The sequence below is a fragment of the Apteryx mantelli genome, chromosome 1 (genome assembly GCF_036417845.1).
Source record: "Apteryx mantelli isolate bAptMan1 chromosome 1, bAptMan1.hap1, whole genome shotgun sequence".
In the NCBI taxonomy this organism is placed as follows: domain Eukaryota; kingdom Metazoa; phylum Chordata; class Aves; order Apterygiformes; family Apterygidae; genus Apteryx; species Apteryx mantelli.
This window is the reverse complement of record NC_089978.1, coordinates 123902594-124007618: the sequence shown is the minus strand read 5'-3', so window position 1 is coordinate 124007618 and position 105025 is coordinate 123902594. Positions and strand designations below refer to the sequence as shown.

Sequence of the window (105025 nt, the reverse complement as noted above, 5' to 3'; positions counted from 1 at the left end):
TTGCCTAAAAATACTTGATCTTTGGCTGCCAACAGTAAACTCTGCCTTCACTTCTAAGAAAAAGGAGTAGACAACCTCTCCTTACATCTTCAAAGGAACACTTAAACCAAACCTATAAAGCTGGGCATTGGCAGCTTCAATGGAGTTTTTCCCCCACTTTGACTTATACTTATTCTAGAAAAGTGCACTGTTAGAGAATTCCTGGAGAACTACGCACTTACCTCAGAATCAAGAAAACTGTAATGACAAACAATACATAGTTCCTGGCGAGCTGGTAACTTGAAGCTTTTGGTACTGCTGCAATTTAATGCCATTAAAAAAAATCCATAAGAAGTGGTTTTTAGACTTCCGTACTCAGAATTTTGTATTTTCTTGACACCATCTCTAAATAAATTCTATTACTCAATCTGTATTAAATACTTCCTAAAATCTATCAAAAGTCTTAGCTGCTCATTATGTTGCTTCTTATAAACAGGCTTACTTGCCACCACTTACATTTCAGATCCCTTCCTAATGCACAGTCGTGTTTTCAATTTATATAATGCCCAGGTTCTACTGTTTGTGGAGGATATTAACAATTTTCTTAACTAATCAAGTTAAGAAAATTCCAGCCAAAGTTTCACAACCTCAGGAGAGACCAAGGAGAAGGAGAATGATAAGATGAAGATAACATATCAGATGAGGTAGTGAATGCCAAACTGTTGATCATCTCATTATCCCAAAATACATAAAGAATGAACCAGACTGTACAGCAACAAACACTGCAGGAAAAAGAAATACTGGTTGCACAGCAGGATTCAAACAATGTACAAATGAAGTGTGCAGAGCCACATGATAAATGCAAAACTTTCTCCAAGTTATGTAAGATAAAAGACAGCTACTTCCAGATAATGCAAGTACTAGAGTGCCTGATTTAGAGAGTTGAGGTTGCTCTGCGATAAGACAGCTCGAGTCTCTATATCTGTAAAACAGGCAATTGACACCCTGACATAGCACAGATAATTAAAAATCGACTCTATTGAATAGTTGTTCGTTATGCTGGTGCCAGCTACTCTCAGCACTAAATGAGGGAGCCTGTGGGGGAAATGTAGTCCAATAGCATATTACATACAGCATGTAACAGGAATATGAAAAGTGCACAGGGAAGCTTACTACAGAACTATCTTCAACGTTAATAAAGTCAACCTGCCTAAAAGCAAAAACCAAAGCTATTCCTCTGCATGAATTAAATGTAAAAAAAGCTACAGATTTTTTCTGCAGGGAGAAGAGCTATATGTTTTCAACTAAGTTTTAAACAGACATCAATTTACTTGCTAGTTCCAGTAGCCACTATTCATTTGGAAAACCATTGCCAGCTAAGAAAACACAACTGTTGTCAAAGGAGTTTAATGTGTCCATGCATTTATTTGCTATGCATTCCAACAAAGCTCAGCAACACTTGGCTTAGAGCAATAACATACTGAAGCAGCAGGAAAAAACGCCAATCAATATTCATATACTGTGCTTCTTACTGTGGATTCTATTATGTCAGCTCCACAGATTCATATACCATTTTCTGGGGCCATGAAGCAATAACCTTACTCCAGTAAGCAACTTTCTATTCCCCCCCTCCCATTCCCATTTAAAAAAGCAGAGTCAGACCCGCATTTATCAGTTTAGTTAGTAACACGCTTGACATTTTAATTCTTATTTGAATTCCTTTACATGAACAGTTTTTGGCAGAAAGTTAGCAAAAACGTTTATTTACCCTTTCCTGATGACTAAGGGACTTAAGGAGACATGAATCCCATGTCTGCAAATTTACTTTGACACTCAAACTTATTAACCCATTAAACTGAAGTAAAAATTTATGGCTAATGAAGCTTGCTTTCCTATTTGAGTTTGGGAAAGTCTAACAACAAAAATCCTTACCTCAGCAATTCTGTTAATTTTTTTTTTTTTTTAAACACCTTCCTAAGCAATAACTTGGTTTTATGCAAAAAGGTAGCCAAACTACACTGAGCTGGCAGTTATCCCTGTAATTTACCTCACTTAACAGAACACACAAGACACAGAAAACAGAGCAGTCTTTTATTCCCGCAGTCTTCACAGAGACCAAAACAATGTCTATAATCTTACCTGTGGTTAAGTCATAAGAAATATATTTCAGGAACAGGTTAAAATAGATACAATTCATCTGGTGTTGTGCAATTGCAACTGAATATACAAGGCTCTACTTAGACATGAGTTGAGCAGATTCAGTAATGTAACATCCATTACAAAACTGAAAGACATAAGGCATCTCAGATGTATTAAAATCTAGCCATTGCAAATTAGATACAAATAAGGCAGTAATGCTACAGATAAGGAACATATTAATCACCCAGAACTCTGGTTCAAAATACAGCTATCAATGTAAGAATTTTGCCAACTGCTAAAAGACATATTAGTCATGTCACATTTAAGCTAAGAACATGAAAATGTTTTTCCACTCAAAAAATGCACATCACCAAGTTCTAGTACTAGTCTTTCATAGGAAAGCACATTTTTTAAAAAAGTTATCTTCATAGTTATACTACAAACAGTATATGAAATCCTATTCGTGTACAGCAGAAATGGACAACGCTGACAATAGCTAGTGTGTACCAGATAGGACACACAAAACAAAGTGCAGATCCTTTTAAAGAATGAGAAAAAGTGTTGTTGTACAACTAGGAAAGTATTATATAGTATTCTAACAAAGATTCATATATTTCATATCTCAGCATACTTCCCATAATTGATAGTACTTTCTGATAATCATTCAAGTTTCTATTCTTGCTCAAATTCCTATCACCTCATAATTAGAAACACTTCCACATACTTACTACATGAAACGTGCACCAATAAACTGAAATATAGCTTTCAATGTAACATGTTGTAATTGGTATGATCTATTTTCTTTCTATGTTTGTATCTTAGACATCAGGAAGCAACACTGCACAAATAGTACATGGTATTCAGAAGAGTCAAAATTAACAAGATGAAATGATCAAAATGCTGAACCTTCCTATAATGAAGCATGCTGCATGTCTGACTGCCGATAACAGAATGTACAGGCAAAAAGTCAGTGACTCCTGTTGTCCCTTTGCAGGGTTAGGAATGGTAGTCACAAAGAAACAGCCAAATCCAGCTCCCAGTACAGATGATGGTAGTTCTACAAGACCATCAGAAGACCTATTGGCTATACAATAGCTCAGATTTTTCAAACCAAAGCTTCCAAAATACTAGTTTTTCTTCTCAATTGATAGTCAAGCTACTTAATTTTAGATGATATGAGTCTTTTTAGCCAGAGAATATGCTAACTTCAAGTTTAAAAATCTTTACATATATTTATACATATGTATAAAATACTAAAACCTTAACTACAGAGCCCTACAAACTGAGGTTCACTGTTTCTGCACTTAATTTGCCACCACTTAAACTGTGAATCATTGCTATCATATGGGAATGTTTGTGCAGTTCTTCTTGCTGTAATTTTACAACAGCTTCTTTTTCTTCCAAACGTCCCTCCAACTGGGACTTTTGAACTTCCAGAGAAGATGCCTGCAGAACAAACAAAGTTTTTTCAGTTGATAGAGGAGGAAATCAACATACACAGTGTAGTGAAGGCCGAGTGGCCTGGTGGTGAATTTAAGTAATTAAAACACACAGTTTTAAAATTATAAGCCTGTTTTGGAAACATCTTCCTCAGCTCTTACATAGCTATATATTTGGTGCATGTGAATGACTACAGCCACTGCCACACGTAAAGTTAGATACCAAGGGGAAAGTACCAACCCTCATATTACTATTGTCCTACTTAAGGGACAGAAGTGTTCGTTAGCCATCTGTGTCTTATTTCAAGCCAAAGTTAAATATTTACCAATAACAAGGGAAACATTTGCTATATATTGGAAAATATTGCCTGGAGAGATTAGCTGTGCTACAATTAATAGAAATACCGCAAATGCTTTGCTAGACCACACAGTTCTTTACAATTACTGACCGGTTTGCAGAGAGATGACCCTCTGCCTTGTGAGTTAATAGGAAGCTGAATATACCTCCAGGCAAGGACATGCAGGCTGCACTGAACTTTTCTGGCTTTTGTTTTGTTTTTGATTTTTATTTATTTTTTAAAAAAACCTTACCCTGCTGACTTAATTGTATAGCCAAACTGACACACATCTGTTTTGAAAAGAAAGGTCAATATTTTTTTTTACAGAGATGAGAATAGATATTTTATTAGAATTTCAAAGATTTAAAAAAAAAAAAATCAGATGCATTTTGGTGGGTAGGGGCAGAAGAATGGGGGGGGGGGGGGGAATCCACCTTCTACAGTAGCCAAAACTAGCAACTAAAAAAGAGCATGCTCCATTCTCTCATTTAATACAGCATGTTTTTTCTTCCAGACATTATGTACTCTTATACAATGCCTCATATAGCCCCATTAGAGTCTGAATTTGACTTCTTTTCTCTTAAATTCAGGCTCAGCTATTCAAAACTCAAGAGGTATATAAGATTAAAACTAAGAGTACTTCTTCTCATCCACTACCTATACAGCTCTGGTTTCTTTAGCCACTTCTACTATTGAAATATCAATTCTCCAACTCTATCAGTTATATAGATACTTAAAATTCCAGACTGGAGGGCAGGTGAAAATAATTCTTACCTTGATACTCAGTTCTTTCCTTGCTTGTTCTGTTTTACTTAATTCCTTTCTAAGAACATCTATAGTTTCTTCCATATCTGTTTTTTCTTTCTGCCGAGCTTTCAGTTTTTCTTCCAGAACTTTTATTTTCTGTTGCAAGCCTTAAGAAAGCCAACACATTAAAAGATGGGTTGCCAGACTTAGAATAGAGCTACTTAATTGCTTGTGAAACAACAAGTATTTTTTAGAACCAGCATGGCTGCTAAGTGAATTACGGAGTACTGCCATCTACTGCTAAGTTTTAGTGTCTGTTTTGCAGTCATTTACCAAAGAGTTAAGTTAAATTCTTGTAATTTACAGTTCCTATAGAAAACAGTTTTAATGGACATACCCTAAAAAGATTCTGAAGGAATGTCTGATACTGTGCAGAGATTCAGTGAAATCCACATATACTGGAAAGCCACATTTACCTGTTCTTTCAAACAACAACAAAGTATTTGATTTGTTTCATGCAGTTATCATCTCTGGCTACCTTTAAAACTTAAAAGTTAGCCACTTATCTAGGGCACATAATAAAAACACCTATTTAACCTAGTTAGTTCTGACAGTCCAATGATGTTTAAGCAAGTGGCTTACTTGCTATTTTGCCATCTCTATCCTGTAGCTGTTGTAGTAATTCTTTTCTGTTATCTTCAGTTTCTTTCAACTGTGCAGCAGTCCTAAAATTGCAGAGAAAAATTTTAATGATCAGGGAAGCTAAAATAAAAGACAACAACATTATTGTGCTTTAACAATCCACAATGATTTTTATATCAATTCCAACTTCAGGAGCTTCAAATCAAATCAACACAACTATGAATTTGCAGAGTGTGGGTACAGACAAATTCCCCTCCCCCTTCTGTGAAACAGTTTTATTTCCCTCTGATCAAGGGAAAATGGTAGAAACTACTGAAAAAAAAAAAATCATTCTTAGAGTTAAGCACCAGAAACTGTCTCTCTCTTACAGCCACAAAGCATTCAAAATACCATGACAGAACTGAAATTGTCATTCAACCAGAGTCAGAACTCACTGCCATTAATAATGGAGGATACTGCTTTTTGAGCTCTTAGTATGCTCCTGTACTGACAATACTGTTAGTAAAATCTGTTTCAGAGAAGTGTTATTCTCTGTGTAAACACATCTATGCATAAAGAGTTTCCAATACCAGTCAGGATATCTTCTGGAGTGTCACAGAACAGTTAGAAAAATGACTAGTTCATGAGATTTCACTGTAGCCCATCTGTAAGTCTGCTGCCATCCTAACTAGTTAGGATAATATTTAGTTTCATGATCATTTAATATATAGGCACTGTCATCTCCTATCAGTGTTACAGCTGTAACCTGAACACTTCATACCTCCTGAAGTTAATCTACTTTTTCCAATTATTAGCTAGTCTAATTTCTAAGACATAATTCATCTACATTTTGTCTTGCCTAGATGCCATCTACTGTCACTCTGGCTCACTTGCTTATCCACCTACTATCTACCAGTTTCTTAGTTGTAGCTTCCTGCAAAGTGTGTGTGGTGGTGGTGGTGGTGGTGGTGGGGGAATAGAAAATTGTACATTATTTCCATTGTCCCTATTTCAATTGTGGCAGTCGAAGAATACTTATAGAATAACTGCCCCTCCCCTTCCCCCCCTCCCACCCCCAAAAAGTGACAGCCTCTTTCTCAGAACATGTCCCCAGTTACCCTGAGCTGCGTATACTGCACCACTGAAAATAAGCATACATATTTATTCAGGAGAAAGGAAAATCATCATCATGAAAAAATTGCCACTTGAATCGGAAGTCAGGGCAGTGATCTGGATTGCCCTGACTACTGACAGGGTAAGAGCCAGGAAGGATAAAGCCAACTTTGCAAGTCAAACCAAGAATAGAATTTTATTTTGAAACTGAATACAAGGCATGTCTGTGAGCGTAATTTTGCAGGAGATATCTTTCAAAGTAGTATTAAAGTTTCACAAATAGGAACCATATCCCCTTAGTTACACAGGTGAAAGGTACATCAGACCTATTGTAATCCAGTAGTTTGGGGAAAAAAGTATATTTTGTCCTCAGTGCTAGTCGTATGTTCAAGGAATGAAGTTTTGCACCACAGAGAGAGAATACCAAACATCACTATTTGTGATATAATTTGTTTTTAAATGAAACCATGTATTAGTTTTACTTATTTATTTGCAAACAAAAACCCTAAGTACCTCCCGTGCCAACAGCAATATTTGATATGATTACAGATAAACCTTGCAGGCTAAAAGGAAATATGTGAAAAACTTGGGTGATAATAGTATTTAAGAATTAAAAGAAAAACACCCCCCCAAACCACCCTAAAAACACCACATACACCAAAAACCTGTGTTATTTTCAGCGGTATTTTTATTTCCTACTGTCTCTACAGCCTTTGTGGGGAAACCCTCCCCTCCCCAACTACAGTATAGGAAAGGAAAATAAAAGTGGAAATGACTACTACAGATTTTCACCTAACACACATATCAAGTAACCCTGAAGCTAACTACACATCTCAGATGCTACTTAAAGCACAAATAACTGAAAGATTGAGACTAGAGTGCAATTTAGTTTTACTGGTTATCTTTAAATTGCTTAAAAAAGATTGTGAATTAAACTTACTTGTCATTCTGCTGCTTGAGTGAGTCATTTAGTTTTTTCATTGCTTCTACTTGTTTATTTAGTGAATTGCACGTAATCTGTAGATCTTTATACTGTTTTTCAGTTGTTTCATGCCTACAAATAAGTTAGAGGGTTATATTTAAAAAGAGTAAGTGTTTTTGAAGAGCTTTTACTTTAATAGTTTGTCAGATAAAAAAACTTGACATCTCCTGAGCAAACATCCCACTCAAGCTAAAAGCAAAATTTTTTTATGAACGTAGATGAAAAACAAGCTTCAGTGGACCCCTTACATATCCTTAATAAACATCAGAAAGCAACCTTTCTCCAGCAGAAAACTCTCAGGGACTGACGAATATGCTGATGCCTTTAGAAATTTGGCATATGTAGACTGTTTCAAATTTGCTTTTTGCAGCCATCTTTTAAGGGACCCTTTGAGTCTCTAACCTCTAGTTGTCTGGTGATGCCACAGACTGAAAACACTCCTGAAGACAAACAATGCAACATGCAATCAATTAATAGAAGTCTATGAAGCATATCTCAGGCCCTAAGCAGAGCACTTTCTTCACCTTCCTACCAAAAGCAAAATTCTCTCCCCAATGTCAGTTATTTGAGTATCTAAAGAACAGTATTTAAAGTGTGCAGATTGTTTAGAAAGTAAGTTAAGTTCTTGCTTTATGATCACACTGTAAGGATCACCAAGCTATTTTATTCCTTCTTCAGGAAATTTACAATGGCTAAATACTGGACAGACTGTTTCATTTCACATACAACTAAATCAAATAAATACATGCTCATAGAGCATGTGGCTACACACAATTAAAGCAAAAAAGGCAGCACTTGCCATAGCAACTGTACTAGACACTTATTCAACAAACTCCATAATAGACAGAACAATTCACTTACATGTATTCTGCCGTTCCACCCCCGTGACTCCCTTATGGGTAGTGATATGCCTTCAAAATTGTCTAATACAGTGTTTATTCCTGTTAAGTTAGAATCTTTCTGAATTTTATCAGCTGACACTTAGGGACAAGATCAACTCATATGGGTTGAAAAGGCAAAGCTCTTTTGGCTTTCATTCTCCCAAAGCAGATTTTTTTTTTTTTTTTTATAAAGAGATAAATAGTTTATCCTTGTGCACTTTTTGTGCCTCATATGCCTTTTTTTAGCTTAAGATCCTAAAGAAATAATACATATAAATATCACTGTGGAGACACACTGTGCTTCCGTCCTCCGCACCTCACTTTTACTCAATTCCAGTCAAATTTGCTACAGAAGTGATTACAGGATGAAAGCTCCTGCCTTATACAGACATACTGTATTGGCTGCTTCTCTAGACTATTCACAGCATGTTGTCAAGATGGCATATAAGAGCAAAGAAAGAAGCTGAGAGTATGGCATGACACCATTAGAAAACAAGCACTGTTAGTTGTGTTTCTTCGAAAACAGTTTTTTTTTCATTTTGTTTGGGGTATTTCTTTTTTTTTTTTCTTTCTTTTCTTTTCGGTAAATATACAAAGCTCTTGCCATTTCCCACGCTGGAACTTCAACACCTACAACTTTAGTTCTCAGACTCCGTTTAACATATTAACTTCCTGAATGACTTAAAGGTACCTGAACTATAAGCATGGAAAAAGGGGAATTTTTCACTTTAAACTATGAAGTAGCATGTAATGTTGTCCTTCTAATGTACTTAGCCCAGAAAAATAAAGGGCTTTATCACTCCGGTTGGATATGAAGTATTTGCTTAGAGACCTTAAGCTTCTTACCTCAGAAGAAGATCAATAGAGGATTTTTTCAGTATTTCATGTTCTTCAGCAACTGTTTGTAGTTTTCTGTTGTGTTGAAAGAGCTGTTCAATATCATTTTGTGCCCTTTCAGATTCCACCTGCTGAGCTTTCAGCAAAACATTAAGTTCTTCATTTTTTCGTTCTGCATCCTTCAACATTGCAGCAAGAGTTCTTGCCTTTGAGTGAGGAAAAAACAAAACAATTACAACAAATTGTTTTACAAGCCACTTTGTAATAGGCATGTTTAATATCTAACATCATGTTTGATACCCAATATGATAGGCATATATGTCTCTAATGTTAAAATACCATCAGCTACATTAAGAAAAGGATTTTTCATTGAATATTAGCTAAAAATAAGGCAATTAGCTCATTCTAAATTCCTTTAGCTCCCTTTATAGCCAGTGGGGGGGGGGGGGGGGAGTTTAAGATCCATACATGCATGCTTTTGGTTAAGTCGCTGCCTGAGCTATTGAATCTTTATTATAAACTTTAAAGAATAAAAATGATTATGAGCTTTCAAAGCACACCTCACCTACAAACACTCCAGTAATGCAAGATTTATTTGAAAGTTCATCTTCCTATGAAATATGACAAGTGATTAAAAGGCACAAACAAGAAGCTGTTCTACATGCACAGACAAACGCCACATAGAATTCTGGTAAGGGCTGTTGTTTGTTTTACAGATTAGTATCACTAGGTTAGTTAACACTAATGGTTAACCAATGGTAAAGGTAATCAGTACAGTAGGTTAGTTTTGTTGACTTCCTATAAGGGAAAGAAAGTTAAAGAAAACTGTTCTAAAGAACAATCCAAAGGAAAACAGGATGCTTATAATGACATATTAACATTGTCCTAAATTGCTTAGCTAAGCAGTAGAAAGTTTCACATGTGCCATCACAGTTAAAGCTACCCAGACAAGCACCACTCAGCTTCACCCCAGAATTCCAGAACAAGGGTCCTGCTACTCACCTCGGACTCAGCTTGGGCTCTCTGACACCGGTACTGAGCCATCAGCCTATCAGCCTGAGCCAGCGCCAGCGCCTTTGCCTCCAAAAGGTCTTGCAGCCTGGTTTCTTTGGACTGCCCATTAAAAAAAAAAAAAAAAATTTTTTTTTTTTTTATTAAGAATTTCTGTATGTACAGGCAGGAATGCATCCGCACACACTCTAGGCCATACTCACTGCTAACGCTGACAGCTTCTGCTCGTAAACATCCATTATGTCAGACATCCTCACATCAGCGATTGACTCCTTCATCTGTGGAAAATTTTACAGCAGCAGAAATTAGAAAACATTAAATTTGTAACTACTGGAGACAGGTAATGTGCATCTGAAGAGCTCAGTAGTTTCTCAAGTTGTACCTGATCACTAGCTTTTTAAATTCTTATTTTATCTCTGAAACTATCTGCTCAACTTGCATACACCTGACTTGCAGAAAATCTGTGAATAATTAAGCTAGTTAGGTCAAATAGCAAGAACTGCAGAAGACTATTAGCCAGTCACTATGAAAAGATAACATCACATCCACAATGGTTCCCCTGGGTCTAATCTTTGTTAACTCCTGGAAATTTAATAGGACATCTAAAGTAATTTGCCCTAATGTCAACAGGACAAAATGCACATGGCTAAAAATCCTTGTTTACATTCCTCAGCCTTGTCAACGTCGGGATTATCAGAAAAGACCTTGGACAGTTATTCTGAAAGGACACTATCCAGAACAGAACTTGTTATTCTAATGCATTTGCTTACTAGAGGAAGTTTACCTTGTATGGTACCACAAGCCCTAAGTGCTTATTTAAATACACACTTGAGTCAAGTGAGAATGCCACTTGGTGATTTCAGGATACTCTTCCTTAAACAGTACTAGTATAACAACAATTTTGAGCAGCTGTTCATATACACAGATGCATGACCAAGTGCAAATTATCCCAGCTGTTCGTACAACAAACACCTACGGAAAAGTTATCATCTCTGCACCTTTTAGAACGACTACAAGTTTTTTCTTGGAAATTAACAGTAGCCCCCATGTAACTCCAGTCTACAGCTTATTTCCCTGCCCCTAACACCAGGGGCCAACAATTTCTTTTCTTTCTTGCAAACTTGTCATCTCCATGTCCTTTTAGATAGTAGAAGGAAAGCTTATGTAAGCTCCCTTCACTTTCTCTATTAAAAGATGGTTTTCAAATACATTTTACACACATTTGAGCTTCACACAACATACAGAATGCACCGAGCTGAAGTACTGGACATTTTAAATGAATGCGTATCAGTGTTTAAATAATGCATTTTTAAAGGAAAATTCTACTAATCAGGAGGACTAAGTAATTCACTGAACAATATATCAAAAACATTTTTTCTTCCTTATCAAAAATCTAAGGAGCTGCAGGACATGTCACATTACTGGAAGCTAGTGAACTAATGCTGTAAGGGGCCTGTGGCCACTTTGACTTTTATTAATAAATACACAGCAGTGCATTTACAGACTGTCACATGCAGTACTGAAAAGAATGATCAATAAGAGTATCCAGTGGCAGAGTTAAAAAGGAAGCCAAGGCAAGAGTCACTTGACCTCTTCCACTATTATTCCAGCAACTGCCTAGAAGGGGTAGCTTGCCGAGTTTCATTCTTATCAACGATAACAAAGAGCGAAGGGTCGCAAAGCTAAGGCTGGAGGCAATGGCACTAATATATAGTCACCAAGTCCTTATCAGACACTTCCTGTTCATTCTGTTGATTTGCATACTGTTCTTTTAAGTCAAAAGAAAGCAGTGGCAACAATCCATCACTTTGTCTGGAACAGCTACAAAGCAACTATCTTACTTTGAACAGAAAAAGGAAAATATTCAGCATCTGACAGTATTGGCCCCTAAGAGGGGAACTGTATGCAGTGCCTATTCCAGCATCTCATCTACAATGCATGTTGTTGCAGAGGAAAGCAAAAAACTTTTCTAAAGTAATAATACTGCCTTCACAGGAACACCACAAAGATTAAAATGCAAATGCTAAAGAGCCAGCTACAAGCAACAAAAGGAAAGTGTTAGTATGCCTGTTTAGACGTGCAAGAGATGCACCATACTCTTATAAAGCAGCACAGTCACCTCTATTTTGGCAGGGGGAGGGAAAGGAAGGCACTCCTTGTACCCATCCCAGCAAGCCTACACAGCTGTGGCTACATCTGACATCTGTCTCTGTATCTGACACTTAGAATAGTGTGGACAACTCCACTACAGAAAAGGATCTCAACAAGGAGCCCAGCTTCTGATATAGTACAAAGAACTGTCATTTGAGTTCTGCTCAGGAGCTCAGTAAAAGCAACAGATTCCAAATAGGCAGGAATCCACACTGATCTCAACTGATAAGTTCACTGTAGCCTGAAACTTAGATTTAATTTCTTCAGTAAAGCAGTAAAGTGTCAAATATTTAATAAACATGCATAAATTCTATTAACCTCTAGCCCAGAATGGAGTTTCTGTATTAATTCCTGAATATTTGAAGTTGCTGAATCATCACATGAAGAATGGGATGAAGAACATCTCACTGAAGTAACATTGGTCATGAGTGACTGCATTTGGATTCTTTTTGATGCGTGCTCTGTTTCATGTTGCTTGTAAGCATTATTTGCTGCAATGCTCTCGCCAAGCCTGTATAAACATAAAGGTTGTTAAAGAAAATTTGCTACAGATACCATTGCGAGAGTTAAAGATACGAACAATTTCATAACATAACTGCTCTCTCATTGAAAACATGAGGCTATTGAAATAACTCCATTTGCATTATCACATAACATTAAGATACAGTACACCCAAACTATCTAGAGATACTGAAAGGAGTAAAAATGAAAAAGGTCAGTCATCTACTGAAGATCTACCACATTCATGTTTAAAAAGCTTTGTAACCTGCCATGCAACACCTCCAGAAACAAGTGCAGCATTTCACCAGAAATTGCTCTTCAGCTATTCTTGAGCAGAAGAAAAACTGTCCCTTCTTTGTCTGAGAAACAGGATTACTTAACATTTATTATTCAGCTCAATCAGGCCACTGTTTGTAAGTAGCAGGACAGACGTGGTATTTAGCAGGAAATGATTTTTATCAATCAAAGATCAAAAGATTGAATCATCAAAAAACAGGGTGCTACCAAAAAACCCCCTCCATTTTTGCTTGTCTTGGATGCTGCTTTAAAATGTTTCATGAAATATACCACATTTCATAAGTTTTAACTATAATTAACCTCATGAAGTTGAACAAAGGCAAGTGCAGGCTCCTGCACCTAGGGAGGAATAACCCCATGCAGCAGTACAGGTTGGGGGCTGATCTGCTGGAAAGCAGCGCTGCAGAGAAGGACCTGGGAGTGCTGGTGGACACCAAGTTGACCACAAGCCAGCAATGTGCCCTTGTGGCCAAGAAGGCCAATGGTATCCTGGGCTGCATCAGGAAGAATGTTGCCAGCAGGTCGAGGGAGGTGATTCTCCCCCTCTACTCAGCCCTGGTGAGGCCACATCTGGAGTACTGTGTCCAGTTCTGGGCTCCCCAGTACAAGAGACACTACTACTGGAACAAGTCCAGCCAAGGGCTACGAAGATGATTAAGGGACTAGAGCATCTCTCTTATGAGGAAAGGCTGAGAGAGCAGGGCCTGTTTAGCCTGGAGAAGAGAAGGCTGAGAGGGGATCTTATTAAGATCTACAAGAATCAAGAGGATGGGGCCAGACTCTTCAGTAGTGCCCAGTGACAGGACAAGAGGCAACGGGCACAAACTGAAACACAGACAGTTCCATCTGAACATGAGGAAAAACTTCACTGTGAGGGTGACAGAGCACTGGAACAGGTTGCCCAGAGAGGTTGTGGAGTCTCCTTCTCTGGAGATATTCAAAAGCCGCCTGGACGCACGATCCTGTGCAACATGCTCTAGGTGAGTCTGCTTGAGCAGGGAGGTTGGACTAGATGATCTCCAGAGGTCCCTTTCAACTTCAACCATTCTGTGATAATTCAAGTATGCAAATAAAAAAGGCAATAGGTTCAGAGTCATTTGTATAGAGAAGAGAACACGAAAGTTTAGACAGAATAAGTTAGAGTACCTACAGCCCAGTGTCTGCCATTTCAAGGCAGCTAGTCGTGTCATGTTCTAAATCAGAGAGACTAAGAAGTCAAAATAGCTGATTTTTAAGTGACCATTCAAAATCTTGATAAATTCTTTAATTAAAGTAACCCAAACACTTTATTGAAGAGCTGTCTCAATTGCTTTCTGTCTACATGAACAGAGCCTATATTTAACTTGTGTTTATAGACATGTTATTTCACTATTCCATTGTGTAAAACCAGGCATTTGGGATTGAACAGATCCTCCATTCATTTAACCAGCCTATTTATTACTGGCCATAACATTTTTTATATCCACAAAAATCATAGAGTCATAGAACAGTTGAGGTTGGATGGGACCTCTTGAGCAGAGGATTCAACTAGACCATCTCCAAAGAGGGTCACCTAAAGCAGGTTGCCCAGGACTGAGTCCAGTCAAGTTTTGACTGTCTCCAAGGATGGAGATTCTACAACCTCTCCAATCAACCTGTTCCAGTGTCTGACCACTTGTAAAAGTTTTTTTGTTTTTTGATATAAAACCGAATTTCTTGTATTTCAACTTTTGCCTCTTCTCAGGTCACTGGATACCACTGAGAACAGTCTGTCTCCGTTTTTACACTCTCCCATCAGATATTTATAAACATTGATAAGATCCCCACCCTGAGCCTTCTCTTCTCCAGGTCTCAGCCTTGCCTCATGTGAGAGATGTTCCAGTCCCTTAATCATCTCTGTAGCCCTTCACTGGACTTGCTCTAGTACATCCACAGCACTCCAGATGGTGTCTCCCCAGTGATGAATAGAGGGGAACAATCACCTCCCCTGACCTACTGGCAACACTCTTCCCAATGCAGCCCAGGAGGCTGATGGCCTTTACCAGCTTGTGATCAACTTGATTTCCACCAAGACCCCCAGGTCTTTTTCAGGCAAGCTACTTTCCAGTTGGTTAACCCCCAGTGTGTACTGGGGCAAGAGGTTGTTCCTTCCCAGGTGCAGGACTTGGGATTTCCTTTTACTGAACTTCATGAGATTCCTCTCTGCCCATTTCTCCAGCCTGTCAAGGCTCCTTTGAGTGGCAGTACAACCGTCTGGTGTATCAACTACTCCTCTCAATTTTGTATCATCTGGGAAACTGCTGAGGGTGCACACTGCCCCATCATCCAGGGCATTAATGAAGTTGAACAGTACTGGCCCCAGTATCAACCCCTAGGGGACACCATTAGTGACTGGCCTGCAGCCAGTCTTTGTGCTGCTGACCATGACCCTTTCAGCACAGCAGTTCTGCCAGTTTGCCATCCACCTCATCAGCCACTCATCCAGCCCATATTTCATCAGTTTGTCCATAAGGATGTTATGGGAGATAGCATCAAAAGACTCACTGAAGTCAAGATAAACAACATCCACTGCTCTCCCCTCATCCACTAGGCCAGTCATTTCATGTAGAAGGCTATCAAGATTGATCAAGGACGATTTCCCTTTCATAAGTCTATGCTGACTATTCCCAATCACCTTCTCATCCTTCAGATGTGGAAATGACTTCCAAAAGGATTTGCTCCATCATCTTTCCAGGGATCAAGGTGAGGCTGACAAGCCTGTAGTATCCCAGATCCTGCCTCTGGCCCTTCTTGAAGATTGAGGCAATTATTGCTTTCTTTCAGCCCTCAGGAACTTCCTTTGATTGACCTTTCAAACATAATCGAGAGTGGCCTCACAATGACATCAGCCAGTTCCCTCATAACTTATGGGTGCACCTTGTCAGGGCCCATAGACTTGTGTACGTCCAGTTTGATTAAGTATTTCCTGACCTAATCCTCCTCCACCAAGGGTAAGTCTTCCTTGCTCCAGGCTTCCCCTCCGGCCTCAGGGGCCTGGGATTCCTGAAGGCTGGTTTTCCCAGCAAAGACTGAGGTGAAGGAGGCATTGAGTACCTCAGCCTTTCTGTATCCTTCTGGGCCCCTTCACCATTCAGCATCAGGCCCACATTTTCCCTAGCCTTCCTGCTGATGTACTTGTAGAAGCCTTCCTTGTTACCCTTCGTGTCCTTCGCCAGATACAACTCCAAGTGGGTTTTGGCTTTTCTAATCACATCCCAGCATGCTCAGAGAGCATCTCCATACTCCTCCCACATCACCCATCTTCCTTCCACCTCTTGTATGCTTCCCTTTTATGTTCAAGTCTTATCAGCAGCTCCTTGTTCATCTACACAGACCTCCTGCTGCCCTCGCTTGTTTTCCTGGTCATTAGGATAGACAACTAACAGCTTGGAGATGATCCTTGAATATTAGCCAGCTGTCCTGGACCCCTCTTCTCTCCAGAGAAGTGGGGGAGCCCCTGGGATTCTTCCAAGCAGGTCCATAAACAGGCCAACATCTGCTCTCCTGAAGCCCAGGGCTGTGATCCTGCTTTTTGCCTTGTTCCCTCCTCTCAGGATCCTGAACTCCACCATCTCACAGTCACTTCAGTCACGGCTGCCCCGGACCTTCACATTCCCAACCAGTTCTTCCTTATTTAGAAGTAATCAGGTCCAGCCAAATCCTTCCCTTCATCAGCTCCTTGATCACCTATGTTAGGAAGTTGTCATCAATGCCCTCCAGAAACATGGATTGCATGTGCTCTGCTGTGTTACCCCTCCAGCAGATATCAGGATGATGTCCCTGTTGCTGAGAACCAGGGCCTGCAAACATGAGGCTTCTTCCACTTGTCTGAAGAAGTCCTAATCCACTTCTTCCTGATCAGGTGATCTGTGACTGACACCCACCACAACACCGCCTATTTGAGTTTGCCTGCTAATCTGAATCCATGAGCTCTCAGCTGGCTCATCAGCCATCCCAAGGCAGAGCTCCATGCATTCCCATTGCTCTCTCACATAAAGGGCAACTCTCCCATCTCACCTTTCCAACCAATCCTTCCTGAAGGCCCTGTATCCATCCACCACAGCACTTCAGTTGCCTAAGTCACCCCAACACATCTCCCTGGTACCAATGAGATCATAGCCTAATCATAGATTAGTAGTTTGCATGCAGACTTCCAATTCCTCCTCTTTGTTCCCCATGCTGTGTGCATTATTGTAACAGCATTTCAGAGAGGCACCCTGTCATGCTGATTTCCCAGAAAGCATATGAAAGCTTTCCCCATAATGTGGTCCTATAGGCAATCCCTTTATGAGCATACACTTGGACTGACCCCACTTCAGCCCTGTCTTGTTGATTGCGAGGTCCCTCCTGTTCACATTATCCTTCACTTCTGGCTTACCAACCCGATTTACCACTTCCTCACTTGTTTGTTGGTCCATCCTCTCCCTTCCCTGTCATTCTCAGTTTAAAGCTCTCCTCACCAGGTTGGCAAGGCTGTTGGCAGAGATGCCAACACTCTGCCAGCTTAGTCAGGTGGATCTCGTCTCTTCCTAGCAGTCCTAGATGCTCTGAGTCCAACAGTCAGAGAAACCAAAATCTTGTTCCAAACACCAGGTGTGCAACCAATTGTTGACTCACAGGATCCATCCACTCCTCCCCCTCACCACAGCCCCTCCCCTCCACCAGCAGGATCAAGGAGAACACTATCTGGACCCCTACGCCCTTGATCATTACCCCCAGAGACACACAGTCACACTTGATACTTCCCAGGTCTTCCCTGGCTGTATTGTTGGTGCCCATGTGGAAGAGCAGCAGGGGTAAAAGCCTGAGGGCTAGACAAGCCTCAGCAGACTTTCAACATCATCCTGGATCTGAGCCCCCAGCAAGCCACCCTAGGTGACAGGTCACATCAGCTGATGGGTGCCTCCAGCCTCCTGCAGCAGGGAGCTTCCCACTGTTCATTCTCACTGCTTCCTCCTGGTGCTGCTGTGTGGCTCAGGCTCAGCTGGCACAGATGCTTTGCTGGGCAGAGCTCCCAGCTCCTTCTCTGCTACAAGGGCACTGAATCTATTCTGTAGCTGCAAAACTTCAGGTGGAGTAGAAGCCTTCCTCCCAGTGTCAGGAAACAAGCTCCCAGCCTTTGCTGTCACAGGAATCTCTACTTCCCAAGCCAACAGGCACAGACTCCACCTGCCCCTCCCTCTGCTACAGTTGGGGATATGGCTCTTGAAGCTGCAGGGTCTTGGAGAAGATTTGGCAAATTCCTTTTCATCACATCTGCTGCTTGCATTCTGAGGACCTCCTCCTGTAGCTCCTTTACTTCGCAACACAGATCCTCAACAACTGCACATCTCCCACAGGCTAGAAGACTATCTCCTACTGCCCCAGCCTTAGCAAGAGGCACTAGGTACTCCCTGCAGCTTGAGACTTGCAGAGCTGCATCTTTCTCCAGAAGCTCCATCAGGGTCGAGGCCTCTGACATTACAGATAAAGTTACTCCAACGGCTGCTGGGAACCATGCCCTGGGATATTTTACCATCATTGCTGAGGAAGCGTATGCTGCTCTAAGCAGTTGCTGGCCACTTCTTTGTGCCCTGCTGCACCAACTGCTGGGAAAACTGCTGCATCTGTTGACTACCTTTCAGCTGTGTTCTGGGAACCATGCTCCAGGCCAGCACCTATATAGGGCTCTCCATAGGTCCTGCTGAAAGGGTGCTTGACCCTGATCAAGAATGGGCTAGAAGAAAAGCTCCAAGCACCTGTTGATCTCTTAATAGCTGACAGAGCTTGTTAAAAGCTACTAGAGCTTGCTAGAAGTCATAGCCTGTGGTAGCTATCCTCACCCAGCAGCAGCAGACACCTTGAAGTTCCTGAGGGTGCTCCCAGAAAGGCCCCCCTCCCCACCTGATTATCTCAGACAAAGCCCCCAGAAGATTAAGATCTTGAAGCTGAGTCCAGAAACTGCTCTGCAAACTACTCTCTCAGCTGTCTGTTAGCTGCGCTCAGAGCATTTCACATAATGCTTTGTCCTAAACTAGGTAGTGTGATGTAACTCTAAACTCCAATGAAAATTTCATCTTGTCACAAATTACTCAGTACTTGTTTCTCCTCATCTGTCCGTGAACTGACTCTCAATATCACAAACATACAGTTCATTCACTATTACCCTAGGAAAGCATGCAACACTGGCAAGATAAATAATCTATTAAGTGTTGCTTCTACTACTGACTATTGATGAAAACCCAGCTTTTTATCTTCTCACAGGCTCTTCTCATTAGGTCATCATGCCAATTATTTCAGCTATTCTGAATTAAGGTAATCACTTTTGTCCAAGAATTGCTGCATGGTTTCACACAACCACAATTACAGATGTCTTAACAGTTTACTTGCTAGCAGTTTTTGAATACTCCTTTTTAACCCCATTTTAGATTAGCTTGCAAAATTTATTTTGCATCTGTTTTATTATGTTACAAACATTCATTTACTTGAAAAAAAAACAAATATTTCACTCCTGACATCTATAGCTAACTAGATGCAAGTGCTACTGAAATATACTACTACTTGATAATCGCAACAGCATCAAGGTTTTAAGGATGAAAGTACAATTTTAACAGCCGCAGTTCTAGGCTCTTATCACTGTTCTCAGCACTGCCTTTTTTCAGATTATGGCAGAAAGTACAATTCCCTAGTTTTTTTTGGTAGTTTCTGTACATACCACCATCTTCGAGCTTTCTCAAAAACAACAAGAAAAACACAATAAAACAATTTATGGTTTGGTCAAGTCTTCCCCATCCCCCCCCCCCCCAAAAGAAGTAATTTAGGCACTGTTTCGAGTTAAACCCAATATGTTGCAAATCCTTTGAACCAGAAAAGCAGTTCAAATGCCAAAAAGACATTTGATCTGCAAGTCCTTTGAAACAACTCCCACTTTTGTTTTTAAGAATCTTTGCTAACAAAAAGGAAGCAGTTCCAGTTTGTTTTTCTAGGTTGCAAGAAGTGTGCTTCAACTTTAAGCTAGGTTTTTCCTGTTTTATTACATTTACAGAAATTATGGACTCCATCAAATAAGTTTTTTCAACCTTTTATTTCCCCTATTTAGGAAACCTTAAATCCTGCCCGAACTGCTATCCTGCTTGTGCCTTATCCTATCTGTTCTTTCCTGGAAATCACTGCAAAAGGTTAAATAAAGAGATTCAGCTTTAGGAACTGAAGAACAACATGTCTGACAGTTTGTAGAGAGTCCTCTGACAATCTGGGTATTAAATGCAGTCCAAGTAGAAAGCTCCAAGAACAGAATTCAGACAAGTCAATCCTGAGAGGCAGAATTAAATTACTACAATGCTCTCTAGGATCTGATTCTAACTGATTACCACCAGTGCTTGCACTACTTCTTCTGACCCCAAGAATACTGCTGTCTCTTTAACTGGAGATAAAGAGGAAACAAGAAGATTTTTGTAAGGCTTCTGTTACAAATGAACTGGAAATAATATGCCAAGAAACATGAGTATCCCTACAGCCATAAATGTCAAATTCTACCAAGCTATCACAAAAACAAACTTACACTATGGCAGGAAAATCCGGTAAGGGTGCTGCCTCAAACAGTATTCGAAGTCCAGCTTGCACTTGGTCTCTATGGTCTGATGTTAAAGCAAATGTCAAAGGTGTAATCAAGCGCTGATCCTAAAAGAAACTACTTTGATCAAATACAATGCAAGTCAACAACAAGAAGAAGACATCACAATACACCAAGGCCTATTAGCACAGAAATGCTTTATTCAAAACTGAAGCTACCTTTCCAAAGTTTACCTTTCTAAGTTTCTGAAGCCTGAAATCAATGAAGTAGAAATGACTAAAAATAGTTTGTACTTGGGGGTATTATAAACTTGTTTTCCTATTTAAGTCAAGGCAACAGATAAAAGACTACTTAATTCCTTTAAGTTTTGAAGTACTTGGTTTTAATGATATAAAAAGTCATAAGCTTAAGATATTATTAGAATTTACAGAGAACCTTGGCACTCTCATTACTACCCATTAAATTTCACAATATTATCCATTTTTGAAAGAACCCCCCCCAAGAACAATATGAAATATTTGACAGTCTGAATAAATTTTACATTTACAAAGTGAACTGTTAAGGTGTCATCTGACCAATAGCTACCAGAAGCTGTTTCATCTATGTGAAGTCATAAATTGGGTGGATATACTTAACAGAAACCAACACCACAAATCACTCAAATATATGGCTGTGATAACTTTTTGCTAGTTTACTACCTTTAAAATGTAGTCCTAATGCGGTCTTATACAGACACTCCTTACCAAACAGCTGAATATCATTTCACATGCATTACTGAAATGTGCAAGTGAGTTGAGTAAAAGTAAACTGCTGTTATTTTAGAAGAATTAACAATGGAACAACCTTCAAAAATTGTGCCCAGGGGACTATATTTCCCTGAAAGTTTTACCACTTCAAAGATATGCACACAAAACATTCAGAATTAAAACTACTGCAGTGCTATGACACTCTCCTTCACAGATATGTTTTAAAAGAGATTTTACATCATACCTGTAAAATTTTGTAGAAGCTGACTTCCATACTAGGTACCTCCTGCTTAAGTCTGCTCATAAGATCAAGTGTTTTCAAAATAACATCAGCAGCAAGTTTGCTTTCAATGCAAATGGAAAAGCAAAGTGGAAAAAGAAAAAAGAGTGAGATTTGTCAAATCAGCACTGACAAATAAATTCAGTTGACCCACAAAACAGACAGATACCTCCCCCACAAAATTAAACATGTCTAGCAAGGCACTGATGCCAACACCAAGAGAGATTACTCAGTTCCTTGGACGTGCTACTGAGCTTCCCCAGCATACTAAGGACAGTAACAGTGAAGCCCAAAGAACACTTCCAGCTTGAAAGCTAAGAGGGTTTAATCCCAGGTCAATTACATTTCACTATTGGTTGGCAATATAAGTGCAGCAACTACAGGCTAGACTACATTCTAGCTAATTATACTGAGCTGAAGTGGTTTATACGCCTTTAGTATGCTAATTTTTTCCACATACTGATGTATGATATTTCTGAACTCTAGTTACATAAAATCAAAATGGGAAGCTAGGTGTCATGAGCATTTCAGGTAAGCTTCGACTTGGATAAGATTCAACTACAGCATATGTGTAAAAGTGATCTTAAATCTCATAAGTGGAAGTTAACTTACCTCCAAAACAATATCAGAACATTTAAGCTAGATTTTCTTACTGAACTGAACAGTAACTTTTGCCACAAAAATACCAAATTTGATTCAAAAATACCGAATTACTTGTATTTAAATGGTACTTTTGACTAGAGTATGATTTCCTTTGAAACTATATCACCACTCTCATGCAAGTGTTGCTAAATTCGATTTTAGATGAACATGATTTTAGTGTGCTCACCACAGTTCAGAGTTCACTACCTTTGTCCCAAAACCAGTACCAACCCCACTATAGATAAATTGGTGTTCTATTAGAGATGCACATTGGCTGGCACTCAGCTCCTTTGAGGCATGCATTTTCAGTATGTCATCTCCACACAGCAGTAGACTAAGTTAAGAATAAAACTTAATATAGTCATCTTTAAGTACTGGCACATGAGGTTACATTATCTAATAGTAAAGGAAACAAGCTAGTATACTGAAACATGAGACCCTCCAAATATGCTTTTAAAATCCAATTCTATGAGCCACTTAACAGCCACACTTAATACACAAGCCAAGTAAGCTTCACTTTTCAATTAAAAAGCATATCTATTTGGAAACAGACAACTGGAGGACTAGGGAAATGCAACGGTCTATAAAATCATGAGTGACACAGAAGATGAACAAAAGCAAACAGTCAACCTCTAATACAAGAACTAGTTCTCTTGCTGAGAACTAGTGAAGAGACTTCTTCACAGAAATCCATTTAGGACTGCGTCTTGCAGTTGTGTCCTTTCTGCTACAGGACACTGTGGACATTAACTTCAATAAGGCAACTGGACAAAAGTCATAGAAGCAGAAAAAAAAGAGGAAGAAGAAACGCAGTTCCCCAAATAACTCATAGCTGGAAGCTTGAAAATGACGAGTAGTAGCACCACATTTGCCTTCTCCCCATGCTCTTCCCTAGGTCCAGCCACTGTCAGAGACAGTACGTTAGCCTAGACAGGCCAGAAAGGCCACTCTTACACCTAATGAAGGCAACCCCTTTACAAAGGGAAGAATGTAAAATGGTATCATTTCACATCTATTTTTCCTTGCATTTCACTGATCTGAACTTGCACCACATTTAGCTGGGTGCTTTATACTGTTGAACAGCCACCACATTTTATCCTGCATCACTGTAGTATTCAATTATTTCACAGCAACTAGAAAGCAACTTAAGGTCTTTCAGGATGACAGTCCTAAGCCAAATTATGATGTTGACTGTCATTAAAAGCTATTAAGTGACTCAAGATGGGCATTTCCTCTCATATCTTAGAGCAGCAGATCATAGTAGAGGAATAATAAATTAACTGCCAATAGGCATACAAAAAGGATATTTGTTAGAACACTAATAGCCTTGACCATTCTTTCACACTTTTTCTTCACTAATAGCTCATCCACAATCTGTTCTGGCATCTGAAGATGATCAAGGAGAACAGGCAGCAAAAGATCCACAAAGTGTTCAGCTGAGGCACTGTTGCCGCTATTAATAACATCCTGTAACAAACAAATTTTATGTCAATATTTAAAACCACAGAACAAGAGAACCAAGCCTATTCTACCCTTCTTCCACCAACCTGTCTTCTAGCTTTCCCAAACCACTGCTATTTCAGGTTTGTTTCAAGACTACTCAGTGTGACACTGGAGGAAGTTTAACAAAGAGCACAAAATCAGCAGACACCTTCTCACTTCTACTAGTCCTAACAAAAACAGTTCTTTACTGACAGTTCTGTACCCACCTAATTACTCCATGAACTGCCATACCTTCCACTTACCTTTCAGCATAGATGTATTAAAAAAATAAAAATAAAAAAAAATACACAGCTTGTCTTTAAAAGAAAGCTGATTTACAGCATGTGAAATTCTAGAACAAATTGTACTTCAGATATATATTTTACATGCTATTTTTCAAGTAAAACCGCAAAGATAGATTAAAATTTTAACTGTAACAGCAGATGTTCAGAAATCAATTCAAACACAAAATATAACTGCTAAGCTATTTAAACTCAATTATTAGTTTTGGTACCTCAAAAATCTCCTTGAAGAGCTGCAAAGCTAGAACTGAACAGTCTTCAGAGCCTTCCAATGGTTGGTTTGACAAGTGCACCAATGCAACAGATGGTTCAAAAGTCTTTGAGCGAGCCACAAATCTGGTATTTCCAGAGACTGGCAAGCCAGAGGGTTCCAGTATTGCCTGCCGCAGAGTACGACGCAGTTCCATCACAGAACAGAAGGCAAGTAGCAGTTCTAAGACCTGTGTGAAGTGAAGGGAAGAGTTAAAATATTTAAAAATCAAGTACTTCTACAGCAATTGTAACTCCTATAGCAAAAATCTACAGAGAAATTTAAGTTCCAAGCGGCTCCCCTTGGCATGTTGAAGAAGGTTAGCCAACAGTACTTTGAAGGATAGTTTTCTTTCCTGAAAGTCAAGTGAGCCACAGAAACACAGTTCCTTGGACTGGTGAAGATGAGGCTGGTAACAGCTAGTTTTCAGTGTACTGCTTCCTCATATATATATATATATATATATATAAATATAAATAAAAGTTGCTGCCTAGAAACCAATCAGCAGTAGAAATGCCTCAGCATGCAATCTGAATGAAGAAATCTATGGAAGGGAAATTGTTCCGAGATCTTAATGGATGTGTATGTGCACACTCAGAGATGAAGACAAAGGCCCCCTAGAAAGCTTCATCCTCAACATGCATTTCTAAAATCCACCCCATCGCACCTCCCCCCCCCACCCCCCAAAAAACCACACATACACAGGAGTATTAACATTTACTATTTACTATGAGTTGAAATGCATTCATAAAAAGTTTAAGATTTGTTTCATACATATTCAGCCCAAATATTTTCAGGACATTTCATATTTTAATCTTCAGCAACAGATACCAAATGTGTTTCATTTACACAAGGTGGCAGTGAGGTAAAGGTAAATGCAAAGGTGAACTGTTTAATTCAAAGAGGCATCAATTTGTTCAACTACTATGAGTGAAATAACTTATGGTCTCTGAAACTAATAGCATGGTTTCATGATCATTAGTTCAAAATCTGAGGAGTATTAATTCAATTTTTGGTCAGTCCAGTGACGCACACACTGCATTTCTGGTGCAGTTCTGCGCATTTTTTATTAGCCAAAGCAGAAAAAGGTGCTTATGTTGGCCTTTTGTCTTTATGCCAGTTGTCTGAAAGCAGACATACAACCAACCTCTGCACAGTCAGCCTTGATGGCCTTTTGAACAACTAAGATTTATAGTGGATCAGTGCTGACTTCAAGACTCTTAAGTGATCTACAATTTATTTCCTCATCAACCCTAGTACATAAGAAACCTGCTTTTGACTACAAAAGTGGAACCAGGTTAGGAAGTATGAGCAATTAGCTTTATGCTGAAAAAAGTATAAATACCTTAGCTGATGAATCAGGATCCCTTCCATGAAGAAGATCTAATACTTGCCCAAGGCATGAGGTGAAGTGCTCATATCTACAGCATACATAAGATTTATACCAAGAGATAAATGCAAGTGTCACGTTCCACTTTTCACCCCCAAACACTTCAAGTACAGATTTGACAGTCTTGATAGTTTACACAGATTCAATGATGTAATTTCTATTTAGAGGCTAAACTTTAAAAATACTCTAAAAATGAAAGCAAATTCCTTAAAACAACAGCAACTAAATTCTACCAGCTGGACTTGCAAACCACTAGTCAAGCATTCCACACAACTACTCTGTAGTGCCCTCCACTAAAATTATTACAACTTGGACAATATTATTCTATTTTAAAACACAGCAGGCCTGTGAAATGGCAACATAGCTATTCATCAAGTTGTCTGACCACTAGTACTGGCCAGAGAAATAGAATTACTGGACATAACCACTAAATAATGTTCCTTAAGTGACAATGAAAGGACAGATTTCAGTTCACTCTACTTTTGTATGAAATTGGTAACACAAGAATTCCTTTAGTTTCTAATATAAGATGCTATAAGCAAACAGTAACATTCAAGAAGCACCTAGGAATTTTTTTTCCAGGGTTTGGTTCAGAATACAAATGGCATATAGCCCAACAAAAGCTTAGGAGAAAGATCCTGCATTTTTATAAAGTGAAGTTATACCTGGTAAGAAAATCTGCAATTTTGGGGTTCTTCAGAAGATCCACAAGTAGATCAACAGAATATTTTCTTGTTAGTGTACCATCTCCATTTACAACAATATTGAATATTAGCTGAAAAGTCTGATGGATATTTCGAGCATGAAAGAGCTGAAATGAAGAAGAAAAAGTTACATACAATGTACATACTTACCTTGCACAGGTCTCTTAATAAAATTGGCTGGAATCACAATCTGATTTAGCCACGGTGGCTGTTAATTTTATCTATAACTTAATAGAATAGACTTCAAAGCATCACTTACTTTTTCTCCTACTTCTTCATTTAAAGTAAGACTTGATAACACTGAAAGTGCAAACACAACCACAGTCAAACTACTATGGGCCAGGAAACTTATCAAGGTACGATAGAAACTCTTCACATTATTCTAAAGCAGAAAAGAGAAACACAGGCATTACAGATTTTATTCCATTTTATAAACACACCAAACTTACAGCTAGTACATATTTATAAGTGACACAAATCATGAATAATGATACCAGAATCTTAGAATGATAACAAGTTTTTCTGGGAAATCTATTTTAGTGTTCTGCCAACGTACAACTACTTGGGGGCTGATGTCAATGACTATATCCTCTGTTGAATTTGATCAGTGGAAAATTAAAAGGAATTCCATCATTTTTGCTAAAACATCCCTGCAGAAAGCAAGCTATCAACGAAAATTGACCCTCCCCCACCTCCTCTCTGCTCCGTGATCAGATTTGAAAAGTTTCTCCCTCTTTTTTGCCCTTCTTCCAAGAAATACATACTACAACATTCCCTGCCATGCAGATGAATTTGTATTTCTCGATTATGAGTTATGTTTGCAGCAATTAATGAAGAGATGGGAACTGAGCACCTAACATATGGATGTTTATTTGAAAATTCTGGAGCCCTGACCTGACATCAAGATCAGTGACAATTACTGATTTATCTTTTGAAATCTCTCTTTCTTGATCCAAGTTACTGCTGCTTGCCAGAAATCCTTCCAGTCTTTAGGTTGACATTTAGTTTTTCTGAGGAAGAGACACCCAAATTTTAAGTTCACCTTTCACTCATAGAAAAGAGTTGTGGAAACAGCATGCTTAATGTGAGCTTGTGTAACAGCATAGCAAGGTACAAAAGGAAAGAATAACCAACTTCCTGTTCTACAGATTATTTTCTCCAGTTTGGGAGAAATAACTGCCAGCTCTTGAAAACAAACAGGTCAGGATTGTTATTGCTACAGAAAAGGTGCATAAGAAATACAAAGTTAACTTCACAGAGTTAAATAACTCTCTCTTGTTCTCAACCCAGAGAATCATGCCACAAAAAAAAAAAAAGTTCTTACCAAAGACTTTATTTGAGTTTGAATGGATAAGTTGTGACGACAGAGGTTTGCCAAGAGTCCTAAACACGGTATTGTTAACTCATCTTCAGTGGATTGACTTCCAAAAAAAAAAAAAAGTCTACAAGTTTAAAAGTTTAAACAAATCTGTTCATATTAAAACATCCAGAATTTAATTATAACAAATGTGTGGTTTCGAGTAAGACACCATTCCTCCAAGCAAAGTAAAATTTAGATTTGCAGTCCCCATAATGCGGGCAGCTTTTAATTGAGCATAACAGTAAAAATAAGGTCCTGATTTTCCTGCAAGCACTTTTAATAGTCATCAGACCTCTCACAAGAGATTTGCACAGAATTCATAATATCATAATTCTGTTCCTAATGGCAAGCAGGAATTTTCTCCTGGATTTTGTCTTTGTTAGGCCCCATTTTTGGATTGGGGGAGGGGGCAGGGCCTAAGATGCCAATTCAAACTCAGCCTCTGAAAGTCCCATACTTATTCCATTTGACAATCTGTAACAGTGTTTTTAAAGAAAAATCTCTGGTAACTTCAGAGCAAATATGTCACAATTCATTCTAGAGACCGGATTAGTACAACAAGCTAAAGATCTTGGGAAAATTTAGAAACTTAGCTAGATATTTCCCATAAACAAAGACAACGGAGTATATACTTACACATGATGCATTAGAAATGAAATTAATTCATCAATGTTGGCACCAGCATGAAAAACTTGAACATTGTAGGTTAGCCTCTGCAGCAGCTGAATACTCTGAGGAAATAAAAGTTATTCACATACATCTTTCTTATAGCATCTCATTGAAGAATGTTTCAAGTACAAAAGGTATTTTCCTACAGCTGGAACCAAAAAATAAGTAGCAAGACACTGCAACTAAACTCATTTTCACACTCTGCAACATTAACATTACAATTACACAAGCTGCTGCAAGCACACTGAGTACTTTCCTACTATGTTGATCTGCATGTACTTATTAATCTGTTTGTGCTTTTAATAAGGTTTTATTTTTACAGATAAGTTACTTTTTTTGTCCATCCAATTCTCTCCATTGCTTGGTCAGCAAGTTCTCCATTCGATCAGTGAGAAAGGGGTTTTGTCCTATTGAAACACCTAGAAGCTTCGCCAAAACCCCCAAAACACTTTGCAATCTCTTGCAGAAAGCTTATCTACAATATCTCTCCCACTGACAGGGCAAGTCACCTGAATCCTTAAGTACTCTGGTACTCCTAGTGCTTTGGTAGACATCTAGAACACAAGAAAAGCGTTCTTTACTGGATCCTTAATTAATTTTCCACAGATCAAGGGTAACAGAACTGCTAGCAAATTCATCTGCTGCTTTCCCTCCCCAGAGAAGAGATGTGATCAGAGGTAATTAACAAATGGTAGTCAACAAGTACCTGTTGAAAGCTCAGAGCCAGGTGTAAGAAAGCCTGCACATACTTAAAAACACAGGAATTTTTGCTAGAACCGATGAATGCACAGAAAGGACATATGAAAGTCTGAAGTCTGATTCCAAGACATTGTGTTTTGACTGAAGAATCAATAATGTGTGCACTTGGCTCCTGAGAGAGAGCTTCCTGAAGCACAGCCCTTTCCTTGCATTCACTGTCAGATATCCCTAAGCAGAGGGAAAGAGGCATACAGGCCCAGCAAAAGTTAAATGAGTGAAGGGGAAGCTGTGGCTGCCAGTTCTCATTGAATTTCAGCAACCACCTGTCAATGTACTGACTAGAGAAACAACCTCCAGATTTTTTTGCTATGGACAACACTAGGAAAAATAACTAAGTTTACTTCAGAAAAATTGGAAAATAAGCTTCCAAGCTCTCAGGCAGCAATTTCTTGAAGTAGACAATTGTAGTTTCAAAAAGCAGTTGTTTTTGTGAATTAAAGCACTTGAGAAGTACAAGCAAGAATAAATAAAGAACAAACACCGAACTCCACGTGGTGTTAAAATCCTATCATACTAGCCTCAGACAGCAAAGAAGATATGTAGCTTTGATCAGGTTTCCCTCAACACATTATTTCAGGTAGCACCTTTAAAAAGTTATTGTATGCGTACCGTATAGTATTTGCTGTGCAACAATAACAAAGTATTAAGCACAAGTTCCAGTTACCTGTAATAGGACTGGATCACTAAGGTTGGTAGAACTTCGATGAACCACGCCTACCAGCACACTGGTCAGATTGTAGGTATCCTGAAGAGCTTCTCTAGTCTCATTGTCTAAAGCTAGAATTTAAAAGTATTATTAATAAAAAAACCTATGTAATAGCAAAAGTAACAGTTATATTAGTTAGTGATTTAAGCAGAAGCCAGGAGAGTCAAGGCCTTGGACAAGTTTTTTGGTATATATTTCACAAGTAATTACAAATAAAAATCACAGCTCCTGTACATTTGCATCTATCTCACTTCTTAACTTACATGCAAGTGAAACACCAATACTTTCCCTTAAGATGCATGGACAATGAGGAAACTGCCCCCCTGCTTACCAATAAAGTTTTAGGTCTATTTGAGATCTTGAGTCCCGCACGCTTAAACTTTAACACCAATGATTTTAGTTTCCTTGCTTCATGCTCAGGTGGGAAAGTAGACTAAGACTGGTATCTTGATAGTTACCTAGCAATACAGCGAAACATGAAAAGCCAAATTCTGCTTAGGCAGTCCAGGAAAAGGAGGAGCAAACAAGGATGACAAAAAGTAAGCAATAGATCAGTTGGAGGAGAACCGAATCTTAAAATTTTCCCAGCCTGACAGATGGGGGCAAGGTTGAAACAGCAACAAATCTCTTTTCAGACTAGCCATTTGGAGAAACTCAAAGGAAGCTCAAAAGAGGCTAAGAAACAAGAAGCAGAGCAGAAACAACAGGCCATCCTAAAGGACTCGGATCCCCCCAAACCACTCACACATGATAGGAAACTCCAGACAGAGTGAAGCAAATAGTGAATCTTTCACTATATATGTAGCCTATGTGTGTGTTATGGTAGGCACAGAGTTCCCTAGACAATGAAGTCCCACTTCCATGAAACAGAAGGGGAAAAAAAAAAAAAAGAAAAAAATCCCAAACATCCAGAGAAACAAATGAGAGGCACTAGAGCCTATTCCCTAATCCAGAAACTTGAAGCACATGGGCCAAGGGCACTGGAGACTCTGAACTGCCACCTAACAAGGCCCTCAACTGGAGAACTGAACTGAGGCTATGACAATTGATGTATCATGGTTTCTCCCTCCCTCTGCATCCCCTAGGCAGATTTCTTCACTTCATAAAAATGGTAGTATTTTCAGGCTTGAGAAAAAACACAAAAAACAAGGCAAAACAAAAAACAAAAACCACCCACCAAGGAACCCCCCCACCAAGGAACCCCCAAGAAAATGATTCCTCAGGCTGCTAGCAAAGAAGCAAATTCTGGCAAGCACAATCATTGTTTTTTCCACAGGAAAAACTCCAAATATGTTTCTAATGGTGATTTAACATCTCATCTAGCCTTGTATGTACAGTAGTGCCTCAGTCACTCAACACCGTTAAGACGAAAAACAGTTAATCTTTCACTGCTTATGCTTTTTATAGGAAGTTGATTACACACCACAGACCCAGCACCTGTCTTGTCTTTCCTTTCTCAGACCCAGGCTAAAAAGTTAGATACAAAACTTACCTAGCTGTGATAGCAAAGTAACCACAGACAAGGTTAGAGAAGGGTTTGTATTAGCATCCTCAAGGAGTTCTACTAGGCAAATAAGACATTCACTTGGTAGAATCTGGTTTGAGGCAAATAATCTCGTAAGCTTCAGCCCAGAGATAACCTGGAAAGAAAGGGAGGGGGAGAAAAAAAAAAAAAGCCATTCATACATATACACATACACACGCACACACAGACACACACTTCCCTTCCCTTCCCCCCCCCCCCCGGGTATTCAAACAGTTACTTATCTGCAACAAGGTATTTAGCACAAAAGTCAAAGCATGGAGTTGTATTAGAATTAAAAATCTTTTCCCATATTTGACAGAGAATGTAAGTGCCATTCTAATAGGACACTCATGTTCACATTTGCTGCTGTCTCTAGCTCAGATTTGTTTCTAAACAAACAAACAAAAACACCCCCCCCCCCCCCCAAAAAAAAACCCACACAACACCACACACGCGCACTCTTCATTCCTGTGCACACGTCCCCTTTAGTCTTGGAAAAGGCCTAGTTTATGATGTGGTCTTTTATAACAGAGGGGAGCTTCTTTTGTTTGTTTGCTTGATTACTTGCTTTGTAACAGCTATTTTAACAGCATTCTTTTCAAACTAATAGCTGTAGCAGAACAACACTTTGCATTTCTTCACACATTAAAGTGAATTAATACCAGAGGCTTACTCTTCCCACATATATTTTAGGACAGATAACAGATAGGGTTTATCTATTCTGAAGGAGTAATTAAACATATTGCTCAATACAAACATTTAATGATTAGCCACCTTCAATCAATCCTACAGACCGTTCTACAAAGAAAAGGACTGGAATACAAAGGTATTATTTTGCATAAAGATAAGCAGCAACAGGTAATGCTGCTTTGTGAATACTCTATACTGTAAGCCAGAAAACTTGAACATCTTGAATTCATGGAAGGCATATAAGAAGACGCCAAAAATGACACATCCGCGCAGCAATACAGGTAGACATAAGTTGCACAGGCATAATAGAGCAACATAATGTTGTTTATGCATATCTCCGGTATACATCTTCACAGTAATTAGCCAAAACTCAGCTAAACTGAATACTAATTGCCATATTAACATTAAAACAAACAAACAAACAAACCAACTATATTTGAGAAAGGTACCCTGCAGATTTGGTGATAGATCTTCAGCCGATGTCTCTATTTTTCATCATATTAGGCATACTTACTGAGACAGCTGTATTTAAGCATGAGGCAGTCAGGAAAGACAACACAACTACCTTCTTAGCTGCAAGCATCTTTGAATATACATTGCATGAAACAGGCAAACTCTAGATACAAGATCAGTTTGTCATTCAAACGACATTTTTCAAGTTGTGAAAGCAAATGACATCTGCGGGTCAGAATTTCAGGGGTACGTAAAAATAACAATAAAAAGAGAAACTCATAAGTTATGCTATATGCATAGCATATGTGCATATTGGTATAGAGAATGCATCCGTAGACCTACACATACAGCATAAATTGTTATAATAAAGAATAAGGTAGTAACACGCGGATATTGTTAAACATTTAAATGTTTCTTCTTTCCGACGGCCTCGGCCATGGAGGGCGGGCACTCTGCGGGAGAGGCCGCGGCCAGCCCGGTACGCGCCAACCGACGCCGGCGGCCGTTGCAGGCAGCGGCGGCGCGGGCCGGCCGAGACCCCGCTGCGGCCGCTCATGGCGGAGGGGAGCCAGCCGAGGGCGGACCCGAGGAGGTGCCAAGAGCCACTCGAGCCCTCAAGCTCGAGGGGGCATCACGGCCACCCGCTCCCCGCCGCGCCAGGAGCGGTGCCGTTCTCACCTCCAGACTGCGCTGCAGGAGCGCCGCGTTGGGCGGCGTCTTGGAGGCCCGGTACTGCGCGGCGGCCAGGAGTAGGGACTTCATGCAGCCCGAGGCGTCCATAGTGGCCGGGCTCTCCCGGCGGCGCAGCGCGGCCTCCCCTCAGTCCCCGCTCGTATTTCCCGCCGGTGCCGCCATTTTGCGGGCAGGATCCACTGAGGGGAGCGCCCGCCTACCTCGCCCGCCGCGCGGGGCATGGCGGGAAGGACACCGCCTCCGCCATCTTGCCTTACGGGTGATGGAAGGGGCGGGGAGAAGGCGCCGCTTTTGTGACGTAACAGCGGGACATGCCTACGCGCGGAGCGGCTGCGGCGGGGGCGCGGGCGGCTGTTGGGCACCGCCTGGGGCGGGGTTAGGGGAGGGGGGGACAGGCAGAGGCCGCAGATGTCCGGTGGCGTGTCCTGTCTCGGCTCTCGTCCCGCGCAGGTGGGAGGTCGGAAAGTATCGGCTGACGTCTGAAGCTTCAGCGTGTGCTTTTTTTGGAAACTTCGTGCACAGTTTTTTTTTCTAATGTACTAAGTCTGTGAATAAGTTAGGAACGTGTATATTGACACCTCCTCCCCCCCATTATATTGTTAACAGAACACATACGTTCCTATAAAGTACAGCTGAATAAGTTAGTCTACTTCCACTCCAGGTCCCTGCTGCCTGTTCTAAGTACTCCAGCCTTCGAAAGGTGTGTGCGTCATTTGTCTTCCAGTGTGCTTTGCGTGTCGGAGCTAAGGTCCGGCCAGTGACAAGAGTGTGGGCTGGACTTGCTCTTGAATTGCAATACGGCACTCTGAATCTGAGTCCCACACGCTACTGCCCGCAGCTCAGCGTGGGCACCATTGTGATTATCAATTACAGAGCAGCGCTGCCTGGTGTGTGGTCCCTGTCAGCTGTGAGCAAAAGTCAGTTCAGCCATCGGGAATCACACAGTAGGGCTCATGAGGTGCAGCCCGAGACCCTCTGTGGTCACCTGGCCTTTTCATCAGGTTGAACATCAGTGTGACTAATCACATGCATGACAGCTGTGACTCTTATTACAGAAAAACTATGCAATGATGTAGACTGTTAACAGCCAAGCGAGCGTAGTTTGGATATGTCAACACAGCAGATGCTCAATCTGGTACATGTGATGACCAAGTGTCAGGCAGGCTGCTGAATTCTGCTGGTAGAGAGATGCATCAATGCATTATGTTTCTACAAAGTAAGATTTTTTCCTCCAATAGTACCATTTTTCATGGGTAACTACTTTCTTTTCAATTCATAAATTTTGGACACATATATTAGTAATTTTGGTAATGTCTGGGTTAATTAATATACTTAGTTTTCATCTCCTTCATGCTACAAGCACCAGTTAAGCCTGACATCAGAAACTGTTAGCACTGTAAGTTCACAGTGAAGTCCAAAGCAGTGTAACATCTAAAAGTCCTGCAACAAATACTGGTGAAAAAGATATATAACAAAAAAGAAATATAACTAGTTTTACCCCTATGGAATACATAAACAACTTATGAAAGATACTAAACAAACACTTGGCAAATTTAACTGTCTTCCTTAAGATCACAAACTGAGAAGGAATTGGTACTAATAACAGGGAGAATCAGGGCATATGTTATAGTTCTGGCTTTGGCTGCTAGTTGCATGTCACCTTCAGTACAAAAGTCTGTACTAAATATTTAAAATGAGGGGTTAGATCAAAGCAAATTCTTACAATAAAATAATAAAAATTATGCACATTACAATACAGAGCTAATGGCAGCGGCAAATGAATGTAGTAAATAGTCTCATGTATACATTAAGTATTCAAAAGGATGTGTTAATAACCACACACATGTAAAGCTTGCACTCCTCTAGTAACATACTAGAGCTATTAATTAAAAGTAGTTTAAGCCATTTTCATGTTATTAACTCTGTACAGCATGGATTTATTTACCTTTTTGTTCTAATTTAGATTATTTCGAACTGCAGGATAATACTAGTATTCCTTGGCATATCTATAGCTGAAATGGTTATCTGCTTACCAGCAATGAGGCAACATGAATCATGCACAAAAGAATAGAGTTTGGAATTTTTTAAGCATTGTATAATTTCAACAGAACTTTTATCATCATGTATATCATTTTTATCAACATACATCAGTTCTGCCATAAACTGCTGCTTTATGCACATTCATTTATCATACTTATATTGCTATTTTCTAACAGGTTGTTCATTTTAGCAGGAGACATACTGGACAATTTGCTGACTAAAAAAAACAAAACACACACACATACGCATATGCATGTGTCTGTTAGAAAAAATAATTCTTCTTAATGCCGAAAAAAAAATAATAGCTTGTATTGGGTCTGCTGGAGCAAAAGACAGTTGCTCTGATAGGCTCCAAAAGGAGTTAACTCCAGAAGTATAGATCCACACCTGAGAATGTCCAGCTGATGATAACTGTCTCCAATTGATCTGTTGTGTTGTGGCACAATCTCAAAGGGCAGCTTCCCAAATCCTCAGGTTGCGGATCATTCAGGGTAGGACTTCAACATAATCGTCCTCTTCAATTTCTGTAAAGAAATCAATATAAAAGGCTCTTATTGCAAATCATTCCTCTGTAAGACCACTGTAAACAGGATGGCATGTTGCTAGGCACATATTAATTCAATCTGGTTTCTCAGTATTCTCTCTGCTATGGCAGGCCAACATTTAGGTCCAATGTCCTATAGACTGGCTCCTCCAGACCACTTCCCATATGGAGGAGAAGTCTGCATTGTCTTTCCTGAACCAGCAAGCTCAGCATTTAAAAAGCTGTAGCCACGTAAGAACCATTCTTCATGAGAAAGTCAAATGTAAATCATCTGTAGTCAGTAAATGATATCAACAGCTCAGATTGCTGAGACTATAGCATAACACATCTTTTCTTTTCTAAATATTTCCAATAGGAAAGTCAACTAGGGGAGGAGAGCCTGAAAAACCCTCTTTCTCTCTTAGATCTTTTCAGATTTATTATTTTTTGAGAGCTCAAGGAAAGGGAGAAATTGAATGCTTAGGACTCTGTCTCCCACTGTGGAAACCTACTGTCTCTTCAAGTAGCCACCCTCAGACAAGCTCTTCCTGGGCTAGAAAACAATGGTCAAAATTGGCTAATGATGAGCACCATGACCCCAGTCCTGTGAGCTGTTCCACCGATCACACTGAAACACTCAATCCTGTACATGCCACCATGCCAGCTGCTGGTGCAACACAAGGGACCAGGCCAGGAAAATGATACAGTGCTTGCTTTAGGAAGCCTGCATTTTAGGGAGATGTCCGTCATGACATTAACCTGAGCTCTCCCTGTGAATATGTAACAAAGCAGTCTGAGGGGGAAGTTTGGACTGCTGTACAGTGAAATTTAAATTAAAATTGAATAGCAACAATTCAAAACTATTTTGATTATTTTTAAGAGCCCCTGTTTTTATGACAACAACAAACATTTTGATGGTTAAGGGAAAGTTTTGTTTTCCCCCCTGTGATTCCAGGCCAGGATGCTGTGCATCTCCTGGAAAAGTTGATGCTGCAGGACCAGACAATGAAATGTGTTTTACAGCTGATTTTTCCTAAAATTGTATCTATCGCTGCTGCAATATTTTCCATCTCCCTTGAACAGCAATGACAAGGTAGCATAAAACCTTTTTAGAGCAAACGCGGCATATCTGCCTTAGTGACAGAAGTGATAAAGTAATGTTGGAGAGAATAAAGAAATATCTTTGGTACTGTTTCTCCCAGCAAGGTTGTCATTGCATTGGCTCCTAAAGACACAACTTAGTGCATGAAGGGCTGTGGAGAGCTCAGTCTTTCCTATCATAAGTCTTCTTGACACAGGAGGCACCAGAGCTGTTGCACTGTTGCTGGGTACAAAGAAAGTAAGACAGGAGATATGACTGTAGCACAAGGAGGCTGGCACAGACGAGCTCATTTTATCTAGCATTAGTGTCAAGATATAAATCACACAGAAGATTAGATACCCCAAGAATGTTCTCTTTCATAATAACTGTACTTAATGAAAGAATTTCCTTTCCTCATGCGTGCTGTCACTTTGGCTGGTAGGTACACTTACTCTTTCAGACAGAGGCCCCAGAAGAGGATAGTTGAAGGTTCTTTTGCAGCTTGTGACCTGATGAATACTGCAGCTGAACAACATTCAGTGGCTTTTTTGTGGCAGAGATGCTGGCAAGTTACCACTAGTATCTCTACTCATTCTTCCCAAACTGAGGACGTAAAGGTGACCTGACTATAAATGATGGTATACCACTCCGTGAAAACCTCCATCTTTAACATATCTATTTGAATAATATTTCTGTCACGTAAGAACATTGTATCCTAATTTTATAACTGGGACTTTTGAACAGAAGTTAGCATATGATCACCATTAGTCTAGTTCCAAAGTTGTCTTCCTGAGCACTATATGCCCCTTATTTTCAGCATATTAACTTAGAAGACTACTGATGTTTTAACACAAATCACAATAAACCACAATAAGTTGGCAGGCATTTTTTCTCTCCTAGCATTCCAAAGATAAGTAAGTTAGATTTTGGTATCAAAATATCTTTCAATGGGGGCAGTAAAGGTAATGGACAGCCTCAAGCCTCACTGAAGTACAGGGGCCTGATACCTTTGAGGAACCACATCGGATAAAACTGGTCTTCAGCCTTCTCTAGCCTAGGACCATCAATACTCATGAAGGAGTGAGATACAGGCAGCATCATGCTTTGCCTTCTGTATCTCTTTCAATTTTAACTTGTTAATTTCTAGTGGATGAGGATATGTTGCCTGTGAGCTGGGAATGAGTGGTTTCCCATGAACAAATGAAAAATAGTACATGCAAACTAAATCTAAGCAAAAACGAGCCTTTTTTTTCCTCCACAGGAAAGGTTGTGAATACAATTTTTGGTTCTCAGTGACATTATTGTCAATATTGAAATTTACCATAAAATAAAACTTTCAGAAATATTAGCCTGGATTCAGGTTGTACATCAGTAAGATTGAAATGCTTTATTATGATTTTGACCTCACTTTGTACAACAGAATCAGTCTGGAACAAGGTCATTTTGAACTGAGAAATAAGAACGTGCAAAATGTTCCACCTTTATTGAAATACTCTTTTTCTCTTCTTCTTTCAAGAGAATATTTAATTGAAATTGCTGTATTTCTATAGAACAATCAGGTAGCAACATAATAGTATTTTCTGGCAGAGTCTTTGTTCAGCTGGAAAATTTTAATTGGCTGCAGTAGGGATGAGCTTTTTTAATAAAAATCTTTATATGTCAAATCATTATTTCTTCAAACAGAGGGCAGGTTGTACCAGCAAAAGTGCTTTCCTTCCCAAACTATCAGTAGAGATAGCTGATAGATTTCTGGTTACTGTATACCTTTGCATTGACTTCTGATGAAAGAGGGGAAAAAAAGAAAATAATCAAGATGCTATGTGATTCTGGTATTCACTCTTGTGATGTTCAAAGCCAGCGCATGCTAACAGCACCAAAGAAAGGAACCACCACTAGGAATCTGAATAAGAGCAAGGATTGCAGATTACAGGCACACCTCATTTTACTGAGCTTTGCTTTATTGTGCTTCGCAGTTATTGCGTCTTTGACAAATTGAAGGTTTGTGGCAACCCTGTGTCGAGCAAGTCTATCGGCGCCATTTTTCCAACAGCACGTGCTCACTTCGTGTCTCTGTGTCACGTTTTGGTAATTCTTGCAATATTTCAAACTTTTTCATTATTATTATATCTGTTATGGTGATCTGTGATCAGTGACCTTTGCTGTTACTATTGTAATTGTTTTGGGGTGCCACGACCCGCACCCATATAAGATGGCGAATTTAATTGATAAATGTTGTGTGTGTGCTGACTGCTCCACCGAGCAGTCAGATGGCCATTCCCCCGTCTCTCTCCCTCTCCTCGGGCCTCCCTATTCCCTGAGACACAACAATATTGAAATTAGGCCAATTAATAACCCTACAATGGCCTCTAAGTGTTCAAGTGAAAGGAAGAGTCACACGTCTCTCACTTTAAATCAAAAGCTAGACATGATGAAGCTTAGCAAGGAAGGCACGTCGCAAGCCGAGACAGGCCGAAAGCTTGGCCTCTTGCGCCAAACCGTTAGCCAAGTTGTGAATGCAAAGGAAAAGTCCTTGAAGGAAATTCAAAGTGCTACTCCAGTGAACACACAAATGATAAGAAAGCAAAATAGCCTTACTACTGATATGGAGAAAGTTTTAGTGGTCTGGACAGAAGATCAAACCAGACACAACAGTCCCTTAAGCCAAAGCCTCATTCAGAGCAAGGCCCTAACTCTCCTCAATTCTGTGAAGGCTGAGAGAGGTGAGGAAGCTGCAGAAGAAAAGGTTGAAGCTAGCAGAGGTTGGTTCATGAGGTTTAAGGAAAGAAGCTGTCTCCAGAACATCAAAGTGCCAGGTGAGGCAGTAAGTGCTGATGTAGAAGCTGCAGCAAGTTATCCAGAAGATCTAGCTAAGAGAACTGATGAAGGTGGCTACACTAAACAACAGATTTTCAATGTAGATGAAACAGCCTTCTATTGGAAGCAGATGCCATCTAGGACTTTCGTAGCTGGAGAGGAGAAGTCAATGCCTGGCTTCAAAGGACAGGCTGATAGCAAGAGAACTAGAACTGACAGCAAGAGAAAACTAGAATTAGAAGCGGAGCCCGAAGATGTGACTGAATTGCTGCAATCTCATGATAAAACTGTAACTCATGAGGAGCTGCTTCTTATGGATGAGCAAAGAAAGTGGTTTCTTGAAATGGAATCTACTGCTGGTGAAGAACACGCTGTGAACATTGCTGAAATGACAACAAAGGATTTAGAATAGTACATAAACTTAGTTGATAAAGCGGCAGCAGGGTTTGAGAGGACTGACTCCAATTTTGAAAGAAGCTCTCTTGTGGGTAAAATGCTATCAAACAGCATCACATGCTACAGAGAAATCCTTTGTCAAAGGAAGAGTCAATCGATGCAGCAAACTTCATTGCTGTCTTTTTTTAAGAAATTGCCACAGCCACCCCAACCTTCAGCAACCACCACCCTGATCAGTCAGCAGCCATCAACATTGAGGCAAGACCCTCCATCAGCAAAAAGATTATGACTCGCTGAAGGCTCAGATGATGGTTAGCATTTTTTAGCAATAAAGTATTTTTTAATTAAGGTACGTACATTGTTTTTTTAGACATAATAGCATTGCACACTTAATAGACTACAGTATAGTGTAAACATAACTTTTATATGCACTGGGAAACCAAAAAATTCGTGCAACTTGCTTTATTGCGATATTTGCTTTATTGCGATGGTCTGGAACTGAACCCACAATATCTCCGAGCTATGCCTGTATTTAACTCTTTCCCCTATGCAAGTTTGGCTGAACCTCTCTTTTCCCTGTCTCTCTTTTTACCAAGTAACATTGTTTTCAATCAGTTTCCATGTACCAGCTTTCTGCGGTGCTGGCACCTGTTCCAGGAGCTTTAGTACCATGACACTAGCTGTAAGCTTTATTAGCAGTCTCAGAAAGGCTCAGTTTACAACTATTCTCCTACTCTGACATATGAATCAATATAGAACCTGTGAGGACTGATAAAAGAGGAAGCTGAAGGAAGAGAGAAGAAAGGATGTTGAACTTTTGTCCATGAAAGCTGTGCTCAGAGGATTTATAACTGTTCACCACAGACCTCTAAAAAAAAGACAGAGACCAAACTATATTTCTCACCATCATAAACATCATCTGTGGCTGACTTGAACCTCGAGCTTCTTTGTGGGGGCTTCCGTTTCTTGACTGGGTAGCGAAGGTTTGTTACTAGTCCTTGGTTTGGCTTTTCGTAGGTGTATATTAAATCCTTTAAAGTTCTGAAGGTCCTCTCTGGAACACCTTCAGAAGTCTGTGAGGATGGAAGAAGAAAGTTTGTTTGCAGTTGTATTTCACAGGAGGTCTCCTAAGTGAGAGGAACTGTACATAGCTTATCATTTACCAAGGGACTGTTTTCTAAGCAGATTTGTTGATGGAATGTTGTACTACTCTTAAAACAGTAGGGACACCCATTTGGTGGTGTGGTTATGGCACTAAGTGTAACCTCCCTCACCATCCCAGTCCAAGTGCACTGCAGCCAGGAGGAAGCTGTTTAATGCTCCCTGCCTTCATTGGGATCACAAGCTTCACACTCTAGCAGGAACAAATTTTACCTCCTTCAGTCCTCTAACCACTGTCTGTAACCAACCCCTTATTGCTTTGCAGGCCTGGCTGCATCTCAGATGCTCTCGGTTCCTCCCTTCAGGAATCCCTGACCAGGGATCTAGGACTAACCACCTACTTAAAGCACAATTCTTTTTATTTATCAGTTCAAACATCAGAGAGAGATTTTGGTCAACTGCAGTCCATGTCTTGGAGAATTTCACCCTTCATCACAAGACAAACTTGTTTTTCTCTTAAGTTGCAAAAGAACAGAACCACTTGCTGTCTTTCCAGAAGCCAGGGAACTCATGATGCCCAGGTAAATGTCTCATTTCCTGCATCTGTCCTTCAAGACTTGGTCTGTGCCACAGAAAGGTTTTCTGATGTTGCTGTCCTGGTAAACCACCTGAACACAGATGCAGTCCAGGACAAAAAAAAAAAAAAAAAAAAAAAAGACTCCTTCCTTAAAATACTCAAATGTTGATGAGGGTAATTAAAATAGGTTCGATATGTATTCTGGAGCCTTAAACAATACAAAGTTGTTAGGAATCATATCTCTATCTGATATCAATGAGCTGACCAAAGTTTCTTTTGCAAGCCTAGGTCTGAGTCCCTCAAACTGTCTTTCCCCAAACTGTTCCATGCAATTCAAGCTATTTTTTTTTTCCTGCAGAGGATACCGGATACCCATCCACCACCGCCAGTTCTAGGCAGTATGGTATGTGTTATCAGTCTTGTGACTATTTCTTCCTTATGGTTGCAAATATTTTAAGTAGTACATCAGCTTAAACTATTGACTCAGATATGCACTGAAGCAGTCCATTACAGCAGAGTTTAAAAGGGTGAAAACATTACAAGCTTCCTTCCCATTTTAGAACATGAGTTTGGAGATAATACATTTAATTCCCACTTAAAATACTGATTTCAAACAACTATGAGACAAGAGGAAACCAAAGGTTTTACAAAACTGCTTTTTAACGTGGTTTTACAGAGCCACACTAAACTGCCTCCACAGGGCATATCTTGAGTAATCTGTACAGAGGTTCTCGCAACACTGATACTTTAGGACAGTGACGGACAATAAGCACATTAATCAGCTCGTATTGCAGTGAGGGTCCTACTTCCAATACTAGTCATTAAAAGTGAACAGGGATTTGGTTTCACTTCATTTGCTATCTGGCACAAGAAATTTCTGTTGTCGTTGTTTTTATGCATCCTTTATCTTCCATTCGGCTCTGCATAGACTGGATGCCGCAGCCTCTAGAAAGTTCATGGCTGTGTCTGCCCTGAAAAAACAAACAATGCCCCCTACCCCATCAATATATTATTTCAAGATATTATTTTGGTAAGCCAAAACAATCTGGCTTTAAAATCTTGAAGAACAGAGCTTTCTCTCATATTCTTGGCAGAACCCTGTAAGGATAACTGGTTTATGAAAAAACTGAAAGTGTTTGAGTTATTAGCTGCTGAAAGGCACAGCAGCAAAATCCAGAAGAGTGTCTATAATCCAAAATAGGTTATTTTTTGTCAATAAATCATTCAATTATTCATGGAAAATGATGCTTTTCATGTTCAGTCCAAAGCATTAATAAACAAGAGTTACCACTGTATGACAGCTTGGTGTCTTGTTTATGAAGTGAGTTTGGTGGCCTCATTCCACTTAAATGCTACTTAATTGTTGACAGTCCTGTTGGCTATCCTACTACAAGCAAAGGAGTGATCCAGCATTTTGAAGTATCCTCTCACCTTGCCTCTAGATTAAAGCTTTGTTTGTGTAGGGATTTGACTGATGGAGTCTACTCTGATGCTTATTCCAGCAACGAGCAGCATTATTTGGGGTTGTCACTTCAGTTGCCTCAGAATCACACAGATCTATAGATAGATGTTTTAATCAAAAAGATCATTCCAATATTCAGAAGCCCCTACAAGATGTTGGGTGCAGTGGCAGAGCTTTCCCCCCCAAAAAAAGCCAATTAGATAAAGGAGCAGGTAATGAAAGGGATAGCTGTTTTCAGTGGTATCAAAAAGAAATGGTCAAACCAGAAAATACTTGGTCAACAAATAAGGTTATAAGGGATTTATGCAGAGATAATAGTTACTTCTGAGCTCGTATGCAACAATAAGTATGACATTAAATAGTCAAGAATTGAGTAGGGTAAAAATCAAACTTGGAAATATTTTCTATGGTAATGTGTTCATGTATATTTATTTATTTTTAACCAGGAAAATGTTTTTTAGCACGATCTTTATAGATGAAATGAGAGTTACTTACCTGTATTCTAAAATACCCTTGGTGTTCCCTGAAGATACGATAAGTGTAGATGAGTTCTTGAAAGCTGTGAAAAACAGTTTCATACATTATGCTTTTTATCGGCTCTCAGACTACTGCAGCTACCATAGACTGTTACAGCTGTACCTGACAGTAAGGTTTGATTCTTGTTTGTTTGGTTGGTTTTTACAGCAAACTGCAATACAGTGAAAGACTGAAGCTGAAGAAACAAATCTCAAGGAATGCCTAATGCTAAATACCATCAATTACATACCAGAACTTCACTTGTAAAAATAGCTATGTTAGAAAATACCTGGAAATTTAATTACTCAGTGGGACACTTACAAAGCAAAGTCAATGTCAACTTTACAGCCTAATTTAACAAAAATGAACACTCACCAGCTCTTTAAATGTATCCAAACAGATATTTTCCACTAAGAGCATACAAACTGTACCAAAAGACATTTTATAATTGTTTTTCAAGACTGCCATGAAATAAGGTCATTTTGAACTTTGAGTGTGCCTTCATTTTTCCATTTTATTCATGTATTAGAGCCTTCAAAATACTTCAGATTCTATTAGTCATATGTTTATTTGACTATTTGCTAAAATTAATTATATGTGTTTTTTCCTTAAGCCTCAGAAACCCAAATATTCCTTTATCATACCTACCTCAGATCTAATCCTCTGTACACCACTGTTCAGACCTGTTTAACTTTGGCCCAAATGCACGGCTCTCTTTTTTTGCCCTGAAGAGTTAGGACAGGTATGGTAGACATAGCTAAGAGTGCTGTGTTCAGTCTGCAGCCATTGCACTTTGCTTAGCGCAGATGCTGGTCAACCATATTCAGCTAGCTTATGGACCTCCACATCAGCTAACTGCCTGAGCATTTCTCCAGTTTCTTAGGTGCGTCTCCTGTGCTACATTCTGTACTACTACAGCTGCAATAAAATAGTCCTGGTAAGGCAGAGCAATGAAAATGCTTCAGGTTTATACACCTAGAAGAGGGCTGGATGTCACTGAGAATTTGTATTACTTGTTCTGAGATAGTAAGAAAACACAAAGGAAGAGTCTAGGACTCCACTGTGAGGTGTCGTGTAAAAGACAGAAGAGAGTTCTTGCTCCCGTAGGATGCTTAAGTCCTTGCTCACCATCAGCAGAGTTGCTTCACTACACTGGAAACCACTTTGTGAAAATCTCAGCATGGGAATAAACTGCAGGCAAAGGGGTGACACATGTATCATCAAACTGCAGAATCTCCATCAGTGGTGAAGAAAGGGGAGTCACAGCTTAGCCCACCCTCAGACTCCAAATTGGGTTCTGGTAACCATCAGACCGTCTTTTCACGCTGTAAACAGTGCTAACATGTACCTCTACTTCAAAAATTGTTATACCATTGCTTCTATCTCTACAGTTTAACTAAAACATTTGTTAATGCACAAGCTAAAGTCAAATACACTGCCTCCTCATAACACTGAAAACCCACAGAGGCTAGCAGGAGTCAAACTGGAAGTCGTATGCTTTTCCGTATGTCTGCCCAGAACATTGTAGACAGATAAACACGTCTGCAAGCTACCACATGGCCGTTCTGCTTTGCCAAAAAAAAAGCAAATAAGCAAGCAAGAATGAAAAAAAGCAAGCAAACAAGCAAGCAAGCAAGCAAGCAAGCACCTGCCATAGTGCGGCACCAAGCTTAAGCTTTATGTTAGCACAGAGTGTAGCCAGAGCAGCCTTGCATCTGCTCACAACATACTGTGCGGATGTGCCCTCTGTTGTTTAAGTAGTTCAAACTCATTACACACACCTAAGTATCCCTTCAATTCCTCATCAACCACTATTTCATAAGAGGCCAGTAGCCTTCCTCCCATGTCAGGGACAAATATTTTCCTTTCTTCTCCATGCCCCACAGGGTCTGTTTGTCCCCACTTGCTACTTCTCTCCTTTTCGCTCTATTTCCCTCTCATACCGTAGTTCTCCTTTCTTCTGTCCACAAACCCATAGCACAGCATTTCTCCCTCCCTTTTTCTCCCTTCTCTTCTGATTTGCACCAAAAGCCATGATGTTTTGATTATTGATACAGAACATTTCCTGATATTTTTGAACTAATTAGACGTGAGTGTTAAAAAACTTTCATGTCAAGCTCAAACACAAGCACCCTCAAGAAGAGTGTGAAACATCATGTGGTCAGACAAAAAATGACTCAGAACAGACTTACTGTTTTATAAACTTTGAACACATTAGGAACAGATCTATTATATATGAAAAGTGTAAAACAGGCATCTTGGAAGGAAAGTAAAAGTGCTATTCCCTATAGGACAAGAAAAACAAAATTTTAACCTCAGTGATTAAAATTAAGGATTATAAGTAGTAATTTTCTATGCTCGGCTTGTTCACAGACTTGTCAAATGAATTTGGACAGGACGTTATAGCTTTCTGTCTCAATTTATCTTCTTGCTACAGATAAACTTCCATACAAGCACAAGGCCAACCTTTCATTAAACAGTCATAAAGCACATGGAGAAGGAACTGTTTCATATCTTACCACGAGGTGTTTTTAGTGCCTAAATAGCGCTAAAATGCTACTTACTCATTATTATGGATGCAATAACTGTCAGCTTTGAGTGAGGTTCTTATCACCGTATTTTGTCAGGCTAAGCTATTTTCTCTGGGCTCCCTTTATTGTCTGCGGAGAGACACCAGCATCAGCAGAGAACGATTCATCCATCCTCTGTTTTATAAATTGTCTTTTGCAAACACCATCCTCCACTACAAACTATAAAGAAAGCCTAAGGCAACCAGCATTGATGGAAAACACATGCACACATATTTTGAATCTTTTAATACTGGGGAAGAACTGTCAATGGTAGGAAAGTTGAAATCTTGTCTTTGCATCTATTTTAAAACTTATTAAAAAGTTTAATATTAGAGTACTTACAAAACACACAGACACAAGGCTCCTGCTATGCTTTCACTCTCTCGTATTAAATAGCTACCATTCTTTCCTTTCTTGGTCAGCAGTTCTTCACAAGTTCTTCTTGTTATCTTTCCATGAAAAAATGGGAACTCCATGGACAAATTAAACCAAAGTCTCTTGTCTTTCAAACCAATTCCAGGTCAGAAGCCTGGCATTAGAAGACTTACTCCAAATGCAGGTATCTAGAGATAATTGAAGGTGGAGGTGCTAAGTACATACATGAGTTCATCTATGTTGTTATTACTGACCTTTCTGTAAGACAGTCAGCTAACAGTCTGTACTAAAAGCTTGTGAATGCAGATAAGGAAGGAAAGGGGAAATGGTTGCCTCCACTGGTCAGAGTCCACATCAGAAAGGAAGAGTCTTTTTTCACATTGTAACAACAGCGTTGACATTTAAAGTTGCTCAAAGTCTTACACATAGGGATCTTGATCATTAATTTGAAAAAAATGCCACTTGTTTCATTCCTTTTCTTGTCAGGTTCACCTTCTAACACAGGGTTTTTTATGGGGGTAGGGAGGGGGAGGATAGATTTACTTATTTTTCAAGTTTCAGCAAAAGTTAGTCAGCAATATTTGAGAATGAGATTTTTCAAAACAGGGCATTCTCCCCCCCCCTTTATTTTTAAAGTACAGTTATTTTATCAAGAAGTCTGTTGTCTCTGTGCCATGATGTGAAAATGTAGCAGGAAGGAGAAGGGGATCAGATAGTGCCTTTTGCCACCCCTGGGAAAATACTGTCAGTTCAAGAAGGCCAGATACAACCATGTGTAAAACTGTTGCTCCCTGATGGAGGAAATGCTGTCCAACTCCCTTCAAGGGAGATGCTCTCCCAGCCATTTAAAACTTTCCCTGTTGGAAGTGGAGGATCAGAAGAGGAGCATGCAGACATAGGGAAGCAGGAGATAAGAACTGGGCTGGGCAGTGTTTGTGAAGGGAAGGAAACTGAGGGAGGATCTAAAGATGTGGGGTAAGCTGTGAATCGGATGGTGAAATTGAAAAGAAAACAAGCACTGATAGAGCAGAGTGATTGGGGTTAGGGTTCCGGAGGAAAAAGACAGGGGCAGAGATGGCAGGAGAGACAGAGTCCTCAAAAGAGGGGGGATGGATTTGGGACCGCTGCAGTACAGCTCACTTCTGAGGCCAAAACGAAGACCAGCATCATGAGCATTGGCATGGGTCTTCCTGATTTCAAAACCTGCTGTTTGCACCTTAACCTCCCAGCTCTGATACCTAGAACCAAATCTCCCTGAACTACAAAGTTGTCATGAAGTTTCATGATTTCCCTGTTGCCAAACAGTGCCAGTGACATCCCCCGGCCCAAGGCCAATGACCCCCTGCAAATTCAGTTCACCCAGATGGTGACATCTGGCACCACTGTTGCTGCTTACCCCATTAGTTCCAGGGACACTGGGCTGATGTGGTGCCACTCCAGGAACCAGTCTTGCTGATGATCCACACAGAAGCCAAGGAAATGCCAAAAGATTATATTTGGGTATCTTTTGCCTTCTTTTTCACAAATCCTTCCCCATTTAGGAAAAGCTCCACTAAACCTGCAATGGCAAGTACTCAGCAGTTAGGGAATGCCAGAGTTGTAGCATGCTGCCAGTAAAATCTTAATTCTCCTCCCTTTGTGAAAATGCAATATAATAAAGGATCTGCTGCGATGGTCAAGAAAGTCAATTATATGACTGTATTATTTTTCCATATGAAATCTGCCTCACTTAAGCTACAGCCTGGACTGTGCTACATGAACAAATTAAGGTTGTATAGGGGAGGAGGAAATGGTTTACAGGAACTCTATATTTTTTGTTTAGAATTAAGAGATGAATTTTAGAAAAATAAAATGAATGTTTGCAATGTCCTGAACAGTCTAGTGATGAAACTATAGAAAGTTCCAAAAAAGACTTTGCAATTCTCTCTTTAAACAGAGTTCAGCAAAGGTGTATAACTACACAAGAATTATAGTACAGAAATGAAGTGTGAGACACTGTGACCACTGGCATCCTGGCCACAGAGTGGGAAAAACATCCTGTGGAAGAAAGCATGTAAATAATCACTAAATTAAAAGCAGCAGCATAACACTAGCCAGCAAGGATGGCTATATTTAGGTTGCACATCTAGCTGTAACTTGCATGTATCTTACCCTGACAACTTCCTACACACAAAAATCATATATTAACATATGTGCTTTTAATTGCAAGTTAATCTTGTATCATACTAACAGCGTATTCAGATGACATCTTAGATAAATCAGGTATAAAGCAAATAGATATGGCTTTGTGACAAAGAACTTCGGGAGCTAGAAAAAAGATTCATCTAAAAGAGAAACTCCTAGAAATGGCAGGTCTGAAGGGAAGCGAAAGCTGATTTGCACTGTAGTAATAACAGATTACCATAAATTACCAGCAGTATTCATAGATTACCAATAAAACAACTCCCCACCTCCAAAGGGATAGCAAGAGTGGGGAGAAAATGATCCCTCCTCACCTTGCAAGTGTTCTTAACAGCATGTGGTAAAGATTCTTCATGTTCAAATACAGCTGTATTTTCCTACAGATGATAAAAACTGTTTGGGGCTTTTGTCTATACCTCTTATAAATAAAAAGTTTCTGTGAGGCAGTTTAAGGTGAGTGACTCAGCCAGAAGCCCAGCTCTGAGACGGAACAGCAGCAGCTGCTTAATGCTGCCCTGCTTCAGGCAAGCTCTCTCTCCTCCAAATTGAAAGGAAAGCATATAGAAAACAGCAGCAAACTTCTCTTTCAGGAATGTAATGACTACATGTTCTTCACAGTTTTCTCTGAAGACCCCATTAGCTGGGAACAGAAACAAAATAGAAGCAAATTCAGTAGATCTTGCAGGCTTAAATCTCAAATTTATGCAAATGGAAATGGCAGCCAAGTATCATCTCCTGACTATTTAGTAGAGTGCTCCTCTGATGACAAGAAACCCATGAGAAAGTACTTCAAGAGAAATGAGGGTTGGGGGTTCCTTTCAGCAGCAGCCACCATCTACAGCCTGACCACCTTCCTCCTCAGCAATATTAGGAGCAGTAAGTTCATCCGTGCTCTGCCCTTGCCTTTTCCTTCCCATGGCAGATGCAATATTGGCAGCCAATCCTTAAGTCAGCACATTTCAGTTTTGTCTGTGCTGCTCAGAAGCTTTGAAGTAGCTTCAGGAAAGATATGATGAGATTTGGGACTACACCAAGACCCAAGCAGAGGACATTTGACAAGGGGAAGTGGAGAGGAGGATTTGGGTGGAGGAAACTCACCAGTGGCAGGAAGTGCAATAGGAAGAGAACGTGTGGAAAGCTGATTCTGTGGGGAGCAGCAGCAGCAGCAGCAAAAACCTGGTGGGGGGTGGGAGGGACAGAAATGCAGGGAATGAAACAGCAATGGGAAGGATCCTGAAAAACCATTGAAAGGGGAGAAGCAATGGACCTCAAAAAAAGTGAAAAGATGCTGAAGTAGAATTGGAATATAAAGGAGAGGTTAAATCAAGGGACTTTGATGAGAATGAATTTATCAGAGAGACCTTGCAATGATTTCAAGAGGCACAGCAGGATGAGAAATTTTGGAACAGCAGTTGGGCACTTCAGTGGAGGGAAGGGCTAATAGTGTAGTAGTATAATGGCTAAGGGTTATCAGGAACTTAATGAAAAGTATTTTCATTTTCATTTCTATAGTGTTTGTAGGACTAAAAATAGAAGGGAATAAGTGGACAGGAGTTTGAGAATATTAAGAAGAAACATTTGAAGAGGGAAGACTCAGGTTAGAGGGAGAAAGGAGTTAGCCTGTAGTAAAATAGTTCAGTACTCTGAATAGAGAAAGCTTTTAAGAAGAATGAAATAAGGACAGCAAACCAGTCAAAACTGAGAGAAGGCATTAGTATAAATAAAAGGCACTGGAATGAACACCAATGATTAGTAGACTTGGTAATAAATAACTGAATGTAGTGAAAGATAGTAGCAATCAGCCATGATCACTGATACATGTAATCTCCTTGCTTATTTCAAGATCTGGGAAGCATTCAATACAGTACCGATATCGCACAGTATCAGAGCAACGGTACTTACACAGATGAAAATGACAAATTTTGAGCTTGGTATTCAACTGTGGATGCTTATATTGATGATATTCTGCTCAGTCTTCTTGGTTTCCAAGCCTGAAGCCACCTGAACCAAATCATCTCTAAAATTCTGTGAGTGGGATTTGTGTGCCTAAAAGAGTTCCTGCTGCCATTGTAGACATCCTAGGACATCTGAGATAGATAGCCACACAGCGCTGGCAGATATGACACTGGACTTACATGGGGACACCTGTGCCCTTCTGGAGTGGCAGCTAGAGAGCAGTCAGAATACCTACGGCACCTGAAGTGGCACTAGATGGTGATGAATTAATCCCATAGTGTCTAAGGAAGCCGACTCCTAAACCTGCTTGTTAGAGAATTAGTTTCTGCCCTGCATGCAGAAAATTGAAGGTGAAACCACAAACTTCTTTTCAAGAGGAAGTACAATGAACACAACAGCTCTCTCTTCTGAGGATGGTTTGCGTTTCTCACTATATTTATGCACCTATTTAGCTATTCCCCACCACAGAAATGAGCATTTTCTGCTGTCCTTTTTAGAAACACTTCAGTTTTGATTTCCAGGAGAAAAAGAAATTCCATTTAAGCACAGCACAGAGTCAGAATCTGGGACCACAAGATTTTCTTAGTGGCATGCAGTTGCATAATCAGCTTTGTTAAACTTTAAAGACAACTCAGATTTTGCAATCATCACAGTAGGTTCCTGTTAGGAAGGGAAGGAATTTCCTTTGCCACTAGTCAGGTGGTCTACTTTGTGCAATACACTCAATTTGTTCGGGAGCATGGTCCCATTTCTGATGTACTTCTTTTGGTTGGAGGCAGGGGCAATGATGTGTTTGACATGGCAAGATTAAAGCTTTGCTCTGGTTAATCTAAGAACATTGTTTCAAAAATCTTTGCTATTAGGAAGCGTAATTAGATGGAGAAGGAAGTGTTGTGCTGAGGTTGAGCTTATTCATATATTTTCTGTTCCTTTTGAGGTTTCCAGTATGATCCTTTTACATTATGATACTCATCCGTAGAATTCAAGCAGATCTGAGATTAGGAGGCTGGCTTAGAAGGAAAAATCATAGAAACGTACAACAGAAAAGTCTGGGATGGAGAAAGAGAGGTTATATACACACCATCTGATCTATCACTGCCTAAACCACAAACATGCTTCACTGACCAGATGTAGATACTCTGCATTGTATCTTGCACGTATACATATATATATGCTTTGCTCTGGCACTGGTGGGCTAGTCCAGGACAAAAATGCAAGGCTCAGGCAAAGACAAGACAGGACTTTCAGGCTACAGCCTAGGATACACGCTGATGGAAGCTGAAGCCAGAGGGAGATGTTCTTGTCAGCCACCACACAACACTGAATCTTTACAGTGCGTGCAGGGGTCCTGTAACAGCATATCTCCCTGGGCCAAATTTAGCTGTAAACTCAGGCCAAGTATTTTCCTAACAAGTACTTCTGGCTTAACAAATTTAACGAGTATTTCTGGCTTACACAACCCTGCGTAACCAGGCTACCACCCCAGCTGAGTCTGAGGAGTGGTCAGCAATAAGAGCTGAAGATATTAACTGTAATGAAATCTGTGCATATTTCAGTTTATGGGCCAGGGAAACACACAAAGAGAGCAACACTTGGGTTTCCTCACCCCTGTTCACTAACAAAATTTTCTAGACTGTCTGAGAGGGTCTCGTTTGAATAGGAGAAAACTGAAAGGGGTGTTACCTGCATGACAGGAGCAGAGTCTTTCTCAGCAAATTCAGGATACTGCTTGGCGTAATAACTTCTGTGCATCCAGACTAGAGCCTGGGCTTCTGCTCAGGGCGGAGGAGTCCTTTCTAGGAAGTCGTTGGATTCCTGGCCAGCAAAAATCGCAGTGGGGGAGCTTGTTCTCATTTCTTGCCTACAGCTAGTTCTCAAATTGGCTGTGCTTACAGTGATATAGTTTGAAGCTACTCTAATTCATGCTGAGGACTGTTTGTGACATTAGGAGCTTTTTGTTGCAGAGGCAAAAGACTGAGAACTGTTCCAAGCTCTGTGCAATTTGTGACAAATGGCCCAGGAAGATAATGGCAGTGATGTCCCAAAACAGTACTATGCTGAGTTGTGAATATGGCAATCCGCTGTATGGACTGTCTTGTCAGAGGGCAGGGAAAGGTGCGAGAGAGGCACAGCCAGCTGGGTTCCTCAGTGCCTGTAATGGGGCTTGAGCAATTGAGGCAGTCATGCCCAGCTGAGGCTGTGGGCATTGTCAGTCAAATTTTAGCTACATCAAACCAATCTGTGGCTGTTGCGAATCTGCTCTTAAAGTCATTTCACTCTGCTTCAAAATAGGACTAGGGGTTTTTCCATCATCCACTGAAAGAGATTTCAGAGTCCCTAGGCAGCCTCCCACAGTGATTAACCAGCCTTTTAGATGTTAGACAAAGGGGAAAAAGCTAAGTTATTTTTCCTGCGAGAGTGCCTCTTGGCCTACTCTCAGCTCCATATGGAAAAAAACAACCAAATTATCCCTCCCTAGCAATCTCTTACATTTAAAAACACTTATATCCTCCAGTCAGTCTTCTCTTTTCTTAACTAAATACCATCACTTCCTTCAGCCCATCCTTGCAAGTCATGCTTTCTAACCCTGAATTTGTTCTCTTTGCTTTTCTCTGACCACATGTGTATTTAGCTACTACATCTCTAAATTTGATGCCTATAACTGAGCAAGTCTTTTGACTGGGAGAGCAAAATAGTTAGCTACTATTCATTACATAGAACAGCCATTAATGGGGCACATCATGGTTGACTAACTCTAATTCATTTCTGCCATACTGCTGCCTTTATCATGTTCAGTTTTTCCTTCTGTTAGTATAAAACTTAATGGGAAATTTTTGTAGTAACACCTCAATACATCAAGAACATTTTGAGCTTTGATTCTACTACCTATACAGGCTGCAGCTCTAACACAGCAAAGCTCTTAATAATGATCCTTGTAAGAAAGGGAAAGCTGAGGAAGCACTAGGTTGACTGACAACGTGAGAAGTTGAGCGGTCAGAGAATGATCTAGGTGTGTGTTTAACCCCGATCAAAGATGCAGTCAAAAGAAGCTTGAAAGAAAGCCAGTGCACTTGAAAACTGCCAAAGTTGTGAATAAAACAGGAAGCTGAAGGGCCATTTGTAGCTTGACCAGATAACACACAGATGACACAAGATATGAAAACAGAAAGAAAGCTGAGTTCTAGCCAAGTCTCCTGCAAATTTGAGTTCTTGTTGAGTTATGTTTATAGGCAGTCAAAATACTCTCACTTGCTGTACAAAGTGAACCTATAAAAGCTGGTGCTCTAGTAACAAAATTACATTTAATTTTGCCATATTCACAACTGTAGCATGATGTAGACAGCTCTACACCAGTTTGTGCTTTGACAGTGTACTGTACCTGAGGTCTGCAAAGTTTTTTTTGTGCGTGTGTGTGGTATTTATTGATGGGCAACACTTATTTGAGACCGAAAGGAAATAGTTATGGTGTAAATTCAAGAAGAATATGTGACTGGTGTATCTATTACTTATGGATTGCAGTTAGAGCAATAATAATTCGCAAGGCTCCAGAATTTTTACGTTTGCTTTTTACAGTTGCTTGCCAGTCAAATGTAAATGGATGAAAAAGTAAAAGGATGAAAAGCTCGATTTATAACCCTCTTTACAGATTGTCTGATTTTTAAAATACAAGTTAATTGAAAGTGATCCTCCTTTGGGACCAGACTCTTTTCAGTGGTGGCCAGCGACAGGACGCGAGGCAATGGGCGCAAACTGAAACACAGACAATTCCATCTGAACATGAGGAAAAACTTTTTCACTGTGAGGGTGACAGAGCACTGGAACAGGTTGCCCAGAGAGGTGGTGGAGTCTCCTTCTCTGGAGATATTCAAAATCCGCCTGGACGCACTATCCTGTGCAACGTGCTCTGGGTGAGTCTGCTTGAGCAGGGGGGTTGGACTAGATGATCTCCAGAGGTCCCTTCCAACCTCAGCGATTCTGTGATTCAAAATGAAAACTTCTCTTTGCTAAAATTAGAATTAAAAATTATAGAATCAAGTAATTAAAAAAAGTTACACAACTGTAAAATATATGAATATGTATAAGCATATGTAGTTTTGTTTGTCCAGAAACTATGCAGAATTTTGCTCAAAAATTCAGTTGCAAGATAGAGTCATAAAATAGCATTTTCCTTTTTACCTAGCAGCCCAGTGGTAAGGGTTCTCAATGACCCGTATTCAATTTCTCCCTGAAATTATATTTCCAATTTTTGCATTTAGGTTAATACACTTTTTGCAAAAAAAAAAAAAAAAAAAAAGCCCAAAAAACAGAAAAACTGAGAGAGGAGAAAAATGTTTTTTCATTGACATAAGAGTTTTCAATGGTTTTAAACTGAAGAAACTGGTGGCGTAGACTGGTCCCTCAAAAAGACCATGGGGCCTCCTGAGAGACTTAGGCCAGCCAGGGGAGAACAGACACTCGAGGGATGGGGAATCCCGCCTACACTGGAGCACTTCAGCTGTGCAGCAAAGGCAGAGAAGCAAATCAGCCTGACCTGAAACACATCCAGGTGTTACAGATTTAAGCAGTAAAAAAATCCACCAAAATTCCTGTTTTAGACTTTAGTGAAACCCCATTTCCACCAGAAAAATGATTCCTTGAAGTTCATTCAATCCATCCTAAATAGCTCAGATCTTTGTAATAAGTACCCTTAGACCTATTTTTAGCAATCTAAACTAGTGTGACAACATAGCCTTCAAGACCCAGAAAGCACAGTCTCCAGCTTCATTTTCACAAAAGCAACTCCCTCCCCCCGCTTGATGGTCCTTATTTATGTTAACTGAATAATCAGCTCTTGACTTAGACATTTGCAATCAAGGGTCTCAATCACTCACAAAACAGTTCATGAAATGAAGTAAGAACTCAGTTCACATCACAGTGTCCTAAATGTACTGCCTTCCTGTTAAGAAAGGTGCAACTAAAACTGTGAGAGGTGACAGAACACATTTACAGTTGATCGCGTCTCTATACTCCCGCTACATATTTTGCCCCAAATAACTTCACTATAAAAGTCTCTTTTGTAGCTTCTGCCTTACTATCTGAACACAAGAGTCTGACTGTCTAGTGGTCTGTCATCCTTCAACAGTGACATCCTGTCCTGCCTTCTCCCTTCCCAGTTTCCACTGAGAACTGAAATTGAGGTTCTTAGTGGAAACAGTACTGTTTACTCTTATTTATATTCTCCTAGTCAGCAAATTGCCCCTGTCCTGACCAGACCACTGCATACCTGGCAACTATAGCTTGCCTCTTTGGAAGAAAATCTTGTCTTAGTGTGCTGATGCTTGTGCTTACAAGATAAGTTCATACAGAGCCTTGGCTTGAATGCATATCTTCAAGCAAGGCAAATAGCCATGAATCCCCATACAGGCTTTTACTTGTGGGTGTCAGCTGGACTGAGCTAAATCTAAAGCAAGAACTAAAGTCATAGACATCCTGAAAGAAAGGGGTCTAAACATTAGGTTTGCATGACTCTACAGTAGAATTTGTGGGACATATCAGAAGAACAAGAGTGCACTTGTCAAAAGCAAAGAAAACTTAAGAACTATCCACCTAGGTTTAAACCATCTATATATCTCACCTCCAACAGTAGCAGATATGTAGAAAGTGAAAGAAGTAGAGCACTTTTGTACAAAAGAGGATAAAAACTGTGGAAGGACAGCTAGGATAAGAAAAGGTTCTTATCTGTGAAGATGGGTAGGAAAGGACATGCCCCAGAGTTGGTAGACAGAAAGAATTAGCAAAATTTAGGTGAAGTCTGAATATAGGAGCCTAGAGATGCCCCATTGGTGTCCGTTTTATTGCACTCTGTGATGGAGAAGATGAGGGAAGGAATGCTGTAGGGAAGGCTGGATTGATGGTCAGATATTCCAGAGAATACATCAGGCATTTTAGTTTAGACAGAAAAGTTTAAATTATGAAGATCGTCAGCAAGTTGTTAACAACTTGTAGATGCTTTTGTGGCTGCAGCTAAAATAAGTTAGAAACAGAAACCTCAGTCAGAATTTGCTAGGATTCCTCAAAAAAGCTAGAAAGCAATGAAGAGACTCACTCAAGTTAAGTGCTACAGAAGTATTCTGAGGAGTAAAAAGAAACCCAGGAGACATGGAATCACTGAAACTAAAGGACAAAAAGCTTTCAAGAATCGTGTGCTTTATGATATTGGAAGGGTCTGGCAGGTTAAGAAGAATGAAGATGGAATATTGCTCCTCAGCTCTTACAAACTTTAGAAAGAACAGTTTAAACAGCAAATCACCAGGTAAAAGGGATGGGATTGAGAATTCCACACAATGCATCTGATCAGCTTAGAGATAGGCAAAAGGAACATGTAATGAGGAGGATGCAGAAGGAACCATAAGTGACATCATGGAAGGAGTCCTTAAAAATGAAAGACACAAACCGTGGAAAGAGCAACAGCTGAGTTAAAAGAGTAAGCTACAATCATGCAACACATCAGTGGATAAGGTAAGCCACAGGTGAAGGGAAGGGTGGAGGGTGAGCCACAGATGGGGAAAAAGGAAGGGAACCAGGAGAAAAAGGGTGGGTGAGTGGGACAAAACCCAAATCTTTCCTTAAAACAGAATCAAATGCTGAAGAGAATAATATAAAGGGGAACATATATAAAAGACACTTTAACCATACCTTATTTAAAGACGTATGAACGGGCATTGATCATATATGAAGTAATGCAACAGAGTAGTATGAAGAGTTAGAACTATGACTTTCATATAAGCATAATCCATGAACTAAACTGCAAAACTGTATTTTTATGCTATTTACCTGGGAAGCCACCTCCACTTCTCGGTGAAGAGCATTCTCCCAAACTCCTACCTGTTATTCTATTAGCTTTTGTTTATTTTGCAAAGAATTAGATTACTGTTTAGGAAACTAGATCAACTAGTTTACCTCTTTGGCCAAAATCAGCTCTGTGAGATCTACAAGCTACTTAATGCCCCCTTGTTCTTTTGGGCACCTTTTTTTTTTTTTTTTTTGAACATATCACTCAGTCACCATTTAGTATGGGCATTACAGCATGCTTGGTTTTGAACCACTGAAACAGGCAGGGTCATTTTTTCTGCCATTTGATTTGTAAAGTGGAGGAGAAAAAAAGGACTTAAACTACAGCAGCATGGCTACAACTCACCAGCTCTTACTGATGGAGTTCTCAGTTCTGATTCATTTTGACTCCCTTTGGCAGATAAAGCCTCCTGCTGCTACTGTTGCTACTATGAAATTAATATTCAAACCCAAATGCTCCATCTCACAGCATGAAAGCTGTGTGAAACGATTCCCTGACTTGGTGCCTCTGAAAATAACTGTTGCACTGGTTAAATGAATTATGAACATGGAAGCAGGAATGAAAATTAGCAGCATGAAAATTTCCATTTTCCTTTGGAAATCCAGGAGTTTATCCATAAAGCTTACTTAACTCCTATAGAGGAGAAAAGGATAAGAATATATAACACATAAAGACTGCTATAACCTACATATGGAGATGTGCTGCATTAAAAAGTGGCACAACCACCTTACTACGCAATTTCTGATGGGGACCCTGGCCACCATCCACAGCCTGGCCTGGCTCGACTCACTGGGGGCTGCAGGACGGGGTGCAGGTCAGCAAGGCTCTGCCCTGCTGGTCGGTTTACCCTGCTGGGCTCCCAGCTCCCCCATCTAGGCTGCAGGCAAACTGGATATGAACTTTAAAACCTGATAAACTGAACCGGCAAACTTCAAACCTATCCAGAGATCCAGTCGAAAGGGCTAAGAAAGCTAAGTGGACCATCTGGATTAACAGCAAAACCAGCTTTTACAAACAGGTCTCCTTGCAAATTTGAAGATCATTAGTCTCAAACTAAAAAGCTATTTTTAACAGAGCTATCAGCAAGCTATCAAGTAGATCTTGTTTCTTGTACAACCTCTAAGAGAGCCCAGTTAGACCCTTCAGCTCCACAGCCCTAGCTCTTTGCTACATGCTGTGCATTTTGTTTTAGCTTGGAATTGTCTTGACTACTGAAAAATAAGGAAGGCCTGTCATGCTGATTTTTCACATTGACGTGATTCAACAAATCGCCCTGTCAAACTAAAAGGAGCACCATAGGTTTCCTCAAGATCTTTCATAAAATAACATCTTGCTCGGCTTGTTACAGACAGTACACTACCATTACCTTTAACACTGGGCAAACAGCAGGTAAACTTTGGCTGCTTGAATGGCTTTAGGAAAGTACTCAAATGTTAAACTTTAAAACTCAGAAACATGCAAGAAATTCCTCTCGTAGGGGGAATGATACCAGATTTCTGTTTAATGTTACAGAATTCCTCCAGTTGTTTATTTTGAACAATGACTAAATTACATATAGAAACTAAGAAGGCACCAACGAGGTAGCGGATGTAAAACAACGAAGCAAAGAGGCCTCCTGCCTGTATCCTGTAAGCAAAACACCTATATCTATACCCATGTGAAGACGGAATGGGAGCTTCCTGCCACCCTAAGCCTAGTCCTGCGAAGGGAGATGAGAGAGGGGCCGGGCACCCCCACGGCGCTGCTTGGGGCCAGCCTGGGGGTGGCACCCTGGGGCTGCACAGAGACGGCGTGAATGAAGAGTAGAGGTGTGCCCCTTACCAAGGGCTTCCTTCGGCTCCCAAACCCCCAATGGCCCCAGCATAGCTGCGCTACCAGCTCTCTCGGGAGGGATCGAGGCTTCCTGCGCGTGGCGGTCACCAGGAGACCCCGGCTGTGGCTCTCTGTGCAGGACAGCAATCCTGGGTCAGCTGCGGTAGCCAGCAAGAGGTAAAGAGAAGACAAAAGGAACATTTTCACTAAACCAAAACTGAGCAGCGAGGTCAGGCCGTGACAGCTAACTGCCCTGACCGCACTCTTCACAGGAGCAACAGCAACGCCTCCCCCAGGGGAGGAGTGCTTTCTGCAAGAGGTGCAGGATGCACCCGCTGGAGACCCAGGGTCCATCACAGGCCCAGTGCTGCCTGCCTGGATTTTTCTGCAACCCACACACTATTTTACAGTTATTGTTGAGTTGGCCAATCTCCATTTACACTCTACCAAAAAAAACAAAAAAACCCCAACGAGTTCAAACTTGCAAGGCATCCAAAGAAAACCATGCGTATGTCTTCAAACATCTAGCGTTAAGTAACAAACTGGGGAGGGAGGGGGCTATCATCGCAGGTTTGAAATAGCTTTACAGAGACTGAGCGGGGCAAAGAGCACAGGACTGGCAGCTCGCCCCTGAAGCTGCTGCCTGAGTCCTGACTTCCCTTCACAGCTGCAGGCAAAATGATTTAAACGGACAATTCTCAGGCCTCAACAAAGTCAGATTAGTTTCTTGTCATTACAGGACATTAATCTCTTGAGTTAAAAAAAAAAAAAAGTATTACTGTTCGCCGTTGCTCATCCCAGATTGTTTGTCTCGATCTGTCTGGCAAGTGGCTTTTGCCAAGCATTTGTTCCTGCAGATTAAGGAGCAGGAGTATTGGCCCCCAGTCCCTGGCTCTGCTGTCTGCCTCCAGCATTCGCTTCCTTGGAATAGCTATGAAGTGACGTGCCTGAAAACAGCATGTTGGCCAACACCAAGCAGACATGTTTCCTGATATAACTCTTACTGAGAAGGCTAGAAAATCAAGTCACTTCCTGTCTGAGCCTCCCCCCCCCCCCCCGATGCATACAGCAGGGGAAAGCATATGCCAGCTACATTAGCCTGGGAGTTCAAAGGGATCGTATTGCAAGTGCACAGGGCCCTCTACAATTGCAATGTGTTTTTAAACCGCTGCAATTCAGGTGTGAAAATATTTCAGGGGTTGGGTTTGCTTGCACATCCTTTCTCTGGTTGCAAGTCTTCTTTGCATTTTTGCACTTTACATTAAAAAACCCACAAAACAAAGGGAAGTGATGGCTCCATATTCAAAATCGAGTAACAATAATAATAACAAAGAAAACACTCTTTCAGTGAAGCACTGTTCTCAAGCAGTAGTATATTAAACATAAGTATGCTATCCAAAGACTTCTCTGTTCCTCTAAAATCAGATTTGAAAGCTGTTCAAAATCTCTCTGCAGTCTCTAGATGGCACTGTGACTCTTTATAGAAGATTAATCTAAAATGAGCAACCCCGTTAAAGAAAGTGTTTGCATTGCCAATTGGGTAAGAATTCACAGCTGCCAAGTGACTAGCTTCCTGTTCTTTATATATCAGAGGTGTAATAATAGCTTTATTTATAGTGCTTAATTACTTCTTGGGTCACAACGCAAGCTTATGCTTTGCAAGATAGCCTCTCAAGGTTGTTCACAGTTGACACTGCAAATATAGCCAGCCAGGTATTGTTATGCTTATATGTTCTTTTCTTTTTACTTATAAAGTGAATTAGCTAATTAGGGTCTCACTAGACTAGCATTGAATCTCTGTGCTCTTAGCATGTGGTATCTATAGCCAGCTTGTTGTGTCAAATATAAACACTTACTAAAGGGTTAATTAGCAGTTCACAATTGTTGGGTATGTGTGTGATCAATCAGTGTTAGTGAATTCACTGCCCCTCATCATCTTGCTAAAGGTGTGGAGGAACATATTATCCAGTGCCCTAAATCAGTAGAGATATTATTTTTTCTGCTTCCAGAGCAGAAAAGGAAAGTCTTTTAAAAAGCACTAAAAAAGGAACCAACTTTCCAGTCTACCTGAGTGTTTGTAATTGCCACTTACAGAAATACTAATATAAAAGTAGGTAGTGAGTGATTCACAAACTGCAAACAAGTTCAAGATCATAAGGGTCTTGTATATTATCAGAGAGACTGGTAATTAGTCACTTGATTTACATTGCTAAAAGTCTATAACATTTTTTCCTCAGTGGAAAGCAAAATGATGGTTGTCATTCAGACAGAAGATCAGGCTTAGCATTTCTGGATACTTATTCTGTGTGTTTGGGCTGCAGTTGGACATCAGCTCTAAAAATGTTATAGAATTTGGGGAAAGAAGAATACGGTTTTCTACAGAAAAGCTTAATCTGTTCCAATCCACCCAGAAGACTAATGCATTATATAATCCTCTCTCATTTGTAACAAGTATTTATAAAAGTGGTATGCATTATCATTATATGGGCTTATATAGCACACTACATTTCAACAGGAGATATAGACAAACATTATGATGAACACTCAACAGTAGGAATAAACTTACCTAGTAAAAATGACAAAATCGTTTAAGCTCTGAATTCACATACAAAGATTCCTAAGCTTTATTGCCAGTTCTGCCACTGACTATGTGGCTGCAAATCTGTTTATCTTTCCCAGCTTTAAATCAGATGTTTCTGGTTTGCACAAAGATGATTCACTGCTGTGAAATCAAGGAGAAGCCTAATTCAAGCTCACAGTGCTACACCTGAGGTGTCTGCAAGACTTGGTGTTTGTGATTTCTAAGTACACTCATCAACCGAGCTGATAAGAGGACTAGGAGAAATAATGATCACTGCTGATTTCCTTTGAAGTCCTAGGCAAATCTCTCCACATAGCTCGTTTCTTTACAACAGGGACCAAAGACCCTTACATTGTAAGGACAATCCATACAAATACTGTAAATAAATATCGCCTTCTTATTACTTCATGTCTCAAATCACAGTGGGAAGCTGAGACATATCAACTGCAATATATAATTAGTAAATTCTTGAATAAATTAAGAGAGGAAACTTAAAAAGCTTTAAACAACATAAGGAGCAACAACGTTTTTAAAAAGCAAACTCCTTGGCCTTAACTGATGGCAGATGACACTGTGATATATGCATATATGCACACAGACATTATAGAAGCAGGACAATATCAACTGGTGTTCCCATTCTCATTCCTCTTGCTCAGAGAGATAAGTTTCACTGACTTTGGGCACCACGCACACACACGCACGCACACACACATATATGTGCACACACATGCAGAGCCCCAACAGTGACAGAACAGCCCAGCAAAGCAGGTTTCGAGCACTGCATTTAATTCTGATATCCCTTGAAAATCTTCCTCCAAGATCAGCCTCCTGTTTTTTGACTCCTACAGTGACAATCATCAGAGCAATGAGAAGCTTTAGCAGATGTCTCCATCCTGAGAAAACCCAGTTGGGTGGCCTTTCCTTTGGAAGTGGGCTTGGAAGTTCTCTGGCACAAACTTGCATTACAGATACCTGGCGCCAGGGCACAGGCAAGAGAGGGACGGCCACTTACGGTCCTATGTTGCCAGATGAGAATGATCAAGCCCCAGTTTATGCTGATGCAGCATGGAGCTCTGGCTCATTTCAGGTCTGGCTGTAAACAGCCAACAGCTAAACATATTTGCAGCGGATGAATGGTTTAGGTCAACAACAGTATTTTTTTGTTGTTGTGTAATTCTGCTGCCACACAGGGTGGAATTTCTGATTACACCTGAGAGAGTTTCAAAGTTCAAAAATCCTCTCAAACTACTTGGCCCTATCTGCAATTCAGCTACTATATGACTTACTGAAACAGATGGACGAAGACAGACACAGAGTCAAGCTACAGCAATAAATCAGTTTATAACTGGTGCTTTTCTCAGTGTTGATGAGGCTGTGTTCTGACCTACCTCCCCCTAGAAGAAGTCTGGATTAAATAAGAAGCCAATTTGAAGCATTCTATTAGTATCTTGAAAAATTAATATCACCTTTTTTCCATCCATGTCCAAAAAACAAAAGTAAAAGCATTTCTTGTTTGTGGAATAACAGTTGCTGTTCTTTCAGTCTCAGCTCCCTTTCTGCACCTCTTTGTTCAAAGGCTACAATAGAGAAATTGATGTTGCAGAGCTACACTAAAAAATGGCACTTCAGTTATTCTGCTTCTCATTTATCACCTTGCACTGTACTCCTTGGAAGTCTGCAGATTAATTGCTTTTAATCAGCTATATTATACCAATAAGCTTCAATAAATGACTTGCCAATAGGGTCTACCTTATTTCTAAATGCCATTTACTTACAGATTGAAGTTAAGAGTTAGGCCTGAAATTTAACACTCCGTATTCCAGAACACAATTTCTCATTTGGCTTGTTGCTACATTACAGATAATAAAAACCAAGCTTGTCCTCTGCCAGGGTAGGAAGTATATTTTATCTAGGGTACAGAAAGAACATACAAAGGCAGTTCACAAATGAAGCTTCCAACTTGGTGAAAGTGTAAAAAGTGATTAATAAGGAATAAAAATTGTGTAGAGAAATATTTTTAGGAAAGAAAGCCTTATTTCTAATATACCTTGCCACAAAGTTCAAATTTGGATCCAAACCCACTGATATAAAGGCTCCAGATTTTGTTTTGCTTCTGCAGTCCTGACTGAAAAAAACCAACATAAAACATTTTGTTTCAGTTCAAAGATATCAGAAGATTATATTGTTCCAAGATTCGTTATTTGAGCTATATCAAAACTTTGCTGTGAGAACAGCAATGATGTTTTAACCGTTGTTCTATTTCACAGCAAAATCAATTATCAGCTTATGACCTTTTCTTGCTGCAAACTCCATTTCACAAACGGTTCCAGATTTGCATTGGGATTTGCTTCCATTTTGTTAAGAAAGAAAAAAACCACCCACTTTGCTCCAGCTTGTTACTAAGCAATTACTTGAAAAACATTCTCTGGTTACATAGATGGAAACTGGTATAAGCACACTTCATTTAACTAGATAAAAGTATAAAAACTCCAGCATGTAGACCTTGGTTTTGATTAAGCTGTAACTTTCCTGAGGAAATAAGTGAAAGTAGTTAGAAAATCTGGGGAAGGAATTTCATGGCAACTTGCATCACAGAAAAAGTTATACTACATTTTTGAGCTTGCACTGGCCACAATACGTTTCTTTTTCAGGATCCTCAGGATTAATCCTGGATCAGCTAGTTTAATCCTGGTCTTTCTTACTAGATGACAATTTTTGGTAAACACCCCGGCTAAGCAGAGTTTCTTCAAGTTAGACCAATTTTACCAGCTGGCATGCTGCCATCTTAAAGGAAGCATACAAAGGTAAACTCAGTGCATCAGTAGCAAGCAGCATTGCTTACCTGCGGGCTGAGGACTGGTGCATAATGGCCCTCAGAAGGGGTGAGCAACTGCTTTGTTCTTACATCACTGATGTACGTTTTTTAGCAGACATTGTAGGATTGAGGTGTTACGCAGCTCTGCTCCCAGAGCACATGCCTCATCATGTACCTCAGGCATGGAGACAGGGAAATAGTCAAATTCCTACTCTGGGGAGCTTCTCAGGTATCTACCTGGGCTTGTAAATCACTTGGACTACAGCACTTGGACTGCCCCAGAAAAGCTACATGAGTAGCAAGTTAGCTTTCTACACACAAAATGAGACTTTGGAAGTTTGCACAGATAGCAGCCTTTGTGTACCAATTTTGATCATTTATATAGCAGCACAAAAATCCCACCTAGGTGTCAGTGGAGGAGTGTTAATATTTGTCCTAGCCATCTAATTAAGCACTCCCATGCCAGGTGTTCTGAACGTGGGTCCTGAATATTTCCCTCTTTTTTCTGATAATTCAGATTCAAGTTACTGAGATTTGTCACAGCTGAACATTTGCTATAAGTTAATTCAAATGTTTTTCTTCTTTTCTAGGGGAGAACCTGCATTTTATTCTAGTTTGTCAGAACATTCTTCCCAGTCCCAGGCTTTGCTGGAGCTCTGTAAAACTTGTAAAAAATCAAAGGACTCATTACAAGCTTTCAGCATTTTCACTTGGAACTTTCCCTGGGGCTTTACCCTGGCTTTTACTTGAATTTCATTTTTTCATTTCTTTGCTTACGATGTGATGGGGTTAGCTGAGTGCAAGCAGTTACTGAAAGGCAACAGATTCTTGGAGACCAGCCTATTTACCATGCCCCGAGAGTCTCAGCTATTGTTCGTGGTTCTTTTTCTGTCCGTGTTTTTCCATGTTTGTCTGTAAGAGGTGCCACAGTAGTACAAATTTACTATTTATTTGGATGAGTGCTGTTGAATCACTAATATCTTTTACTTCACCTCCTTTAGCTGCTGCTTCAGCTTTTATGGTTTTCCACCTACTTCTGATCTATTCCATGTTTTGTGCTTCCTTTCACAGAAATCTTTTTCTGTTTCTTTTTGCAGGTATTTGTGGAAGAAACAAGGCTTGCTTTTGGTTGCTTTCCTTCTTTGACACAGATTTTAATATTTATTCATTTGAAAAAACCCGAGCCATGAGTATAGTGATGTTTCTCACATTGCAGCACCAAAAGGAATCAGATTGTGCTCATGCAAGTCCAGTTTTCAAAAAGTGGGGCTCTGCTCTCTGCTACAATTTGAAGTTGTGATAATGCCTGTCCTATTAGCTGTTCGCTCTTTCTGTGCTGTCTGACATTTTGTTTCCTTAAACGTACTTTTTGGTCTGGTGGTACAAAAAGCATGGTCGCTTTTGATGTCAGCTCCTTTGCACTCTAGTACTATGAATGTGAAGTTTGGTCTGTGGGCCACATCCAGATCACACGTGGCTTACCAAAACTCAGTGTGGGTCTTGCTTCCTGCACTGCATACATGTGCTCCCGACTAATTACAAGAGGCATGCCTGCTTCTTGATCACCAGCTAACACTAGCGGATGCAGTAATCATATTCCAAGTGCAGCTCCCAGGTAGGATTTAGCAATAAGCCTTTCACCTTCCAGAGGGACTAGATGACAGCCCATTTGGGCATGGCATAGGTTTAATTAACAGGATTTACGTGGGATCTCAGTAATGAATTTTCTGAGCAAGCAGCAGTCCCTTAGATTAGATGACTTCTTTCTCTTTGATCAGGAAAGAAAAACTTTCTTGCAGTTCTGTCTTACTGCAGTTCAGGAAAATCCAGAGATCTTAGCTTGCCTTTCTTAAAAAAAAAAAGAAAAAAAAAAAAAAAGAGAGAACCCCCCCCTTCATTGCACTGTTGGATTCTTGCACAATTTCCTGTCAGATAGCTAGTTGCTCATTTATACAATTTATACAATTAGCAAAACTAACAAACAGTAAAGCACACACTGTAGCAGTTAACCACTAAACTTCCTCCCCTTCCCTCTCCCCCCCCCCCAAAAAAAAAGTGGGGAAACACCCCTTTGTTGGCTTTCTGGAAAGGCAGGAAGGGAATAAGCAGAGCTGGGGCTTCCAGGACCTTATTTATGTGACAGGGGAGGCCCAGAAGAGACACGATGTCCTAATGTGCTGGGGTGGTGGGGGCAAGACAGAAAGGATCCCAAAATAAAAGCTCTATCTTCTCCATCAGACTGCACTTTGCAGCAGGCTGCTCTGGGAAGAGGAAGGCTCAATTGCAAAAATAGGAAAACTAACAGCTTTGTACAACCTACCCTCGGATTTGATTTGAACGTTCTTCTTTCACTGGTCCATGTGTCACGGCTGGCCTGCATTTGCATACAAGATTCTTCTTTCTTTTTGCTTAGTTCAGAGCAACTATTCTCCATGCTGGTACAGATGTATAAAGGTGTCTTGAGGCACAACTAACTCTTCCAAATACCTGATTATTTTCCTCTTGAAAGGGCTTTTCTCAGTTCCTGGCCTTTACTTCAAGGCTTTTGAGGTTTCCAGGAACACAGGGAAATCCCATCTGACCAAACATATCCTACTCTTAAAGAAGGAACTGTCAGAAGAAGTCTCTTCCGATCATATGGTGCTACGTAGAACATAGCTGAAATAGCAACCAGATACTGTTTGCTTTCTGGTTTGTTACTTCAATCACTTGCAGAGGAAGTATTAACTTCAATTATATCCGTTAAAAGAGGAGAGGTTTTTTGATTGATAAAGTTAGCAATCTGTAATTTAGGCATTAGATTTCTACAAATACAGAAATTCAGTCATAATGTTAGTCATTACTAAATGGAGAGAAAGAATCAATTTTCCTTTTACTCCACTGCAAGTCAGAAGGGGATGTAGGGATTAAATATAAAGGTGCAGAACTGATATAAGGGAAGAAGGCTCCAAGGCATTTGTTCTTGTTAATCTTCTGCAGTAGCAAGTTAATTAATATATTACAATTAATTAACATCTTTCATACTTTTAAGTCTGACACAGGTAGCTACAATCGAATGTCATCTATTTTATAGTGCTTAATGCTGAATCTCTATTTCTGGAGAATGCTTATTGTAGAATCAAATTTTGGAAACTGAATAACAGTATTTGTTTTTAATTGCAGCCGTGACAAAGATCAAAGGCTCCTTTTAAAATGGGTATCAGAGGATCTGTGTGTGTTATACTGATACAGGGTATTCGGGGGACAAAAGCACAACTGCATTCTGTGCAGAGAGAAAGTCTGCCTCCAATATCAAGTCAAGCTCCATTTTGTAACGAAGTAGAAGGAACTCTTTCAAGCAATCACAGTATTTCTTAGAGAAATGCAAACTTATGCATCAGACTGAGGATGCTGGCTAGACTGCTGAATAGTTATTCTTAAAGCACTTGGAGCAAATTCCTTAGTGCTCAGCTTGTTTTGCAAGCATAGAATTCAGCAGCATGTCCTTGAAAATAAGGAGCTAAAACTGTTTGAGAGTCACCCCCAATTTGTCAAGCTAAGCATTAGTTCACATTTTAAGGTGAGTTTGCTAGATGGTCAGTGGGTGCATTTGTCCTATATCAGTTGTGCCTTTGGTCTCCATGCACCTACCCAACCTTTTAAATATCTACTTTGTATTTGGAGTTGCATTGCCTTACATAACCTTGATTACATAACCAAGGTCAAAATAACTCCAAGTGTTAGTCGTGTGTACTATACTTATAGTACAGTATACCACCGTGTGCTTTGAGACAAAGGAAAAGCTTTAAGTAGTAAACAACAAACCACAAAAGCTAAGTGGGTTTCAGTCAGCCTTGCTGGTTGTTACATTCAGCCCTTACAGGTGTTACATGAGGGCCATCTTGCTATATACTGTACGCACAAACCAGTGATTTGAAAGCAGGCACAGTTATCTCATGGAAATTTCCCCGACATGCTTGGGGCACAAAGCCAGTGCATTTCAAAAGTGTGGACCTCAGAAAGAAAGTCCAGCTCAGAGAGAGCAAAGGAGAGCAATACAGCAGAAAACAATTTGTTCATTTGCACAATATTTAAGGCTTCTCAAGCTTTTTCCACATCTCATGCTTCCTTTTTAATAAAGCATGTTCAAGTTTATTACAAAGAGTAATGCAGGATGAGGTTGGAGCACATGCTAAAGAGATATCATGGACAAGCAGGTACACGGCTTAGAACTGTCCCATATTTTTGCTTTTGTTCTGTTAGATTTAGCAGAACGGGATCCTAAGCCGTCAGATTCCCAGGACCATTCAGGAACAGACCTAAACTTTTGCTTATGTTTTATACTTAAACACTGGTTGAAGGAAGAGCCTGGTGTCACAGAAGGCTGTGTGCAGCTCTTTACATTAGAGAGAGTTCCCTAACAACTTTAACACTTTATCACACTACATCTTTCTTCCTGGGCATACAGGTACCGCTGAGGCAGTCTATACACCAGGCTAATTGCTTGAGCTCACTGCAGCATAGACAAGCCAAATATTAAAATATTCTCAGTAAAGCAGGACTATTTGGACTCTTTTTATTCCCTGGTTCAGGACTCACTCTAACAAGTTTTACAATTATTGCCAAAGCACAGAGGATTAAATCATCAAAGAGTCTCTGAGAGGTATCATAAGTTTGAAGTCAGCTCAGAGTTGGGCTACAGAAGTAGAATGTCCCTCAACCAGTCGCACCCTTCAACAGCCATCTCTACACATTGTTCATGACATAAAATTTGCCTGCTAAGACTTACTATCCCTTCACAACTTGGATTACAAAACTCAGTCTCCAGGGAAGACCATGAGGTCAAAGAGAGACAATGTACAGCATTAATGAAATTGAAGACAGTCTCTCTTGCCTTTGGTGAACCCTCCATTTTCTGTTACTAATCTACTGTAATTCCAGGCATTTCTATTTTTAGAGGGAACCTCTTCCAAGAAATAAGTGGCCTCTGGGATTAATGAGGTTTAGCTAATTTACAGTTGGAGTTCTTAACTTCTATTGCTTGCTGAAGGTTGTGTGCGATGCCCTAAACTGGACAGTTTTCCATAAGTTTAACATGCTGGTAGGGGGTGTATTTCTCCCGCAGCATTTTCCTTTGGAACATACAGTATTCATGGCAAGCGATCCCCTCAAAAGGGCACTGCCCACAGGTCACCCTTCTAGACTGCTAAATCCTGGAACAAATGGAGGGAGCCCTGCTAGCGGAGTCCTTGAAGAAACCCCCCAAAGAAACAATCAGAGCATGGTATTTGGTTATATACTAGATCATGCAATCTTATTTTAGCAGGAAGGACAGACAGAATTGCTTATTGAGTCATGATCAAATCAGAGAGGTTTACAAGTAACTAAAACGGTAACCTTCGTATCATTCGTATACTTCCTTACACCAGGAAGCATCAGATACAGCTCACTGAGGTTTATTACCCCAGTGTAAACATTTTAAAAACACAAATTTTGATCAGAAGTTTTCATTACCTGAAGGCCATGAGAGAGTTCAACCACATGCAGGAATAAATTGTACCAGCTGAAAGATGGATTTGCTAATGCAGCTAGCTCATTCAATGTCTAAGTGAAACATTATCTCCCTAAGGCTGTAGGTTGGTTTAAAATTATTTACCTACAGAGTAATTACATCTATGGGCTTATCTCATTTCTCTGCCGCTGTTCATTGCTGTCCTCCTGTGTCTCCCCTCCCCCAACAGCCTCTGTAAGAACAGTCGAGCTTTAAGTTTCCCCTATGGTTAACAATTTTTTTTTTTCTTCAGTGAGAAGCCCTGTCTAAGTGATTGTAAAACTTGTTTGTGTACTCACTGTGTTACTGACAGAGTTAAGGAAAAAAATATTAAGTTCTAGTTCACATTTGCCTGAGAGGTGCAACTTGTCTACATTGGCAGTTATGCTAAAGCAAGGCATTCTCATGTCATGTTGGATTGCTTTACATTTTGTAATTAAGACTTGCTGGAAGAGCTTAGATGTCCTGGGTGAAGGTATGGTCCTGATATTTCTTTTTTTACCAATTTATTTCTTTAACCGCTAGCACTGCCTGAAAGTTACTTGATCATTACTATGGTGATTCTAATCAAGACCAAAGTATTACTATTGCTAGATTTTTTTTATACTAATATCTGTCAGAGGGCAAATATAACTTAGGTGTTATTCTCCTCTAAGAATTTTCAGACATTTTCTTCAGTGAAAGAGGAGGTTTTCAGGATTCTTATGTCAGAAGTTAGTTTACTTATTAATAGGAGTCATTAGGCCAGTTGAATGCTCCTGTTCAATGCTGTAATAATATTTAAACTTTCAAAATAATAGACTGGCTTAAATAACTTTTTAATTTTTCACTGGGTCTATCATGTCAAAATAATACCAAAGCTAAACAATATTTTAAAGAAAGAAGCCTGGTATAGCAGTTGATTAAAAAACCCAACTTGTTAAATGTTTTGTCTGAAAACTGTTTCACCTTTCACCTTTTTGATGAAGAGACCAATTTTAGAATCAAGGAAGTAATTTGCTGTGAATCATATGCAAGTCAAGAATAAAGAAAAACTGTAGAAACAACTTCACTGATTCAAACACATTTGTTTAGTTCCAGAACAAACCATTCATTTATTAAGGTTCATCAAGTGTATAGGATAGAATGGTTTCTTTAAGAGAAATGCAGTGCTTGGTAGTGACATGCAAACATGCAAACATCTACCAAGATTTAGGTGGGGAGGGGTGATGGTGTAATACGCATTTAGGTAACATGGTCTGTGAATGCTGTTCTCAGGAAATGAGGGAATGACAGGTCTGAAACCTCTCTGATCTGAATCTGATTACATATGCATTATTTAGAATATTTCTTCCTGTTCCCAACACTAGGTAGATTTCAGTAGTTAAAAGGCTTTCCTTTGAAATGAATCTTTATCCTAGTAACATTCAAGGCAGAATTAGCTAGTTAGTTGCATGGTGCTGTTTTGTACATAAATGTTCCTCTGTCCATTAAGTACGTACGTATAGCCCAGGAGTAACACTCATTGTGTGCTGAACCGTGGTTATATGTAGGTAGGTAGCTTGCCGCATAAGCATTGGCAGTTTCTGACTAGTAAAGCAGTGCTTGGCAGTCTGGCTTGAGTGTTTCCCTCTTGCACGGTCTGCTGCGGGATTCAGGGTAAGCAGGATCTTGACAGGTGATGATTGCTCTGAATCAAATCCAACAGAGGACTTAAATGTGTCCTTAACTTTAAGCATGCAAATAGCCCTGCAGAGTTTGATATACATACATAAGACAAAACATATGCTACTAAGTGCTTTGCTGAATCATTACCAGAAGGCACAAAACCCTTCAGGATTGCTTCATGAAGGTCTTTTTCCATTGTCCTTAATACTTCTACTGATATTTATGGCAATACCATTTTTAGGACCATTACAGGCTGCAAAGTCTAACAATTTACTCAAGGAAACAAAGTAATTTAAAATTGAAACACATTGTATATTGCATCTTTTGTCACTAGGGAATATATTTAAAACTTGAGTTTGGGGATTTTACATTTTAGAACAAGGATCCCAGAAAGAAAGCTGTTTTGACATGTAGCTAGATACTGGTTTTTAACTTGAATTTTTATTGTGTTTTTTGTTGATCTCTGCACAACCAACATGTCAGAGATCCTTTACTTAAGAAATCAAATTATACCATTTGTTTGTTAAGAGCATCTATTACAGTTTTCATATATGTACACAACTTTGACAGAGCTATATGGACACAATTTAACAAATATAGTTCATTTCACTGTTGTTTCAAAAATAAATATAGCTTTCTTTTTCTGGTACACACCACAACAGAACAGAATGCCATAGGGGACAGGAAGCTGTCCAGCCTGCTTTAGACTTTTCCAGTATAGTTGTGACAGAAATGGTAAGTGACCCCAAGAAAAAAGGTTTTCAGGCTCATAGGGCTCAGAGCAGGACCTTGATGTGGCCAGGCTAGTGCATTAGGTACCTTCCAGCTGGAGTAAGCCCATTCCCAATGAGCAGTCTGTCTCTAGGCCCATGAGACTCCTTCCGTAAACAGCAAATCAACTCCCACGACTACAGTCTAGGATGTTTTTCAACCTTAAGTACTTCTTGCAGCTGAACTGCAAGGCAAAAAGTGTAATTACAACTACCTTATAGGTGTGAAGTGTTTTCACATAGCAGCTATTTGCCAGAGCCATTTCTGTTGTCCACAAACACTGACTGTGATCTTCTATGCCTGGAAGGGAGCCAGGATGTACCTTCATTTAGCTGCAGGGTAACAGGAGTCTTCAGTGATTTTGCAGGTGGCATAGTAACTAGGAGATATTTATTTGTTCCAGGCTGTCTCTCAATTTTTCCAATACCTTTGCCCTCCCTTATCATGCTCTGAGGGTCACTACCACTTCCACTCTACCCTTTCCTTTTCTTACTGGGCTTCTGCAGGAGTGCAGAAAAGAAACCCATCAGTCTGCGGGGTGAAATAACTTAGTAAGTTTTTAGGCAGGAAAGAGTAAAGGTGCAATTAGAGGACAGAGAAATTGGATTCTTCACTCATGCAGCTTTTGCAGAGATACCCAAAAAACCTCACACAGCCCAGCCTATGTTGTCTTTGCAAGTTCCTTCCTGCCAGGAGTAGCTTGAGTGAGCTGTCATTAAAGACGAGGCCTGGCTCCATGCAAATTGAGCTGCCACAGAGGCAGGCTCCTGTACTGAGGTGGCCATCATGAGTCCTATGTGCAGAAGCACGTGTTGGAGAGAAGGCCCTGAAGGTACCCTGTCAGCAAGACGAGTTGGGAAAAGATGACCTTAGCAAAGGGAATATCTCCCTCCACTAGTACCTTATGTCTCTTGTTCTTCCTTTGACCCTCTGCCCTCAGTGAGGGGTGGCATAAACTTTTGGGCAAGAGAGAACTGAAACTTCTGATTTACTGAAACGTGAAGAGGGTTTCAGTAAATTTCTGTATTTTTCTTTTGCAATGACTTGTCACTTCAGCTGCCAATTTTCTCTTTCCTAATTTCCTAGGCATGAAAATAGTTTGCTGGTGATGGTAAGAAGAAAAGTCAAAACTATTTGGTGAAGCAGTCTGAAGTATCTTGGGTTTGATAGGGGAGAAACAAAACCTAAGATTTAATGAAGCATTGAGATGCAACAGGATGCACCCTATTTGGTTCCAGGCAGGCTTTCATTCACCCAAGAAGCACACGCTAGCCAGGAAATTAACTTTTCAAAATCCTGCTGCTTCTAGAAGACAATCAACAAGATGATACTTTGGAGCATTCATACTAGTTAACTTCTCCACTAACTAAAAAATTTTACTTTGTGGAGAAGAGGGTTTCATACCACCTAATTTAGACAGTGTTTTCTTCTCTGAGAATGAAGAGAGATAAGTACCTTCCGCTACTCTCTATCCATTGACGCAATGACCCAGTGAAAGCACTAGCCTTCAGTGTTGACCAGTGAAGGCCTGTGTCTGATATACTTACCAAGGTTAGAATAACCAAGGTTATTTAGGAGTTGCTCAAATGGAGTCTGTAGTGTTTAGCTCTGGTGTCCTGCAATAACATGTTAGCTCAAGCCCCAGTCAGCTGAACAGAGGCTGGACGACTCATCTGTTTAGATTCAGGAGCTGACAGCGGTGCTTATACAAGAATTACAGTCTATTTGCTTTGCTTAGAGGTGACAGATCAGATTATGCTAAGCAAATAGCCTGCTGATGGGATCTAAAGCCACATACAGCCAGCTCCTCTCTTCCCCTTCCCATAACCCCAACAAATTATGAAGAGGGAGGGAGATAAGCTAAAGAAAAGCCAAGACACGCAGGGTATAATTTACCACACCTGAGACCTCTCCAATTTAAAGCAACCTTTAGCTTCCCAAAGAACAAAAAGGTCCACCCAAAACCTCCTCTGCAGTTCATATGACGGCTCTACCTTAAGCCCAGTTTTGAGGGCTGTACCTCCAAAAAATCCTTTAGTCCTGCCTGCCTGCAGGAGCGACATTTTTTTTCCCAGCAGAGTGGAGCCTTCCAGGATTTGCAGTGGTTTGACCTGTTCACTCTAATTTCTTGATTGCTGGTTTAGGCAGTCACAGTGCATTTCTCTGGCCCAGCAGCAGGCCAACAGGACATGGCAGGCAAGACTCAAAAGCTAAGGTAAAGCAGCCATCACCCAGACCACCTTGGCAGCAGCAGAATAACCTGCAAAGGGTAAGACATAGCTTCAGTCCCTTCAGCTGCAAATCTCTCACTTCCTTAAACTTCACCACTACACTTTCACATAGAAGATGGTTAGAAGCATCTCTACTATCATTTTTAATTAACAAGGCTTTAGTTAAATTTGATGGAAGTCATCATGTTTCATGGGACTGACTACTGTCATAGTGCATCTATTACATCAAATCCTCAGGGAACTGCAGTAGAGGAACACACAGTTTGTTGATATCTTTAGAAACCTGAATACCATTTGATTAATGCTCTAGTTCAAGACTGCAATCCTCAAAACATGCCCTCGCATCTCACTGAACCTGAAGTTTCCAGAAAATTTCCTGAAAAATCTAAAATCAAAATCCCACCTTCTCTTATCCTCAGAGATGCTGCCATGATGCCAGGTGAGGCACAGCAGGGCTGAGCTTAGGCTCTAAAAATATTTGTTAGCAATGGGATGAGCAAAGAGCTATTCTGTATTTCAGTTTCTATCTCTAAAAGGGAGGTACTGGCTCCCCTCTGTATCATAGGAGCATCATAAATACATAGGTACTGTAAGATCTGGATACTGCAGAAGAGACGGACCAAACCTTGATATATTTAAAACTATAGGATTTGGGAGGTAACCTGCTTCATGTATGGACTGCAGTCTGTCCTTTTCACACAATCTGAAGAGTGGCTCCTGACGTGGCTCTGAGTCATCCACTGTACTTGCAGAATTGTGGGACAGGCCCCTTTTCCAGTTACTAGCTCATACTTTCAAAACCACTTACGTTAAAATGCCATACATGGAACGTGAAACGCGCAAGTCTCTCCTACCGAACAGCTTCCCTCCTGCAGGCAGGGAACGTTCAAAGTCCATACCAGCTTGCTCCTTTTCCTCTCCTTGATTTAATAAGATATGGGAGGTATTAGTCTGCAACTAATTATGTTTAACTTTCTCCTAAACACTCGGTGTTGTCTTAATACGCAGGCAAAATACAGCAAATTGATCCTCTGGCTTAGAGATAATCTCTGTGTTAGCCTCACATTCTTAAAGCAGTATGTTTTCAACAACAACCTTTCATGGGCTCAAACTTAGTCTGAGACTGCACTTCAGTGTTTAGGGAATCTGTGCAAGTTTTTTATGTTATATTGCTGGATGTCTGTACTTCCTGCATTTCTAGCCCCGAGTTAAAATCAGAGGGTTTTTTTTATTTGTAGTAGGAAAAATGGACTTTTCTTTATAAAAACAACAGCAATATTGATACATTTTACATTTCAGAACATCAGACACAATTTGACTTCCAGAAGCCCAGCTGGACATCTGCATTTGTCCCAGTTTTATGCAAAACTCATTACCTTTACCAGACTTTCAGGTTTGTAAGAGAAATCTGAAATTTGGTAACCCTCCCATAGTTTCAAGTGCCACAACAAGACTTCTAAGCGGTTTTGTAATTTATTTAATAATGATCAGCTGGCCTGTCTCCCTCTTAAGGAAAACTGATGTTTATTAAAATTGATATGTGGATAAGAGTGACTGCTTCAAGGTCACTGTTTGTGGATTATAATTCTGCTTGGAGAACCTCTGGCTATTTCTGAAAACATTAATGAGTTTCAAGATTTTTGCAGTTTTATACACGTTTCAGAGTTTTGAACAGCTGCCCTTTCCCACTTGTTATTTCCTGTTGTGTAGTTCAGAGCATTTTTATTGCATATAGGACTAATGCAGTGCAATTCAGGGAGCCAAACACCAGAAAGAGTCAAACTAAATGACTTACAGACTATCAATAGGATGCAGATTCTTTCTCACCTTTTAGGAAAATAAATGGTGGCGTTTTTTCTGCAGGCTGTTTGCAACATCAGAGAAACCCTACATTTTTATGGGTCACAGTAAATATTTTTATCAGCTCTTGGAACATAAAGTATTGGCTATCTTCAAACACAACCCTTCAATGATTAAAAACTTCATTTAACAGTTCAAAAGGCAATGTGGCATCACAGGCGACTTCTTCCTACTTCATAACTGCATACTGTGTCCTTGCTCCTATGACAGGCCATACCTTTTCTTGGAAGCCCTTTCAGAGTTGGGGCAAGTGGTGGCAGTTTACCTGAGCTATTGTCTCAAACCATTTAAAGACACCATTTACATTTTCTGTTTTCCTAATACTGAGACTAAAACACATTGTGATTTAACCATGAGAGTCCAGGATCTGGGATTCTGGACCTGGGTCTACAGCATCTGTATTTCAAGCCATTCCCTGATGGCAAAGCAACTTCTATACACTTCAAATACCAAGTACAATATTTCTAGGGCATTAATTCAGTTCTATTACAACAGCTAAAATTACAGTCACAAACTGCTTTCCAAATTTCACATGTGCGAGCTTTTAATTTATGCTGGATGCTTGACTCCATTTCACCAGCTTGTTTTTCAGAAAAAGAAATGGAAGCAGAACCTTCTGTAGCACTCCTCCGCAGTCACCCACTACAAAGTAATTTGCAGACATAATAAGGGAGCATGCAAACCAACAACAATTAATTGACAAATAAATCAAAAGCCATTAAAGTGATCTGCAGAACCTTATAAATAAGTGAAAAGCAATTAAAAATGGAAGCATGACATCTGTAATTAAATATCATAAGATAAAAGTTTACATTTGTTATTCCATAAAGCTTTCAGATTAACATTAATGATTATGTTCAACTCTTGGCAAAGTGTACTGATTAAAAAAGGAGAAAGAAATAAATCTGGATTTCCTTTTAGGAAATAAACCCATCTTGATCACAAAAGCGAGAGTTTACTTTTAAACCTCAGTCTCCATGCCAGTTTTCATAAGTTACCTGAAATGCTCCTTCTGTTCTCTGCCTACTTCTTCTTCAATGCCTCTTGCATAAAAAAGTAGTGCTTGTTTTGCCCATAAACATTAAAGTGGTGAACTGAAGTATACCTGTTCTGCAGAAGGATTAATATGCTCTTAGGTCTATTCCGCAGACAGCTGCTTTCTATGCCAGGCCAAATGTACATAACCCTAACCTAAAAATCACCTTTTATTCATTGTAGTGAGTATGCCAGATAAATTTGCAAAAAGATTAATTTTGATCCCTCTCCTTGTTTGTACATTCTCCCAGAACACTGGAATCAGTCACCTTCAAGAGAGCAGATAAGCAGACAGTGCTGTAGTCTCTTAGCTTCTGGTGAAGAAACCTTTTGCTGTTTTTCACTAAAAAAATGTTTGGAAAAGGCAGAGTTTTCCCTATTCAAGAAACTAATGGGAGTAGGAGAGTTTATGGCTATAACATTTGAACAGCTGAATCTGAACTTAGTGATTTCAGAAACACTCAAGACCTTTATCAGTACAAAGACATACAGACTTTCAGGGGGTATTTTCCTGATAAAAAGTACCACCTCACAGTTCATGTAGCATAAGCACTGCTTCATTCAGTTATGGATATTTAGAAGTGTACTTTGCAGTTTTGTGTTAAGCCAGTCATACCATTAATTTACTCTGAAAATAATTCATGATGAAACCTCTAAGCCCTTGAAAAGCTTTGAAACTGGGGATACCTCTCACCATTTGAGGAAAGCAAGAACTATTCAAAGGAATTTCCCACTAAGATGCTAACTTGGAGCTATATTTGTCTAATATTTCTCTAACATGAATCCAAAACTAAGCAGTGATTTGTAATTGTTATCTCACTGAGACCTGCACACACGTAGCATCCCACTGAGGTATGAGCACAAAGCAGGTACCCACCACTTTGCCCACAATGGTCAGTACTAGTGCAAGATGACCAAATGACATTGTGTACTACTGTGCTTGGCTCTGGAAAAAGGCAGGTTATGCAAACTATCTTCACTGGATGAAGAATGGAAAAGGACTTGGAGTATCCAGCTCTGGTGCTTTATCAATGCTAATTTAAGACTATTTTTAGATACTAGAGGCTTAGTTTATGTAGGTACACTAAGATGCGATTGATTCTTTAAGCTAAAATGAAAACCTAGTGCTAATACTGAAACAGTAACTGAAGATCTAGAAAAGAAGATCAAACAGGGACCTTTTATGTGATCTGCGTGCTTTGCATTTCTACAGACTACATCACCATAAAGCAGTCTCCCAGCACAGCTTATGTTAAATATGGCTCGTCTGCACTACTATCTTGTACTTTTGATTTCAAGTCTCTCTCTGAGGCTGAATTTGAAGCCTATCAGCACATGCAGGTCCTAAACGACACCCAGAAGAAATTAACCTTGCCATCTGAGCAGGCACCAGCTGTAACTAAAGCCAACTTCTCCAAAGATAACAGGAAATGCAAGTTCGATGGCAATTTTCTGAGTGGCATAGTCTTCCTGGAAGTGAAGAACCTCCAGCCAAGGGATAAGGAAGTCTACAGGTGCCAGGCAGCACACCCAATACCACCTCCATACCTGGAAGCAAGCAGCAATGGAACATACGTATATGGTAAGATTTTGCATTTAAAGGCTCTTCTCCCTGCCAAATAGCTAAAACATGGGTTGCTTACACAAGAGAGAAAACACAGTTGTTTAGCAGCCAATGAATACAAGCTAAATTCACCATAATCTTAAATCTTCAAGCCTGCAACAGTAGCCACAGATACTGAAATCCTGTGTTTATCTGTAGGCTGACACCGAGCGCGGCCATGAATGATTCCCAAGTCTCCCCACATTCTCATTTGTTGCTCCTGTTTTGGTGCAATAGTGTCCTCTAGTCATAGGTTTATAGTAGGTAACAACCCTACTGCTGCTAGAAATTTTGGCATTGGCACTCACTTATCAAAGCAGCAACGGTTTATGCCTTGGAAACGAAATCCTATATTCCTAGCCAGACTTACGTCCTGCAATCAACAACATTGCATACATACAGCTATTGGTTTAGAGCTTGCAAAAACGTGCTGAGCCCTGCTAATGCGTGCTTTTTATTACTATGAAACTTTAACCAGATGCTCTCAAACAAGGAAGATTTCTGAAGAAAAGGTGTGTACACTTTCTATTCAGAGACATTGATTTTTATACCATTCCTAAAACAGATGTGCATTTTCACCTCCTTCCTGATCTATGGGCCCGATTTGGCACAATGAAACATTTTCATCCAACCCCACTGGGCTGTGCTTGTGGCTTGAGAGATGCTGACATATTTTTAGGCAAGCATGCTCAAGATTGCCCGCACTGGAACACAGTTTCAAAGTTGTGCTACTTTCTGTTTAGGAATAGAAGACACATCGCAAGCTTCTTGTAAGACATGAGACACTAAGTTTGTCATCTGCATTGCGATTGTGGCAAGTTGTATATTTGTCACAGTCTCAGCTATGTTAGTTCATGCATTGATAAGTGTTTTGCTTTAAATTTACGTATGTCCTAAGCAACACAGCAATATTTTATTGACAACAAGATTCTCTTTGCATTGTATTTTCTCCTTATGTGAGGGAAAAACCAGGGTCTCAACTCAGCTTAAAAAGTATTAATAAATTTTTGAAGTCTGTCTTTTTATCTTTATTCTCAGGATGAAATAAAGAAATAGGAAATCTTCAGTCACATTTGAATTTTCAAAAGGTCAGTTAGTTTCTGAGAAAGACCTTGTTCTTGAAAATTAGTAAAGGTGTGATTTACAGGTCCAGGTCACTGGTTCTGGGTTAGATACCTGGGAAAATTTTATAGTTTGCATCTAAAAGGGACACTAACAATTCCATGGTTTGGGATTACTTCAAATCAGTTTTTGGAAGCTTTACAACTCTGAAGTACAAAGAGAGAAAGACACAGTACAGGAAGCAAGTAGTCCAGTAAGGATCCTATTACTGCAATAGTGAGCAAGAGCCAACAACTGCTCATATGCCCTCAACACGCTTCCCTTCATTAGAGAGCTACTAGCCCTATCATTCAGCTGGAGAAGGAGAGGATGGAAACCATTCACTAGACAGAGAAAAAACTGGAACTCAAATATAAACTCCTATGCTGCCACTGTCTCCTTGAGTGCAAATCATTCTCTTCTCTGCCTCAGTTTCCTCTGTGAAGTGGGAGGCAGCAATGAGAGCTCGGCAAATGCTTTGAGCTTCATGAATGAAGAAGCAACAGAGATATAGATATATCCATCCATCCATCAATATATATATATTTATAAATAAATAAATAAATAAATAAATAAAAATATATATATATAAAAAAAATACCAATAACCCCCCAGCAATTATTAGGTGCTCAGGACATTCATCAGAAAAATCTGCCACAAACAGAATTCCCAGGAAACAGGGTTCCCAAGGTGACAGCACACCTTACCACCTCATTCTTGCCCAGTGAATTGCAGGACACATTGAAAAGCAGAGAGAGGCACTCAAAGGATCATACTACTTGAAAACGTGTTCAAATCACAGAGGCCAGATATATACTTTTCTTAATTTAGCTGAGAAAGAAACAATATCAGAACACGGAAAGAAAGCAGAAATTCTGTAAGCACTTTCATGCAAGGTGACACCCAGATCAAAAAGTCAAAAAGTGGTTTTAATGAGTTTGGGAGAAACTGCGCAAGCCTAAACTGGAAACATTTGTGTCAGCCCTTATGAATAAGACTAGAGGCCTTATATTCCTGTTTTCTTGCCATGCTCCCAGTGCTTTATATCTCTCTCAATTTTATTTGCTAATACATTCAAGCAAATCAAAAGCATTCCTTTAGCATTTGTTGTTGTGCCAGACACTTGGTCCTGGAGTTATCTAACAGGATTAGGGGGCTGCAGGTAAGATCCACTGTTTCTGTAATACTTTGGGAGATTAAATGTTGTCTTCGTAGCATTTTAAAGTCTCATTTCATTTGCACCAATTAATAATGGAACAAATCCTCCCTTTCTTCTTTCACTTCCTCTTGTGTCTGAAAAGCTATATGTCACCTTGAAAAGCAGCACGTGGGTTCTCGATGAGAGAGATGGGAGATAAATGCTTTCAGGAGCAGCTTTGTGGTCACTGTGGGAATCGAAAGCATAAATTTGAAATGCACAGGATTAGCTATAATCTCAGATTCCAATGTAAGAAGTAATGAAACCATATGGTCCTCTAAATTCTTGCTAAAAGTAAAACTAGTTCTCTCTTTAGAAAGATAGCGGCAAAGACATCAAGTAAGATTTATCATCATATCTCAGAAACAATTTAAAAGGTTCCTGGTACATTTGCAAGAATCCTGCAGTTTAAGTAGCTCCTTCCATTTATATTTACAAGTAAATATTTTCTAGCAAATCACATAGTGAGACATTTAAAAAAACCACTACCACTAGAAACACTGCCGCACAGGATCTTATAGATCCATCTAAACAGCTTCCTAAAGCAATTAAGACATTATCTAATAATCCTATTATAGCCTTCTTGACATTCCTACGTATGAATGCAATCTAAATGACAAAAGATACAAGATATTGTTCTCAGTAAGAACATGCTGTTATAACAGATACCTCTGAAAGCCTTCTTCCCTTCCCTGAGTACATTATGCAGAGCGCTTGGAAAGGAAGAAGGAGTAGGGAGAGGAATATTTAAACAGATGTACAGGCAAGGATAGGTGTGCTTCACAGGAGGCACCAAGTACTTGAATTTTGTTTCAGCTGCTTTCAGACACAGGGCAGAGTGTGTTTACTTAGGAAGGTGGCCAGGCACCAAGTAGGATCGCAACCCTGGACTTCAGGTGAGCAAACTTTGTCCTCTTCAGGGACCTACTTGGAGGAGTCCCATGGGTGAGGGCCCTGGAAGGAAGGAGTGTTCAAGAGAGCTGGTTAATATTCAAACATCACCTCCTCCAGGCTCAAGAGCGGTGCATCCCTATGAGTAGGAAGTCAAGCAAAGGAGGTAGGAGACCTGCATGGATGAGCAAGGAGCTCCTGGCAAAACTCAACCAGAAGAAGGAAGTCTACAGAAAGTGGAAAGGGGGACAGGCCACTTGGGAGGAATATAGGAATGTTGTCAGAGTATGCAGGGATGCGACGAGGAAGGCTAAGGCCCGTTTGGAATTAAATCTGGCTAGAGATGTCAAGGACAACAAGAAGGGCTTCTTCAAATACATCAGCAGCAAGAGGAAAACTAGGGAAAATGTGGGCCTGCTGCTGAATGGAGTGGGTGCCCTGGTGACGAAGGATGCAGAGAAGGCAGAGTTACTGAATGCCTTCTTTGCTTCAGTCTTTACTGGTCAGGCCAGCCCTCAGGAACCCCAGACCCTGGAGGCAAGAGAGAAAGTCTGGAGAGAGGAAGACTTTCCCTTGGTGGAGGAGGAGTGGGTTAGAGATCATTTAAGCAAACTTGACACCCACAAATCCATGGGCCCTGATGGGATGCACCCACGAGTGCTGAGGGAGCTGGTGGACATTATTGCTAAGCCACTCTCCATCATCTTTGAAAGGTCATGGAGAACAGGAGAGGTGCCTGAGGACTGAAAGAAAGCCAGTGTCACCCCAGTCTTCAAAAAGGGGAAGAAGGAGGACCCAGGGAACTACAGGCCAGTCAGCCTCACCTCCATCCCTGGAAAGGTGATGGAGCAGCTCATCCTGGAAGCCATCTCCACGCATGTGGAGGAAAAGAAGGTGATCAGGAGTAGTCAGCATGGCTTCACCAAGGGGAAATCATGCTTAACCAATCTGATAGCCTTCTATACTGGAATGACTGGCTGGGTAGATGAGGGGAGAGCAGTGGATGTTGTCTACCTTGACTTCAGCAAGGCTTTTGACACTGTCTCCCATAGCATCCTCATAGACAAGCTCAGGAAGTGTGGGCTAGATGAGTGGACAGTGAGGTGGATTGAGAACTGGCTGAATGGCAGAGCTCAGAGAGTTGTGATCAGTGGCACAGAGTCTAGTTGGAGGCCTGTAGCTAGCAGTGTCCCCCAGGGGTCAGTACTGGGTCCAGTCTTGTTCAACTTCTTCATCAATGACCTGGATGAAGGCACAGAGTGCACACTCAGCAAGTTTGCTGATGATACAAAACTGGGAGGAGTGGCCGATACGCCAGAGGGCTGTGCTGCCATTCAAAGAGACTTGGACAGGCTGGAGAGGTGGGCAGAGAGGAACCTCCTGAAGTTCAACAAAGGGAAGTGCAGGGTCCTGCACCTGGGGAGGAATAACCCCATGCACCAGTACAGGTTGGGGGTTGACCTGCTGGAAAGCAGCTCTGTGGTGAAGGACCTGGGAGTGCTGGTGGACACCAAGTTAAGTATGAGGCAGCAATGTGCCCTTGTGGCCAAGAAGGCCAATGGTATCCTGGGCTGCATCAGAAAGAGTGTTGCCAGCAGGTCGAGGGAGGTGATTCTCCCCCTCTACTCAGCCCTGGTGAGGCCACATCTGGAGTACTGCGTCCAGTTCTGGGCTCCCCAGTACAAGAGGGATGTGGCACTACTGGAGCAAGTCCAGCGAAGGGCCACAAAGATGATTAGGGGACTGGAGCATCTCTCTTATGAGGAAAGGCTGAGAGAGCTGGGCCTGTTTAGCTTGGAGAAGAGAAGGCTGAGAGGAGATCTTATCAACGTGTACAAGTATCTGAAGGGAGGGTGTCGAGAGGATGGGACCAGACTCTTTTCAGTGGTGCCGAGCGACAGGACGCGAGGCAATGGGCACAAACTGAAACACAGACAATTCCATCTTAACATGAGGAAAAACTTTTTCACTGTGAGGGTGACAGAGCACTGGAACAGGTTGCCCCGAGAGGTGGTGGAGTCTCCTTCTCTGGAGATATTCAAAAGCCGCCTGGACGCACGATCCTGTGCAACATGCTCTAGGTGACCCTGCTTGAGCAGGGGGGTTGGACTAGATGATCTCCAGAGGTCCCTTCCAACCTCAGTGATTCTGTGATTCTGTGATTCAGCACTGGCTTTCGCACTGGCTAGCGGCTAAATAGGCTTGAGTTACTGTGCACAGGAGTCTCTTACTACTCATGCATGACACAAGGCAGTACTATCAGGAAGCAGCGCTGTTCCCATGCGGCAGATACATGCCAATAGCTCTGACAGAAGTGGAGGTAAACCCCAAGCACTTGCTCAGCAGAGTTCCAGCTCCTGGTCAAGAAGTCTTAACTCTTTACCTACTAATTCACTGCATCTGTTAATACACACAAGGATTACTGTGAGAGAAAGAGAGCAGCAAGCAATATTGCTTTCAGTTATACTGACCAGTTTGCATTTTAGCTTGAAACATATCCTCCTTAGACTTTCCTGCATCCTGGCTCTTTTACCCTTTCCATCCACTTCTCTACCCCATGTCTCCTTTCCTTACAAAGGTGCGTTCTGCTGGAATTTAGCTTCTCATTTTCCCAGCTATAATTTTGATCTACATGCAGGGAAATTCAATGGCCAAGAATAGCAGCTAGTGAAATGTCAGAGCTGCTAAAACGACCTGAATTATGCAAGCTGAGAGTTAGGTAAGAAACCTGCCATTTGTGTTTACTTTGGCAGCTCCCACAGCAAACAGCCTGACTTGCTATCAGTAGGAAGATACCCAGAATTATTCTAAAGCAGATGTTCACATCCAGCCTCCTCCCCTAATCTTCGGGAGCGTTTGGATTGAAAGAATGATTACAGCCTGAATCCAGCTCTCTCAACCTCTTTAAAATGCCATTTTATATCTGTGGTGTGACTGAAGCATCCAAGGTTTCATTCACAACCTGTACAAAGCCCAGCTACAGACGTTCCTGATAAATGGAGCACCAAGTTCTACTTGAAACGTTATTACATAATACATCAGGTTTATGTCAGCGGTACTGATGTTTTTATGGCCTCTCCATTCAGAGTAATGGAACTCCACTCACAGGGGCTTCATAATTTGAATAGCGGGCACCTTTTAGATTGACGAAGTGATTTATAAAACCTGCATCATGAGTCAAGTCTAGTTATGTAAATTGGGAGCTTCTCCTGAAGCGAGAATTGCTGTTGCTTTGCTTTGATGAATGCAGTCTGTGTGTTCTTTGGAGAAATTCCTAATCCCTAACAGTATCGTGAAAATAGCATTATGCTAATGAAGACCATTTTGGAATCCTACCCAATTAAATCTGAGCAATGGTTTTTTGCATATGGACATATGTAGCTTAATTTCCTCAGCGATTCCTTTTTCATGTCATGACCAACAAAAGATCCCAGAAATTCTGAGGCAAAGCACTTGCCAAAAGCTCTTCTTAGTCATGATGAAATGCAAGTCACCTATTTTGGCCCAGAATAGTCTGAAAAATAAAGGATGAGATAATGCAAAGAGTCTTCACAAAGTATTTCTGAGTCCCTCTGGTGGACTTGAACAACACCATGCTGAGCTAAAAAAAATAAGTAAAATATTACTAAGTAGCAGCTGCTTCTTTGGTCTAAAATGTGTTTTTAAATGTTGCTCACCTGCATCTCCCTGGCAGGTGAAAAATTACATAAAAGTTAGATTGCTGCTAGAATGCATGGAGGTGACCAGTTGCACACAGTGCAGGATTTGATGAATTAACTCAAACTCTGTATTAGTCAAGTTCTTGCTACATGTCCCCTCTTTTCTTCTGAATTTGTCACCTTTTCTCTTCTATTGTGTTCCACTTTGCTGAAATCCTGATAATTGGAACAAAGAGACACTCCAGGAGTGTTCATAACAGAATGTCATGCTACGGTCTCTCTTTCCATCCTTGTTACCTAAACGCTAAAGTACGCCACATAATTTAGGTAGTGTCTTAAACCTTCAGTGTGGAAAAACTGTTTTGCAGTGCCATTCTAACCATGGAAACAGGGAAACTGGAAGGAAGTTCAGACAGTTTATCATTGCAAGTCACTCAACATAACCCTAAACTGTTGATTGATACATTGCCTCAATTTTCTCCATTACTCAGCTTTCTCTTTTTAAGCTTGTTATTCAAAGGCTCCACCAAAACTTGAACAGAAACAGTATTTTAAGACAGTATTTGGACAATGGTTAGAAAGTTTTGAGTCCAGCCTCAAATCCTAAAAAATCCAGAACGGGAATGTTTTCTATTGACTGTTGATGACCAAAATCAGGGAACAGATTCCCTTCTGATGTGAAATCACTTTGAATGGTTCTGTATCACTGATTGAAATATGGAGGGTCTCACTGACAACATCTACAAAACTCAGCATGCTCCTCTCTCCGAGCCAGTTGCAATCTCTAATTTATTAGTGGGAAACAGCTACTTTCCATAACTTAAGCTTTTACTGTGTTTCAGTTAAATAGTATGTTTTGATCTCCTTTTATCTTCAAAAGGAGGAAAAAGAAGCTTTCAAAATGATTAGAGTTAGGTTTCGTTATTGGAAGATATTATCTAAAAAAAGCAACTATAACAGATTGAAATCACTTTACATGGCCCTTCAGAGCTCTGCAAAACGTTCAATGTTTTAACATTATTTAACTGTTGTAGAACGCATTCAATAAACATGAAAGATGAAAATGCGTATTTCTAAATCACTGAGTTATTGGGAGAAATCTGGTAGGCTGATGGAGATCAGACTACCTACACACCCTCTTCCTCTGCGTATTTCACCGCAAGTTAATTAGCACTTTGTAATGTGATATTGTTTCGCAGCATTTGTGTTCTAAGTGCAGTGGAGGGAAGGTTGTGACAGGAAAAGAGAACCATGTCACCTTAGATAAACAGACCTTTACTTAGTAGAGGGCCAGAACTTACAAAGGACCTATTTATTACCAGTTTATTTTTAGCTCTACCCACTATGTGTCTGACACTTTCCAACCACAGATAAACACAGACCCTCCTATAAGGTGCTCTGAACCAAAAAGAAAACAAACCCCCCCCCCAAAACCCAAACGACTACTGGACAGAAAAGGAAATAAATTGTAACAATGACAAGATTTCTATATGTGCATATATTAGTCCATAAGACGTTAATGCAAAATAGTCACATAGACAGACTGTGCAGTATTTAAAATATATAAAAACATTGTCCTTAATTCCTATTTCCATGTTTTTACTGTCAAGTTTGGCAAGCAATGTAATACTGATGGTCACTTATGTACATCATCTAGTTTTTGAAACAGCGCTCCTGTTTCTGGCATCCCAGGAGCTTCAGCATCCACGTCTAAACTTCGGATATAATAACTTAGTTACAATAAAATCTACTTCCAGTTCTTATAAGGTGCACCTTTACCACTGCAAGTACAAAATAATGAGCTAAATAACTGAATGTCTCTTATATGTTCTTTCCAGCTTCAAAGAAAATCTCCATCTGCTAGATCACATTCACAGCCATCAAGAGATTCCTTGACATATGTGGACACGAGCTTTGCAAGACTGAGTACTAAGACTAAAGGTGAATGACCTTGAATTACAAAAATCATGTTCTCCTCCCTCTCCTCCTGTACCTTGCTCAAAAAGTTACAGAACTAGTGCATTTTATATTAAAAAACTTACTGATGTAGCACTGCATACAAGTAGCATAAGCCTCACTTGGTTTCTCCTGAGAGTCTTAGAACTGAATTTTATACAGCAATTTGCAAGCCAGGCTCAGAGCAAACAGAGTACTTCAGTTTCCCAGAGTTAAGGCAGTCCCCTGATCCCATGGATAAAAGGTGACTAGTTTTTTTTTTGCAAATGTTGACCTTCTTAAAAATACTCTGTATATTTCAGGCCAGTTTTTGTTCTTTGTCCTCAAAAAAAAGTTGCCTTTCCTTTTAAGTGTCCTAATGCTAACTATTATAACTAGCCATCAACAGTTCTTTTTTTCTTTTTTTAAAGCAAAACAATGAAATCCAGACTGAATCACTCAAACAGCAAGGAGTCCAAATATCTTTTGAATGGCTCACTGATCCACCATCTGATCCAGTGGACAATTCTTGCAGCACCTTTTTTTTTTTTTTTTTTTAATACATACCATTCAGGTCAATTACTCACTGAATGTTTCCTTCCAGTCTGCCTGAACACTTCTGTGTAACTATATTCCCTTCTATTTGAAAAGAAATACTTCTTTTCTATAGAATATCACATTCTTTTCTATTTGACTTCAAACAACATGTAGTACTTAAGTGAAAGCGTTACTGCTCTTAGAGATAGCTAGAAAAAACAAGAGAAATACTCAGCAATTATGGACCAACCTCAGCTCCTCTCAGGAAAATTCATTAATATGTAACAGTCACTGGAACACCACAAATCACTGCTTTTTCTTCCCCTTCCTGTTACAAGAATGCATTGTTATTCTCTAGCACCAGAAATGACTACCAGCTCCTATAATTCCTATTAGTTTCACATTAGTCAGCATTAGTAAGAGTGGTCAGGGATTAGCATACTTATCTGGACTAGGTGCAGCTACTCTGCGTATTCCATACTGTCTTCTTCCACATAGGTTTGCATTTGGATATCGCAGAGCAATGCCTGTTTCTCAGTCATTTCACCATGAGTCATGGCAACACAGACACACTGCACACCATTTAGCTTGATACAGCTAATTGGCAATGAGACAGACAATTCTTATGGAGCTGCTTAATTTCTATTTCTACAGTGAAATAGTAGTGCTGTCAGCCTCTCCCTCGTATGAGGGAAGATTTGAAGTTAACATGTACAACAGTCTACTATTGCTAGACTGGCAGCCTACTCAAAAGGCAGCTGCACATGAAACTGCATTTTACTACACTCTGTAAAAAATTAATGTTTAGTATAGGAAGACCTTCAGAAAACTCGTGGTGACTCAAAAATCTAAGCAAATAAGAGGAAATAGGTTTTTCTGTCTGGCAATCCAAGGATGCTTCCTGCAAACATTAATAATTTTTAGTCCAAGGTAATAAAAACTTTAAAATAAAATTATTTTGGACCAAAGCTCAAAACTTAGCTACAAGAGTATTAAATTGGGACCCAACAAAACCAAGTCTTTCCCAAAGCCATTTTCAGTCCTGTGGCATTCTCCCACTTGAAGTGCTTTTGCCTGAAGTGAGGAAAAACAAAACCAAAACAAACCCCCATACATACCTGACTGGTTCTATTTTGAATTAGTTTACTTTACAGAAATTAAATATTCAAAACATATGAATATGCACAGAGAAGTCATCCAGATTTTCACTTCTTCTTCTGTGGACAACCTTTCATGAGAAGGGATGAAAGAGGAAACAAGAAGAAATGGATTGTGCTACCTACTTAAAATATTAAAATCCTTGTACTTACCTACCTAAATTACCAGCTCTAAGGCAGAGCTTTTCCTGAAAAGCAGAAAGGAAGCAGATTAGGCAAACCAGCCATTTTCTTCAGCCTTCATCAGCCAGAAAACCTCTAAGCACTGTCCCAGGAGCATCACAGCTTGGGTTGTTGATTTGCACTGTGTCCAGGATTTATCTAGTGCTGTCATTCTAACTGCACACTTAGTATTCATGTGATTTGTATGTATCCACTGCCTTCCCCCCACTGAAGTCCTTTTCCATGTATGCTCAGGCTTCAGACAAACTCTAGAAGTAAAACCAAGCTCCTTCGCAGCATTCTGCAAATGCGACTCTGTTTCCCACCAAGATCACCTGATGGTAAAAGCAGCAGTTTGTTCTTCATGCTCCCTCTTACAGTATCACAGTACCACACCACCACATCAAGTGCTAGAGCCAAGAACAGCAGAGCAGCTATGGAAGTGTAATTGCAGTAACATACAGCACTACCTTAAGAGCAGTCAGGCCCTGGGTTAGCAGCACTGACTAAATGAAGAGAGCTCCTAACAGCTGAGTGCGTTCAAATGAAATCATAATACCTGCCCTACTATATGCTATTCCAGCAGAGCAGGTCCCATTTTTTTCCGAATGCAAAACAGCCCACTGAAAGGGACCTTTATTTGTTCTCTTATGCCCTGCTCAAACCATCCAGATGAAGGTCTATTGGTTTCCTATTACCGAGCCTCCTGAACCCTGCACATCCTTAATGGTTTCTCTTTTAATCTGTTTACCTCAAGCCAGTTTACTTCTTCATTATGAACGGTCCCTCAAAAAGAAAGCATGGGTGAAGCAGGGAGCGGGATTCATATATTGTTCTCACCATCCCCAGTACTGAAGGATTTTTGAATTGGGTCCCCTTTTTAGCCCAGAATTACCATGGTAACCCTTCTCTGTACGGATGTTCCCGACATCTCCTCCAACAGTTAGCTTACATACCCATCAGGCAGCTCGCTAAATCTCTTATGCAGCTCCTGGGTAATAAGTTCAAGCTTGCCTTACTTGGAGCTCTTACAGTTGTTTTCTTCCTGATCATCAAATGAGGGCTGATTTCTCACTCTCTTCTCTGAACTAAATCACTAAATCAGGAGAAAGACTAAGGTGCAAGATACTGGCTGAATTTATACAGAAGTATTAAGCTGGAGCTTGTCCTCATAGGGACCATGCTGTCAAGACCCTCAGAAAGAAATTAATTTGCCAGGACACATCTCCAGCCACATGCTGTTTTCAATATCAAAAAGACTGCTTAGCTAGTGTTATAAACTGCCCGCACAAAATGATTAGCTAGCCTTTAATTTGTGCAGGAAACTTAAATGTAGGCTTCAGCCTCACTTATAGAGCTGAAATAAGGGATAGAAGTAGAGGATCGAAATAGAATTTGAAGAGATGAATCATATTGTCTAGAAAAACACAAATTTAAATGGGCTTAGCAGCAGGTCAGGCAACCATGAAATTAGATTAGATTATTCGCTATGCAGCAGTGCTACTAAGAAAGGCTGACTATCAAGGTCAGTGACCTTTTCTCATACCTTTGGCATTTATCTTCTTAACCATTATCTAAATCCTCTAAACTGCCTAGCCGTGTTCAACGTGTCACACAAAATCCAGCTTTACAAATCCCTTCTTGATTTCCGAGATGCTGTTCGCACCCGGGGAGAATCCCAAAGCCGTTCTCTGGAAGTTGAGCAGTAGCCGATAAAAGCATCTTCCGCAGGGTTACTCTCAGTTAGTAGAGCCAGGCTTGTTGGGAAGCATTACCATGCAGAGACAGGTAGCACTTTGAACAGTGAGGAGGCAGCTGACACCAGTTCACTGAAGTCTACAGCAAATCACATAGCTCTACAGGAGCTAACTAGCTATTTATACAATACCTGCTAGCTACTTGCTGCACTGCTGTGAGCCCCAAGGCAATAAAGTGTTCCAGCTCTTGGAGAGCTTGCCTGAGCCTGCTTAAAGCACCAACAGAAGACTTTTACCTTTCCTGTTCAATTCACCACTCTTCTTTTCCTGTGTCTCTTCACATCTCTTTTCAATAGCGATACAAATCTTTTTTTTTCCCTTCACTTTTGGATTCTTTTTTTTTTTTTTTCCCCTCTTTTCCTGGAAGTATCCCCTTTCATCCAGGTAACTTTGGTGCTGCTCATTGTTTGGCTATATATCTTTTGTTGCCCCTAATCACTGGTCTCTCCTACTTATTTTTCCACTTCCTTTACATTTGTGTATTATTTTCATTTTACAGCCACCTGTCTCTTCAGTTCTTATTCCATTTAGCCTTCTCATTTTCCCCCACGGTCCCACTCCAAACAATAAATGCTTGCCTCAATAATAAACTGAAAAGAGCATTTGATTTTCTGTCTTCCCAAGTCCTTCTGCTTAAAAAAAAAAGAAAAAAAAAAAGATTATTCGGTTGTTACAGTAGTAGCAGCCACAGGGTCCCACTGAAATGAGGGTTTCTGTTGTGCTGAGCATTGCAAAGGCACATTAGTCTGACTAGTTGTAGTTACAATATACTTTTGGTCCTTTGAGGAAGTTCAAGGTTTCAAAAAGCTAAGCCCCGAAGGGGACAAAAAGTTCGCCATTTAAAATGAGGTTCTGGAAAGTAAGCATTATTTATCTCACAGTTTTTCAGGGAAGAAATATATTGCGAAATGGTGCCGGAACAGAACAGTTTTCCAGACGTGTGTGATCAAGCTTTTCCAAAATGAACATCAAAACAGTACTTAATGAAAGGTTTAGATTTTATTTGAAGTGACTTTTTGGTGGAAAAACTCTCAAAGTAAATGTCGTTACCAACTCTAATGATGAGTTTTTAGGCAAGTTACTCAAATAGAAAAAGGTGCATATTGTCATTCGCATCCTCATTTTGTATATGCTGAACTGAGAGAAAGATTTTCTGCATGACCTTGGGCAATCCTGCCCCAGAGCCTGGAGCTGAACATTAACGTCCTCAGTCTCCACGTAATGCTGCAGTCCCAAAGCCGTCCTTCCCAGGGTTTGCTCCCAGCAATAACAATGCCAAGGGAGAGCTGTGCGACCCTTGCTGCATGGCTGTTCTGCTGTGCAGCTGCTGCATGCATACACTGTGCACTCAGGCAAATGGTTCTGCTCCCAGTTTGGGAAAACTAGTTTTTATAGCATAGCTAATTTTAAAAAAGAGAGAGGAAAAAAAAGTTCTTTTTTTCTTCGCTTTTTACCCCATTGTATCTGGGCTTCAGTATAAAGTAAATTTATGAAAATCGGTGTAGAAACAAACACATTTTAGCCTTACCATGATAAATGTTAAATCTGACATCAGGAAAGAATGGAATTATAGGGGATACACACGTATATGAAGGTCATTTGTACCAAGCATAAGCAGCAAATGGCTCTGTCAGACAGGAAATAAGCCGTTGCTGCCTCTACCCTCCACCAAAGGCTGCACGGGAGCTATGGGAGCGAGAACAGGCTGCACGGCGTTCATAACGCATCCCAAGCAGAGCACAGCTGGGTCCTCTGTAGCACCAGCGCAGTCAGCCCACTGCGCATGCCGTCACAGGGCTCTCACCAGTGTTAGAGGAGTCCAGCCCCTGCAAGGATGGTCAAACCAACCCCACCAGGGACCTACCAGGGTAGAGATCAAGGCTGTATCTCCCCTCCCCTCCTAACTCTGTGCTGCAGCACAGAAAGAGCTGGCAATTGCTGAATGCCTGGTGGATTGTATGGGCTAATTAAGGTGCCAGTGCTCCCACAAACCATGAACAGGCACAAGTGGCCTGTCTCCCCCATGCTGCTAATGATCAGCTGCTGACTTCAGATGGGTCCCTCTGCTTCACCCATCAGGGCCTCCACCACTGCCCCCAGCCCAATCCCTTTGCCCCAGTATAGGCAGTGCAGGGATCCTATTATAGGATCACATCTTCCACAAACTTCTCATGTGGCAGCAACCAGGAATTCTTTGAGGAAGGGCTCATTTTATCTAGATGACCTTTTTGACCATAGATACACATGAAAACACATGAAAACATTTGTAAATGTTGTTGTTAGTACTAAACAAATGAGTAACACTGAAACCAACACAACACATGAAGTCTCACTATCCTACTTGCTCCCATGACTTCTCAGGACCAGAATTACAATACAAGAGAAATATTTTCTACAGAAAACTCAGGTTTCAAGACAAAGTTTTAAGGCTTGCAGACTCATCAGTATGGAGCCAATGACATACCTACAACTCAAACGCTTTTGTAGTTCTCATTAGCTTTACTTCATTGAGTGTTGTATCTTCCAGGATATATCTCACCTTGCATTTCAAGACCAAACCTCGAAATTCTACATAATAAATAGTGTCACGAAGCAGACTGTTTCACTTTGCTGCACCTAAAGTGTGATCGCTGCTGCAAGACCTGTCTGAGCTTCATACCTAAAGAAAAGACATAAACTTCAGACACAAAGGAAAAAATCCCAAACAAAAGTTTTTTTTTTTTTTAAACTTAACCAAAGTTTTTAGGGTAACAAAACAGTTTCTAAATTAAACTGTATTATGATTTCCTGCCAGTAAGAGTGAAAAAGCAAAACAGCTGCATTACTCATTGCAAAAAACAACACTGATCACAAATTCTTTTAGAGACCAGTTTCTAGTTCCAGGTATATTTTGTTGTAAAACACTAGCTGTGGAATCACTTGCCAATTTTCTTTACCTAAAATAAATAAATAAATAAATAAAATAAAAGGGACAAAAATCTTTTTTTTTGATACACTTGCTAAACAAGCAGGAAGTTGCAGTGAAGTCTTATGAGGAAATAAGAATACGGCCTAAATAAAGCAAAGAAGTGAGGCCTTTCTCTGGCAGGCTTTGCCACTGTGACAAAACTGTGACAGATAAAGAAACTTTACACTCTTGTATCTCTGTACTCGCGTACTCACAGATTAGAACCAAAGGATATGATAGTCAAGACCAGATTCAAAGAAAGCGTTACATAAGCATAAGGACTGTTCCATAATAAGATATTAAGTATTTTTGGAACACTGTTACCTTCATACGGGAATAAAAAGAGATAGTGCTTTCATCTGCTTGCTAGATTTTTATTACTAGCTCAAGCTGTTTAGGCCCTAGTCCTGCACTGATGCATGACAGCTCTCACTTTAAGTGAGAGGAGTCTCCATTCTCCCTGTGCCCTGGTTCCAATGATTTTTTCTGCAGCTGCCACCTCTGTAATCTGCAAATACTTTCAGTGAAGTTTAGCACAGGTGCTTTCTGCTACATACAGGTACCAGAGCAAGAAGAATTTTTGAGAGAACAACGAAGATTATTTGCAGTCAAACATTTACATCAAAACGTTTGGACATTGTCCAAACATTCACAGCCTTTCGTACCATAAATAACACTTTCCATTCCCGAGGATTATGTAGTAGAGCTCCACTTACCTTTGGGCTATCTGTGCGCGCTCTTTCAGTCTTGCTTTGAGACTACTGTTTGCAAACAAGTATTAGCTGCTCTGCACTTGGTCAAGAAGCAGCCACCAGATGCTATCTGCGACGATGAAGGAAATAATAATCTATGAATCACCTCATGAAGGAAATAATCATTTATGAAAGATCTTGAGCTTGTATGCAAAGTGTCATATTTAAATATTGCAAGGTGACAGAAATCTCAGCTGGCACTGGCTAAGGATGCAAAAGTCTTGCAAACTTCCTTTTGCTCACGTTTGTTTATGAATCGGAGCAAGGTAAGACAGAGTACATTGCCCAACACAGCAGGCAGAACATGCCTAGAATAGGTTTATTGTGCCTTTTTCACTCTTTCTTCCTGGGGAACAATATGCTTGATATTATTAAGGTTCTAAATTGAAGGGGAGAGGGTTGGAAAACAAAACAAAACAACAGCTCAGTAGAATTGGCAATAATTATAAGCAGGAAAAAAAAAGTCTCTCTCTCTCTCTCTCTCTCTCTCTCTAATCATCTGCAGTAAACTGAACCCAACAAATCATTCTGTTCCTGTAAAGCAAGCTTTGTAAGAAGAAAACCTCCTCTTACGAAATCAGTTGATTATTGTAGAGGAAAAAAACCCCAGACTCATAGCACTTTTCTACCCAGAGGCTCACTTTTGGTTTTTTTTTGCCCCAACTGCGTTAACCAGTCTAAGATCTTCTCTCCTTTGTTTATGTCCTGGCTATAGTCAACCTGTCTATATCAATTAGAGATCACCGAAATGTAGAGAAGCAGAATACCCAGAATCCTTAACTATGTAATTGCTACATTTGCCAGATCTATAGTTTAGGAATTGACTGTCTAATGTCTGGCAATGGGTGGTTAAGAAATGAGTCTTACCCTAGCTTGCAGTGCAGCAGTGGTATGCTTGAAAGATGCTACAGTTGGTATTGCTGGTGCACACTGTATAAAGTTGGGGAGGGGGAGGAGAAAAGGCACAATAGGAAACCATTGTGAGATACTACGAGTTAATCTATAACACAAAGCCTCACAAACCTTGGGCTTCACTTAGAAATTGGATATCATCATATATAAAGTTATTTTTCCATTAGTGACCTATGGAACATATCAGCACTAAGCGGTGCTAGTGTACAACAAAAGAGGCAGCTTTGTACTTCTGTAAAATATGAAACAAGGCAATGCTCCTTGTTCATATATGGATGATGTGCTCACCCTCCTCCCAGAAAAAGAGTACTCAAACAAATGCTTTTAATTCAATAATTATAGATTCTGAAGAATTCAACTTGATGCCCATTCTGGCTCTGAAAAAGAGGCCCTGGATGGTGGAGAGTCAGTCAGAAACGAAGTCACAACCTTGAAAAGTGACAGCTACTCCTCCATAACAGAAGGGGAAAGTCAGGCTGCCCTAGAGTCAGAGAGGTGATGAGTGCTCTGGAAAGACTTTCCTCATTTTAAGACTGCCAAATTTTAAGGTGATCTCAGTGCTGGGCTGCCTAGGAGTTGACAGCAGAAGGACCCTCATGACCCACAAACCATGTCAGTATTAAGCCCCTGAAATTTGCAGAGTGTTTCCAGCACAGAGCACATAAAACTGCCTGGCAAGGTTGTCACAAGTCACTCAGTTTCAACCAGGAGGCTGAGATGCACTGGCATTGGAAAGGGACACTGGCAGCCTATGAGAGCTCAATATGCTTTTCTAAGCTGGTACAGAAACAAAATGCCATGACAGTAAGGGCTAGACAGGCAACTGATCTATTCAGCAGGTAGTGTCTGCACATATTGAGAGCACTAACCAGGTCCCTTCTTTGGTGGGATCACTGAGAGACAGAACAGACTACATACTGATAAAACACACCAGATACCTTATCAGCACCATTAGCAAGGGGAGTCAATAGTTAAAATATCTTGCAACTGACAGCCAAAATCCAGATTAGCAGTGGCATTCAGAAAGCCTCCAACAGCTTGACTGGGATGGGGATCGGGGTGGAGAAGGCCTTGTATACAAATGATTCATTTTCTTCTGCATCAGTAGATGGTGCTCTTTGTACTAACTATTGCAGGTTACTTCTGAGAAACAGTGCTTGCATTCTCCAGGATGAAATCTGTAAGTGCTTTTTCCACATTCCCCCTTCATCTCCTTGAATTGTCAGACCTTCTTCCCCCCCAGGTGGCTGGACAACACTCATATTATTTCTCAATGAGTTCAACCAAGAACTTTAGATGAGTCTGTCATGGTAAATAAGGAAAAGGGGTGAGAAAACATGCAGGATTTCTATGCCTCTCTGGAAGGCTAATGTGATCCTTCCTTCATGAGCACCACAGAAGAAAGCTCACTGTGCTTCTGTCCACAGTTTCCTTGGTAGGAATGTGCTGGGCAGCAGAACGACACCAGGTCTGACAAAGCCCAAACACGTTGCCTGTGGGTGCCAACCACCAGTATAGTATGGTTTATGGTAACCATATAGTAAGCCTTACACATCAGAGATGCATCAAAACCACCCTGGCCACTCCAGTAACACCACTTACTCCCATTAGGCTGCCAGAATCTCAGACAAACACCCCGAACGGTCACATTGAGATCAAGTTTCCAAGTGAAAAGTGAGGACACATCCTAGGAAACCCATGTGAATACAACCCTCTTTTCTGGTCTCCAGAACAAAACTCTGTTCAGAGACACCCATGGCCCTGACCAGTGATGGAACCAGCTGTGCGTGTCTCCACAGCCAGGCACACACGCCGTTGTCCTCCTCTGGAGAAGGAGCATTTGGACTTTTGTTCCAGTGCGCTCACTGTTACTCAGGCAGGTGATGGAAGATCACAAGCCCTATAAATAGCCTCAGAGTTGTCACAAGACAGACACAAGTTCTGGGATAATAGGAGGAAGATAAGTCCAAATATACACACACATAAATCAAGGAAGTTGACACACTTACATAAAAGTGATATAAATGATGCAGTGCTGTGCAGGGCTGTCCTTTTCTAGTTGCCTTTTAAGTCTGCAGCTTTCTACAACTCGCATTCATTTTTTCATGTCTCCTTATTGAGTCTGGCACTGGGAGTTGCTCTGAAGTCAATGTTGTATGAAGAGTCCTGAACTTATAATAAAAAAAAATAATTAAAAAAAAAAGGGGGATTAACCCACAACCACAAACTGGATCCAGTCCACAACAATAACAATAAGCCCCAAACAGTGGCACTGACACCACTGAGATAGCTGTAAACTGCAGTGTTTTTTAAGCTAATCTTGCTGTCAGAAAAAAAGAAAAGCATCAATTTTACATTTACTGCCTTCTTAATTAAGCAGCAAACCTGGTCAGGGTATTATTCTTCAGAGGCCCGAGAGCAAGTTTTTTCATCTCTAGCGGTAAAGGTAGCCCACAACGAACCACAGGGAGACGTGAACTAGGACTTCCTCAGCTGTGCCAGCCCGCAGCTGGGGTACTTGTACCTTCTCCAAATATGCCACTACAGGATTCGGTGAGCAGACGACACTGCAGTGCTGTGAGTTCTTCCTCCCGCTCTGTGATGCTTTTCCTCATGCGTGCATGGTTGGCAGGTCAAATCTCACATCAGCTGGCTAGGCCTGTGATGGGAGATCACTCATTAGGGAAAGCACCTTTGTTATTTATCTTTTACTGAAATGATTTCAGTTTTGCCCCGTGTCTTTCTCCCGCATCTTTTTCTCTATTCTTTACCTCTTCCTCGTCTTAAATCTTCTCACTTTCTCTCTGTGGTATTCCCCAGTTGCCACTTTCCAGCAAGGCCCACACTTCCATTCAACCTTTGATTTAACAGGATCATCGTTAAGCTCAAGCATCAATAACCTGAGGAATTTCCTGAGACTCGAAGAGTTCAACTTCAAAATGTGTCACTAAAAACGATGCACAAAGACTTAGGAACTCACTGCCTCAATTTGTTTCCACAATTTCTTTCTCAGCTAAACTATCACCTTGAGAGAGAACTGAATATGGCATAAAGATGTGGCTCTAGCACTGAGTGCACTCCACTTTTTTGTTTGTCAGCCTAAAGAAGCAACACAAAACTCAGCACTTTTCTCCAGATAGAAACCATGTTTTCAGATAAGTGTTTAGGGTACAGAAAGCGAACTTCTAGGCTGTCTCAGAAATGGTCCTCTGCTATGATAAACTGAATTATGTATCTTGACCTGACTGATGTTACTGTACACATATATTGGTTTGTTTTAGCTGCATGCTCTGCTGTCTCAAGATAAGGCACCCTTTGAAGAGAGATGGGAGGTGGAAAAAGGACAAAAGAGGATGAGCGAATTCACTGGCACAAGACTCCTGCTGATGGCACGGGGCTGGTTCTGTGATCAAAGGCAGAAAGATGAGAACAAAAGAGCATTGGCCTAAAAGGAAAGCAGCACTTGAAGAGCTCTCCAAATTAACACAGGTGTCTGCTGAAAGGAGCTGAAGTTCTGGCTGCTCGGCTTATCACCGTGAGAAAGTCTTCACACAAGACAGACAGATGCATTGACTGTTTTAAAATCCTCTAATTAAACCGCAGTTTGTTTTAAGACAGCAGAAAAGTCATTATGTTTGCCAGAAATCACAGACTTTGGAAGGAAAACGGAACAGTTATTGATCCCACTCCAGGATAACAAACATCTTCATATCTGTGTTACGGCAAGGTAGCTGCCAATTAACTGGCAGCCTAAGTGTGCTGGTGAAGGGAGCGTGGGACATGGCTAATCTGTACAAAATAACCCTGCAGTATGATGCTAAAGGATCACAGGACCTCTCTGACCACTGATAAAATCAGTCTGCTGTAAGAAGTGGTAACTGGTAGGTGGCATCTCAGTTTTTGGTCAGCATTTTCTAAGTTTTAAAGATTTGCATGCCCTTCTCTCCACCTCCTAATAAGACACGTTACTAAAGGCTCGTGCATTCAGACAAGCTTCTGTTCTTTCTCCTGCTGCTGCTGTCAAGTCTCTCATAGGAGTAGGACAGACTTGCCCAACTGGCTCCCATCACATGCTTCACTGCAGTTACAACTATACCTTGTGAAGCAGTGCAGGGGAGAAGCTAGGGAGGCAAGACATTTTGGGGAACCCTACTAGGTATGGACTAGAATACCCCTCTCCCTTCCCACCTCCCTCCCCTCCCCAAAATTTTCAAAATACTGGGATAATGCCCCTTCCTGCAAACCTGGATGCATTTAGCTTTAAATGTGCAGATTTCTCCTGTACTTAAATTGGGCATGTGAATCAGTGCTCTCAGCAAGTCACCTGAGCTCTGAACTTGCAAATATGGTGTTGCTTAGAAGAAATAGAAAGCCAAGATTCTGAATATATACAGAATTTTAAAAATACCATAGTACTATTTGCAAAAAGAGAAAAAAATATGCCAGTGTTTGGAGAAAATTGTGTGTTATCACAATCTACTCAGTAGAAGTCAACCTACATTCCTCACTTGGCAGCATCCTTCCATCATGACCTTAAACAATCTCACAGAGCTGCTGCTGAAAAACAGGTATATTCTGTATCACAATGGACTCCAATTCAATGTTGAGTATATGACCATGTTGTATGTGATGCATAGCGTTTATTGTTTGTAAAGTGCTTTGATATTCTTCAAGGATACACAAAACAGTCCTGTAAGGAGTCTTTTGTATCAAGCCTTAAAAAGCACTTCGGTACAGATTCATTTCAGTATAGCTTCTCTCTCTGCATTTCAGCACTGCCTAAGCTGAAAGGATGGGGACGTTAAAATACAGAATTCCATTATGCAATAGCAGGGAAAAGAAGTTAGCATCGAGTCACAACATTAGCATATGAATCATGCATCCAATTATACATGCTTAACCAGTGAAATAGGAACCTTCTGTGAGCTACAAATGGCCTCAGTCAGAATTTTCTTCTCACAGTTAAAAAAAAAAAAAAAAAGCTATCAAGAGCTTCTTTAAAGGCACTTCCTTAGCCTCTAGCTATGGAGAAAGGAATTCTGGCATTTAGAGGTCAATCAAATGCTGCACATGCTTGTACAAAAGTGTTATCAGTGCAAATATTTGGCATATCCTGAATTTAATAATGTTTAAAAGAAAAGCAATCTTCCACATAAATGGAGAAAATTCTAGCTTTTCTTTGTGCTCTGCAGCCTTATTACTGCTAATGAGTTGTAGCAGCTCCAGGAAAACTGCTGCTATGGAAGGCAAAAACCTTCAATCTCTGTGTTACAAAGTGACCCACTCTGGACTGTCCAGGAGCTAAAGTCAGGGCGTGTGTTTCAAACAAAGAATAAAACCATTGGGGATGAGAAAGCCACAAACCAAAATGGTCAGCCCTTACCACATTCTTTTTCCACCAAGTAGCTACAAAACCCAAGTTGTGACTGTTCAGTTAAAATGGAGAAATGTTTCCCAAATATTATAAAAAATATTTTAAGCTCTCCTCTCAATTTTAGCATGGTGCCATATCCCTAAAATAATGTTTCACTTCAAGTAAAGGGTGGAGTGAAGCGTAAAACCAATACTTTATCTGGGCTGTTATGTCTCAAAGCAAAGATGAACAGTTTTAAGCATGTGCTTAGTCATGCACTGAGAAAGAAGTTAAGCTCATTGCACAAAGATCAGATATTAACACTAACACCATTGCCTTGCTTGCCCCACTTTATTTTTAAGCTTCTTGTAGAGGTGCTGGGACTTTTTTTTTTTTTTTTTTTTAACATTGAAGTTGCAGTATAGCATATCATCCTCTGTTCTCTCCACTGTATTAATTCTCTCCACAGTATTAATAACATACACTTACCGCTTAACAACATGCAAGCTCTCTGTTGGGGAGGTTCAGGTAAGGGTCTTAGGTGGATATGGCTTGCTCCACCCACCTCCTCTGCGTAAGGGAACGATATCAAGCCTCTGAACTCCATTTAGGAAAGTCTTTCTTTGCAGAAGCTGTAGAATGTGACCTAAAGAGTACTCCACAGGCTACATTGTTTTAGAACACTTTCTGCTAAAACCGCAAGAAGTTTTAAGGACAGACGTGCCATTTCTTTCTGCAGTGCTCATATGGAGGGATAGCACTGCTGGCTGTTTTAGCATACTTCACTCCCATCCCAGTCATAGTGTCTTTGCTCCACCTAGTCATATCTGACATAGAGAGCTAAACCTGAACACGTACATCAATGGTGGCATAGAAGGATGCGTGTTTTTTATCCATCAGTTAAATCAGCCTCTGAACAGCAGTATCTAAATAGCAATCAAAACACACACTTGCCTGGCACCTTTAAACAGTACTATGTAATTTTGTCCTTTAGATTAAAAAAGGAGAAGGAGCCACTCATGCAAATATTTTCTGTATCCCTGAACAATATTACAAATAAGGTACTGACTAAGCAAAACACTAAGAATTTGTTGGCATCAATAATAGTAGGTGGGGTAACTTCACTTTCTGAGCATGAACTATGAAAATGAGAGCCACACACTTACAAACAAAAGACAAAAAAAATACTCCTAAGCAGCTCTTTTTCATAAAAGAGAAAAGCAGGCTTTATAAGTTGTTGAACAGACTTGAAATAAGAATTCTGAAGTACAAAACCTGAATAGAAAGAATGAAGTACCCTAGATTAGAAACAAAGCAAAAAGAGAAATCATAAGATTATTCTGCTAATTTGTAAATCTGAACTGGCAGCAACAGATCTTACTTATGGCTGATGAGTTCTTCAGCAACGGTCATAGCTCCTAGAGAAAGCCTGTCTGTTAGACAGGAAGTTTAGTGGAACATGTCATGGCACTTCTGTTGGGAAAACCTGCTCCCAGTGAGGATGCAGGATTTGTTCATGGCAGAATAAGGCAGCCCACAACACCTAATAGGACCCATGACTACAGTTTCCAGCTATCACGTGGAGACAGAAGTTCGGTCCCTGTCCTGCCTAGTTCACAAAGACTCTCATGTCCCAAGAAAACACCTTAATCATATGTAATATTTTCTCTGGCCTCTGAGAAATATCAAAATGTTTATGTCAATGTAGAGCAATCACTTTATAGCCTTATAGCTTTTCTGTTCCACAAAGCGCTATTTGCCACACACCTGTGCTCTTACTTTCTGCAAATGCTAACAAGTCGCTGACAATTTGTACTACAAGGAAATTAGCACACCCTTTGATGTACCCAAATCCACTGTTGAACAGGAAACAAGAAAACAATGTTTCAACAGCACTGAATGTGGCGAGACAAATATTTTTATCTACTTAGCAGGTATTTCTTTAAATAGAGAGATGCAACCACAACATAGTTAAGTTGAAAGGTTTAGTAGTTGAAGGATCTAGGTCAAATTCACTACTCCAGCGCATCACTGACCACTTTTCAAAAGTTTGCTTCACTGTGATTACTTCAAGTCTTCATCTTACCCTACACGTACACTAATTAGATTTAACAGGTCTCACAAGCGTACAGCTGCAGAGATACCTTGGCTGGTTGGTACATACCTGCGACCACAGAGATTAGGTTGAGGCAGGCTCATGCATTTTTTTGTTTCCTCCTCACTGTCTCTGACTTTGCAAACTTGTGTCCATGAATGCTCCTAGTGCTATGGTTCCCCACTGCCACCTGGCAACTATGTTGGGAGAACACTGTCCTTCAGGGATAAAATTCAGGAAAGATGTTAGAGGAGAAAACAGGGAGTCCAATGATTTTACCTGCGTTGTCATGGCAAAGGGAGGTGGGAGCAGCCCCATATAGAGCTGACCCTGACTTCCAATACCCACAACTGGACAGCCTAGTCTAGGTCTGCAGCAGCTTTTAAAGAGGGATTAGGCCAAAGTCCAGTTAAGAGCCATCATGAACCATGCTGTGACAACACAGGCTTGGGGAAGTGGTGGAGGAGGCTCAGAGTTCAAACGCAGAGACAGCAGCCTGAGTTACAACAATTCATCAGCTGCTGCGCCAGTCACTCAACTTAATGCAGGTGGTGTTTCGCTCAAAGCAGGGAACATTTTCATTCAAAATTGTGCTTGGGAATACTTCACTCAAAGCAGAGTAAGACGCGTAAGCAGGAGGCAAAGGGTTAGAAAGCCCACTACAACAGCTAAGCAGGGTGAAGGACGCATTGCAGATCTGGAGGCAGTTTGATCACTTCAGTGAATGAGCCTGGTTGAGGAGTCAGGTTTACTACCTCAGCCTTAGCATTGTAGGAAGAGATTTGCGCTGCTTGGGGAGGTTCCCCCAGGACTCCAGGCAACATTCACACTACTTGGGCTTTTCTACACTGTGTTCCACTGAGCCACACAGACATGCTTGTGGTAGTCCCAAGCACAGGTTTAGTATCTTAGGGACACTATCTGGCTAGCAAATTCTTTGCACACTTTGGTCAAAGTTGACAGAGTTGCAAGGTTGCTTCCAAGCACAGTGGGGCCTGCTGAC

General features: G+C 40.4%; 2 protein-coding genes across 2 annotated transcripts; both read right to left on the bottom strand.

Moving 5' to 3' along the window:
- Positions 1-2056: 2056 nt before the first annotated feature.
- Positions 2057-33432, bottom strand: CIP2A (cellular inhibitor of PP2A). Its single transcript, XM_067300720.1, has 21 exons — positions 33243-33432; positions 31389-31536; positions 29855-29967; positions 28399-28493; positions 27727-27823; positions 26662-26784; positions 26364-26509; positions 25654-25729; positions 24271-24498; positions 23582-23741; positions 22462-22603; positions 21597-21696; positions 20595-20713; positions 12557-12749; positions 10291-10365; positions 10079-10189; positions 9086-9282; positions 7317-7430; positions 5285-5367; positions 4670-4809; positions 2057-3564 (listed from the first exon to the last, which is right to left on the bottom strand). The coding sequence occupies exons 1-21, from the start codon at positions 33342-33344 to the stop codon at positions 3394-3396; spliced, it is 2733 nt and encodes a 910-aa protein (XP_067156821.1). The 5' UTR covers positions 33345-33432; the 3' UTR covers positions 2057-3393.
- A 1893-nt stretch (positions 33433-35325) lies between these two features.
- SH2D1B (SH2 domain containing 1B) lies at positions 35326-46971 on the bottom strand. Its single transcript, XM_013950068.2, has 4 exons — positions 46680-46971; positions 43747-43810; positions 41016-41184; positions 35326-35821 (listed from the first exon to the last, which is right to left on the bottom strand). The coding sequence occupies exons 1-4, from the start codon at positions 46811-46813 to the stop codon at positions 35784-35786; spliced, it is 405 nt and encodes a 134-aa protein (XP_013805522.1). The 5' UTR covers positions 46814-46971; the 3' UTR covers positions 35326-35783.
- Between the last annotated feature and the right edge of the window lie 58054 nt (positions 46972-105025).

What these genes read in the sequence shown, in the direction of transcription:
- SH2D1B (XM_013950068.2), bottom strand. Translation starts at nt 46,813, where the DNA reads ATGGAGTTCCCATTTTTTCATGGAAAGATAACAAGAAGAACTTGTGAA. An exon ending in AAGGGTATTTTAGAATACAG is followed by an intron (nt 41,185 to 43,746) that starts GTAAGTAACTCT and finishes CCATCCTCACAG; the next exon opens with ACTTCTGAAGGTGTTCCAGA. An exon ending in CACAGATGATGTTTATGATG is followed by an intron (nt 35,822 to 41,015) that starts GTGAGAAATATA and finishes ATTTCTTTACAG; the next exon opens with AAATTGAAGAGGACGATTAT.
- CIP2A (XM_067300720.1), bottom strand. Translation starts at nt 33,344, where the DNA reads ATGGACGCCTCGGGCTGCATGAAGTCCCTACTCCTGGCCGCCGCGCAG. An exon ending in AAACTCAAATAAAGTCTTTG is followed by an intron (nt 26,785 to 27,726) that starts GTAAGAACTTTT and finishes TTTCTGCTTTAG; the next exon opens with AATAATGTGAAGAGTTTCTA. An exon ending in GGCTATTAGTGTTCTAACAA is followed by an intron (nt 22,604 to 23,581) that starts ATATCCTTTTTG and finishes AACTTAGTCTAC; the next exon opens with TGCTGTGTGGAGATGACATA.